The sequence below is a fragment of the Podarcis vaucheri genome (assembly GCF_965113315.1).
Source record: "Podarcis vaucheri genome assembly, chromosome: 6".
NCBI lineage: Eukaryota > Metazoa > Chordata > Lepidosauria > Squamata > Lacertidae > Podarcis > Podarcis vaucheri.
This window is the reverse complement of record NC_138764.1, coordinates 103,931,909-104,071,679: the sequence shown is the minus strand read 5'-3', so window position 1 is coordinate 104,071,679 and position 139,771 is coordinate 103,931,909. Positions and strand designations below refer to the sequence as shown.

Here is a 139,771-nt window from a genome sequence, read left to right as displayed (position 1 = left end):
GTTGGATTAGAGTTCCCCAGTGACATCATATTTTTCAAGCAGAGAAGGGAAAGCCCTGCCCTTCTATCCCCCCCCCCCAAGCCTTGGGTCATTGGGCTCTCTGAAAGGTCGCAGCTCTGCACCCTTCCCTGCAGTTGAAGCGTGGCCTCTAAGCCAAGGCACTGCCCTGGCAAGGTTTTGCAAATCAGGCCCATGAACAAAGCAGATATTCAAACAGCGGCAGCCGGGAACGGATGGGGTACCTGAAGCAGAGAAGAAATTCTCCCGGCCTTCCCTGGCTCTGTGTTATGGGGGGGGGGACGACAGGAAACAGGGGACAAGAGTGGGGAAGCAAACCCAAGGAACCCCTCAACGCATCAACGGCGCCTGGTTGGGTGTGTTCATTCTGCTGCACCAAGTGGGACAAGGGCAAGTCCTGTGGAGGCAGCCCTGTGCCAGCTCCACAGCAGGCTGTGCCAACGGCCAAGGGCGCCATTTTTCCTGTGCTGGAGCCAACGAGGCCGGGCAAGGGCGTGAGGCAGCTCCGGAGCAGCAGAAACTCCCTGCTGGGTTGTGCCTGGGGCAGTTCGCTGTGGGAGGCATGCAAGCTGCCGCTGCAGCAACGGAAGAGCGGCCAGAGCAAAGAGGCAGTTGCAAGAGGACCCGAGACGAGATGGGCGGAAGTGGCTTCGCTTCCACCACCTTCCGTCTCGAGGATTGCAGGGGGTTGGACTAGATGACCTTTGGGGAGCCCAACTCCACGATTCTGTGATTCTAGGACTGGGAGCCTAAGTGCAACCTTTTCCCAGGCTACTGGAGGGAGACAAGTTTACAGGTGTCCAGCCCCCCCCCCATCTACTAAATTTGACTCTCAGGAACTAAGGGAGAGAAGGATGCGGACCACTGGCCAGGCAATAGGAACCACTGGTCCTTCACGCTCCTGAGTGCCAACTCTGACCGACAGCAGCTCTCCAGGGTTCCAGGCAGGCCTCCTGCAAGATGCCCTCGAGGCTCGAACCTACAACCTTCTGCATCCAAAGCAGGTGCTCAGCCACAGAGCTAAGGCCCTTCCCTCCGAGGCGTCTCCTGCCCCAGCTCCCCACTCCCAATCTGGCCCTCGGCCAGCCGCATTTCCACGCCACCTCCTGGCGGAAACAGTTCTACTGCAGAGGTGCCTTGGCAACTCCACATTTCACTGCTGGGTCGTCATGCCGGTTTTTGGGGCAAAAATCTGGGGCTCGGGGCTTCAGCCAATGCTAGTCTTACTCAGAGCAGATCCACTGACATAATAACTCCAGTCCATTTCAATGTATCTGCTCTCCATATACCGTAGATTCCGGCATATAAGACGGCTTTTTAACCCTGGAAAATCCTCTAAAAAGTCGGGGGTCGTCTTATACGCCGGGTGTGGGTTCGCTGGGCAGCAGCAGTAGGCTGCAGGCTCCGCTCCGCGCCGGGAGGAAGCCGCCCAGCGAAGCTGCCGCGTATAAGTCGACCCCCCAAATTGGCAGCTGCCAATTTGGGGGGTCATCTTATATGCCCAGTCACCTAATACGATGGAATCTACGGTATATAACTTTTTTAAAAACCCATATAATGTTGACTAGCAACAGCTCTGCTGCATTCCCAGAAGGGTTTTCTGCAGCCCTGTCTGCCAGGCATTAAACCCGTGACCCTTCTTCCCCAGCCGCGGACCAGCCAGCTGTTTTGGACTACAATTCCCATCAGCCCCTGCCAGCTCAGCCATGCCCCCCCCATAAGCCCTAGCACCGTATGCCTGTGCTGACTGGCAGTTGTAGTCCAGCCCCCCTGGAGAGCACCAGGAGACAAAGGACCTGGGTGCAACCAGTACATTATGGGGTGGTTGTGGTGTGTAGAAAGTGGGGAGAAAGGACCTATGGGTCCCTGCTGGGCATGCATTTGCAGAAGCTGCCAACTCAAGGTACCGAGACCCTCCCTCCCTCCTCTGCCCCCCCCCCCGTCCCTGGGGTCTAAATCTTGGATCTCCCCCTACCTGGCTACACAGGCAGGCCTGAGAGAGCTACATGGCGCTGGGGTTTTGCTGCCGGCGTCTGTGGGAGCAGGACAGTGTCTGCTGCATGGAGTCAGCGAGGCTGGACGGAGACCCGGAGACGCTAGGGAAATGGGTGAGCCTTGGGGTATGGGGCAAGATTTCGGCGGAGGATTCGTAGCTGCAGGGAGAGAGACACAGACAGGGCAGAGAGGAGGAGAGAGAGAGAAAGGGAAAGGCTTAGGAAGGGCGGCAGGGAGAGCGGCTGCAAAGAGGGAGATGGCACAGAGACGCAGCTCCCCCCCCCCCGCCTCACCTGGTTCCACTGCCAGGGCCAGCATGGCCTGGCGACAGATGGAGAACCACCCAACAGAACAGCCCCAGCCCCCCCCCTCTTCCACCACCGTTGCTGCTATCCATCTGTCCTGACAGACAATGGAGTGCACCTCCAGGGGTGAAGTCAAACCACTGTGTTGGCAAATCCCCAGGGTGCAAGCCTGGGCAGTGCGGATGGAAGTCCTGGGCTGCCCAGATGACAAGTCTCACTAATACGGCCCAAAGGGAAGCAGAACGAGACATTTGGCCCCAGCTTGGCTGCAGGAGTTGCAGGTGATACGGGTTACACGGAAAGGGGGAGGATGTTAGGATACTGATATTCCGCTCCACTTTAAAACAGATGTGTGGATTGCTGTACGTCACATGTCTGTTTACACTCCAGCACAGCTTGTGGGACCTCCCGTTTGTGTGTATAGCTATTGCTTTTGCTGCTTGCTCTTGGACACGAAGGGAGAAGACATGTTTTTCCTTTGTGAATAAACTGCCTGTAAATATGCTCTCACAGCCATCTCCTGCCACTTCTGTTTGTGCAGTGTTATTTACTCTGCTGCTTAGAGCTGTGCTCCAGCTTCTGAAGCTGTGGGTTGCTGTTTCATGCTGAGCCAAGGACCGGAAATCGCTTGGCTACCGGCCGGTGGGCTGGAGCCAGCTGGGGGCTTGCAAATTGCCCCCGTTCCCTTGGAAGCACCCCAACAGCAGACAAGGCACCACCCAGCCACCTTAGGGATTCCACTTGTGCAGGCTTTGCTTCTTAACCTTTTATTCCCCCTCTAGATGTCCCACAATGCAGCAGAAGTTGAGGACCAGAGTTTTCCTTCTCCTAGATGGGCTACCTTGCCAGGTGGACGAGCCCTTCCTGCCCCTACTGTTGTAACCCTCCTGTCCCAAACACAAGGAGGAACGGAAGGAAGGAAGGAGAAGATGCCAGCAACCTGCTTGGCTCAGGAGTTCCCTGTCTGGGAAGCAAACCAGGCAGTGGGAGAGACGAGGAGGAAGAGGAAGATGAGGAGCGCCAGGCTCAAGTGGTGAAGATGCAGGGAAGGAGGCCGGGTTGCGGGGAGGGTGTCTTGCCCGAGGACCCTCCAAACCTTGCAGCTGGCACTGCTCCACAGCTGCCCAGGTGAGAAAAGGTCAGAGTGGCGAGGGCAAGGAGTCCAGGACCAAAGGCGGGACGTGGCAGCCTTGCTCTGAAAGCAGCCGAGCCACGAAGCAAAGGTATTCTGAACCCTCAACGAGATGGTATCCGGGTCTTTGTGACCACAGGGCCCTGTTTCTAAGAAACACTTTCACTCCCGTCCAAACTTCTCTCTTCAAGGAAGCTCAAAATTCACTGGAAAACGGGTTGAAAGCAATTCTGTGCCCACCTGCCCCGCTATGTACAAATGTGCTCTGCGCTTCTGAGAAACACTTTGGCTTGGGTTTTTCTGTCCGATGGCAAAAGGCAAAGGCCAGCCTTGAAGTGTCCCTTGTGCCTCGGACACGTGGAGCTGGCAGGGACCAGCAGCCAGAGCTCCCGCATTTTTCGCTCCATAAGACGTACCTAGTTTTTAGAGGAGGAAAACAAGAAAGCAACGCAAAGCCTCAGAGCGAAGAGGCAGGAGCGCTCCAGCTGCGCTCAAGAGGCTTTGCGTGGCTATCCCTGAAGCCAGAAGAGCAAGAGGGATCGTGCACACCGATCCCTCTTGCTCTTCTGGCTTCAGCGATAGCTGCACAGCCTGAATTCGCTCCATAAGACGCACACACATTTCCCCTTACTTCTTAGGAGGGGAAAAGTGCAACTTATACAGCAAAAAATATGGTAAATTGTTCAGACAGTTGATGCAAGTTTTAATCTGTTTTCAGCCTATTGCTGTTTTAACTCTTTGAGCAACTTATTGTGCTAATTTTTCTTCTGGGCAATTTTCCTTTTGGTAAACCGCTTTGACGGCGTGTGTGTTTTAGCAATCAAGCGGTATATAGGTTCTATCAAACAAAGTAAATAAATGGCTTAGTGGGTGATCTCCCAGGTATAAACACCATCAGTTCATAGAGGCCCTACAGGGCAAGATATCAGGCAGGACCCCATATTCCTGCCACTGAAACCCTCCCCGCTTGCCCCAGCCTTTCATTCAAAGCGACGCAGGCAAAAAACCCAACAACGGAACACAAGAAATCCTCCAGGAATGGCTTGATCAGAAGAAAGGCCCCCCAGGGGACTGGAGGGGACAGGTACCCTCCTCACAGCTTGCCCAGGGTGAAGGTCAGGGTGCCCCCCCGAGAGGTGCGAGGCCAGCTGCTGTGCCGCATCAGACCTGTCAGCACCCCCAGGAACCGGCTGCTCCTCAAAGCCACCTGGAAGAGGGCCGAGAGAGGCCGCACGACACCTGCCGGGATTCCTGGGGTGGGGGCCCTTCCGCTCATCACTCTCATCACCAGTTCCTCTTCCTTCCCACCCCCTCCAAATCCCACAGCACTTCCAAGGAGGTGGGGTGGGGAGACTAACTCAAGGACTGGCACAGAACCACACAGCTGCTTTTCCACATCCGCAGATTTCGCTGCCAGCCATGCAAGGACCCCAGAGGCGCTCAGACCCCTTTGTGAACCTGATATGGAAATGGGGAGCCTGACCCACTTGCTCATCCCCCAGTTGTTGTTTGGGGGGAACACCCCTAAATTGCAGCAGACCCAGGGATTTGCGTATTTATTTGTGGGAGGCTGGCTGCCCATCACAGAGGAGGCCTGATTCTAGGTGGCTCCAGCCCAAGAAGAAGCAAAAACAACTGACTCAGAGAAAGTTTCTTGGCTTGTCGTCTTACCCCGAACCCAGCATGTTTGAAAGCTAGCTGAAGTTTAAGGGGGAGGATTTTCTGCACATGTTCAGAGGCATGCCTCTGTAGTTCAACATGGCTGGATCTAACAAGGCCCTCTGTCGTAACCTCCCCAACACTCAGGCCATCAGTGACAAGTTCTGCTACCCCACAGGCAGTGTCTGCACAACGGCTTCACTGCGGAGGAGCAAAACACACACCAGGAGGCTTAGTTTGGTCAGAATCGAGTAAACACTTCCAGATTTAACGCTAAATACATTACTTCTGGTAAATGGGCCATCATAGCTGCTACAGGGCCGTGAAAATTTGTGCCCTGGGCTTTTTAGACTCATCATGAACTATCTGAAACCAAAGGGGTGCATTGGTTGCCAGATGTGAAATAGATTGGTATTATTGGTTTTAACCTTTAAAGCCCTATATGGCCTAGGACCCTCATACCTACGGGACTGCCTCTCCTGGTATGTCCCAGGGAGGACCTTACGGTCTTCAAACAAAAACATCTTGGAGGTCCCGGGCCACAAGGAGGTTAGGCTGGCCACAACCAGAGCCAGGGCTTTTTCGGCCGTGGCTCCAATCTGGTGGAACGCTCTGTCCCAAGAGACTAGGGCCCTGCGGGACTTGACATCTTTCTGCAGGGCCTGCAAGACAGAGCTGTTCCACCAGGCCTTTGGCCAGGGCACAGCCTGACTCCCTCCTTCTGTAATCCTCATAGAACTCTAGCCCAATGGTTGCCATTAATTTGATTTTGAACTGATTTTATAATGAATTGATTTTAGAATGCTGTATTACTTTTATTGTTGTTAGCCACTCTGAGCCCGGCTTCGGCTGGGGAGGGCGGGATATAAATATATTATTATTATTATTATTATTATTATTATTATTATTATTATTATTATTATTATTATCAGCTCTCCTACCCCACTATTAGCTCAAGGCTGCAGCTTCCTGCCCCTTGGGGTTTTATCCTCCTCCCATTCTGTTGAGCTGGGGAACAAAGAGCATTGTCATGAAGGAGAGGCAGGCAGAGCCACAAGCCCCCCACTTCCTGCCCAGAAGAATCACAAACCGCAGGTGCCTTGGCCACTCCTGGTATCGGTGCCACTCTCAAAATGCTTTTACTGAGCACAGGAGAATGGGTTTGCTTATGCTGCAGCAGATGTTTTGGTCCACCCCCCTTGGATTTCACCTTTGGGGCATCTGTTTGGCCACTGTGAGAAGATGATGCTGGACTAAATGGGCCACTCACTGGCCATGACCCAGCAGGTGCCTTCTCGTGTTCTTAATGGTCATGCTGGCTGATGGGAACTGTAGTCCAAAACACTCGGAGGGCACAAGGCTGGCAAAGGCCAATTCACTGACTCATGGCAGATGAAAACGCCAATAACCAGCAGATGGGATGAGGACAGAGCGTCTCCGGCGTGGCACTGGTGGCGTTCAGCTTTCTGGCTCGACCCAATCGCTGGCTGGACCCATCCCCACCTGTACCTTTTAATGTTGTATTTTAATCTTGTTTTTTAAGTTGTATTTCAGTCAACTTGTTTTTATTATTGGTTGTTAGCTGCCCTGAGCCCGGTCTCGGCTGGGGAGGGCAGGGTATAAATAATAATAATAATAATAATAATAATAATAATAATAATAATAATAATTATTATTATTATTATTATTATTGCCTACTTCAGACTCTGAAGGCTGTCGGAAGGAAACAGGAGCTGACTCAGCTGTGCCCCATTCCCCGCAGAGTCCCCCAACCCGGCTGGATCTGCCTGGGCAGAATCGCAACTGGGGTGTGGCCGCAGAGCATCTCTTACCTGAACATCTCTGCCACTTCTCCCTTCACCAGAGCCACCAGGAGAGGGAAGCCGATGCAGGCCGGGACCAGGTAGAGCAGGGCTGGCTGAGAGGGGGAAATCAAGGGGGGTGGGAAGCGTTAGAAGGGAGAGAGGGGGCTGGAAACAGGGTTCGGGAGACAGACACGGGCTGGGCCAAAACAGGGCACAGAGTGGAACTACAGGGGCACAGCGTTAGTGTGGAGGGCCAGGCTGATGCACCAAAAGTCCGTTCACCGTTTCACACTCACAAGTCTAAGGAAGTTGGAAGGTCAAGGGTAGAATTACAAATTGACCACAGGGATTGCAGTGGGCCTGCAGGGGCGGTGGGGTCAGAGTTGCCAAGCCAAAGGCACCAAGTGGTTTAAGTGTCAGAGGCAGACTCCTGAGCTGGGCCTAAAGCAACCCTTCCTCCAGATACAGTCATGCCTCATGTTACATTTGCTTCCGGTTGCGCGTTTTCAGGTTGCGTCCCGCAGCGATCCGGAAGTAACGGAACACGTTACTTCCAGGTTTCGCCGCTCGCGCATGCGCAGACACGCAAAATGACGTCATGTGCATGCGAAGTGGCGAATCGCGACCCCCGTGCGCGCGCAGATGCGGGTTGCATTCTGTTCAGGTTGCGAACGGGCCTCCAGAACGGATCCCGTTTGCAACCAGAGGTACCACTGTACTTGGGACAGCGATTCCCACCAGTCCTGGCTGGGTTGGTGGGAGTCCAGCCTCACCCGGAGGCCCCAGGCTGGTCTGACCCAGGAAGCTAGAGCTCCGGCCTCACGCTGGTGCAACAGGCCATGGGAGATCACTGGCCTCTGGGGCCAGGCAAGCCGCTCTTCTCAAAACACTCGCCTTATCTGTAAAACGGATCTGGGTGAAGCTTCCGACTAAACATCAGGAAAAAATTTCGGATGGTGGGAGCCGTTTGACAAGGGAACGGACTACCTCAAAAGGTGGTGGGCTGTCCTTCGCTGGAGGTCTTTAAGCAGAGGCTGGATGGCCACCTGTCCTGGATGCTTTGGCTGAGATTCCTGCATTGCAGGGGGTTGGACTAGATGACCCTTGGCGTCCCTTCCAAATCTGCAATTCTACGTTTCTGTGAAGCAGATCTCAGCTAGCACCAACACAGTGCTCTTTGAGGGAACCAAGATTTGAATCAACCTCCGTCATTACTGGCCTGGCTGGCAGAGGGTTTTTGGCTGAAGGGAGATTGCCATTTGCCTTCCCCCCTCAGGCAATGAAACCCAGAAGAGGGTCACCTTGAATGAACACTTAAAGCCGGGAGCCCTCTTAAAAAGAATACCCAACAAGCCAGCTAGGATTGGGGCAGCCATCTCTCTTTCTGGCCAGCTGGGTCACTGGTGAGATGCCCAGAGGCAAGCCTTCGCTGTTTGCTTAAAAACCGTGATGTCTCCACTTTTTACATGGGAGAAGCTGTGTGTCCCAGCAGGACACCTAGGTATTGTGATGCTAGTGGGCTGCTGGAACAGTGCCAAACTCCTCATTTCTCATCTGCCCCTTCCCCTTTTCCATCTCCAATTCAAAGAACTTCCTGCTTTCCCAGAAGAGGCAACCGGCCGTTGCAGGCAGGTAGGTGGCCTTTGGACGCAGGTAAAGGCGGCTCACCTGGGCGTGTTTGAAGATGTGCATGATGAAGATGGTGAGGCCCAGCCCAAAAATATAAGCCACGAAACTGGTGTAGAAGTACGTGTGCGTGTTCCTCTTGAGGCTGAGTCAGGGAAGGAAGCAGAAATGGGCGTTATGGTGATCCAGGGGCAGGAAAAGCTTCCCTAACAGCCCACCCAACGCCATGAACAGGTGAGAAAAATGTCTCAAAGAAGCAGAGAGATACCATCAGGCCACAAAGGCATGACCAGAGAAAACCTGCTGGGTCCTTGTTCCCCAACCCACCTTACCCTCCAACAACGGCCACTCTTGCTCTCAACTGGAATGTTTTCCAAGAGCAGACTGTCACAAAAAGGGCATCACTCAGCAATACAGGATTGTAAGTGGTGGTCTTTCCCACATTCACCGGGGGGGGGGGCCGCAGGGGGCTTACCTGATGTCAAAGCGCAGCAGCAAAGCAATGAAGATTCCTGGTTCGGGTTGGGAGAAGAGAGAGAGCGGAAGGGTCGTGGTTAGGGCTACAGGGAGGAGGCTGTGCCAGGCACCCACCCACTCAGCCACGCTGCCCTTCTCAAGGCTCCCTGCTCCTAATATGGTCCATGAGGCCGCAGCACCCCCTTGTGGCTGAAAGCAATATCGAGGCGACTCACTGTGACCTCTGGCAGGGATAGACAACAGGCCATACAGCTCTTAGGAAGAGGTCTAATGGATCAGGTCCATGGCTCATCTACTCCCAACATCCTAGGCCACACTGCAGCCAACCAGGTGCCTTCAGGGAAACCCTCAGGTAGAATACAAGTGCAAGAGACCCTCCCCTCTTGTAAAGGTAAAGGGACCCCTGACCATTAGGTCCAGTCGTGGCCGACTCTGGGGTTGCGGCGCTCATCTCGCTTTACTGGACGAGAGAGCCAGCGTACAGCTTCCATGTCATGTGGCCAGGATGACTAAGCCACTTCTGGCGAACCAGAGCAGCGCACGGAAACACCGTTTACCTTCCCGCTGGAGCGGTACCTATTTATCTACTTGCACTTTGACGTGCTTTCAAACTGCTAGGTTAGCAGGAGCGGGGACCGAGCAACGGGAGCTCACCCCGTCGCGGGGATTCGAACCACCGACCTTCTGATCGGCAAGCCCTAGGCTCTGTGGTTTAACCCACAGCGCCACCCGCGTCCCGTCTCCCCTCTTGTAGTTTCTGGCAACTAGGGAAAAGGCTGTTTTAGCAGAGGCTGGAATGAAAACTTTCGACAGGATAACTCACTTGCCAATCTTCTGGTGTCAAAACAGGGCCAGGTGATTGGCAGGTGGATTATCCCCTCCCACCTCCAGGGAACTGGCCTATGGTCTGCCCCCCGCCCTGCCCTGGGCCTAAAAGAGTTCCCCACCCATGCGCTATGGAATGTGGGACGACCAATTAACTTTCTAGCTCCACTCCCATTTCTCCGCTAAGCCTCCTTCCCTTTCTCCAGGAGTGCAGAAGCTGCCTCCTTCTTTCCAGCCGATAACCAAGAGCAGCAAGCGAGAGCCAGAGGGGCTGTTCCATCGCACAGAACCGCCACATAGTCACACACTCCCCGTCCACCTTACCTGGGATGACAATGTCCCCCAAGCCCAGCATGGCAAAGTTGTCGGCCTCCAAGCCTTTCTCTAGAAGATCTTGGGGGAAAACCACTGGGAGAGAGGAAAGAGGGGAGAAGAGGGGTTCAGCCCATGGCAGGAGACAGAGAGAGAGTCCAAGTTTGTCATTCAAAGACTACAGCAGGTTTGCTTTAAACACACACCGGTAAAAGGGCGAAAGATTTATATGATCTGAAGAAAAACTGAGAACTGTTATAATTTTAGAATATCTAACTGTGAAGATTCACAAAATGAAAGGGTTTTAAGTCAGTGAGAAGGAGGAGGGTTGGTTTGAGACGATATTGAATTATTTAGGCAGGCATGAACAATTTGGGGCAATTAAAATGTTAAAAGTTAAATAACGCTTGTGGAGGGAGGAGCGTTAATGTATATAGAATTGTACATATGGTTGATTTGAATATGTTATTATTGATTATGTATACCCAATGTATCAGTCGCCTGGGGGGGTTTGACTGTGTTTTGGTTGTTGGTAAAAAAAATGAAAAATTAATTTAAATTAAAAAAAAATTAAACACACACTGGTGTCTCTCCAAGTGCAGGAGCTTAAAGGAGATTAGACTGGCCTCGACCAGAGTCAGGGCCTTTTTGGCACTGGCCCCAGCCTGGTGGAACGCTCTGTCGCAAGAGACCAGGGCCGTGCGGGATTTGGCATCTTTCCACAGGGCCTGCAAGACGGAGCTGTTCTGACAGGCCTTTGGTCGGGGCCCAGTCTGACCCACCCCCTCTTTTTTTGTTATAGCACCCAGTATGTAAGTGGCCTCCCTAACCCTTTCCACCAACCAGTTCATATAAGATCAGCACAAACAGTTGGGGCCTGGTGATCACTCAATGCTCCCATCCCCTATAGTTATAATCTGTGGGTTGCTGTCTCATTTTATTCTGCTCCAAATTTGATTTTAATATTTATTTTAATCAATTGTTTATGTTTTTAACGTATCATGCTTTGATGTTAGCCGCCATGAGCCTGATCCTGGCCAGGGAGGGCGGGGTTTAAATAAAATTTATTAATTATTATTATTATTATTATTATTCCTAAGGTTGGGTAGGATGGGATTGTGAGCACCCAAAGCAGGAGGTCCTAGAGCAAGAGCTGAAGGAATGAGCTCTATCTTTTCTTGCTGGGCTAATACTGCTCAGTGGAAGGGGTGGACCAGATCCCACCACCAAACTTTTGACAGGTGGGCGGGGCTGCCCAGCAGTCACCTGACACCAAAGTGAACCAACTCCAAAGCCAGAGCAGTGAGCCTATACCTGCCTCTCACCTGAGGTCGGGGCTGGGGCAGCAAGGAGTGGTTTTGAGGGAACTGGCACCGCAGGCCAGTTCAGGACCTCTGTTGGGTTGAATTAGCCCCTCGGGACGGAGGTTTTGCATACCCTGCTCTACAAGAAACGCTTTCTCTGTTGCTCAAGCTGCAGCGTCGCTCAGTTAGCCACTGCTCCTGCCACCAAAGGTTTCAAAAACCAAGTACTCACATTTTATGGGCGCCTCAAAGGACTTTGCAACCGTCACCATAACGTTGGTGCCAAAGACCTAGGGAAGAGAGAAGAATGGTGAGAAGGATGGTGACTGCAGCTTAAGCATTCACACCATGGCAGCCACCCAATTGAGACCAGGCCTTCCTTAGGAGAATAACTGTCAGAAGATTCATAAGGAATCCTCTCTGTTAACTTTCAGGCATCTCTCGAAGACTTTTCCATGCTGAAAGGCCTAGGCAATTGTTCAGTGTTGAGCAGCTGGTTACTTTAATGATTATGCTTTACTGATTTTAACATTTTCCAAGGCAGTATTTTCATACTGCTGTACACAGTATGGTGCACTGCAACGTTATAGAGCGTCCAACGAAGGCTTAAAACCATGGAGAGACCTGGTCTGAACAGAGACATTGGATTCTTATCTCATTATACATGACTAAGCCATGTTTCACCTTCTCACCCCTTGCCTTTTCCTGTAAGACCTATTGCAGTCGTTAAGAGTCGTCAACAGGCTCATCTCAGCTATCTGCCAATCTCCCATTCCCACCACCCTTCTGAGTAATACCCCTCCCCACCTTCTCACTATATAGAAGGATCTGGAAACTTCTGTTTCAGTGTATCTGAAGAAGTGTGCCTGCACACGAAAGCTCATACCAAGAACTAACTCAGTTGGTCTTTAAGGTGCTACTGGAATGATTTTTTTTTATTTCAACGAAGGCTTGGCAGAGACCAGGGTTCGAATCCCTACTTGGTCATGAACCTCACTGGGTGCGACCTTGGAACAGTCACCGCCTCTTGACCTAGCCTAACTCGCAAGATGGTTGTAGGGATTCAAGGAGGGGGAGAACCACGTCTGCCACCTTGAGCTCCTTGGAGGAAAAGGCCGAATATGAATGCGATAAATAAATAAGACAGACTGGTAAGACAAGAATGTAAGAAGCCACACGGTGGCATGAACTCACTCTGCCATCGATCCCCAAGGAGGAGCCAGCGCGGTGTAATGGTTTGACAGGGACCAGGGTTCCAATCCCCACTCGGCCCTGAAGCCCAGCGGGTGACCCCGGGGTCCGGTCTCCACCTCCCAACCTACCCTACCTCAAAGAGTTGTTTTGGAGATAAAACAGCGGGGAGGAAAACTATGAACCCCACACCTCAAGCTCCTTGAAGGGAAAGGGGGATATAAATGCAGTAAGTAGAAATAAAGTACAGTGGTACCTCGCAAGACGAATGCCTCGCAAGACGGAAAACTCACAAAACGAAAGGGTTTTTGTTTTTTTGAGTTGCTTCGCAGGACGATTTTCCCTATGGGCTTGCTTCGCAAGACGGAAACGTCTTGCAAGTTTGTTTCCTTTTTCTTAAAACCGTTAATACAGTTGCGACTTGACATCGAGGAGCAACTCATAGCACGCGGTGTGGTAGCCTTTTTTGAGGTTTTTGAAGACTTTGGTGATTTTTGAAGCTTTTCCAAAACTTTTCCGACACCGTGCTTCACAAGACGAAAAAAACCGCAAGACGAAAAAACTCGCGGAACGAATTAATTTCGTCTTGCGAGGCACCACTGTACCGTATTTTTCGCTCTATAACACGCACCCGACCATAACACGCACGTAGTTTTTAGAGAAGGAAAATCTGTAGGCATGCCACCTGTAGGCATTCCCTCCATAACACGCACATACATTTCTCCTTACTTTTTAGGAGGAAAAAAGTGAGTGTTATGGTGCAAAAAATACGGTATTTAGAGAAACCCTGAGAAACCAGCCCTTGCTTACCCAGAAGACATCGTAGACGAAGAGACCCCCGAGGAGGATGCAGCCGGTGCTGACATTGTTCAAATGCAGCAGCTCCACCCCGTTGAGAGAGAAGGCCAGACCAAAGAGGTTGTTGGCAATCCAGTGCTGGGAGAAGGGCAGGGAAGGTCAAAACCCAGCATATTATTATTATTATTATTATTAAGTTTATATATACAGTGGTACCTCTGAAGAGAACACAACCCGCATCTATGCCTGTCGCGATTCACCGCTTCTGCGCACGACGTCATTTTGAGCGCCTGCGCATGCGGCGAAACCCGAAGTAACGTGTTCCATTACTTCTGGGTTGCCGTGGAGCGCAACCCGAAAACGCTCAACCTGAAGCAACTTTAACCCGAGGTATGACTGTATATTATAAATATAAATATTATATACATTTCTATATTATATATTTTATAAATTATTATAATTATTAAAATTGCTATTATTAATAATAATTTATTTATGCCCTTCCTTATCCCCTGACAGGCACTCAAGGCGGCTTACAGATAAAAATAAAAAAGATAAAAACAGAGGGGGGTAGAAACCATCATTAAAAGCAATTAAACACTGCTAGGGTTAAATCTCTTCTCTCCCTCCCCCCCCCAAATCTATTAAAAACATAGAGATAATTACAATAAAAACAGCACTAGCACAGCACAGGCACGCCCAGAATTTTAGGCAAAAGGGAAAGTGGTGCCCAGGCTTTGCCAGGTGGTGAGCGTACCTTTCTCAACAGGTACCAGACTCCAACGATGCTGCTCATGGCCAGGCACACAAGGTCCTTGGTGTCGAACTCGTAGTTGACAATCTCTGCAACAAAAGCCACCACGTCGTTTTCACCTCTATCAGCCTCTTTTAATACAAAGCAAGAGTAAGGGATAGGCAGCACCCAGGCACCCTGGCAAAGAGCTAAGAGAAGCAACGCTTGTTTTCGCACCTAGATTATGAGCTCACAAAGCTGACTTAAGACAGACCGCTGACCCACCTAGACTGTTGAAGGTTTGCAGGCAGAGAGAGAAACAGAGAGAGAGAGAGAGAGAGATCTTATCCAGCCCCACTCTCCAAAATCCAGTGAATGGAAATGATGGATCTTGCAAATAATGCATGTTGCCACTGAACTATGGGTTGGGGGACGGACCATAAGCTCTGCAAGCAGAAAGACCCACTTAAGAGAGGTTTTAGATATTCAGCTGATTCTCTGACTGTATGTAGTTGTTTTATCTTAGTTCTGATTTTTTTATTATTTAAAGCACATCACTCCACAGGTGTTTGCTGCCTGTGTGGGCATAGAAACAGCAACAGCGGTGTGACGACTGGAAGACAAGGGTGCCCAGGACACTTGCCTGGCATATTGGCCATATTGAAAGAATTAGAAACTCCAGGGAGAGACCACTAGCCAAAGCAGAAAACTGCAGGCAAGGCTACTGATGGCCTTCAAGTTGGGGAAAATCAGGAAGCAACAGGCAAGCCAAGGGAAATGTAGGATTTGCACAGGAAATGCTTCAGGTGGGAGTTCGAGCTGGCTGGCAGCGAGGGACTTACCTTCTTTACTTTCCCCAGAGCCCTGAGTGAAGAGAAGCTGGTACTGCTTGTTGGGAAAATTGACCGGGAAGAATTTGTTCATCACGGGGCTGAAATCAAGAGCAGAGAAGGGACAAGGTGACTCCTGAAGAACCATGGATTCCAATATTTTAATATTTTGCTGGAAGCCGCCCAGAGTGGCTGGGGAAGCCCAGTCAGATGGGTAGGGTATAAATAATAAATTATTATTATTATTATTATTAAGAGAGGAGGGCAGCGGGGTGTCACCCACTAAGCATTCCTGCTGGCCTCAAGTTTAGCTCAAAAGTCTTCAATGAGTGCTCGCCCCAGTCAAGTGCCTAATGCACACACATGCAGCAGAAACTGAGCCAAGCTTGTAAAGAGGCACACACAAAAATTGGCTCCAGGCAAGGAAGTCTTGCAAACCATGGTTTCCTTTTTCCCTTTAGGGACACATTTTATACTTGAACGAAGTGGGCTAATAACCTGTGTGAGGTTATTCTGGGCACCACAGTTCAAGAAGGACACTGACAAACTGGAACGTGTCCAGAGGAGGGCAACCAAAATGGTCAAAGGCCTGGAAACGATGCCTTATGAGGAACGGCTAAGGGAGCTGGGCATGTTTAGCCTGGAGAAGAGGAGGTTAAGGGGTGATATGATAGCCATGTTCAAATATAGAAAAGGATGTCACATAGAGGAGGGAGAAAGGTTGTTTTCTGCTGCTCCAGAGAAGTGGACACGGAGCAATGGATCCAAACTACAAGAAAGAAGATTCCACCTAAACATTAGGAAGAACTTCCTGACAGTAAGAGCTGTTTGACAGTGGAATTTGCTGCCAAGGAGTGTGGTGGAGTCTCCTACTTTGGAGGTCTTTAAGCAGAGGCTTGACAACCATATGTCAGGAGTGCTCTGATGGTGTTTCCTGCTTGGCAGGGGGTTGGACTCGATGGCCCTTGTGGTCTCTTCCAACTCTATGATTCTATGATTTGCAAGGCCTAAACCACCCTCTGCCATCGCCTTTAAGGACAGGTCAAATGACCCCCTCAGGGATGTCCTTATTCACGACAACAAAATACGGGAGGAGGTCATGTTTAAGAGCTGCTACCTGTATGAAGAGTTCCCAGCATCATCACTAGCCCCACGCTAAGAACCAGCTAAAAAGAGAGACTCAATATTAAGCTGACCCAGAGAGCTTCATTTTGAATTGGTAAGGAACAGCCAATTTCAGCTGCACTGTGCATCTTTCATTTGAATCCTGATGGGGCCAGGTAGGAAGGGAGGGGGGCAGGTATGAGGGGGGCCTTATTGCCCCCAAAGGCAGCTAAGGTTTTTTGTGTTTTTTTGTACTGAGATGCGGAGACCCTGGAATTGACCACCAGCAGCTCATTAAAAGTAGTGTTCACAGAGTGGGTATGAACTCCTTTTTCAAGGCTCAATTTGGCAAGGATTTTAGGAAGACTGAGCCATGCCATTATAAGACGCCAACACCATCCTGCTTATTGGGTGTGGTGCTTTTGCAGAACAGTGACCGTTTCAGCAAAAATACAAAGCCAAGGATTTAAGCGGATCCCTTTGCCAAGGAAACATTTTGATTTGCCTCTTCACCCAGTGAATGGCACTGCAGACTGCTGACATTCATTGGCCAGGTGTGTTGTTTTCCTGTCTCCCATGTCAGAGGGAAGTAGAACACCCTGAAAAGGGGACTCCCAGGAGACACTTGAAAAGCGCTTCCTAGTTTTGCTTGCATGGCTTTTCCCTGCCTGGAATGCACCCTTCAACTCTGATAATGCCCCTTGCCAGCCGGGATGGAGGACGGAGAGGCAGCAGAAACTAGGCTTCTGCATTCATTGTTCCACCCACATTTGCTTTTGGTCCCACCTGCCGCTGGCATGTGGAAATGCAGCCCTCAGTCTGAAAAACCCTGAGCTGCAGAGTCAGAGACATGCTACCAACCTCCAGCTCTGCTAACAAACCTCTGATCTCATCCCTTCTCCTCCTCATCCTGAAACGTTAGTTGGTTCAAACAGAGGAAAATTTATTACATAGCTGAGGAATGGAAGAGCAGTTTTGGAAGCAGCCAACTCTGGAATAACATTAGCTAACAGTGTCCACTGGGAACGCCCCACTGTCCCAAAAGCAATTTCTGAAGAGATCTCTGGCTTTGTTTGTTCTAGAGCGAGAAATGAAGGGAAATTTATTGAGGCATGTGGAGAGAAGGAAGAACCCTGTAATGGCAGGAAAGAGCTGAGAGGAGTGAGGGATAACTCTACTAGATGAAGCCGTATTGCCCAGGAGCCACCAGCACCCTCAGCACAGGCCCTCTAATTTTGCTTTAAACAAAAATCCCAGCTAAGTTTAGGCTGTTTTGCTGCAACCAGCAGGGTTCAGATTTCTTTTTCTTTTAAATGGAATCGCAACACACAGTATTCAAGGCATCTGTTCTCCTTCCTTTACCTGATGGTGTGGGAAAGGGCCAGGATTCCCAGGACAAAGAAATACATGGAGAGCAACAGGTTGATGTATTCTTGAGAGAATATCTAGAAGACAAGAAAAACCAGTCAGGTTAAACAACCTGCTTTCTAGCTATGCAACGTGTCAAAACAGAGGAAGAACAACCCGGAAGCATAATTACTGCTTATAAACTTTCACATCTAAGCCACAAGGCTGTAATTTTGCTTTCTTTTAATTTCTGACAGATGTGAGCAGCTCTCCAGATGTTTAGGACTACAACTCCCATCAGAATGTGCTGACTGGGGCTGATGGGAGTTGTAGTCAGAAACATCTGGAGGGCACAAGGTTAGAGAAGGCTGTCTTATGCCAGACCAGGGGTCTGGGCATCATCTCTGCCCAGTCTCATTGCCCAGATCAGATGGTTTTCTTCTCCCCTAGGAGAAGTGTGTGTGTTCTTTTTCATGAATTTTCTAATAGCGCTGCCTCTAAAGGTTAATTCCGTGCTGGTTGGGAAGAAGTTCTTGACTGGAAAAACTCTATGATAGTTACAATGAAAGCTTTCTAATGTTAGAACCAGTAACCAACTGTTCTTTGGTCACCTTGATCACTTTTGCAGTTGTTCCTCACAAAGGCCTCCATTCTCCTGACCTCCAACACAGCTTATCTGCGTATCTCTAAGATACAAATCCTGTGCGATGAACAAACAGTCACCCTGGAAACACCAATTGCCAGTTAGAATTATTCCATTTCCTTTCCTGCCGGTACAGGCTGTGATTGCCAGTTGCCCAAGGCTGGCTTCGTCTGGCAGAAATGCAGCAGGAATCCAGGAAGTTAACAATCTCCGAGGCCAATCCATCACGTCTATGACAATGACCTTTCTATTTCAGCAGGCATTTTATGACTTCAGGATCAATTTCAATTTCTTTTATCCACTGTATGTTCCCTGTAATCCAATTGTATACCCGATAGAAATTCTGGTGATTAAGCGGTATGCAAACAGTTGGAATGAAATTAAACTATATATCCCACCACCCATTTGCACTTGAAATGGCTTAGGCAAGTGGTCACATGAAGGTGCCTTCTACAGCTCCATCTCACCCATGACATCCCCAGGATCTCCAGCAGAGGTGCTCAGCCTTCCTACTACCAGAGATCGGGGACGGGGAAGAATTCAGCACCAACCAGAATCCAGACTTCTGGTGGGAATGGAAGCATGTCCATTTCTGCACACCTTCCACACCCAGGGGTTTCCAATGTCCCAAACAAGTAGAACAGAACCCACTCTGCATGCAACCAGATCAGAGGAGGCAATCTGGACTGGCATGGCGAACCAAGCTAGGCCTTGCCTTGCTCCGAGGTATCCTGGATGCCAGTTAGGAGAACAGCACTGGGGAAGTCTCCTCAGGCCTGGCGCACACTGCAAAACCCATTTGATGCTGCAATCCACTCTGGACTTTTACTGGAGCTAAATGGATCTATCTTCCCACTTCACCTAAACTTTTCAGAGTTCAGCTTGGTACCTGCTGCGTGCAAAGCAGACAATCTACCACTGTGCGAGGGGGAAGGGAAACAGGCAATGCAGCAGATCAGATCAGCTCCACTCTCTAGCCTTTCCAGCTAGTACTGGAGGCCCTGCTCTGTCCCATCCTGTGGGTGGTGAAGCTGATGAGCATGAGAAGGCATAGGCAAACTCAGCCCTCCTGATGTTTTGGGACTACAACTCCCATCATCCCTAGCTAACAGGACCAGTGGTCAGGGATGATGGGAAGTGTAGTCTCAAAACATCTGGAGGGCTGAGTTTGCCTATGCCAGAGCATGAGGAGCCATCTTGGTGGTTGTAGAGCCTGGATTATGGAAGACACACACCGCCAAGCAGGGATGCAGCAGGCACCATTTTGCCTTTAGACAATGGGTGGATTTTTTATTTATTTTGGCTAAATAAAGCTTCTTCTTTTTTGGTCTGGTCTGCCACTTTTAGATATTTCAGTTCTTTTAAAACATTATCCTGTTGTCTCAGTTGATATTTCGATGGTACTGCCTTTATCGTTCCATTACACTGCTTTTAATTCTGTGATTTTGTGTTTCATCCACTTTACCGTGTACATCGTTTTGGGAAATCCTGAATAGAAAGGCTGGATAAAATAGCTAAAAGCTGGAATTGTCCCCCCAGTATATTACACTGTTTATACAAGTAAAACCTCCTCTTACTAGTACAAACAGTGTAATATACTGGCATACCCACCCTTTTCGAAAGCTGGCAGATCCAGGAAATGAAAGACCTTCTTCTACCAGCATCAGACAGCATCCACCTGCAAAATGCTCAGCACCCCACAACTCCCAAAGACCCGATGGAGACACCACACTATTGTGAATACTTCAGACAGAAAGGTTTCTGCCACTTCCCCCTCCCCAGGAGTGATTCCAGGATTAGCTGTCAGCCAGCAGAAGACTGCAATGAGATCCCCAGTGGTTTTACTTACTTTGAAGAAGAGATAGAGGCCTAAGAGGGTGCAGCTGGCAACAATAGGAAAGCGGGCGGCATCTCGGCTGGTAATGGTCTCCGGCATATCCGAAGCATTCTAGAGGAAAAGTTGGTCAAATGTTAGGCCCTTAGGGCGGGAAGGATACGTTATTCAGAACTCTAGAAGCAAAGATATTAAGAATACAGTGGTACTGGAGCCCCGTTCACAAAAGGTGGCATTTTTTCAGCTCCGCCAAGCTAAGCAGTTGGCTCCTTACCTCTCTCGCCCTGACCTAGCCACTGTGATCCACGCGACAGTCACCTCCAGACTGGATTATTGTAACTCGCTCTACGTGGGGCTGCCCTTGAGACTGACTCCAGCGGGTGCAGAATGCCGTGGCGAGACTCCTTACGGGGTCATCGCTGCGAGATCACATTCACCCAGTGCTATACCAGCTGCACTGGCTCTTGGTGGAGTACAGGATCAGGTTTAAGGTGCTGGTTTTAACCTTTAAAGCCCTATACGGCCTAGGACCCTCGTACCTATGGGACCGCCTCTCCTGGTATGCCCCACAGAGGAACTTACGGTCCTCAAATAAAAACATCTTGAAGGTCCCAGGCCACAGAGAGGTTAGGCTGGCCTCAACTAGAGCCAGGGCTTTTTCGGCTGCGTTCCAACCTGGTGGAACGCTCTGTCACAAGAGACAAGGGCCCTGCAGGACTTGACATCTTTCCGCAGGGCCTGCAAGACAGAGCTGTTCCACCAGGCCTTTGGTCAGGGCGCAGCCTGACTCCCTCCTTTGGCAATCTTCACAGAACTTTAGCGTAATGGTTGCCATCAATTTTGATTTTAATTAATTCTTATGATGTTTTTATAATGTTGTACTATTTTAGTGTTGTTAGCCGCCCTGAGCCCGGCTTCGGCTGGGGAGGGCGGGATATAAATAAAATTTATTATTATTATCCTGAGAAGAACGCAACCCGCGTCTGTGCGTCATGATCCACCACTTCTGCGAATGACGTCATTTTGAGAGTCTGCGCATGCGGCGAAACCCAGAAGTAACCTGTTCCGTTACTTCTGGGTCGCCGGGGAACGCAACCTGAAAACGCTCAACCTGAAGATACTTTAATAATAATAATAATCTATTTATACCCCGCCCATCTGGTTGGGTTTCCCCAGCCACTCTGGGTGGCTTCCAACAAAATATTAAAATACCGTAATACATCAAACATTAAAAGCTTCCCTGAACAGGGCTGCCTTCAGATGTCTTCTAAAAGTCTGGTAGTTGTTGTTCTCTTTGACATCTGCTGGAAGGGCGTTCCACAGGGTGGGCGCCACTACCGAGAAGGCCCTCTGCCTGGTTCCCTGTAACTTGGCTTCTTGCAGGGAGGGAACCGCCAGAAGGCCCTTGGCGCTGGACCTCAGTGTCCGGGCAGAACGATGGGGATGGAGACGCTCCTTCAGATATACTGGACCGAGGCCGTTTAGGGCTTTAAAGGTCAGCGCCAACACTTTGAATTGTGCTCAGAAACGTACTTTAACCCGAGGTATGACTGTACAAGAAGAGCCAGATGGAACAGGCCAATGGCCCATCTAGTCCAGAATCCTATTATTCCTTAGATGCCTTTGGGAAACTAGCACGCAGGATTCAAGTACAAGAGCCCTCACCCCTCCTGTGGTTTCTAGCAACTGATATTCAGAAGCACAGCATTGCCGTCGCGGCTGGTAGCCTTTGATACCCCTCTCCTCTGCCAAGAATTTGTCCAATCCTTTTTTAAAAGCCATCTAAATTGGTAGCCATCATTGCCTCCTGTGGGAGCCAGTTCCATCGTTTACCTATGCATTGCATGGAGGACTTTCCTGTACCTGTCCTGAATCTTCCATGATTTAGCTTCACTGGAAGTGTTACAAGATAGTCCATCAGCCTGGACAGTGACCAATGTGCTCTTCCCTATTTCCCGCTGGAAGCAGAATAACTGCAATTTAGGGCAGATATTGCATCCACTTAACCACATCTGCTTTTACAGCCCTCAGGAAACTTGAGCAATGGGGTTGCCAGGCACACTCAGAGGCAAATTAGTTTCCCTATTGGAATGTGTCATATGGAAATTTGCTCTGCTACACTCACACAAACACCTTTTTCATTGTTTTTCAGCTTCTTGTTCTGAAGACATTTTTGTGACAAATACCTTTCGATGCAGCACTACATGGCCAGTTGAGGTATTAGCCTGGAATTATTTTGGCACTTTTTAATACGACATGGTGGCTCAATCCACCTGCTCCTGAGAGTGACTGGGGAAACCTGTTGTTGTTGTTATATCAGAGCTGAAATAGTCTGTGGACAGTCGGCATCCCTTCCAAAATTCAGAAACGGAAACTGAAGGAAGCTGGAAGAGAACAGGTTCCCCTTTTGTTTCCAGGCTCATAACTTCTGTGAGTATGTTTGCAAGGCTGAATTATACCACCCCTAAAGAAATTAACAGGTCTGACCATCTTGGGCTGGAGCCACCAACCGATTCCATGACTTTATTTATGCCAGTGCCCTCCCCACAGCTTCCAGCACTAAAACAACTGGTGTTAATTATGTATTAGGTGAAGTATTTCTTTAAAAAAAACCTGATTCCTGCCAGCCTCAGTGCACGAATCCAAGAATACCCACATGGGTTTTTCTCTCTTATCTGCAGCCTACACAACATTCACAATTTCATAAAGGGAAACGTACAGAAAGGGGCGAATGTAGCATATGCAAAACATGAATTCTCTACAGAAGCAGCTCGTCAGCACACAGCTAGCCACAACTGCCTGCCCAAGGAAGCACTCAAGCATCTAAGGAGGAGGGGCATGCTCTCCACTCTGGCCCTCTTGCCTGCTAACACGTCAGTTGGCCTCCTTCCTTCCGTCCCAAGTTCTCCCCAAGGTGCACACTCAAGAGCAAAGGAACAAAAAGTCCTGTGCTAAATAGGCCAACGCTACTGCATGTAGCAAAGTGAGTCCTCTTTTAACTTGGAAGGGAAGAAACACTTGCAGGAGTGCATGCATTTCACACACACACACACATCGCCCCAGGAGATACCAAGGAAAGGAGAAAGAACTGCTGGGGTAGACAATGCACAGCGAGATGGACCAATGGCCTGATGCAAAACTGAGGAAGCAGCAAGGGAAGGGTGTGTGTAAGAGGCAGGCAGCTGTAGCTGAAATTCCTGCATTGCAGGGGGTTGATATAGATGGCCCTCAGGTTCCCTTCCCATTCTACAAGTCTATTATTCTAAGCTCTGGACACGGTCAGAATTTAAAAAAGAACAATTAGACAGGGCCCCTAATTGCAGCATGTGGGGAGAACATGCCATCACCACACTACATGTATGCAAAGATGGCCCTGCTTTCTAACACAGGCATTGGCACAAAGAATCACAGATCTATAGTTGATTATCATTATTATTATTATTATTACACCGTCCATCTGGCTGGGTTTCCCCAGCCACTCTGGGCGGCTTCCAACAAAAGATTAAAAATACATTAAAACATCAGTCATTAAAAACTTTCCTAAACAGGGCTGCCTTCAGATGTCTCCTAAATGTTAGATAGTTGTTTATTTCTTTGACATCTGGTGGAAGGGCGTTCCACAGGGTGGGTGCCACTACCAGGAAGGCCCTCTGCATGGTTCCCTGGAACTTGGCTTCTCGCAGTGAGGGAACTGCCAGAAGGCCCTCGGTGCTGGACCTCAGTGTCCGGGCAGAACAATAGGGGTGGAGACAAGAACACAAGAACCCCATGAACGTAATGTCCCTCTGCTCCCTCTCACCATGTGCTGCTATTCAGGGATAGACTGTCTCTGGGCACAAAGGCTCCACTTAGCCACCATGGCTAACCACGGCCAACGGCACCAACCTCCTTCACAAGAAACACGGAACCTGCTTTGATAGCGAAGTGGGCTCCCTCTGAAGGGGTGGACTCTCTTCCACCTGAGGCTTTTAAGCAGAGGTTGGACGTCCACCTGGCAGGGGTTCTTCAGCAGCCATTCCTGCACTGCAGAGGGTTGGGCTGGATGGCCTTTTGGGATCCCATCCAGCCCTATGATTCTATGGGAAGCTAGTCAAGCCATTTACCCAAGTCAACCCTTTACCAAAGGTGTTGTGGGCTTTGAAGACACTCAAGCTCAGGACACAAGGGAGAAACATGCTAAGAGGAAGGCACGCTTGGCAAACCGTCCCCGTGATCAACTCCCGCCTGGAAACCAATGTCCCCACTGTGGAAGGACGTGTGGATCCAGAATTGGCCTCCACAGTCACTTACGGGCTCATTGCTAAAACCGTGTTTATGGAAGACAATCTTACTCGGCTACAATCTTACTCCCACCAGATGTCAAAGAACAACAACTGCCAGACTTTTAGAAGACATCTGAAGGCAGCCCTGTTTAGGGAAGCTTTTAATGTTTGGTGGATGACTGTATTTTATTTTTGTTGGAAGCCGCACGGAGTGGCTGGGGAAGCCCCGCCATATGTGTGGGGTATAAATAATAATAATAATTAGGAGTGATCGCCAGAGAAGAAAAAGTCAAGCCATTAGGTCCACCTGGCCCAGTAGTGCCTGCACTGACTGGCAGCCGCTGGATGGAACTGCAGGCGGGGGATCCTTCGCAGCCCTACCTGGAAACACCGTGTTCGGTGTGCCCTGAGCCGGGGGCCCGTTTTGCATGCCAGGCACATACCCTCTGCCCCCCCAAGAGCTGCGTCTCCCCCCCCCCGGGTTCATCCTGCTCCACAAGCCCCCCTCATGTCTCGTGGAGTTCCGCCGGCCTCCCACCTCGGAGAGGGAGGGGGTCCCGCCCTGGCCGCCCCCCCCGCCCCTCCCCCCGCCTCACCTTCCCCTTCGCGCAGGAGACGGAGCGCAGCGCCCCGAAGAAGATGGGCAGCAGGGCCATGAGCACCAGGCTGCCGTAGGCCAGCGCCATGCCCTCCGGGGTGGCGGGAGGCCGAGCCCCGGTCGCCCCGGCCGAGGAGGCGTCGCCGGCCCCGCTCCCGTTGTGCGCCTCGGCCTGCTCCATCGTCTCCAGTCCCCAACGCAGTCCGCACTTCCGGCCCGGCGGAGGCGGCCTCGGCGGCGCCCAGGGACACGTTCCCTTAAGGAGCCGGAAGTGCGTCGCGGCGCGTGCGCGGGCGGCGGCCCCGCCCCTTGGTTACGGCGCAGGGCCTCCCCGTTGCTAAGGGAACCAGGCGCCCGGGCCTGCATCCCGCTTTGGGGGGAGGGGAAGGGAAGGATGGTGAAGGCGGAGGGAGGCCATTCTCTCGCCTCCTGTCTTCCGTTTATCCTCGGGTTTATTTTCAGTTATTATTGTTATTATTGCAATTAATATTTATGAATTGGGAGGAAAGCAATGACAAACCTAGACAGCATCTTAAAAAGCAGAGACATCACCTTGCCAACAAAGGGCCGCGTAGTTAAAGCTATGGTTTTCCCAGTAGTGATGTATGGAAGTGAGAGCTGGACCATAAAGAAGGCTGATGGCCGAAGAATGGATGCTTTTGAATTCTGGTGCTGGAGGAGACTCTTGAGAGTCCCATGGACTGCAAGAAGATCCAACCTCTCCATTCTGAAGGAAATCAGCCCTGAGTGCTCACTGGAAGGACAGATCCTGAAGCTGAGGCTCCAAGACTTTGGCCACCTCAGGAGAAGAGAAGACTCCCTGGAAAAGACCCTGATGTTGGGAAAGATGGAGGGCACAAGGAGAAGGGGACAACAGATGACCAGATGGTTGGACAGTGTTCTCGAAGCTACCAGCATGAGTTTGACCAATCTGCGGGAGGCAGTGGAAGGGAGGAGTGCCTGGAGTGCTCTGGTCCATGGGGTTACGAAGAGTCGGACACGACTTAACGACAATACAACAACAACAATATAGAGTGGTCAATGGTTGCGTTTGGTGGTGCGTTGGCCGGATGGTAGGAAGCTGGTTGAGTTTGGTGTGTGTAAAAGCTGTTGGTCGTGTTGGAGAAGACTTTTTAAGAATAAAAGCAGCAATACTCTGCAAGAATACTCTTTCTCAAAGACTCTTTTGTGCCAATTAAGGTCTGAGGTTGGGAGAAAAGCAATGACAAACCTAGACCGCATCTTAAAAAGCAGAGACATCACCTTGCCAACAAAGGTCCGTATAGTTAAAGCCATGGTTTTCCCAGTAGTGATGTATGGAAATGAGAGCTGGACCATCAAGAAGGCTGATCGCCAAAGAATGGACTGCAATAATAATAATAATAATAATAATAATAATAATAATAATAATAATTTATTATTTATACCCCACCCATCTGGCTGAGTTTCCCCAGCCACTCTGGCCGGCTCCCAATCAAATGTTAAAAACAGAACAGTATGAAATATTAAAAACTTCCCTAAACAGGGCTGCCTTCAGATGTCTTTTAAAGATAGAATAGCTGCTTATTTCCTTCACATCTGAAGTGAGGGCGTTCCACAGGGTGGGTGCCACTACCGAGAAGGCCCTCTGTCTGGTTCCCTGCAACCTCACTTCTCGCAGCGATGGAACCACCAGAAGATCAAGATGAATTGTATAAAAACACACTGAATGCATTTATTAAATTTGTAAAAAATAAAGAAACTGTTACTATCATTATTATTAATATGATTTATTAAATGTATACAGCACTCTTCATTCCAATAGCACAGGGCGGTTTACTGTATAAAAGCACAGAAAAACACAAAGTGTAGCAACTGCAGCAACCGTCCCAGAGACCTCTCTCGTTTTGTAGCCTTCGTATTTTTTGTTTGTATGTTTCATAAGAGCTATAGGTTGCTTGGCTGTTTAAAACAAAAACAAAACACCCAACACGACCTCAAAGCGGTTTACAAAAAGATAAGACCAAAAAACTGGGTCTCACAACTCTACGTTAAAACATGCAAAAGTTCAAGTATTGAAACAGATTAAAATAAACTCGACTTTCTAAGTATCTGGGCAGGCTTGTCTAAGCAATGATGTTTTTAGCAGGTGCCGGAAAGAGAGCAGGGAAGGCGCCTGCTTAATCTCAAGAGGCAAGGAGTTCCAAAGTGCAGGCGCTGCTGCATTAAACAGTAGGCTTAGAAAAAGCGAAACAGGTATTCTGTGGCCCCTGCAAAAGTGCCGGTTTCACCAATCGAAACAGTCAATTGGGAACATTCAAGGCAAGGAGGACTCATCCACACTGCCTAGTTTTTTTTTCTTTTTTAATAAGAAAGAAATCTGTCCCTAATAATTGAATTTGGAAGGCTACGTTGCATTCTGTATACAGTGCACAGTTCTAGCCACCCAGGCACAAAAAGGTACAGTGGAGCTATAAAAATTTGGAAAAGTGACCCCAAAATATTCAGTAGGCTCATGTGTGGGGTTCCCAAACTGTGGTCTGTGAGCTTCATTCCAGGGGGTCCGTGGTGTGTCTGGTTTTGTGTTGGAGGCCGGAGGTGGCACATTCATCACATTAAATAATTCTCAGTGCGTTTTTTGTTACTGTGTTTTCTTTGCTTCTTTTATTTCCTATATTGCATTTTATTGCATCAAAATTTGAGTTCTGTGTAATACAAATTGAATAAAATGCAATGTGTAAGATATAAAAGAAGCAACAAAATTACACCCAGGAGTAGCATAGTGCATTAGAATTACTACAGCAGACAGAAAACATGTCTGCCGAGACCTTCAGCAATTTTCAAATGGGCTATAGAGAAAAAAAAAGTTTGAGAACCGCTGCTCTGAAACATCTTCCATAAAAGGAAAGCATAGTGTGCTTGGGACCTCCTAGTTTTGTTTTTCAATTTTTAAAAAGGCAGTTGATGGAGGTGTATCAATTTATGCATGGAGTAGGGAGAGAAAAATGCAGAAAATTCAGTGCAGGCAAAGAAATAAGCAAGATTTTTCTCTTGGCCTAGCTAAGTTTTAGTGTGTTTCTGCATGTTGCTTCTACACATGTTGCTTGGCTAATTTATGGAATGTCCTCTCACAAGATGTGCTCATAAGCGCCAGCCTAGATGGCTTTAAAGTGGAATTTGACAAATTTGTGGGGGAATCAGTCTGCTAATGGCTATTGGTTGTGATAGCTATACCTCTATATTCGAGCAGGATGCCAATGGTGGATGGTTCCTGACTTTATGTTCTACATATCTATAGAAGGCTCTGACTGGCCAGAAACAGGATGGTGGACTTGTCCAGTAGGGCTTTTACTTTTACACATGCACACAAATTTCATGTATCGAGCAAAGCTTCACTAGTCTGGCCTTTAAGATGCTACAATGCACTAATCGCCATTTTTCAGCCGATCAGTGGGGGACTGAATTGTAGGTGTCCTGAGCAAATTTGGTCCAAAATCTGTAGCTGAAACTGCAAGCTGCAGATGGGTTAGGGCAGTGGTTTTTCCAGCAAGAACTGCTCTCCTCTGTCACTTGACACAAACACACACACAGGGCTGTGCTTGTGTCTGATCAGCTTTGCTGGAGCCTGAGAAAGACCGAGACGGAGAAAGGAGGTGCTGGAGAAAAAGGACACTTCTTGGTCATCCAGGACGTACTTTCTCCCTTTTGGTTCTACTTCTGCCATTACTGTCTCAACCAAGGGCCTTTGATTGCTCCACTCGGCTTGGAAGTCTCCAGCTGAACCACTCCCAACACAAGATGAATCAGGTGACAGCAGTGAGGATGTGAAACAGAGAAGAAATCAGTGGCCAAGACAACCCGCTCACTTCTCCAGCCATGACTGGCTCCCCTCCAGGGCCAGCTGCAGGTTCGTGGCTGGGCTGGCTGGGACCGACGGCTGTTGTTTTCCAAAAGATCCGCAGAGCTCCAGGTTGGCAAAAGCTGCTTTAGACTGAGTTGTTGTTGTTTAGTCGTTTAGTCGTGTCCACCTCTTCGTGACGCCATGGACCAGAGCACGCCAGGCACTCCTGTCTTCCACTGCCTCCCACAGTTTGGTCAAACTCATGTTGGTAGCTTCGAGAACACTGTCCAACCATCTCGTCCTCTGCCGTCCCCTTCTCCTTGTGCCCTCCATCTTTCCCAACATCAGGGTCTTTTCCAGGGAGTCTTCTCTTCTCATGAGGTGGCCAAAGTATTGGAGTCTCAGCTTCAGGATCTGTCCTTCCAGGGAGCACTAAGGGCTGATTTCCTTCAGAATGGAGAGGTTTGATCTTCTCACAGTCCATGGGACTCTCAAGTGTCTCCTCCAGCATCATAATTCAAAAGCATCAATTCTTCAGTGATCAGCCTTCTTTATGGTCCAGCTCTCACTTCCATACATCGCTACTGGGAAAACCATATCTTTAACTATACGGACCTTTGTTGGCAAGGTGATGTCTCTGCTTTTTAAGATGTTGTCTAGGTTTGTCATCGCCTTTCTCCCAAGAAGCAGGCGTCTTTTAATTTCGTGACTGCTGTCACCATCTGCAGTGATCATGGAGCCCAAGAATGTAAAATCTCTCACTGCTTTGGGATGATCTTCTGATAATCCTCATAGCCTCCAGAGGGCAGCAGAACCCCACTGCATGGACCGGTCAGTCATGATGCCAAGAGAGACCACCCCAACCTCAGAGTGTGCATACCCTCCAACATTTCTCCAAAGAAAACCGGGACATCCCATTCCATAATATATAGAAACATAATAAAATATTAAACATTAAAAAAAACCTTCCCTGTACAGGATTGCCTTCAGACAGGGGGCTGGCTAACTCCATACCCTCCAACATTTCTCCAATGAAAAAAGGGACGTCCTAAGGAAAAGTCGGACATTCTGGGATCAAATCAGAAACCAGGACGGCTTCTCTAAATCAGGGATGTCCCTGGAAAATAGGAGAACTCAGAGGGTCTGTGTGTGTTTGGATGCTGTGGAGTTAGATCAGGGGTCAGCAAACCTTTTGAGCAGGGGTCTGGTCCACTGTACCTCAGACCTTGTGGGGGGGGGGTGGACTATATTTTGGAGAGAGAAAAATGAACGAATTCCTATGCCCCAAAATAACCCAGAGATGCATTTTAAATAAAAGGATACATTCTACTCAAGTAAAAACACGCTGATTCCCAGAGCTGTCGGTGGGCCAGATTGAGAAGGCGATTGGGCCGGATCCGACCCCCTGGCCTTAGTTTGCCTACCCATGATTAACTGCTTTTCCCCCCATTGGTGGCATTTTAATTTTGGGGCAGGCTCCTGTTTTGTCAACCTTTTGGAAACAACTGAGAGTGAAAGAAATAAAAGTTGGGAGTGCCTGCCAAGCCCCAAAGATCAGCAAATGCTAACATAACAGAAGTGAGTTTGCCCAGTGACATAGAGTATTTAGAACTTGATCTCCTCCTATTCTGAAGGCTTGGTGTGGATTATAAAGTAACAGCAAAACTGAAGCCAAAAAAACGAATACAAGAAAGCAATGCTATAAAACTAATTCTTTTTTTTTAGGTTAGAGTCTATAATTGCACAATAATATAGAAGTGTGTGTGGAGAAACAGCTGCAGAACAAGTTCCCAACATTATTGGACACAGCTACTAAAATTCTCTTTGCTCACAAAGAGCAATAGCCTCCACACATCCAGACTATCACATTCTCTTCCCTAACTTCAGATTGCAAGGGGGGGAAAGACAGAGATTTCAGTGGCAGGCTGCAATTGTTGTTGTTGTTGTTGTTGTGCCACCCACATGACTGGGTTGCTCCAGCCACTCTAGGAGGCTTCCAGCAAATTATAAAACCCCAGTAAAACATCACACACTAAAAACATCCTGATACAGGGCTGCCTTCAGATTTCTTCCAAAAGTCGGAAGGACTCTGTAACTGAAATATATATCTGGGTTCAGTGGAAAGAACAACCTCAGGAATGAGCAACGCCACAACCATCAGCCCATTTCACAGATTCTTCCTTTGGCTGAACGAGTGGAATGCCTCATTGCTGCTGGAACAATTAAACCCCCTTGGGTGCTGTACCTCGTGAGAAGCTATTTGTGTGAAGCTTCCCATAGTTTAACCACTCTCAGGCATATCACTGCCTTCCCTCCGCTACAAAACGAGACCAGGAGTCGCGGCCATGTGGCTGAAATAGCCCGGGCTTTGCAGAAAGCCGTTTCACGCAAGCAGATTCCCACAATACGTGAATCTTTCCAGCCGCCTCTCTCGGGGACCTTCTCCTCTCTAGATCCACCTGGGTGCCATCTGCGGCACAACCAAGTGACCGGGTCCCCAGTGAAACTGCCTTGTAAATGAAATCAAATGTTCCGCATAGCTGGAGGGCAGCCACGGAGCTCTGGAATATTGGCTGCAATATGTATTTTCTTTCGGAATACTTCCCCCCCCTTCTGGGTTGCTGGCAAGCCAGTTGTGTTTGTGTGCACGCATGCAAACTGTGTCACCATTTCCTATCCCTCTGTGCTCCTCGGTGTAATGTAATCTAGCCTCTCCTGTTACTCAGAAGTCTGTGGCTATCAGCGGATCGGGGCGGCATCTGCTTGCCTAGTGGCTCCTTTCCTTCAACTCTGCATGAACCCGACTTCAGAGGTGCAGAGGGCTTGTCGATTCACACCCCAGGCCATGTTTGCCTGCCTATCCTGAATGCCAACCTTCTATTAAGAGAGGCGGAGGCATCTTGGCATGCCAAATCCCTCCCCTGATCCTATCAGTGGCTCCCACAAACGGTCATGATGACCATTAACTCACAAAGACAAGCTCACAAAAGGGAGGAGGGAAACTTACAGAAATCTTGTGGAGCAGGTGCTTTAATAAAGTTGCTGGGGAATGACTTTGTTATTGTTTAGTTGTTTAGTCGTGTCCGACTCTTCGTGACCCCATGGATCAGAGCATGCCAGGCACTCCTGTCTTCCACTGCCTCCTGCACTTTGGTCAAACTCATGCTGGTAGCTTTGAGAACACTGTCCCACCATCTCGTCCTCTGCCGTCCCCTTCTCCTTGTGCCCTCCATCTTTCCCAACATCAGGGTCTTTTCCAGGGAGTCTTCTCTTCTCATGAGGGGGCCAAAGTCTTGGAGCCTCAGCTTCAGGATCTGTCCTTCCAGTGAGCACTCAGGGCTGATTTCCTTCAGAATGGAGAGGTTTGATCTTCTTGCAGTCCATGCATAGGCACCGACTCCATGGGGCCTGAGGGGGCCCGAGCCCCCTCAAAAATTCGTTTGGGGGAGCTCCGCCCCCCAATAATCTTGGGCGGCCCTCCAGCAGAGCGCCATCGCCGCCCCTCCCCCAGCCCAAAATGCACAGGGTCAGGCTGCATGCCTCCTGCCCTCCCTCCCGAGCAAAAGCTCCACCCAATTTCCTTCGGAGCTGATTAATAGGAGCAGCACGCTCTCCCCTATTCGCTCACGAGGAGGAGGCGCCACTTTATCTGCATATTCATGAGCTTATTTATTATTCATGAGCTTTCGCGGGCTCCCCCAATATTTTTTATAAGTCGGCGCCCCTGAGTCCATGGGACTCTCAAGAGTCTCCCCCAGCACCATAATTCAAAAGCATCAATTCTTCGGTGATCAGCCTTCTTTGTGGTCCAGCTCTCACTTCCATACATCACTACTGGGAAAACCATAGCTTGAACTATATGGGCCTTTGTCGGCAAGGAGATGTCTCTGCTTTTTAAGATGCTGTCTAGGTTTGTCATTGCTTTTCTCCCAAGAATCAGGCGTCTTTTAATTTCGTGACTGCTGTCACCATCTGCAGTGATCATGGACTTAGACACTACTTAATTGAACTTTGTTGTTCTGACTTGGTAGACGAAACTGGACCATCTTTTTTAAAAAATCCTAACCATTTGGAAGGTGTAGCACCTCAGACAGTATGGGATGGAACAAATTGATCCCATGACTCCTAACTGACGTGTCCTCAAAAGCAAAGGCAGAGCAGGATGGAATTTATATATATATATAGAGAGAGGATGTAATTTATGATGGATAATACATAGCATCTCTAGATGGGTTTATATCAACGATTGTAATCTTGCTTAGCTGGATGTTTTTACAGTGCATGCTTGTATTGTTCTTTTTAAATGTCAGGTGTATGTAATCACTGACAGGTTGGAAACTGAAGTCTTGTTTTTGAAAAATCTCTCAATAAAATCAATTTTACAAAAAAAAAGAAAGGCTCTCAGCAGCTACTAGTTATGATGGCTAAGTCCTGCCTCCCCTGTCGGAGGCAGAGTGTCTCTGAAGACCAGTTGCTGGGAATTGCAAGCTGGGTGAGTGCTGTTGCAGTGCATAAGCTACGGAACTCTCTGCCACAAGACACAGTGACGGCCACCAAGCTAGGTGGCTTTAAAAGAGGACGAGACAAATTCATGGAGGTGAGGGATGTTGAAGGATGCTAGCCATGACAGCTATGTTCTCTCTCTTCTGTTGGAGGTACTATGCTTCTGAACGCCGTTTGCTAGAATCCACAAAAGGAAAGAGTGCTGTTGAACTCGGGTCTTGCTCATGGGCTTCGGAAGGGTTAGGGTTCTCTAGTTAGGCTTCTCTAGTTGTCCACTGTAAGAAGGGAATGCTGGACTAGATGGGCTTTTTGTCGAATCCAGCGGCTAGGCCCTTCTGCCTGCATTTGCTGCAATGGGCTATGAAATATACTCTGAGTCGAGTGTGAATTTCATGCTCTTTATCCAGCTCATAGTAGCAATGAATGAAACTTTCCCCAAAATGTCTAGCTATATATACATTGTTTACACAATGGGCCCCGCGTGATTGGCTAATTCCAGGCTGCTCCTGTAGGCTAATCAGGTTGCGGATTCACCTCCTCCAGAAGTCTGATTGGCTGCTCCTGCAGGCCAATCAGGTCGCTGATTCACTTCCACCTGGAGCTGGATTGGGTGGCTCCTGCGGACCAATCAGACTGCTGCATTCTGGATCCTATTGATCTAGGATTCAGCTCAGTACATAACAGGCTGGCCTCTGGAAATTGGTGGTCCTACAATTTCAAAGCCATATTTCCATTCATTGCCCCATAACTACGGGATGCCAGAACAGGCCATAATGTTCCTACATCCTCTCAAAGTTCTCTAGTTTGGAAATGGACCGGTTCCCTCTCAATACTCCTGGGACATGGTGCTTTCCATCCCTTGCCTCTTCTTGACTTGTTCTCGTGACCCCATCAAAATTCTGAAATGGACACAGAACCTGGGTGTGGAGAGGGAGATTCTTCCGAAAAGCACCCTTTAAAAAAAGAGAAAAAAGTCCAACGATCTATTTTAAGGCCCTAGAAGGGATGATTCATCATTTCACATTTCAGCCTAAGAGCAGAGATAAAAAGGCTCAAAGGACCGTTGGCTCTGTTTTGTTTATTGAGGTCTGGCCTTTTTCCTGGCTCTTTCCATTGGACAAAAACCGCCCATAAATTCTCTCGCACAAGTCCCACTGAAGTGGAAAGAAGAAGTCGCCTCACACTGAGTCATAGCCTTGCTCCATCTTGCTCAGTAAAAAGCTGGACTTTGGTATTTCAAATCTCAGCGGTGCCCTGGAAGAGGTCAGAATTTGGCACCCCACCCAACTCTCGCCTTGCGTTCTGCTCAATCCACTACGTCACAGTTGCGACGCCCTGCAGCGCCCACTAGGCTTCCGCTGCCCTAAATCCGCCCCTGCTCAGTATTGTCCTCATTGATGGACCGCAACTCTGCCGCATTTCGGACGGAAGCTAGCGGATTAAATTGCCAGGCTGAAGCTCGTGGAGGGACCCGGGTGTAGTGCTGTCATTCCCCAATTGTCTCTGATAGATAAACTTTGATCGCATTAGCCAATGGCCATGGCAAGATAAAACAAGCAATATATACAAATAAAAAGACAGCAATGGGTAAAAAGGACAATCAAATGACAAAGCCAATTGTCTCTGTTTTTTGTTTTCTTTTTCTCTTCTGAAGGAGCGTCTCCACCCCCATCATTCTGCCCGGACACTGAGGTCCAGCTCCGAGGGCCTTCTGGCGGTTCCCTCACTGCGAGAAGCCAAGTTACAGGCAACTAGGCAGAGGGCCTTCTCAGTGGTGGCACCCGCCCTGAGGAACGTCCTCCCATCAGATGTCAAAGAGATAAACAACTATCTTTTAGAAGATATCTGAAGGCAGCCCTGTTTAGGGAAGCTTTTAATGTTTAATGGGTTATTGTATTTTAGTGTTCTGTTGGAAGCCACCCAGGGTGGCTGGGGAAACCCAGCCAGATGGGCGGGGTATAAATAATTTGTTGTTGTTGTTGTTGTTGTTGTTGTTGTTGTTGTTGTTGTTTTCCATGGATGACTGAGGTTGCTGAGGTTGCCTCAAGTCCCCACCTGAATAACAATAATATTATTATTTATACCCCACGACTCTGGACAGCTTCCAAGATAATATAAAAACATAAAAAAATGTCAAACATTAAAAACTTCCCTGAACAGGGCTGCCTTCAGATGTCTTCTAAGAGTTGTGTAGTTCTTTATCTCCTTGACATCGGTTGGGAGGCAAAGCTGCGTTCTGGATTAGTTGTAGTTTCAGTCACCTTCAAAGGTAGCCCCGTGTAGAGCGCATTGCAGTAGTCCAAGTGGGAGATAACCAGTTTTAACTCATTCTGGGCCAGGGAGTCTCCCACTAAACCCCATCCCCCCCCCAACAGTACTTCTGCCTTGTTGACAGCAGCGTAGAGAACGGCAGCTCTTAAGCAAACAGCAGAATTTCTAAATAACTGACTTTCTAGCTTTGTAGTGCCTGATTGGTTCAAAATTGGGAAAGGAGTACGACAAGGCTGTATATTGTCTCCCTGCTTATTTAACTTGGATGCAGATTCAACATGTGAAAGGCTGGGCTGGATGAATCCCTAGCCGGAATTAAGATTGGCGGAAGAAATATCAACAACCTCAGATATGCAGATGGCACAACTTTGATGACAGAAAGTGAGGAGGAATTAAATAACTTTTTAATGAGGGTGAAAGAGGAGAGCGCAAAATATGGTCTGAAGATCAACATCAAAAAAACGAAGATCATGGCCACTGGGCCCATCACCTCCTGGCAAATAGAAGGGGAAGAAATGGAGGCAGTGGGAGATTTTACTTTCTTGGGCTCCATGATCACTGCAGATGGTGACAGCAGCCACAAAATTAAAAGACGCCTGATTCTTGGGAGAAAAGCAATGACAAACCTAGGCCAGTGTTTCCCAACCGGTGTTCCGCGGCACACAAGTGTGCCGTGAGACGTCGCCTGGTGTGCCGTGGGAGGGAGGCGGGTGAGTTGGGCGGCGAGAGGCGGGGCGGCGGCGGCGAGGAGAGGCCGCCCAGCGCGGGGCTCTCACCATCTGCCTGGCTGGCTGCCTGCATGGCGCTGATGCCACGGGGCTGTAACGTGCCCCACATAGGCACGCTTAGACCCTGGCTAGGAAGCGCCTTTGCCCTTGCCTTTTGCTCTCCTTACTTCCAGAAAGCTGGGCTGGTCGCCCGCTCCTCTCGGCGGCGGGAAGTGGTGCCGCTGGGAGCTCCGGGAGGGGGCGCCGTGGGCCGGGAAGCCCCTCTCCGTCGGGGCCGGCAGGCGGCTGCCGCTGCTGCTGCGGGTGCTGTACAGCCTGGTGCTGGCGATGCCTTCGGAGCCGCCGCCGCCTCCGCTGCTGCGCGGGAACTCCTTGAGCGAGCGGCTCAGCTGCTTGCCTTTGCTGCGGAAAACCTCGCGCTTGTAGGTGCCGCTGGCTTGCGGCGTCGGCGCCGCGCTCTTGGGCAGCGGCTGCAGCGTGCGCTCCGTCCTGCCGGGCTCATTGGTGAAGTGGACGGGCCTCAGGAAGCAGATGTCGATGCTGGACTCGGACGAGGCCGGCGAGCACGCTTCGAAAGCGGGCAGGTTCCGCAGCGGCTCCACCTCCTCGTAAGGGTCGCCCCGGTACTCGAAGCCTTCGTAGTCTGGCGCGAAGCCGGAGCTGTCCTGCAGGAGGTCCGCCGCCGAGGCCCGCCGCCGGGGCCGCTCATGGTTGCCGTCGGGGCCCGTCGAAGGAGGCGCGCTGCTGCCGCCGTACTCCAGGTCCGGGAGGGCGTGCAGGGAGGTGGCCAGAGCTTTCAGGTTGTGCTCGCTGAGCTGAGAGGGCGCCAGGTCGTGCTCGGGCCGCCGCCCGTCCGTTTCCCACTCGCAAGGGGAAGCGCCTTGCAGGCCATCGAGGCCTTGCTGGGGGCTCGCTTTCATGTGGGACCTCGAGTGCCTTGGAAGGGAGACCAATCAGTGTCGGATTTAGGTATAAGCTAAACAAGCTATAGCTTACCATTACCTTCTATGCTGTTACTATTTTTTTTTTTTTTAACATAGGTAAATAGTGACCTTTCCCCATCTGGCATAGTGGTGTGCCACGAGATTTTTTTCATGAAACAAGTGTGCCTTTGCCCAAAAAAGGTTGGGAAACACTGACCTAGGCAGCATCTTAAAAAGCAGAGACATCACCTTGCCGACAAAGGCCCATATAGTTCAAGCTATGGTTTTCCCAGTAGTGATGTATGGAAGTGAGAGCTGGACCATAAAGAAGGCTGATTGCCAAAGAATTGATGCTTTTGAATTCTAGTGCTGGAGGAGACTCTTGAGAGTCCCATGGACTGCAAGAAGATCAAACCCATCCATTCTGAAGGAAATCAGCCCTGAGTGCTCACTGGAAGGACAGATCGTGAAGCTGAGGCTCCAAGACTTTGGCCACCTCATGAGAAGGGAAGACTCCCTGGAAAAGACCCTGATGTTGGGAAAGATGGAGGGCACAAGGAGAAGGGGACGACAGAGATGGTTGGACAGTGTTCTCGAAGCTACGAACATGAGTCTGACCAAACTGCGGGAGGCAGTGGAAGACAGGAGTGCCTGGCATGCTCTGATCCATGGGGTCATGAAGAGTCGGACACAACTAAATGACTAAACAACAAACAACAGTGCCTGTTATCAAAGACGGATAATGGAAGATCATACCAAGTTTTATGGTATTCTCAGTTGGGCGCCATTGCCATTATAACAAGGGAGGCGTTCATGGTGAGTTCTGGCACTTTTTTCCAGAAAAATAGCACTGGCTGGAAGGCACCAGGTTTGCAAACGCTGCTCTAAGTCAATAGGCTCTTGCGCCCTGTTATGTACTGAGCTGAATCGGATCCAAAAGGCAGCAGTCTGATTGGTCCTAGAACAATAGGGTCCAGAATGCAGCAGTCTGATTGGTCCTAGAACAATAGGGTCCAGAATGCAGCAGTCTGATTGGTCCTAGAACAATAGGGTCCAGAATGCAGCAGTCTGATTGGTCCTAGAAAAATAGGGTCCAGAATGCAGCAGTCTGATTGGTTCACAGGAGCCACCCAATCCAACTCCAGGTGGAAGTGAATCCGCAACCTGATTGGCCTACAGGAGAATCCCAGAATCAGCCAATCATGTGTGGCCCATTGTGTAAATAATGTATATAAAGCAGATATTTTGGGGGAACTTTCATTCCTCACTACTATGAGCTGAATAAAGAGCATGAAATCCACACTCGACTCAGAGTATATTTTACCTCCATAAAGGATGGAACAGACTGAAAAGAGGCAAGCCTGCTGCAAGGTATGCAACCCAGCTGCAGGGAGAAGAGGAGCTCTGTGAGAGTCTCAGGCTGGCGCTAACTTGCTTTTCTCTGCAGTCTCCCTTTCGAAGCCCCCAGCTGGGCTTCTCTCTCTCTGCGGCTGAAGCTGCTGCCCTCAATAGCCACGCAAGATGGGAATCGATCTTACAACAGGCCGAGCGCTGTGACCAGAGGGGAAGAGGCTTGAAGCGGTGCCAACCCCAAATAAATGGTGCGCCAGGCCACTTGCCAGCAATTGCTGAGCGCTTTGTTTTAGCTGCTTCGACACGTCCCTGCTTTATCCCCAATAAGCAGATGCGATAAAATCAAAACAGACCCGGCCGCAAATCCACCGGGAAGGTCTCTTGCACAAGGGAAACTGAGGTGGTGTGATAGCCATCTTCAAATATCCAACGGGCCGTTACGTGGAAGACGGAGCAAGCAAGTTCTGAGTACGGCAGCTTGTTCAGGGTGCTGGGAACTGTAGCACCACTGGGTGCTGCAACATGGTTTTCTTTGTGTGTGTGTGGTGGGGGTGCTTTAACGATATGGGGCGCATGCAGACAGTCTGGTTTGTACATGCACTGAAGAAATGAACCTATGCTGCCAATTCTCATAGTAGGCCAGTATAGAGTAAGCAGCACGTAAGTGGCACACAAAACACTACCAAACCATTCTACGTTCGAAATCTTAAATTAATAATCCAAAAATTGAGCAAGCTATGTACAAGATCTACTACAGAAGCCACAAACAGAAAACTCATTCAAATTGTGTCCAAAAGGAAGATTCAGTCTTTAAAGTTCCTTTAGCCAGGCTCCTGTAGATATCAGCAATGTCACCGACACTTCGTTTGATCAAATATATCTTCGTTGATATCTAACCCTTGAGCGTAACATCGCCAACACTTCATTTGATCAAACTTACCTTTGTAAGTTACCTTACCTACAGGAGCCTAGCTAAAGGAACTTTAAAGACTGAATCTTCCTTTTGGACACAATTTGAATGAGTTTTCTGTTTGTGGCTTCTGTAGCAGATCTTGTACATTGCTCTCTCAATTTTTGGATTATTAATACAGTGGTACCTCGGGTTACATACGCTTCAGGTTACAGAGTCCGCTAACCCAGAGATAGCACCTCAGGTTAAGAACTTTGCTTCATGATAGGAACAGAAATCGTGCTCTGGCAGCACGGCGGCAGCAGGAGGCCCCATCAGCTAAAGTTGTGCTTCAGGTTAAGAACAATTTCAGGTTCAGAACGGACCTCCGGAACAAATTAAGTACTTAACCCTAGGTACCACTGTATGAGATTTAGAACGTAGAATGGTTTGGTAGTGTTTTGTGAGCCGCTTACTTTATACTGGTTTGTACATGCAAGCACACACACACTTTGGGTCAGACCTGTTGCTGGCTTGCGGCCCCCAGCAGTTTGGCCAAGGTGGCTTGCGGACCTCAGGCCAAAAAAGGTTAGCCACCCCAGTCACATCCGCTTCGCCTCCCCCCTAGCCCGCCCTGCCGCTATCTCCCCCCTGACTTGCTCCCCTTGGGCCCTGCATTTTTCTGGGCTAGACCTCACTCTTTCCACTCTGCCTGACTCCTCTTGCCAATTTTCCATCAAGGCAGCCTTGCTCCTCTCCTCTCCTCCCGGTCCCCCTCCTTCTCACCTCCCACAGCCGGATGAGAACATGGATATTTTCCTTTGGGGGGGGGGGAGAGGGAGTGGGGTTGGGGGGAAGCAAGCAGCCCAGGCATCTCTTGGAGGAGAGGCCCTTCCGTGCCCGGGGTGCATGAAGACATCTGTTGCATTGCAAGGCTGGGGGTGGCGACGACGTTTGGTTGGAGAGAAGCACTGAGGCTGCAGTTCCTCTCCAACAATAACAAGACGCTTGACGGTTTGCAGAAACCCTGCTCCAGTGGGCGACAGAGCTAGCCTGGGGTTATCCCAGGGACGGAACCACAGACCCGTAGAGCTCGGAGGGACCCCTGCAAACCATCTAGTCCAACCCCCCCGAAATGCAGGAATATGCAACGATTCCATTCGGGAATCGAACCTGCAACCTTGGCATTCTCAGCACCACACCAGCTGATCTATCCACACATGCCAGGCCAAAAAGAAGCCTCTGCTTGGGCCAGAAATCACAGAACAATAGAATCCTAGCATTGGGTGGGGCCCTCCAAAGGTCATCCACCCCACCCCCATGCAATGCAGGGAATCTCATTTAAAGCATTCCTTTAAACGAGCCTCTGCTGTATACAGCCTCTGCTGTAAAACCTCCGAGGAAGGACGGCTACCCAAGTTGGTGGCCGTCACTGCCTCCTGCATCAGTTCCATAGTTTTAATTATCTGCTGCTGAACCCACACTCAGTGCCCATGCTAGAATTTGCAGTCATCTCCGGCCAAGCCAAAACTTCTTAATAGCTGATTCTTATCCCTGGAGATTTGAGCCCATCACCTGCCACCTGGAGAAGGCCAGCCAAACCTGGGGACTTCAGGTCACACCTGGAGGTCTGGCAACCTCACTGCAGCCGGGGCACCACCACAGCCCACCAGGGGTTAGGAATAGGAATAATAATAATAATAATAATAATAATAATAATAATAATAATAATAATAATAATTTATTATTTATACCCCGCCCATCTGGCTGGGTTTCCCCAGCCACTCTTGGCGGCTTCCAACAAAGTATTAAAATACAGTGGTACCTCGGGTTAAGCTTAATTCATTCCAGAGGTCTGTTCTTAACCTGAAACTGTTCTTAACCTGAAGCACCACTTTAGCTAATGGGGTCTCCTGCTGCTGCCGTGCTGCCAGAACACGATTTCTGTTCTCATCCTGAAGCAAAGTTCTTAACCTGAGGTAATATTTCTGGGATAACAGAGTCCGTAACCTGAAGCGTATGTAACCTGAAGCGTATGTAACCCGAGGTACCACTGTACAGTAATGCATCAAACATTAAAAGCTTCCCTAAACAGGGCTTCCTTCAGATGTCTTCTAAAAGTCTGGTAGTTGTTGTTCTCTTTGACATCTGGTGGGAGGGCGTTCCACAGGGCAGGTGCCACCACCGAGAAGGCCCTCTGCCTGGTTCCCTGTAACTTGGCTTCTCACAGTGAGGGAACCGCCAGAAGGCCCTCGGAGCTGGACCTTAGTGTCCAGGCAGAACAATGGGGGGGTGGAGACGCTCCTTCAGGTATACTGGACCGAGGCCGTTTAGGGTTTTAAAGGTCATCACCAGCACTTTGAATTGTGCTCAGAAACGTACTGGGAGCCAATGTAGGTCTTTCAAGACCGGTGTTATGTGGTCTCGGCGGCCACTCCCAGTCACCAGTCTAGCTGCCGCATTCTGGATTAATTGCAGTTTCCGGGTCACCTTCAAAGTTAGCCCTACATAGAGCGCATTGCAGTAGTCCAGGCGAGAGATAACCAGAGCATGCACCACTCTGGCCAGACAGTCTGCGGGCAGGTAGGGTCTCAGCCTGCGTACCAGATGGAGCTGGTAAACAGCTGCCCTGGACACAGAACTGACCTGTGCCTCCATGGACAGCTGTGAGTCCAGAATGACTCCCAGGCTGCACACCTGGTCCTTCAGGGGCACAGTTAACCCATTCAGGACCAGGGAGTCCTCCACACCCACCCGCCTCCTGTCTCCCAAAAACAGCACTTCTGTCTTGTCAGGATTCAACCTCAATCTCTTCTCTACTGGGCCTGGACACCAGAAACTGGTCCAGGCATGGCAAGGATGATCAGCTGCTTGTTGTGGTGACGCGCAAAGTGAGAGCACAGTTGCCTTTCTCCTCCTGACAAGATTAATGTCTCCGGAGTGCCGCCTCCGCTCTGCTCGCCTCCTTAAACAAAGCCTGGCTGCTCCCACCAGCGATGGAAACTTCTGACCTGACCCTGAGAAGGAGCCGATCCCCTGAGCTGAAATCAGCCCTGCTGGCTCCGGGCCCCGGTTTTCCGATTCAGCCACCCGTAACCTCTCCTTGCGAAGGCAGCACATATTCCCCGCTTAACCCTCCCAAGGGGGAGAATCTCCACCACTTTTGAGACCTCCAGTTTTGCTTTCTTTTGGAAGAGTAAAACCAGGAGGCTCAGATGTAGTTGCTTTATTTACAAATGTACAAGCAGTGCCTACTGGAAAAAAGCAGACACTTACTAAACCTTTTGGGTTTTTTTTTAAAAAAGGCAGTAGATTCCCAGAAAACCATTTGGACAGTTCTAAATACACACAAACATACCCTCTCCTGGAATTTTGCACCACCAGTTCTGAACACAAGAAGAGACCCTCCAATTGTCCCCACTTTCCAGGAATTTAAAAAAGCCGCCCCGGTTTCGGATTTGATCCCGAAATGTCCTGCTTTTCCTTAGGACGTCCCTGTTTTCAGCAGAGAAACGTTGGAGGGTATGGAGTTGTGCGACCCCCCCCCCCGCCCCCCGCGAGCCAAGGAGATAAGTCATTATACAATATTTTGGAAGGCATCTGAAGTCAGCCCCGTATAGAAGAGGGGTTTTTTATGTTTAATGTTTTATTATGTTTTCATATACAGTGGTGCCCCGCAAGACGAATGCCTCGGAAGACGGAAAACTTGCTAGACGAAAGAGTTTACCGTTTTGGAGGTGCTTCGCAAAACGAATTTCCTATGGGCTTGCTTCGCAAGACGACAATGTCTTGCGAGTTCCTGCTGGTTTTTTTCCCCTTTCCCCCCCTTTTTCTAATCCGCTAAGCCGCTTATCAGCTGATCCGATCAGCAGATAAGCCGCTAATAGCGCTAATCCGCTAATCCGTCAATGGGCTTGCTTCGCAAGACGAAAAAACCGCTAGACGAAGAGAATCACAGAACGGATTCTTTTCGTCTTGCGAGGCACCACTGTATGTTGGAAGCCGCCCAGAGTGGCTGGGGCAACCCTGTCAAATGGGCAGGATATAAATAATAAAATTGTTGTTGTTGTTGTTGTTGTTGTTGTTGTTGTTGTTACAGTCATACCTCGGGTTGAAGTAGCTTCAGGTTAAGCGTTTTCAGGTTGCACTCTGCGTTACTTCCAAGTTTTGCCGCTCGCGCATGCACAGACGCTCTAAATGACGTCACGCACATGTGCAGAAGCGGTGAATCGTGACACGGGTTGTGTTATGCTCTGGATGCGAACGAGTCTCCGGAACAGATCCCTTTCACATCCAGAGGTACCACTGTATTATTATTGAATAGGACCTCCCTGTTTTCATCAGAGAAATGTTGGAGGGTATGCAAGAACCTTGTGGATCAGGCCAGTGCCCATCTACTCCAGCATTCTGTTCTCACAGTGGCCGACCACATGCCCCCAACTGAAGCCTGCAAGCAAGATCAGAGCACAACAGAAGTTGCCTCACCTGTGGTCTCTAGAAATTGGTATACAGAGGCATAGTGGCTCTGACGATGGAAGCAGAGCACAGCCACTGTGGGTAGTAAAAGGAAAGGGAAAGGGACCCCTGACCATTAGGTCCAGTCATGGCCGACTCTGGGGTTGCGGCGCTCATCTCGCTTTATTAGCCAAGGGAGCCGGCGTACAACTTCCGGGTCATGTGGCCAGCATGACTAAGCCGCTTCTGGCGAAGCAGAGCAGCGCATGGAAACGCCATTTACCTTCCCGCCAGAGCCGTACCTATTTATCTACTTGCACTTTGACGTGCTTTCGAACTGCTAGGTGGGCAGGAGCTGGAACCGAGCAACGGGAGCTCACCCTGTCACGGGGATTCGAACCGCTGACCTTCTGATCGGCAAGCCCTAGGCTCTGTGGTTTAACCCACAGCGCCACCCGCGTCCAATCAGATAGATGCTGTCAAAAGAAAGGCATACTCCATGTCTGTACAAGAGGGAACCCCAGCCTGGCACCATTGACCTGTTTCAGAAACAAGGCAGGCGAAAGGATCGAGCAGGATAACGGCCTATTCTGGGATGTTTCCAAAGCAAAACCAAGTGCCAGACGCAGGGGTAGGCAACCTAAGGCCCGGGGGCTGGATCCGGCCCAATCGCCTTCTAAATCCGGCCTGCGCATGGTCCGGGAATCAGTGTGTTTTTACATGAGTAGAATGTGTGCTTTTATTTAAAATGAATCTCTGGGTTATTTGTGGGGCAGAGGAATCTGTTCATTCCCCCCCCCAAAAAAATATAGTTCGTCCCCCGACAAGGTCTGCGGGACGGTGGACCGGCCCCCTGCTGAAAAAGGTTGCTGACCCCTGGGCGAGAGCCTGCCATCTCCCCCAGAATCCGCACTATGGTCCAAGTTCAATGCGCTGCCTTCCGATGCAGTCAGAGGTGCCGCTGCAAGTCCTTCCTCCATCCCCCAAAATGGTTCTGGCAGGACCCCGCATCTCCTTCCAGTTCCTCCACAGTTTTTGGCTTCTCTCTATCAGAAGGCCGTGTCCCAAGAGACTCTAGCAGAAAAGAGTTTGCAAACGCCTACGGACATGTGGGAATGAAGCCCAGGAAAACCCCTGGAAAAACCAGGGGCAAGAGCAGGAGGAGGAAGAGGAGAAGGACAGTGGCGTCTGGTTCACTCAGAGCACGGAGAGGTCATGGCAGGACTTGGAGCGGACTTTCAGTGCCACCTTCTTGTTGTTGCGCGCCACCAGCCGGTCGAGGAAGCGGCGCACCTTCTTGGTTAGGCTCTCCTTGCGCTTGTAGAGAGACATGCGCCTCTCGTTGGCCTCCTTGCTGTCGCGGCGCAGGCGGATCTGCCGCACCACCCCCTCAAAGAGCTCAGACACGTTGTGCTGCAGGGCGGCGGACGTCTCGATGAACTTGCAGTCGAAGACCACGGCGCAGGCGCGGCCCTCTGCCGAGAGAAAAGAAGAAGAAGAGTTTGGATTTGGTATCCCACTTTATCACTACCCGAAGGAGTCTCAAAGCAGCTAACAATCTCCTTTTCCCTTCCTCCCCCACAACAAACACTCTGTGAGGCTGAGAGACTTCAGAGAAGTGTGACTAGCCCAAGGTCACCCAGCAGCTGCATGCGGAGGAACAGGGAATCAAACCTGGTTCACCAGATTACGAGTCTACTGCTCTTAACCACCACACCCCACTGGCAGCCGGTTAGGAGATGCTCCAGGCGAGCGGCAGGGAGAGACCCAGAGAACGTGAGGGCATCAAAAGAGCCTGCCAGATCAGGATCAGGCCCCTTGAGCCCACTGTGGCCAGCCAGATGCCCTGGAAGGAAAGCAGGAAGCAGGATTTGAACACACGAGCCCTCTCCCCTCCAGTGGTATCCAGCAGCTGGTATTCAAAAGCATTGCAGCCGCTAGTAGCTATCGCTAGTCCTCTGCTCCTGCTTAATCCTCTTTCAAAGCCAAGGCTGGTGGCCATCATTCCCTCCTGCAGAAGGGAGTTCCGTAGTTTAACTATGCGCTGCATGCAGAAGGACGTCCTTTTATCTGTCCTGAATCTTTCAACATTTAAGGGTAGGCCTTCCCATCTCCGGACCAAACCCAACACCAGGAAAACCCAGCTACGAAACCTAAAGCGTGGTATCTTCTACCATATGTGGTGCATGCTGTTGTTATCTCCCGCTTGCACAACTGCAATGCGTTCTATGTGGGACTACCTTTGAAGGTGACCCAGAAACTACAACTAATCCAGAATGCGGCAGATAGACTCGTAACTGGGAGTGGCCGCCGAGACCATATAACACACGTCTTGAAAGACCTGCATTGGCTCCCAGTACGTTTCCGAGCACAATTCAAAGTGTTGGTGCTGAGCTTTAAAGCCCTAAATGGCCTCGGCCCAGTATATCTGAAGGAGCGTCTCCACCCCCATCGTTCTGCCCGGACACTGAGGTCCAGCGCCGAGGGCCTTCTGGCGGTTCCCTCCCTGCGAGAAGCCAAGTTACAGGGAACCAGGCAGAGGGCCTTCTCGGTGGTGGCACCCGCCCTGTGGAATGTCCTCCCACCAGATGTCAAAGAGAAAAACAACTACCAGACTTTTAGAAGACACCTGAAGGCAGCCCTGTTTAAGGAAGCTTTTAATGTTTGATGCATTACTGTATTTTAATATTTTTTTGGAAGCCGCCCAGAGTGGCTGGGGAAGCCCAGCCAGATGGGCGGGGTATAAATAAGCAATTATTATTAATATTATTATTATTACTTGCAAAGCTGTAAAGGCTTTCTGGGAAATGATATATAATGAGTTAAAAAAAATGTTTAAAAACACTTTTGTTAAAAAAACCAGAAGCCTTTTCACTGGGTATAGTAGGTAAAGAGGTACCAAGGGAAGATAAAAGACTGTTTATGTATGCAACAACTGTGGCAAGAATTCTTTTAGCCCCAAAATGGAAACCACAAGAAGTACCAATGAAAGAAGAGGGGCAGATGAAGATGATGGAGTTTGCAGAACTGGCGAAGCTGATGGGAAAAATCCAAGACCGGCAAGATCAAGTATTCCAAAAAGACTGGAGTAAATTTAACAACCCTAGTAGGGTTATCTGAAGACTTGTCATGAGAAGTTTCTTACCTTTCTATATTTAAATTGTGAGGTATTTTGTAATGAGTTATATTAGAACTGGAAAATATATAAAATGCTGTGATATCAAGGTTAGTTTTGAAAGCCAAGTGGTGGGAGCGAAGGAAGTTGACAGGCTCTAAAGAGCCAAAGGAGTAAAGTGGATAATAATGGTGTGATTATATATGTTTAAATGGGAAATTAATAAAATTTATTAAAAAAACAAAAACAAAACAAGACCTAAATCAGATCCCTCCACGCATGGGTGTAGCCAGGATTTTTGTTGGGCGGGGCAGGCCTTTGTGGGTGGGGGAGAACCTCAGTTAGCTATGCATTTTTATTGATTTTGTATTGATTGGTGGGGGGTAGCTGCCCCTCCCTGCCCCCTGGCTACACCAATGTCTCCATGCAACCCGTTTATTCAGTGTTATGTACTAAGTTGAATAGGATCCAAAATGCAGCAGTCTGATTGGTCCTAGAACAATAGAATCCAGAATGCAGCAGTCTGATTGGTCCACAGGAGCCACCCAATCCAGCTCCAGGTGGAAGTGAATCCGCAACCTGATTGGCCTACAGGAGAATCCCGGAATTAGCCAATCACGTGGGGCCCATTGTGTAAATAATGTATATAAAGCAGATATTTTGGGGGAACTTTCATTCCTCACTACTATGAGCTGAATAAAGAGCATGAAATCCACTCTCGACTCCGAATATATTTTACCTCCATAAAGGATGGAACAGACTGAAAAGAGGCAAGCCTGCTGCAAGGTATACAACCCAGCTGCAGAGAGAAGAGGAGCTCTGTGAGAGTCTCAGGCTGGCGCTAACTTGCTTTTCTCGGCAGTCTCCCTTTCGAAGCCCCCAGCTGGGCTTCTCTCTCTCTCTGCGGCTGAAGCTGCTGCCCTCAATAGCCACGCAAGATGGGAATCGATCTTACAACAGGCCGAGCGCTGTGACCAGAGGGGAAGAGGCTTGAAGCGGTGCCAACCCCAAAGAAATGGTGTAAATAATGTACAGTGGTGCCTCGCAAGATGAAAATAATCCGTTCTGTAATTCTCTTCGTCTAGCGGTTTTTTCGTCTTGCGAAGCAAGCCCATTGACGGATTAGCAGATTAGCACTATTAGCGGCTTTTAGCGGCTTATCGGCTTATCGGATCAGCTGATAAGCGGCTTAGCGGCTTAGAAAAAGGGGGGGGGAGGAAAAAAAACCCGCAGGAACTCGCAAGACATTTTCGTCTTGCGAAGCAAGCCCATAGGAGATTTGTTTTGCGAAGCACCTCCAAAACGGAAAACTCTTTCGTCTAGCGAGTTTTCCGTCTTGCGAGGCATTCGTCTTGCGGGGCACCACTGTATATAAAGCAGATCTTCTGGGGGAACTTCCATTCCTCCTCGCCACTATGAGCTGAATAAAGAGCATGAAATCCACTCTCGACTCTGAGTATATTTCATTCAGGTTTCATCCGAATCTGCTTGCACAAAGTTTATGAAGGGGTTAGATTATATCCGGTCTTTATAGGGTGGAAACCCTGTGTCCTTCCTAATTCAGTGGTACCTCGGGTTAAGAACTTAATTCGTTGCAGAGGTCCGTACTTAACCTGAAACTGTTCTTAACCTGAGGTACCACTTTAGCTAAAAGGGCCTCCTGCTGCTGCCACGCCGCCGGAGCACAATTTCTGTTCTTATCCTGAAGCAAAGTTCTTAACCTGAAGCACTATTTCTGGGTTAGTGGAGTCTGTAACCTGAAGTGTATGTAACCTGAAGCGTATGTAACCCGAGGTACCACTGTATTGTCGTGGGCTGTTTGCACATCTTCCCGCTAATAATTCATTCACCCCAAACTTCTCCGTGCATCTCACTGTCGCTTTCCAAATGGCAAAGGGCAAAATGGTTTTTTAAAAAAACTGATTTGTTGCACTTTGGCAACTGAAGGCTTTAATCCACTTTAAATATGCAAAGCATTAAGTTCTGGTACATGTGCCTTCCTTCCCACAAAACACTGTCAGTCTGAAGGCACCCTCGGTTATTTCTAGGGATTAAAGAAATCTAAAGTCAATTAATCAAATGTGCTTTTATCAAGTCTGTGTGCAAACATTTGCTTTTGGCCAGGAGAGCAGGCAGGGCTGTGGGGAATCACACTTTCGCTTGTTTCCAGACATTCCAAGACATCTCGGGGGAGGTTGTGCTATCAAGTAGCTTTCATTTATGGATATTTCTTTTAAAATTATGTACCATACTTTTCCGTGTATAAGACACCCCTATGTATAAAATGCCCCTATTTGGGGGGACTCAGATTTAAGATAATGGGGGGACATGGCAGGAAGTTGTGGAGCTTTTTTTGCGGAGGATTGCCCAGAGTTGTTAAGCCTAAAATCGCTTACCCACACGCATCACAAAATCTGCATATGTCTGTCCCCTTCCTGGTAGAAGCCATTTGCCAGCCCAAATGATGCAGCGTTGGACCCTATACATGATCTACCCATGTATAAGACAACCCTCACTTTTTAGCATGCTATTTAAGGAAATAAACCTAGTCTTATACAGTGGATGCTCGGGTTGCGAATGTGATCCGTGCAGGAGGCACGTTCGCAATCCGCAGCATTCTCAACCCATGACCTGAGCATCTGCACATGTGCGGTTCGTGATTTGGCGCTCCTGCGCATGCAAAGCACCAAAACCCAGAAGTAACCTGTTCCGGTACTTTCAGGTTCGGCGCAGTGTGCAACCCAAAATCACACAACCCGAAGCGTCTGTAACCCGAGGGATGACTGTACATGGAAAAGTACGGTACAGTAATACCTTGGGTTACAGATGCTTTAGGTTGTGTTTTATTGGGTTGCGGGCCGCCGAAACCCAGAAGTACCGGAACGGGTGGTTTCCGGGTTTTGGCGGTTGAGCATGCGCAGAAGCGATAAATCATGCTTTGCGCATGCGCAGAAGTGCCAAATCGCAACCCGCACACCCACTGTATGTACTGTATTTTTTGCTCCATAATATGCACTTTTTTCTCCTAAAAAGTAAGGGGAAATGTCTATGCGTCTTATGGAGCGAATGTGTGGTTGATCGCTGACTCCCTTTCCGGACCCACCCCCTTGCCTAGGCCTCCATTGTTGAATGTTCTGCAGACGGAGACTGTTTCCCCAGCAACATGTGACTGGCTGGTTAGATTGTCTGGAAACTGTAGAAATGGCTCCCTTTCCTTTCCTAAAGAAGCTGCAGAACTGTGAGTTGAACCCCATAAAAACAGGATTTTTTCCCTTTGCAAAGTATGCTCAACAACTTTGAGCGGATCCTCAAAAAAGGAGCTTTTCCCCTTTGTAAAAGAAGCTGCACAACTGTGAGCTGATCGCTGCAAAAACGGGACTTTCCCCCCTTTCCTCCTCTAAAAACTAGGTGTGTCTTATGGTCAAGTGCATTTTACGGAGTGAAAAACATGGTATTCCACAATTTGAAAACCACCTTTCAGGGCACATTGCCATCACAAGGCAGCGTAGGATAAATTGAGAAACAAAACAGCATACCGCCAAATTGCCTTTCTCCCTGCTTTTCTCCTTCTCCCTCCCGCCGCCCCCCAAAATAAAGCAGGATTCCTCCTGGGGCCCCACGAGGGTCCAGCCCAAGCCCTTTTCCACCCACCTTCCACAGACACCTCTCGGGAGCGCACCAGGTCTGTCTTGTTCCCCACCAGGATGATGGGGATGTTCTCTGCCTGACGGGTCCTGCGCAACTGGATCCGGAGCTCGGAGGCGCTTTCGAAGCTCCCCCGGTCGGTGATGGAATAGACAATGACGTAGGCGTTGCCCACCTGCATGCAGTAGTTGTGGAACCAGTTGTCTTCTTCCGGGGCCTGTGGGAAAGGCAAAAGGGCAACTTACCACGGCTCCCCAGGGCAGCAGCGGTGGCTCTGGGAAGCGACAAAGGGAGGTTTCAATCTGGCATGGTCCCACAGCCTACAGAGATGAGCACCCCACATTTATTAGTGCATCGAGAGCCAGTGTGGTGTAGTGGTTAAGAGCGGTAATCACGTAATCTGGGAAACCGGGTTCGCGTCTCTGCTCCTGCATATGCAGCTGCTAGGTGACCTTGGGCCAGTCACACTTCTGTGAAGTCTCTCAGCCCCACTCACCTCACAGAGTGTTTGTTGTGGGGGAGGAAGGGAAAGGAGATTGTTAGCCGCTTTGAGACTCCTGAAGGGGAGTGAAAGGCGGGATATCAAATCCAAACTCTTCTTCTTCATCATCATCTGTAGTACAAATCTAGTACAAAGACACAGGTGGCACTGTGGATTCAACCACAGAGCCTAGGGCTTGCCGATCAGAAGGTTGGCGGTTCGAATCCCCGTGATGGGGTGAGCTCCCGTTCCTCGGTTCCTGCTCCTGCCAACCTAGCAGTTTGAAAGCACATCAAAGTGTAAGTAGATAAATAGGTACCACTCCGGCGGGAAGGTCAACGGCGTTTCCGTGCGCTGCTCTGATTCGCCAGAAGCGGCTAAGTCCTGCTGGCTGCATGACCCGGAAGCTGTACGCCGGCTCCCTCGGCCAGTAAAGCAATATGAGTGCCGCAACCCCAGAGTTGGCCATGACTGGACCTAATTCACTGGACCTTCCTCCACTGAAAGGATTAAGTAGTGGCCCCCCAAAATTTGGGAACCAAATTTTCCTGAGTGATTTGTGGGGCATAGGAATTTGTTCATTTTTTCCCCCTTCAAAATATAGTCTGGCCTCCCACAAGGTCTGAGGGACAGTGGACCGGCCCCCTGCTGAAAAACTTTGCTGACCCTTGGTTTAGACCACAGGACCAGGCTAGGATCATGGTGGTCCGAGGTGGTCTCTGGCTTCTGGGTGACTGAACTGTCTGCTCTGCTTCATCCAACCCGCCTCCTGTTGGAAGTGCCATTGTCCTATTAAACACACACACACAGACGCCCTGTCTGTCTGCAGATTAAAACCTTCTGCCTCTGGGCCCTGTTTGACACAGCCTCCTTTTTGATCTGTCAGTGGCCTCTTCCTGCCCGGGGAGCTTCCCTTCCAAACCATCCCGGGCTGCCTGCTCAGCGCAGCAGAAGCAACACAGAACCGACCCAAAAAGATGCCGCCTCGCAGGAACAGGAGATGCAACGGCAAGGTACCGGTCCGATCCTGCAGATGTGCAGCATCTGGACGGGAAATGGAAGCAGCCTGGCTTTGTCCCTGCAACTGGGTGCAGGGATAGCAAAAACACTTTTCTGTTTGGAAATGGTTAGGCGGCCCTGCAAAGCTGCAAGATGGAACTAGCTTGGGGATATAGGGAAGGAAGGAACTTGCAGCTCATTTATGCTGGCTAAGATAATAATAATAATAATAATAATAATAATAATAATAATTTATTATTTGTACTCCGTCCATCTGGCTGGGTTTCCCCAGCCACTCTGGGCGGCTTCCAACAAAGATTAAAAATACATCAAAATGTCACACATTAAAAACTTCCCTGAACAGGGCTGCCTTCAGATGTCTTCTAAATGCCAGGGAGTTATTTTTCTCTTTGACATCCAGTGGGAGGGCGTTCCACAGGGCGGGCGCCACCACCGAGAAGGCCCTCTGCCTGGTTTCCTGTAACTTGGCTTCTTGCAGTGAGGGAACCGCCAGAAGGCCCTCGGCGCTGGACCTCAGTGTCCGGATAGAATGATGGGGGTGGAGACGCTCTTTCAGATATACTGGGCCAAGGCCGTTTAGGGCTTTCAAGGTCAGCACCAACACTTTGAATTGTGTTCAGAAACGTACTGGGAGCCAATGTAGGTCTTTCAAGCCCGGTGTTATGTGGTCTCGGCGGCCACTCCCAGTCACCAGTCTAGCTGCCACATTCTGGATTAATTGCAGTTTCCGGGTCACCTTCAAAGGTAGCCCCACAAAGAGCGCATTGCAGTAGTCTAGGCGAGAGATAACTGGAGCATGCACCACTCTGGCCAGACAGTCCGCGGGCAGGTAAGGTCTCAGCCTGCATACCAGATGGAGCTGGTAAACAGCTGCCCTGGACACAGAACTGACTTGTGCCTCCATGGACCGAGACCGGTGTTATGTGGTCTCGGCAGTCACTCCCAGTCACCAGCCTAGCTGCCGCATTCTGGATTAGTTGCAGTTTCTGGGACACTAGACCTGTCTCTCTGGCCCTGGAGACGCTGCCAGCCACTTCCACTCTCCCAGCCTTACAACAGCCCTGTAGGAAAGGCCACTCTTATCTCCATGCAACAGAAGCCTGACTAAGGCAACCTCATGATTCGAGGGAACTGAATCGGGAACACTGTAGTTTCCCCCCCAGCTGTGTGCCTCTCCGCCCGGCCGGCTCTCAATCTAATGGAATGTTTTGCACTTGTTTTTAATTGATTGCTCCCCAACCAAGGCTTTTGGAGATGAAGCAGGCGTGACAAATGTAAAGCGATCAATGGATGCTCCCACATGCAGCGCGGGCAGAAACTCACAGCCGGCACTCCAGCCTGGGAAAAAAACCACAGACAACGCGCCCCACGCTGGATTATCTGGCCCAGATTTCACCAGTCTGGTATCCTTCCAGATGTTTTGGACTGGAGATGATGGGAATGGTAGTCCAAAAAGTTCTGGAGGGCATCAGGTTGGAGAAGACTGAGCTAGTTCTAAGCAGAGCGGAACAGGGCCATTCGTTCTGTTACTAAAACCCCAGTGCCTGCTAGTCAGATCTGGGCCTTTTCTGGAAATGGGTGAGACCCTCTGTTAAAAGCAGGATTCCCCTAGCCCAGGGTTCAGCAGACATTTTCAGCAGGGGGCCGGTCCACTGTCCCTCAGACCTTGTGGGGGGCCGGACTATATTTTGAAAAATAATAATGAACTAATTCCTATGCCCCACAAATTTATTTTTTTAAAAGGACACATTCTACTCATGTAAAAACACACAGATTCCCAGACCGTCCGCGTGCCGGATTGAGAAGGCGATTGGGCCAGATCCAGCCCCCAGGCCTAGGTTTGCCTACCCATGTCCTAGCAGATCTCTCCTCAATTTAGATCATTTGTCCAGCACTTTTAGTAAGCTTCCCATGTAAAATAATTACTTTGTGTTGCACCTTCTGAGTGTGCATCAAACAGCCTGAGAATAATAATAATAATAATAATAATAATAATAATAATAATAATTTATTATTTATACTCCGCCCATCTGGCTGGGTTTCCCCAGCCACTCTTGGCGGCTTCCAAAAGAACACTAAAATACAATAACCTATTAAACATTAAAAGTTTCCCTGAACAGGACTGCCTTCAGATGTCTTCTAAAAGTCTGGTAGTTGTTTTTCTCTTTGACATCTGCCGGGAGGGCGTTCCACAGGGCGGGTGCCACCACCGAGAAGACCCTCTGCCTGGTTCCCTGGATCATACTTCCATCAGGCTCCTCCCTGCAATGTCACCTGGTATCAGCTATTCCATCAGGCTGCAGCAGAGGAAGGAAAGGGAAGCACTTTTCTCTATCAGCTTAGTTTAAGAGAGCAGCAACTTTTAGCTCCTCCTCTCCCTGAAGCTCTCCCCTTCTGTTTCCCCATTCTATGAATCCTCCTTGCTAGTTGTGCAATCTAGTCGTGATCTATCAAGACCATTGGCCTACCCGCTTCTCAGCTTCCCAGGTGTCAATCACCATCAACGTTGTCTCCTCGCCGTCCACCGATAAGGTGCGCTCGTAGGTATCCTCTGAAAAGAGCAGACAGGGTCAGGATCAGCCGGGAATGGTCACCCTGAAGAACAGAAGCTGCACCTACCCCAGAAAACTTCATCGGGCCCAGCGCATGACACCTTATTCATGCAGCGCGTTGTTAGACTGTGGAACTCCCTCCCACAGGAGACCGTGACGGCCAAATTCAGGGATGAGAGAGGGCTATTGAAGACTTCTAGCCAGGAGGTCTATGCTTTGCCCTCCACAATTGGAGGCAGCAGTTGGAGGCATCAAAGACCACCTGCTGGAAACTACAGGAGGGGAGAGGCCTGCTCTTCTGCCTGAATCCTGCTTGTGAGTTTCCCATAATGGGTATTTGGTTGGCCATTGTGAGAACATGATGCTGGACTGCATGGCCGTGGACCTGATCCAGCACGCTCTCCTTAAGGGCAAGAGGTGTAAATGTGTTCAGTTTCTGTTAATTGATTCTCATGGGAACTTACAGATTCTGGCTTCACACAATTAACTCAAGGCAGTGTCAATTTACTCTTGGCAGAAAGCCAAGGTCTGCTTGACCTAGAAACTACTTACTTTGATTGGTTAATGACCAGCACTCAAGTCTGTTATCTAGAAATGCTAGCACAGTTTGGTGTTAGGTGTGTTGAAGGAGTAGAAGTGCTGTGTATGGTTAAGAGAGAGAGAGAGAAAGAAAGGATTTATTTTGCTTTGTTTTGTATGCAGAAACTCTGCTGGTTTTATTTTTCCTTTTAATAAATCCTGTAAATAGTTATTCTGAGTCTAGCTGACTAGTCATTTCCACCTCGACTAGCTTCTTCGCTGTGCAGGAAAACTCTGCTACGTTTGGGCTAAAGCCATTAGAGCTATGCCTGACACTTCAAAGTTCCATGAAAATGATCCTTGTCAAGAGAAGCAGAGGTGACCTGAGTGGCCAGGAGCGTCTATCACAGGGGGCAGCAAGGTTTGCTGGCCAGGGGCCGGATCACGCCCACAGAGATTGTCCGTGAGCTGGACTGGCACAGCTTTGTTAGAAGCCACCCAGAGTGGCTGCAGAAACCCAGCTAGATGGGCGGGGTATAAATTATTATTATTATTATTATTTTTATTAAACAAGGAAATAAACTGAGTGATGCTAGTTCACACCACTGATGCTCCATAAGGGCTTTTTCTAGGCAGCCCCCCAGCCCCCTCTCATTCCTCCCCAGCCCCCCACAAATTGGTGTAAGGGACATTTGGTCCCTTACCTTTCCCGCCCTGACCTGGCCACAGTGATCCATGCGATGGTCATCTCCAGGCTTGACTACTGTAATTGTCTCTACGCGGGGCTGCCCTTGAAGCTGTCCCAGAAACTCCAACGGGTACAGAATGCTGCAGCGAGGCTCCTCACGGGGTCTCTGCCATGGGAGCATATTCACCCAGTGCTTTTCAAGCTGCACTGGCTCCCGGTGGAGTACAGGGTCAGATTTAAGGTGCTGCTTTCGACCTTTAAAGCCCTTCATGGCCTAGGACCCTCGTACCTACGGGACCGCCTCTCCTGGTATGCCCCGCGGAGAGCCTCAAGGTCCATAAATAACAACACCCTAGTGGTCCTGGACCCTAAGGAAGTTAGACTGGCTTCAACCAGAGCCTTTTCAGTGATGGCTCCGGCCTGGTGGAACGCTCTGCCTCATGAGACCAGGGCCCTGCAGGATCTGATTTCTTTCCGCAGGGCCTGTAAGACAGAGTTGTTCCGCCTGGCCTTTGGCTTGGAGCCAATTTGATTCCCTCCCTCCCTCTCTTTTTTCTTTTCCTTCTCCTCCTGCGATGAGGCTACATTTTAATATTTTAATGTTCCATTATTTTAATGTTGTATTTTATTTTTGCTTTTAAGTTGTAATCATTCATCTTGCTTTTATTATTGCTTGTAAGCCGCTCTGAGCCCGGCCTTGGCTGGGGAGGGCGGGGTATAAATAAAAATTATTATTATTATTATTATTATTATTAATCACACGACAGCCCTACCTCTCTGCTGCTCAGGCAGATCCTTGTCTTGAACCCCAGCAAAGAGGTACATCAGGCTGGTCTTGCCCACGCCAGGGTCGCCCAACAGCACCACGCGGTACAAGGATTCCCAGGACTCCTCCGAGTCGGAGGACTCGGACGACCAGCTGCCACGGGGCTCAGGCAAGTGGACTTTGGGGTCACAGGAGGATGACTGCCCCAGCTGCGGGTGGCCCGGTTCAGCCTGGCTGGGACGGACGCTCAGCATCCCTGGGCGAGACCCATAGGGCATGGGCAGCGGGGTGCTGGCACGCCTCCTGGCAGGGCTGGCGCTGCCTCCTCGCTGGGTGTTCAGAGTCATCTTCTGCAACAGCAGGGAGAGAAAGAGAGAGGGAATCGATCTGAGATCAGCTCTTCTTTTTTTTGCCAATGGCTGCTTCCTCCCAAAGCGAGTGGTCCACAAAGTTCCCGGTCCACTGAGAAGTAACCGTTCTCAGAAGCCCTGCTTCTGTTTATCTGCCTTGGACACCAGCCCAAGGCAAACAGGCATAAATCATTCCCATCCGGGGGGGGGGGGAACCGTCCCGGAAGACGTTGCGTTACATCCAAACAACTTTCGAACTGCGGGGAGCAGTGGCGTAGCGTGGGGGGTGCAGGGGGGGCCGGGCGCGCCGGGCGCAACATCTGGGGGTTAGGGGGCGCAAATTACTTGCCTTGCCCCGGGTGCTGACAACCCACGCTATGCCACTGGCGGGGAGCAGGAGATTTCGCCGCCAGCCGGACAGGCAGGCTGCTTGCAGAACTTCAAGGTAGGACCAGGATTGGGAAGGAGGGAGTCTCTCTCGGGCAGCCTCCCAAGCAGCAACTCGTGGTCCATCTGGGATGCAGAGGCAGCACCCAAAAACGGCCTTGAGAACGACTGACCGTGTATATATGTATGTGTGGGTATAAATATATATCTTATATATAAACATGAGTCAGCAGGAGGGAGGCTCCAATTAGAAGCAGCTAGCCAAAGATGAACTTCAGCAGTTCCCAAACTTTTGGAGGGGGGGCACCACCCCCTTAGTTCCATAAACAGACCCCACCCTACCCTATAAAATGCATTTCTCAGAACAGCAGTTTGCACAACCCACTAAGGAAGAGAAAAGCACAGTGGGATTCAAAACAGCAGCAATTAATTGCATTCAAAATCTAGGTCCAACTCTTTGGTTGAATTAATCCAACCAAACTGATGAACATGTTCCCGCAACGCCAGCCTTGCAAAGCCTGAGGGTCACCTCCAGAGCCCCCACCCCAGCCTCTTAGTGCCCCCACCAGGTAATCCCACCACTGATGAAGCCCAACAACATCTGGAGGGCACAGGTTGGCAAAGGCTGCTCCTGGTCAGCCAGTCAGTTTTATCGCACATAGCCAAAGGCTGCCACAATGCACACAGAATCATTCAACAATTAAAAGAAAATACGCTGGATTAATACAAAAAAACATTTATATTCTCAAGACATTACCTACTCTCAACAGAGCTATAAAAGTACCTTAATATACAGGTTAAGACATTAAACAATAAAATTTATAGGCTAAAATCGTCACATGGCCACTAATATATTAAAAAATAATGTTAATTAATACAATGTGCAATTATATTTGGAGTTTGGTGATAAAGATAGAATATAGCTTGATGTAAGGGAAAGGGTAAAGGGACCCCTGACCATTAGGTCCAGTCGTGGCCGACTCTGGGGTTGCGGCGCTCATCTTGCTTTATTGGCCGAGGGAGCCGGCGTACAGCTTCCGGGTCATGTGGCCAGCAGGACTAAGCCGCTTCTGGTGAACCAGAGCAGCGCACAGAAACACAATTTACCTTCCTGCTGGAGCGGTACCTATTTATCTACTTGCACTTTTGACGTGCTTTCGAACTACTAGGTTGGAAGGAGCAGGGACCGAGCAACGGGAGCTCACCCCGTAGCGGGGATTCAAACCGCCGACCTTCTGATCGGCAAGCCCTAGGCTCTGTGGTTTAACCCACAGCGCCACCCGCGTCTCTTTTAGCTTGATGTAGATAGGGTCAAATAAATCCATCTCCTTTACAGTTGGTGGCTATCTTGGCTATATAATTTGCTCTAATTGTCCTAGCGGCAGTTGCAAAGAGTGATACATGCCAGGGGCTGCTCCTGGTGCCCCAATGAAAAAGAGGGCAAGGCTCCTGCCCGTTTAACAGGTGAGCTGAAGATGGCATTTCAGCTGGCAAAAAGGTGCAAGAGGCAGCCCTGTCCTCACCTGCCTCTTGCCACCCTCCACCTCTCCAGTTTCATGCCTCAACAGATGCCCCACCTGTGCCCTTCCTTCCTGTAGCTCCACCTCCCTCCATTGCCCAAAGATCTCCTGAACCTACAAGCCTTTCTCCCATGCTGCCCACCTTACGCTAAGTGCCACTTATGCCCTTCTCAGGCCCCTCACCCACATCTCCCCAGATACCTCCTCATATGCCACCCAATTTGGCACAACCCCTCGCAATCACTCCTGACTTACCCAGCTGAAGAACATGGGGTTTAATGTCCCGTTCCAGTTCCAGACTCATTTCGGGACCTGTGTTTCTGTTTCAAGCTTGCATAAGGAATGTTTCGCGGTTCCAATGGCAAAATGCACACAGGCCCAGTGCCACTAGCTCTGAATTTTCATTTATTATTATGGCACATGCCATTTTTCAATCACTGGGCTACCCTGCAATCTAGACCAAGATGTCCACTCTGCCTGGGTGCCCCTTATGCCAGCTATGAACATCCTAACCAGCTTTTGCAGACTTCAGGAAGATGCAGCTGTCCCATACGGGAATCGAACTTGCAACCTTGACATTACAGTATCAGCATCATATTCATCCAGTGCTTTACCAACTGCACTGGCTCCTGGTGGAGTACAGGGTCAGGTTTAAGGTGCTGGTTTTGACCTTTAAAGCCCTATACGGCCTAGGACCCACGTATCTACGGGACCGCCTCTCCTGGTATGCCCCGTGGAGGACCTTAAGGTCCACAAATGACATTTGGGAGGTCCCAGGTCGCAAGGTGGTTAGATTGGTCTCAACTAGGGCCAGGGCCTTTTCAGTACTGGCCCCAACTTGGTGGAACGCTCTGTCACAAGAGAATAAGGCACTGCGGGACGTGACATTTTTCTGCAGGGCCTGCAAGACAGAACTGTTCTGCCTGGCCTTTGGTTCAGACTCAGTCTGACCCTTATGTTTCCCTCCCCTTATGGTCTTGATCTATGGGCTACTTTTAAAATGAGGCTGCAATTTAAATTGCATTTTAACCTGTATTTAAAATGGTTTCTTCTTCTTCTTCTTCTTTTTCCCTTATTATGTTTTTACTGTGATTTTATTGGTGTTAGCCACCCTGAGCCTAGCTCTGGCCGGGGAGGGCGGGGTATAAATAATAATAATAATAATAATAATAATAATAATAATAATAATTATTATTATTATTATTATTATTATTATTATTATTATTATTATCATCATCATGCTCTAACCAACTGAGCTGCAAGTCCCATACGATGCTGACGCTTCTGGGAGCATGATTAACAGTCAGGCATGTGCATGGTCACAGAAGCTCACTGTATGACAAAAAATATGTTATTGTGATGATGATGATCCTCATCACCACCATTTTTATTGCATTTATAGCTCCCATTTTTCGCCAAGGAACTCAAGCTGGTGTACCTCGTTCTCCACTCCTTGGTTAACCCCCCACAACAGCCCTGTGGGGTAGATTAGGCTGAGGGACAGTGACCGGCCCAAGGTCACCCAGTGAGTTTCATGGCCAAGTGTGGATTGGAGTCCTGCCCTCCCAGGTCCTAGTCTGACACTCTAACCCAGGCATAGGCAAACTCGGCCCTCCAGATGTTTTGGGACTACAACTCCCATCATCCCTAGCTAACAGGACCGGTGGTCAGGGATGATGGGAATTGTAGTCTCAAAACATCCGGAGGGCCGAGTTTGGATGTCACATAGAGGAGGGAGAAAGGTTGTTTTCTGCTGCTCCAGAGAAGCCGACACGGAGCAATGGATCCAAACTACAAGAAAGAAAATTCCGCCTAAAACATTAGGAAGAACTTCCTGACAGCAAGAGCTGTTCGACAGTGGAATTTGCTGCCAAGGAGTGTGGTGGAGTCTCCTTCGTTGGAGGTCTTTAAGCAGAGGCTTGACAAGCATATGTCAGGAGTGCTCTGATGGTTTTTCCTGCTTGGCAGGGGGTTGGACTCGATGGCCCTTGTGGTCTCTTCCAACTCTAGGATTCTATGCTCTAACCACTACACCACACTATTATCCATTTCTACAACGAAACAGTGCTTATTCCTAAGTAGGTGTGTTTCACATCAGGGCAGCAGAAGCAAACTCCATTTTCCTCATTGTAACCGTAAGGATGCTTTGCTTCAAGCATTCTCAAAAGCACAAAAATTCCAAATTTGTTTTACAATGAAGACTAGCAAACTGTTTCTTGTTTGTTTCTGTTTTATTTTGGGGTTTGTTTGTTTTTGCGCTAACGTGTCAGGAATGAAGCAGCAGTTGTCAAGTGTGGAATGGCAAGCATTTCACCCCAAGAAGAAAGAAAAATAAAGTCAAGTGTGCCTGGTCTCTCAGCTTCAGCCCTTTGGGTGTAAAACTACAAGATGTCAGAGATCTGCCCAGCAAGGTTGCTGCGGCACCTTTGAAGACTGTCACAAAGCACTGACTACCATAAATTATAGTTGGCAGAATGCATCTCCCTTTCCAAAATACAGTGGCTCGACTGGTTCATTCTGCACATCTGGGATCAAGGTCCTGCAAGGAGTTTTGCTGCCTGGCACAAAGTGAAGCACCCCAATTGTCGCAAGACTCCTTTTCTCTAAGTCAAGTTCCTAGCCCTCGTGGACGCAAGGAAACTTGAAACCATGCAATTGGGTGGAATATCAGAAAATCAAAGGGGAGCCTTGTTCTGCTCAGAAGGTTAGGAAAATCGAAAGTGGGTGACTTGTTAGGGCACAGCTCTTGCTGCCAGGTCATAGTGTAGCAAAACAAGGAACATACTGTATATTATTATTATTATTATTATTATTATTATTATTATTATTATTATTATTGGCACAATAAAATCACCATGGTCAGGGTTTGCAGGGAGAATTCCATGTTCTGCAAAGCAATTTCCCAAGGCTCGCAGAAGAGCAAACTAACCAAAAGTCACTACGCACACAGTTTTCCTGGGTGCAGAATTAAAGATCACTGAGACAGAATTAAAGAACACTGAGCCCAGGAATTTGCTGTTGAGTATCCGAAGTGAGCAGCGATCACACACAAAATCCAAGCCTGGTCACTGTTCAGTATAATTTAGGAATGTGAGAGTTGCCATCGTTTTGTTGCTGGTATTGTTAAAACAACAGGGGATCAGAAACCGTCCCCGACCTACTGCAAATCACGCAGAGATCTGCCAGTAGATCCTGATTTCACCCTACACCCTGGCCTTCAGGGACAGCAGACCAGAGAGGAAAAGTTATCTCGACACACTTCATAAATGGGTGCCAGAAATGGCAGGGTTGGAGAGAAATGTCCAAATTTCCCCAAATTTCAGTGTCAGCTCTTCAATCTCATCAGACTTGATTCCCCCCCCCCACACACACACACACACACCGCACAAAGGCTGGAGACGAGATGGAGTGTTAGAGTAGCTCCATTTCTATCCAAATGTGATTTTGGTTTTAAATGCAGTGTAAGGTAGTCTCTATGGGAGTCTATTGTATTTAGTTATGGGGTATCAGAGTTTTTAGGGGGCTAACCAGGCCGGGATAGCTGGGACAACAGGCTTGTTGGTTTCTGAATGTCTGATGTAGATTTTACAATTTTGTTGTTCTGTACGGGACAATGACAATAAAGATTATCGTATCGTATTGTAAAGGATGGGGAGGAACTGTACTATTTTTCTAGAAAAAGAGGTGCCAGATGTTCATCACGAAACCTCCCTTGTTCTCTTATAACAGCAACGGCACTCACCTGAGAGCGGGCCTGAACTGAGTTCTGGTGAGTTCTGCCTGAAAAAAGCCCTGGGGAGGAATATGGCTTTGCTTACTTCCCAGTTAGCAGGAGATGAGCCCCCTCTCCCCCAGTTCCTGTGTCTTACGGAGGGGGGGCTGGACTTTATTTATAAGTTGGAAAGGAAGCAAAGGGCAAAGGATGTGAAAGTTAGCCGTTGGAAACAGATGGAAAACATCTCTGAATTGCTGGGAAGAGCCAGTCTGGATGGGGGGGGGGCTCCAGGGTCCTGGGGGAGAACCAGCAACCCCCATGATAACCCACCCCCACTTTGAACATTGAGGAGGCAAGTTCAAACAGTCTCGTTTAGGGCGGCTTTCAAGAATTACTCCTGCCTCTTAGTTTTGCTTTCTTCCTGATGGCCTGGCTGTTTTCAGATTTTTGCCTGCTGCTGAATCAGGTTTATCCATATTAACTACCTTCCTTTTTTCCTCATTATAACCATTATCTCTGTCCTGACTTTGAGGATATAAATCCCACCAATGGGGCTATGTATTCTATTTTGCTGGGGACCCTTTTTTAACAGCTGAAGTTGTGGATTTTTAGCAGCTGACAAACAAAATAGCTGGAGCCCTTCTCACTCCAAAAATAGTGTGTGTGTGTGTGTGTGTGTGTGTGTGTAACACAAGCAACAACATATCCTGTGGGGTTGTTTTCTTTTTTTTCCAACCCAGGGTCTGGTTTCATGGCAGTACCAGTAACCCAATGCCATGGCATGGTTTTGCCAGATTCCAAAACATGGTTAAAAATTCAGAAGGAAAGTTGTTTGCAACGAAGGACGCCATTGTCGTCGCTGGGGTGGCATCGAATTACACACATACACACACTACACAGACCCTATGAACTGGCAACCAGTTTTCACTTCTGGGGTCCGGACCCTGGCATAAGAAGAATAAAGGCAAGAGTGCTCCAGGGCATGTGCAGAGAACATTTCCCTTTCGCTGATCTGAGCCCCACCACCACCAGGCTAGGGCAAGCGGACTGAAGAGGCAGCACCCGGCCTTGGCACGTCTCAGAGCATTAGGGCTGGGGAGGGGGATATTCGGAAACTCTCTCTGAGGGGCCACGGCTGCGTCTGCGGTAGCCCCCCCCCCCAGCCCCGAGGGAGGGATCCAACTTCTCCAGCGGACCCGGTTGCTCTGGACGAATACAGTCCTATCTGCAGCAAGAAGAGGGGCGCAGGCAAAGAGGTTGTCCAGAAGTCATCAGCCCCCTTGAGCGCACTCTGCGCGCGCTCAGGGGCCCTCTCGCCCGCATTCTTATCCCCCAAAGTTCGGAGCGGCGCCCTCCGCAAGTTTCCAAGGGAGAGCCGCGCTTTCCAGAGCCGGCGCTGCGAAGAGAGACTCCGGGATGGCGAAGGGTGCCGCGCCCGGATTTGGAGAGAGGACGGAGATGGCGGAGAGCGCGGACGGTCCTCGGTCCTCCTCGCCGGGGAAAGGCGACTCGCTGTCCGCCCCGTCTCCCGTGATAGCCCCCAGCCAGCCCTCTTCTGCGGACGCGTGGAAAGTCTCTCCCCCCCCCCCGCCGCCCTGATCTCCTTACCTCCGCCTGTTGCTGGCGGCTCCGTCGGCCGGGGGTTCTCAAGGGGTCCCCGCGCGCGTAAAAGCGCACCGCCCGTGCGCCCCGTCCATCGCGTCCAGCTCCATTGCGCAGCGCCGCGGCGCGCCGAGGGAGGGACTTTTAAGCCCGGGGAGGTCCCTGCGCGCCGCTCCTGGTGGGACACACCCCCTGCCAAACCCCAGCCAGCCGCCCTCCCGGCCTCGGCCGGCGAGAGCGCCTCTGAGCGCGTGCAGACGGCTCCGCGTCTCTCCAAGCGCGTGACTGCCGGTGGCCTCGACGAGCGCCTCGGCTGGAGAAGCTAAAAGGATCCCCGCCCGCTGGATCAGGCCGAAGGTCCTTGAAAACGCGGGCGGGAGGCAGGCAACGCGGGCGCGCGGTGTTTATTCCCTTTTTATCAGATTAGAAAACTCCTCGCTTCTCGGGCACACGGCTCGGTGATCTCCGCTGCAGAGCAAGCAAGCGAGGAATAAGCAGTAAATAAACGTTGCCAGGACCCGTCGGACAAAGTCGATGTTGGGGGCATCCGAAGTTGTTGAGCATCTTTAGCGGATTCGCCAAAGTTGTTGAGGGTTTTTAAGGATATCGCCCCCTAGTGAGCTTTTTGGGGGAAAACCACAGGTAGAAATAACCCTCCAAAAGAGGACCAGATGCCTGCGGGAAAGCAGCAAGCAGGATTCGAACACAGGACCCCGGCCCCTTCCTGGGGTTCCCAGCAAGTGGGATTCAGACGCATGGCTGCCTCGAGCGGTGGAGGCAGGAATTACTGAAGTTGTCCCGGTTTCTGATTGGATCCTGCACTGTCCTGCCTGTTCTTATAGAACGACCCTATTTTTCATCGGGGGAAATGTTGGAGGGTACCGAGGTGCCCGTCAGAATTTGTTGGGCGCTGACTGCATCAGTCCCAGGCAGCTTGGCTATGGGCATGGAAGGGGAGCTGGAGATGAAGCTGGCGTTTTCTGGAGCATCCAAGAGGCAGCTTGATGATGATGATGATGATGATGATGATGATGATGATTCTTATTTTGCGGACGAGGGAGCTGCTGACAGAGGGTGGCGCTGTGGTCTAAACCACTTGTTGATAATATAATAATAATAATTCCACAGAATTGCGGAATTGGCAAAATTGACACACAAACTATGTGATAAGGACAACTGTGACTTTAAAGAAGAATGGGAACCTTTTACAAAGTACTTAAAGAAACAACAAAATGAACTGGGCTCCTTGGCATGTTTTTAATAATAATAATAATAATAATAATAATAATAATAATAATAATAATAATTTATTTATACCCCGCCCATCTGGCTGGGCTTCCCCAGCCACTCTGGGCGGCTTCCAACAAAATAATAAAATACAAAATATTAAAATACATTATTATTATTATTATTATTATTATTATTATTATTATTATTATTATTATTATTATTTTGGGGATGCGGATGGTGCTGTGGTCTAAACCACTGAGCCTCTTGGGCTTGCCGATCGGAAGGTCAGCAGTTTGAATCCCCGTGATGGGGTGAGCTCCCGTCGCTCGGTCCCTACTCCTGCCAACCTAGCAGTTCGAAAGCACATCAAAGTGCAAGTAGATAAATAGGTACCGCTCCGGCAGGAAGGTAAATGGTGCTGCTCTGGTTTGCCAGAAGCGGCTTAGTCATGCTGGCCACATGACCCGGAAAACGCCAGCTCCCTCGGCCAGTAAAGCGAGATGAGCGCCGCAACCCCAGAATCGTTCGCGACTGGACTTAACTATCAGGGGTCCTTTATCCTTTCTGATGCTAATGATAATGATAATAATATACTCTGCCCATCTGGCTGGGTTTCCCCAGCCAATGTAAGCAGCTGCCAACAAAATATTAAAAATACATTAAAACAACCGTCATTAAAAACTTGCCTAAACAGGGCTGCCTTCCAAGATGTCTTCTAAAAGTCAGATAGTTGTTTATCTCCTTGACATCCGATGGGAGGGCATTCCACAGGGAGGCTGGCACAACCGAGAAGGCCCTCTGCCTGGTTCATATGTGTTCACCCCCCGTCCCTTCATAGCCCTTCTGTTCCCCCCACAATAATGCTTCTGGCCAAGAAAGCCGCTTGCGAAGTCTGAGCTATAGATTTATTTTAAAATCAGTTTGGGGGAGATGGGGGAACCTGAAGGAAGGTTTGTTCTTGTTGTTGTTGCAGCATCAACTTTTACAGGTCAGAGACAGGAAGGGGGAGACATCGATCCATCATCATTCTCGCCATCATCCGGACAGAGTAACTATTACCAAGTGTTTCTGATTATTCACCAATGATTATATATTTACACACACAGTAAAGAAATGCCATTTCTGGGTATTAGGAATTAATCCACTTGTGGAGTGCATTGTTCTGTGGAGGAAAGGAGAAAAGCAGGTCAGGAAAATTGGTAAGGAGGAAGGAAACGGGGGCAATTGATATTTATTTATTAGGAATATTAGTATCTCGCCATCATAGTTCAAAACTGATCCAATCAACATACTTAACAAACTGATTAATTTAGAAACAGTAGATCTTGTGGTTTTGGGGAGGCGCTTATTTTTTCATTTTGTTTTTGTTTTTATTCTTTGTGTTTTTATCTTATATTTTTGTCTTGTACTTTTATGTTGTGAAACACCCTGAGTTCTTCAGATGAAGAGTGGTATGCAAATTTAATAGCTAACTAACTAACTAAATAATAACTTACAAACTTATTATGCCCGTGAAAGAACAGGAGATAAGTATGTGTTTGTGTGTGTGTAATAATTGAATTATTATTCAATGTAATAATTGAATTGTAGGGTTGGAGGGGACCCCAAAGGTCATGTAGTCGAACCCCCTCCCATGCAGGAATATTTTGCCCAGCGTGGTTCTCGAACCCACAACCCTGAGATTGAGAGTCTCCTGCTCTGTCGACTGAGTCCCTCTCGCCTTACCGGCTCTTTCAAAGAATCTGATGTTCTCCTCGGGAAATCCTTGAGCCAAGGCGAAATCCTTGAATTTATCTTCGATGGCGCCTCCAACGTCCAGCCTCCTACCTTTAAACAGAAGCAAAGGTTGGGTAAGTCTGGAAATGCCCAAATCTCTGTTCGACATACATAGACCATCTAAAGTATCTTCTTCCTGCCATCCTCCCAGGATGACCCATCAGACAGTCAGGAACAGATTCCATCATGGAGCCAAGGTAGTGCTTTGATGGAGGGTCTAAAGGAGCCGAAAGCCTACAAAGGCGCTGAGTTGTCCCCAGCGCTGGGGCACAAATAAAATTAAAAATTCTTCGACAAGGAGCTTTGCAGAGCAAAGCTAAGTGTGGATAAGCCCAAAGTAAGCAAATAGCTTTCTACTGAACCCCAGACCTGCCCCATCCGTCATTATAACACGTACCAGACAGATACATCGCCGCGTAAGTGTCCAATGTCACATGGAAAATTATGTATCTATCATAATCAGCAGCCAAGACGCGAACTGTGGATTTGTCTGCACAGGAAACACCATAAGATGTTAGCTATAAGACAACTTTGTCCTGTATCTTTGCTCGAAGGTCTAGGCAGCAGCAGAAGCAACACTCTTAGCCACTTTAAATATTCACAAGATCTCCTGCCACCTCATTTGATATAGCTTTTTTGGGGGCGGGGATTTACAAAGATGAAACTCTGGGCCCCAAGAAGTGTCGCCCGCCTTTGCCACGACCGACCGCCGTTTCTTAAAAGTAACGGTAAATTCTAATATTGAACCCTCGGAAATCCACGAAGGTGCCGACTCTCTCCCAGAATGGCTCACTTGGGTTCCTCCCATGGGTAGGACTCGAACCCGTGGCTCCAAGTTACAAGAAAGGAGATTGCGATTCAACATCAGGAAGAACTTTGTGAAAGTAAGAGCACTTCGACTCCCTCAGGAGGGGGTGAACTCTCCGTTCTTGGTAGTTTTTGAAGCAGAGGTTGGATGGCCATCTGTCAGGGATGCTTGAACTGAGATTCCTGCCTTCCAGAGGGGTAATAATAATAATAATAATAATAATAATAATAATAATAATAATTTATTATTTATACCCCACCCATCTGGCTGGGCTTCCCCAGCCACTCTAGGCGGCTTCCAACCAAATATTAAAATACAGTAATGCATCAAACATTAAAAGCTTCCCGAAACAGGGCTGCCTTCAGATGTCTTCTAAAAGTTTGGTAGTTGTTCTCTTTGACATTTGGTGGGAGGGTGTTCCACAGGGAGGGCGCCACTACCGAGAAGGCCCTCTGCCTGGTTCCCTGTAACTTGGCTTCTCACGATGAGGGAACTGCCAGAAGGTCCTTGGCGCTGGACCTCAGTACCACTGTATTATTATTCGCTCTGCAGCTGGCAGCAGACTGGCAACGCGAGTGTGCTCCCGGGCTCGGGTTCAGGGCGCTTAGCGAGGACACAATTTGCATCCGCAGCCCGTGGCTCGAAGCAAAGCTGAAGGGAGCTGCCTCCAGGGGGCAGTGCCACCAAGACGAGGGAGAGAGGGAAGGGGTGAGGCTCGGCTGTTGGCAGGGCTTCCTGGGCACAAACTTGTTTGCTCACAGCCAAGTGGGAGACGCGGGCAGTTTCCAGCTTGCCACTAAGAAGCAGCCATGTAGTGGAAAGCTTTCCTTTTACTTCTGCAATTGCCCAAGCTGGCGTGGTCCATGAAAGGGGCTGAGACATCAAAGCTGCACGGCACTGGGCTCAATCACGGGCATGCATGAAACGACACTGGATGTTAGAATATTCCATTCCACCTTAAGGGACAGGCATGAGACTGTTGTGTGTCACATGCCTGTTTACACTCCAGCACAGCTTGCTGGGAACTTCCCTTTGTGTATAGTTTTGCTTATGCGGCTTGCTTTTGGACATGAAAGGGATCGGACATGTTTTCCTTTTGTCAGCTGAATAAAGGTAAAGGAAAAGGGACCCCTGACCGTTAGGTCCAGTCGTGGCCGACTCTGGGATTGCGGAGCTCATCTCGCTTTATTGGCCAAGGGTACAAGCGTACAGCTGGTCATGTGGCCAGCAGGACTAAGCCGCTTCTGATGAACCAGAGCAGCGCACGGAAATGCCATTTACCTTCCCGCTGGAGCGGTACCTATTTATCTACTTGCACTTTGACGTGATTTCGAACTGCTAGGTTGGCAGGAGCAGGGACCGAGCAACGGGAGCTCCCCGAGCAAGCGGGGATTCGAACCGCTGACCTTCTGATCAGCAAGTCCTGCTTGTAAATATGCTCACACAGCCGTCTCCTGCCACTTCTGTTGCGTAATGTTGACTCTGCTGAGTAGCGTGCTCCAGCTTCTGAAGCTCGAGTCGTTGATGCTGCACGAATCATAGAATCATAGAGTTGGAAGAGACCACAAGGGCCATCGAGTCCAACCCCCTGCCAAGCAGGAAACACCATCAGAGCACTCCTGACATATGGTTGTCAAGTCTCTGCTTAAAGACCTCCAAGAAGGAGACTCCACCACACTCCTTGGCAGCAAATTCCACTGTCAAACTTCCTGACAGTGAGAGCTGTTCGACAGTGGAATTTGCTGCCAAGGAGTGTGGTGGAGTCTCCTACTTTGGAGGTCTTTAAGCAGAGGCTTGACAACCATATGTCAGGAGTGCTCTGATGGTGTTTCCTGCTTGGCAGGGGGTTGGACTCGATGGCCCTTGTGGTCTCTTCCAACTCTATGATTCTATGATTCTATGATTCTTACTGTCAGGAAGTTCTTCCTAATGTTTAGGTGGAATCTTCTTTCTTGTAGTTTGGATCCATTGCTCCGTGTCCGCTTCTCTGGAGCAGCAGAAAACAACCTTTCTCCCTCCTCTATGTGACATCCTTTTATATATTTGAACATGGCTATCATATCACCCCTTAACCTCCTCTTCTCCAGGCTAAACATGCCCAGCTCCCTTAACCGTTCCTCATAAGGCATCGTTTCCAGGCCTTTGACCATTTTGGTTGCCCTCCTCTGGACACGTTCCAGTTTGTCAGTGTCCTTCTTGAACTGTGGTGCCCAGAACTGGACACAGTACTCCAGGTGAGGTCTGACCAGAGCAGAACAAAGGACTGGAGATTACCCGACACACCGGCCGGTGGGCTGGAGCCAGCTGGGGGCCTGCCAATTGCCCCTGATTCCTTGGCTGTATCCCAACACTGACACCCCCCCAATCTCAGACCCAAGCCGCACCTCCACAACAAGATATGAGGGTGACTCGTGGCTCTTATACCTACTGGGAACTTGGAATACACCGGGTCGGTTGGTGTGCATTAAGTTCTTGGTTGTTTGGGTACAGGTGCCATTCCTGGAAAAGAAAGCTCAGTTGAAAGACTTCCACGCAAGAGACACGGCCTTCTTTGGCCCTCCCTCCCCTGCTTGTGTTTTCTAGGGTTTGGGAAATAAGCATCGCAGAAACCCACGGATTGGGGATCCATCTTGTCACATGCCACCCCGATCTCCGAGTGTCGCGATACCCCAGGGGTCCCGGTGTTTCCCTCGCATTTGTGATTCCTTTGGGAAAGGAGGCACAGCAGAGATGGGGGTGTCTTTAGGATGCAAGCTGAGTCTACAATGGAGGGGTTCCTGGCATCAGCACCCAGAAGGGTCTTTTTTCTCCCACAGGTGAAGCTGCGGGTTCAAACAGATATGAACCATGGACACCTTGACTAGGTCACCTTGCAGCCAACTCCAATCCGAAACTCAACTCTCCAACTCTGCCTTTTCTTCAGACTCAAGGGCATAGCTGTCAACGTTTCCCTTTTTTTAAGGGAAATTCCCTTATTCTGAATAGGATTCCTTGCAAGAAAAGGGAAAAGTTGACCAGCTATGCTCAAGGGAGGCAGCCCTTCCATTTGCCATCCATTTGGGTTTCTGAATGGCTCGTCGCCTTCCTTTCGCTCTTCCCAATGGCTCATCTCCCAGGTGATTTCCTGAACTCAGATTATATTTTAACCTTTGCTTCTGGTCTAGCACCCAGGTTAACCCTCCAAGCATGGATTCAGTTTTAACTCTTGCTGGACCCGGAAATTTGGGGGAGTCTTAGTGCCTCCCAACTGTACCATCTTATGATTCTATGATTCTGTTCCTATTGGTACATAAAACCCTTAACTATTTGGGACCAGTTTACCTATGAGATTGCCTTACTCTACATGTGCTCTCTCAAACATGTCGATCAGCAGAACTGGCACTGACACAAGTGTCACATAGAACCCATTGCGCTGTTGTGCGGACTGGGTCATTCAGTGTGGCAGTGTCAACACTTTGGAACTTCCTGTGCTCTTTGTGGTGCCTGCTAAAAATTTCCCAGGTGGAAAGTCCTACCCAGTACTTTCAATCTGTTTTCATATTGTAACTTTTGTATATTTTAAAGCAGGGTAGTACATTTTTCTTAAATTTACTGTTTGGTCTATTATAAACCACTTTCAGGTTTTATTTATTTACAGTTGTACCTCTACTTACATATCCCTCCGGATCCGTAAACTTCAGAAGTGTATGCTTATGGTTTTCGCCTTGCGTGCATGCACAGAAGCGCTCTGCGCACCTCATAGAATCATAGAATCATAGAATCCTAGAGTTGGAAGAGACCACAAGGGCCATCGAGTCCAACCCCCTGCCAAGCAGGAAACACCATCAGAGCACTCCTGACATATGATTGTCAAGCCTCTGCTTAAAGACCTCCAAAGTAGGAGACTCCACCACACTCCTTGGCAGCAAATTCCACTGTCAAACAGCTCTTACTGTCAGGAAGTTCTTCCTAATGTTTAGGTGGAATCTTCTTTCTTGTAGTTTGGATCCATTGCTCCGTGTCCGCTTCTCTGGAGCAGCAGAAAACAACCTTTCTTCCTCCTCTATGTGACATCCTTTTATATATTTGAACATGGCTATCATATCACCCCTTAACCTCCTCTTCTCCAGGCTAAACATGCCCAGCTCCCTTAGCCGTTCCTCATAAGGCATCGTTTCCAGGCCTTTGACCATTTTGGTTGCCCTCCTCTGGACACGTTCCAGTTTGTCAGTGTCCTTCTTGAATTGTGGTGCCCAGAACTGGACACAGTACTCCAGGTGAGAGTACATGTACTGCTCTCAAGCCAGGTGTCCCCCATCTTGTATTTGTGCCTCTCAATTTTTTTGCCCAAGTGCAATACTTTACATTTCTCCCTGTTAAAGTTCATCTTGTTTGTTTTGGCCCAGTTCTCTAATCTGTCAAGGTCGTTTTGAAGTGTGATCCTGTCCTCTGGGGTGTTAGCCACCCCTCCCAGTTTGGTGTCATCTGCAAATTTGATCAGGATGCCCTTGAGTCCATCATCCAAGTCGTTAATAAAGATGTTGAATAAGACCGGGCCCAAGACAGAACCCTGTCATACATGCACAGAAGTGCTCTTATCACGCTGTGCCCGTCTGCAGAAGCAGCGCCTCCAGATACGGACTTTCCAGGTTGCGGACGGACCCCCAGAATGAATTATGTTTGTATCCGGAGGGTCCACTGCATTTTTGTTTACAATCAAGCCGGGCAGACATTTTATGAAATAATTTTTTAAAAATTAAAAAATCCAGAGGCCTTTTAAAGCAGAGGTTGGGAGGCCATCTCTCCTGGATGCTTGAGATTCTTGCATTACAGGGGGCTGGACTAGATGACCATCAAGGTCCCTTCCAACTCTAGGATTCTATAAGGACCCTGGATGGTTAAGTCCAGTCAAATTTGACTATGGGGTGTGGCACTCATCTCTGCTTTCAGGCCGAAGGAACCGGTGTTTGCCCACAGACAGCTTTCCAGGTCACGTGGCCAGCATGACTAAAACTCTTATGGTGCAACGGGACACTGTGACGAGTGCCAGAGCGCTGTTTACCTTCCCACTGCTATGGTACCTATTTATCTACTTGCACTGGCATGCTTTTGAACTGCTAGGTTGCCAGGAGCAGGGACCGAGCAACGGGAGCTCACTCTGTCGCGGGGATTTGAACTGCCAACCTTCCAATCGGCAAGCCCTGGGCTCAGTGGTTTAGACCACAGCACCACCTGTGTCCCTCTATAACCTCTTAAGATAAAGGAAGATAATGAACTGGAACCTATGACCTTCCCTAGGGACCCGCATCATACCAAATCGGACCCTTCTTCCATCCAGCTCAGCATTGCCTAAGCAACCTGGCAAGACCATGCAATGGCCCAAACACCAGCCAATGATTTCAGGAAAAGGGTCCTAGGCCAGCGTCGATTGGATCAATTTGAGGGTACTAACAGCAGAACGTTAGCCGTGAGTTTCAAGTCACCGCTATCAGAAACCGTCACACGGTGGTCCATCTGCGCCGTCAGATTGTCACGTTCCGGCACCTCAGGTGTAGTGGAAACCATTGCGACGGGATGCCATAAGCCTGCAACCTGAAACAGAATAACTTCACTGAGCAGCCAAACACCTCCTGAGTATTGTCCTACCGAGGGTGAAAGCAGCAGTGCTCTTGTATCTGCGAGAGAGGAGAAGCAAAGGGGCTTCTACTCTAGAGCAAAGCTGCTCAGAGGAAGAAGGCTGCCCAGAGTCTCAAGAAAGGCAAGACCAGGGGAGTAAGCAAAAGGGTCACCAATATCCCCAGGAGAATCTGCCACTGGGTTCTGCCTTCTCTGTTGCTGATATCATCCCCTCCAACATTTCTCCAGTGGAGATAAAGGTAAAGGGACCCCTGACCGTTAGGTCCAGTCGTGGCCGACTCTGGGGTTGCGGCGGTCATCTCGCTTTACTGGCTGAGGGAGCCGGCGTACAGGTTCCGGGTCATGTGGCCAGCATGACTAAGCCGCTTCTGGCGAACCAGAGCAGTGCACGGAAACTCCGTTTACCTTCCTGCCGGAGTGGTACCTATTTATCTACTTGCACTTGGGCGTGCTTTCGAACTGCTAGGTTGGCAGGAGCAGGGACCGAGCAACGGGAGCTCACCCCGTCACGGGAATTCGAACCGCCGACCTTCTGATCGGCAAGCCCTAGGCTCTGTGGTTTAACCCGCAGTGCCACCCGCGTCCCGCCAATGGAGATAGGGCCATCCTATTCCATCACCTCCAAAATTTCTCTGATGAAAACAGGGGCATCCTATGCCCACTAAACGAGGCGTTTGAGGGCCAAGCTCTTGGGGGCTTTTTCAGCATGCCAATCTGGCTGGAAAGTCCCACCTGAAAATCACTTACCTTTCTGGGCTCGAAGTCTGACTGCACAGGGATGTGCGCAGTGACTGGGAATATGCAGGCAGGAGACAGTCCCAACACCAACAGCAGCGCAGGCCTCATCCTGGAGGCGTCTTTCTCCTGATTTTAGCATGAACGGAGAACCTGGGAAGATGAGAACGAAGGATCAGCATGGCAGCAGCCCAGTTTATAGATTTGCCTCCAAATGTCTTCCAAGCGAATCCACCCAGCAACGTAGGGGGCGAGAGTGAGAGCAACAGGCTATGTTGTGGGTTGATGGAGGAATAATAGCAACACTTTTGACTCCCTTCCATCCTACCCTTCATTTACAAAGATGGGTGGAGAACTGTCTTGCCCAAGGGGCCGTTTGGTGTTGATCAAAGATTGTGGAGATCTCTTTGTGCATCAGAGGAAAGGAGTATAACACTCCTTGTTCTTTCAGAGAAGGGAGGTTAAAGACTGACACATGCCGGTTCTGGGTAGGAGCTGAGATTACAGGGACTTAAAGACCTGTGATTCCCCCCCCCAACAAAGGAGGGGGAAGAATAGAAGTGTGCAGGGGTACATCCACTCCAACATTTCTCCAGTGCAAATTGGGGTGTCCTATTGGTTTGCCTTTCTGCAAAATGGCAGTGAAGTGTCAAGTATCCTGATACCACTGCGAGAAACTTCAAATGGTGCAAGCAAAAACTTCTAAAACATCACAAAGTCCCCCGTGATATTCTCACAAGAAAGCTGGTAAAATGTGGGTTGAATGAGATACAGTGGTACCCCTGGATGTGAATGGGATCCGTTCCGGAGCCCCGTTCACATCCTGAAGCGAACACATCCCGCGTCTGCAGGTTGCGATTTGCCACTTCCGTGCATGCGCGTGACGTCATTTTGAGCGCTTGCGCATGCGCGAGCAGCGAAACCCAGAAGTAACACGCTCCATTACTTCCAGGTCGCCACGGAGCGCAACCCGAAAATGCTTAACCTGAAGCTACTTCAACCCGAAGTATGACTGTAACTGATAGATGGATTTGTAGCTGGTTGACTAACCAAACCCAAAGAGCATCCATTTAATGGTTCCTCATCATCCTGTAAAAATGTGACCAGTGGGGTGCCGCAGGGTTCTGTCCTGGGCCTGTTTTTGTTCAATGTCTTTGTAAATGACTTTGACGAAGGAATTGAAAGGATGCTCATCAAATTTGGAGATGGCACCAAACTGGGAGGGGTAGCTAATGCCGCAAAAGACAGAATCAGGATTCAAAATGACCGCAACAGATTGGAGAACTGGGTCCAAGCTAATAAAATGGATTTCAATCGGGACAAATGTAAGCTTCTAGACTTAGGCAGGAAGAACCAGATGCACAAATATAAGATGGGGGACACCTGGCTTACTAGCAGGACATGTGGAAAGGATCTAGGAGTCTTGGTGGACCGCAAGCTGAGCAGTCGACAGTGTGATGCAGCGGCGAAAAAGGCTAATGCTATTCTAGGCTGCATCAATAGTAGTGTCCAGATCAAGGGAAGTAATAGTACCACTCTATTCTGCCTTAGTCAGAACACACTTGGAATACTGTGTCCAGTTCTGGGCACCACAATTTAAGAAGGATGTTGACAAGTTGGAATGTGTGCAGAGGAAGGCAACCAAGATGATCCAGGGTCTGGAAACCAAGCCTTATGAGGAGCAGTTGAAGGAGCTGAAGAGGAGGCTGAGAGGAGCTAATGATAGCCGTCTTCAAATATCTTAAGGGCTGTCACATGGTAGAGGCAGCAAGCCTGTATTCTCCTGCTCTGGAGGGTAGGACCCGAACCTTTGGAGGTTGGGGACTCTCCTTCCTTGGAGGATTTTAAGCAGAGGTTGGGTGGTCATCTGTCAGGGATGCTTTAGGTGAGATTCCTGCATTGGGGGGGGGGTTGGGCTAGATGACCCATGGGTCCCTTCCAACTCTACAATTCCATGAACTCTGTAAATGGCAGAAGAAACTACACTTTTTATTATCTCACACAAAAAGAATAAGCCCCAAATACCTGCACCTCCCCTCCTCAGAAGGAGGGTGGGGAATTATCAATGTAGAATTATACTACATCGCCAACCAAGTGCGCCACATAATCCCATACATTCTAGAAGACAAGATGAAACAATGGGTTCACGTGGAGAGAGACACAGCATACCCATTTATCCAAAACAAACTAAAGAAAATCCCCACAACACTAAAAAGGTTTGCACAGTCCATGTGTAAAGCATGGAAGGAAAATGCAGGCAAACTGTTATGTACTGAAGTTCTTACCCTGGGCCAGCAGGGGGATACTGTAGATAGTTATGCAAATGAAGGATCGAAAGTGACGTTCAGTGATTGGATAGTTTTAGAAAATGGCAACAGTTACATTGTTCTGGAGCTCTATATAAGCAGGCTGGCTGAGCTCCTCAGTTAGTTCTGTTCCAGCTTACAAATAAAGAGCTGCTTTGGAAGAATCGCTGTGTCGTCTGCTATGTCTACCCACAATTTAACACAAACTGCCCCCATTCCTACTAATCCCCCTGGCTCATCACGCACTATTCCATCATGCAGCACAAAACTTCCAAATGAAGACTTGCCAAGCCAAAGGCTGATGCCGCTTAGCAAACTTCTAAATTTTTTTACAAACCCTTATCATTTTCATCCCCAAAAAGTTTTTAATTTGTGTTTCTACTGAAATGAGGCTGCATTTTAATGTTGTACTTAATCTTGTTTTTAAGTTGTATTTTAATCAATTGTTTTTACCTGGTGTTAGCCGCCCTGAGCCCAGTCTTGGCTGGGGAGGGTGGGGTATAAATAAAATATTATTATTATTATTATTATTATTATTATTATTATTATTATTATTATTGACACAAGAAATGCAAGACAAAGGGACACCCAAATACCCTGGCTAACTCACCACCAACTACATGCCTTCTTAAACAACGCAGTAGTAAATTCAGCAGCCACTGGGTCCTCAACCACCTTTAGAAACCTTCTCCTGACAGCAAAGGGACATGGCATCCACAATATACAAAATACTGCTCCAGAATCCCACAACCTTCCTTGACACAATCAAAGAATATTGGGAGCACAGCACAGGCTATAAAATAAACCCCACACAATGGACTAGAATGTGGTCTAAACCTTCCTTTTTTAAAAAATAAATTTAAATATATTTTTTTAACCAACAACCAAAACACAAACAGTGAAACCCCCCAGGCGGCTGATACATTGGGTATACATAATCAATAATAACATATTCAAATCATGTACAGTGATCACATTATAAGAACAATAACAAAATGAGAGCAGGAGGATGCCCAGTCAGAGTTCCTTAATGAATATGAATGTTTCGTGGGAGCTTCAACAAGAAATACATGCCGTTTTCAAAAAGACTGAGGGGAAACTGGTCCGTTCCCCCCTGTGCATTTAAAGTAAGTTTTCCTCAATAAAAGAACGCATCTGAGTAGGTTTGCCATATTTTGAAGAGCAAAAAAGAGGACACATTTGCCGACTTCTACTTTTAACAATATATAGCTGTGACGACTCTCATCATCATCATCATCATCATCATCATCATCAATTTTATTTATACCCCGCCCGCCCCAGCCAAGACCAGGCTCAGAGCGGCTAACGACCGATATAAAAACAAATTGCTTGAAATACAACTTAAAAACAAGATTAAAATACATTAAAACATCATGTTTCATGCCCGTGAAAAAGAGGGCATATCCTGGGGAAAAGATGACACATGGCAACCCTACATCTGAGTCATTAAAATGGACAAGGAGAAAGCACAGCAGATTTCTCTGAATGGAAAAGATACCGGCAGTCTCCACCCAGCGGCAGATTCAGAGGCTGCAGGCAGATGTGCAGGATGGAGAAGACGTCGCTGGAAGACAGTTGTCTTCCGCTGATGTTGCCGACACAAAATATCCCATAGAATCTTGACTGTAATGCAAACACGCTCCTGGGTCTCCACATGCAGAAGGTGCACAATGTGTTTGTGTTAGTGTGTGTGTGTGTGTGTGTTCATGGGGGACGGGACGGGAGAGATAGAGGTATTTTTAAAAATGCCCTTTTTTAAAAAAGAAAGAAATGCAAGCATGAAAAAGCAAAGGAAACGAAGAATAAGAAATTTAAACCATAAAGTGTCACCGTCTGGAAGGATGAAAGTACAAAGACAGAGGGGTCGGACCCAGCTAAACTGGTGTGCCAGCAGAAGCCAGTGTAACAACAACAACAACAACAACAACAACAACAACTTTTATTTATACCCCGCCCTCCCCGGCCAGAGTCGGGCTCAGGGCAGCTAACACCAATAAAATCAGTGTAAAAACATAATAGGGGGTGGGGAAAACCAATTTAAAATACAGGTTAAAATGCAATGTAAAATGCAGCCTCATTTTAAAAGTAGCCCATAGATCAAGACCATAAGGGGAGGGCAACATAAGGGTCAGGCTGAGTCCAAACCAAAGGCCAGGCGGAACAGCTCTGTCTTGCAGGCCCTGCGGAAAGATGTCAAGTCCCGCAGGGCCCTGGTCTCTTGTGACAGAGCATTCCACCAAGTCGGGGCCAGTGCTGAAAAGGCCCTGGCCCTAGTTGAGACCAATCTAACCACCTTGCAACTTGGGACCTCCAAAATGTTGTCATTTGTGGACCTTAAGGTCCTCCGCGGAGCATAGCAGGAAAGGCGGTCCCATAGGTATGTGGGTCCTAGGCCGCATAGGGCTTTGAAGGTCAAAACCAGACCTTAATCCTGACCCTGTACTCCACCAGGAGTCACATGAGCATAATAGGACTCCCCCCACTCTCCAAATTGGCTCAGGGGCATCTGGGGAAGCCCCAGATCAGCACACGGTTGTGGGGCGGGGAAGACTGTCCCAAGAGGAAAGCTGAAATCGCTTGTGGCGATGGAACAATTGAAAGACAATGAGCCTTATTTCCTTCCTGTGTTTTGGATTCCATTCATGGGGTGACTTTGGGCCCAGAGGAGTAGTGTTGGGGGGGGAGCTGCCGGGAGATGATGGGCCCTCACATCGCACAGCTGCGTGGCACCCCCATCGGTGGGAAGATGGGTAGATGGCGACACTTGTGGTGGCATCCCAGCCTCAGGAGGCACCGGTTAGAAGGCACAATACTTTCCTTGCCCCGGGCACTTGGCAATCCATGCTACGCCACTGTTTGGGCCAGTCCGCTTCTCTCAACATGAACTAGCTCACAGGGTTGTCGTGAACATAAAATGCAACTGTGGGGAGGCAGGCACTCCTTAGAAGATGATAGAGGAATGAAATAAACAGCCATATTGGGGGGGGGGAGAGATTTTCACCAGGGGCAACCCTAGCGCTAGGCAATGTGAGGCAACCACTTCAGGCAGCAGATGTGGGGTGGTGGTTGTGAAGCATTGAGGCGGGAAGCTGTGGGTCTCACGCCACCTAGCCAAGACCCTCAAAGCTGACCCTCAAGTGCACAGGAAGCAGGCGGTGTTGAAGATCCAACTTCCAGCTGGGACACCTTTGGGAAACGGAATTACGGAGTGCTGTTTCTGAGGCATCTGACCTCAGAGTATAGGAAGTTGCAACACGGATCATGATTGCAAGCTGGTCAAATGGGGGAAAAACATACACAAGACCCTTAATATCGGGAGAACAGCCTTTCCCAAAGGTGTCATGGGCTTTGAAGACACTCAAACTCAGGACGCTCGAACTCAGTGTCCAGGCAGAACGGTGGGGGTGGAATCCCTCCTTCACGGAGTCCAAGAACACAAGAGCCCCATGAACGTAATGTCCCTCTGCTCCCTCTCACCATGTGCTGCTATTCAGGGATAGACTGCCTCTGTGCACAAAGGCTCTGCCTAACCACCATAGCTAACCACGGCCAATGGCACCAACCTCCTTCACAAGAAACACAGAACCTGCTTTGATAGCGAAGGGGTGGACTCTCTTCCGCCCAAGGCTTTTAAGCAGAGGTTGGACGTCCACCCGGCAGGGGTTCTTCAGCGGCCATTCCTGCATTGCAGGGGGTTGGGCTGGATGGCCTTTGGGGATTCCTTCCAGCCCTGTGATTCTATGGGAAGCTAGTCAAGCCATTTACCAAAGTCAAGCCTTTACCAAATGTGTCATGGGCTTTGAAGACACTCGAACTCAGGACGCAAGGGAGAAACGTGCTAAGAGAAAGGCATGCTTGGCAAATCCACACCGTGATCAACTCCTGCCCGGAAAGCAATGTCCCCACTGTGGAAGGATGTGTGGATCCAGAATTGGCCTCCACAGTCACTTACGGACTCATTGTTAAAATTGTGTTTATGGAAGACCATCTTACTCGGCTACGATTGATCGCCAAAGAAGACAAAGAGTTTGACTGATTATTTGCAACTGTTTTTCTGATGATTCCTTTATTCTATGAGATTTATGTTGTATCTGGGGCTTTCCATTACGTTCTCGTTATTTATCATTTGTGAGCGGCTTTGCGATTTGTGTGAGCAGCACAGAAATATAATAACCGAAACGAAAGAGGCAGCTGTTGCACCATCAGTGCAGCGTGGATAGTACGACTTCCATGGAGGAGTTGTGATTATTTGAGACACTGACTCTCTTTGAACACATAGGACTGGCTTTAATAGAATCTAATGCTGGAATATTTGCAGGCAGGGATGCCAAGGAAAGACCCTGCAGCAGTTCTTAGCAGGAAGGTATAAAGACGCCGGGCCGGGAGTAAGGCAGGCCGTTGCTTTTGGGCGCAGCTCAGCAAAGCTAGAGGGAAATTGGCTCCCAGAGGCCTACAGGGAGGACATTGCGTGATCGAGGTGCATAATCCCAAGCTCGTTTCAAGCAACTACAGAGGGAAATCCTCGTCCGTGGGGATGTTGAGAACAATGTCCATATCTGGGGTGCACCTGGAATGAAAAAGCAAAGGGCAAATTAGGAGAGGAAGCGCAAATGTCTGAGGCAGAAAAGAGAGGCAGAAGAGCAGCAGCAAAACTGCCGTGTCCCTTGTCTCTTTCACAAAATGGAAGTCTTCATGCAGTGCAGTAAAAACTATGGGACTCGCTCCCCTAGGAGGCAGTGATAGCCTGGGTGGCTTTAAAAGAGGATTAGACAAGTCTGTGAAGGAGGAGAGGGCTCTTGAAGGCTACTAGCCAAGATGGCTCTCATCTGCCTCCACATTCGGAGGAAGTGATGCTTCTGAATGCCAGTCGCAGGAAACCACAGGAGGGGAGGGGGCTCAGATCCTGTTTCTGAAGCTCGGGCCGCAGTTACATGCTGATCCAAGGACCGGAGTTCGCCCAGCTACTGGCCGGTGGGCTGTAGCCAGCTGGGGGCCTGCCAATTGCCCCCGTTTCCTTGATCGCATCCCAACAACATGTACACAGTTGCCTTATCTTGCATCGGGATCTAGGCCACTACTCCCTGGGCCTGGTGGTGGCCCAAACAGAAATGGCATGAGAAAACTGTGATCAGATCCCCTGGTGTTCTGCTTTTTACTTAAAAGCATCTGCCAAGGTTTGTGGGTTTGTTTGCAGCAACAACACCGGGGAAGGGAGCGTTTGAGAGCCTTCGCTCAACGGCAGAGCATGTGCTCTGCGTGTGAAAGGTCCCAGGTCAATCTGCAAGTAGGACTGTGCCCGGTCTGAAAAGCTCAAGAAAATTGCCTGTCGGAGGAAGACCACAATGAGCAAGATGGGCCAATGGTCTAACTGGGTCACAGGGAGTTACTTGCTGCTGCCACACCTGTTGGCTCTGCCAACCTGTCTTGGCCCCTGTGGGCATTGCACTGGAAACTCCCAATGTGGGGAAGTAATTGACAAAAAAGTCCTCAAGGAAAATCCGCAACTTTGCTTTTTTCCACCGTGGTAACAAGGGGAGGGGGTTCAGATCCTGCTTGCAGGTTTCTCACACACATCTGGGTGGCCTCTGCGACAACAGGATGCAGGACTCGATTAGGGATGGGAGATATATCGATATAGCGTCCAAAACTGGTTTCATCATTTCAGACCTGGCAACACATGCCAAAATCACAATGTGGGGGAAACCGTGAAGCCAGCCAATGCTTCTCTCAATTCCTGCAGCCCTTGTTCAACTCTGCCGGCCCAGCTCTCCCCTGCCTCATGTAGGGGGGCAGCGCATCACAAGAGGAGGCGCCAGCAAAAATCAAGACGCAGGAAAAACCACGAAGGCAGCCAAAGTCTCTACATAGCTCCACCTTATTTCAGACATTGTGCTATATCGTTATACAGTGGTACCTCGGGTTACATAAGCTTCAGGTCACAGACGCTTCAGGTTACAGACTCCGCTAACCCAGAAATAGTACCTCGGGTTAAGAACTTTGCTTCAGGATGAGAACAGAAATAGTGCTCCAGCGGCAGCGGGAGGTCCAATTAGCTAAAGTGGTGCTTCAGGTTAAGAACAGTTTCAGCTTAAGAAGGGACCTCCGGAATGAATTAAGTACTTAACCCGAGGTACCACTGTATATAGCAATGTTTAGCTGGTGATCTATCACGTTGTTGAAAACCAGATATTGCCCAGCCCTAGACTAGGATCTGCTTATGTCCTTGTGATTGGCAGCAGGAAGCTGGCAAGGAGGACAGGAACCAAAGTGGCCCAGTCAATTCTCATTGTCTAAAAACAGGGTCCCACAAGAGACTATGAAGCTGCAGACTCCTTTATTCCACCATGTAAACTGCTAGAGAGCCGCCCTGCTTCTTCCTGCTTTTCAGTCCCTGGGGCAGCCCCTTGGCCAACGCAACGCAACGCATCACACACACACACGCTTGCTCAGCGTGAAAACATGGCCCAAAGTGCCCCCAGAAAATGCTACTGCTTGGGACACAGGCTAAGGGACCTACTTGGGTCTACAGAGGAGGACATCTGCAAAGATCACTTCCCGCGGATCCCTAGTGGAGTGATGGAGCGTGTTGAGGTTCTTGTGCAACGCGGTGACGTCTTTCACCAGTCCAGCAATTACCTGAAAGGAGAAAGAAGCAAGTCAGGGAGATGGGTGAAGAGGGTTCTAGCCCACGAAAGGTGACGCCATAACAAGCCCACGAGTCACTGAGGTGCCGAAAGACTTCTTGCTGCTGTTGTAACAACTCCTGCCCTCGCAGGCCGGCCCCAGACACTTCCCATTCCCCTGCTCCAAATTGCCTTCCCCCTCCACGGAGTTTTAAACACGTCGGGCTTCCAGATCATAAGCTCACCACTTACTCACAGGTAACTCTGAGGGTGCCCTATTGCTGCCTCCGCCGAGTCGTAGAGAAAACCTCTGCCTGAGTTTAGCTACCACCATCAGGCCGAGCCGGAGATGTGGAAGATTCTCTCCACATGATGATCCAGTTATTTTAGCTCCACCTTCAGTCTACACTCGGCTCAGGATCTCAGCCGACAATCCACCGGGGGTGGCGTTTCACGTTCATCGCGAAAGATAGAACTCCCTCCCAAGGCACCTGCATGCCAAAAACCAGCCTCCCCTCATTCCAGCTCCAGTTGTGAGATCGTTCCCCAGGGATGTTCGGAGTAAGGACCAGTCAGGGTGGAGTAACCAGGAACACTAAGCCCCTTCTCAGGACTCAGTACACCTCAGAAGGTGCTGGACTCTCCTTCACTGGTTGGATGGTCATCTGTCAGGGATTCTTCAGCTGCGATTCCTGCATTGAAGGGGGCTGGACAAGATGGCCTTTGAGTTCCCTTCCGATGCCACAATTCTATGACAAGGAGTGTTGGGAGGTACCAGCTGGTACTCAAGGAAGACACCCCACCCCACCAAGGAGGAAGGCTCAGAGCCCAGAGATTGCTGGTGGGACACTGAGGAGAGGTCATAGGAGCAAGGGTTGGATGCTGAAGGAGCAACAGGGTTTAGTGAGCAGGGAGAGCCGGAGATAGAGAGCAGTTCAGACTCTGAGGCTGAAGCAGAGGAGGGTGGAGATCAAGAGACTGCTGAAGAATCCAGGGAGTCTCCCTCTCCTGCTGAGACAAGCTCTCCCCTCCCCACCCCGTCTCCAAGAGTACACAGGACAATGAGGAGGGCAAGACAGAGACCAAAGTTGCGCAGATGCAGTTTGGGGCTGCTGGGGAAACATCTGGGAGAGGAGGAGCCTTAGAAAGGGTGGAAAGCAGGGGCCGTCAGTCCTGCTCTATAGGGGCAAGACCTATTGGGAAGGGTTGCTGAGTTTTATGTTCACTTCCTTGAATAAAAAGTGAACTTGGCTGGCAACCGGCTCTGCTTCATCTGGCTCCAGCCCTGACACCCCAGCCCAGACATTGGCAGAATTCCCCGCCGAGCCGTTTGCTGTCGTCCCCAAGCCTCTTGCCTCCTTTTGTTTGCTTATTTGTCTTTTCAGCTCCAAATTGTTCTTATCCATCTGGTGAAGGCCGTCCTGGTATTCCATCAGTTTCTTCTGCACAGAGAAAGGGGGAAATGCGATTTAGAAGCAAAGATGGACAAAGGATCCCGGAAGTCAACAAGGGGGTAGGTACCCTGAGCCCCTGGAAGGTGCGAGTTCCCAGAGGACAGTTCGACAGATCGCTTTGCCAAGCCGCACGCTGTGGCTCAATTGACACTCAAGCTGCCACTTGACTATCATAAATCAAATCATTTTTCAGAGGGCATGAATCTCAATGCCAGAGATCGGGGGCGGGGGCGGGGGGCCGGACTATTCCTCCTGCACTTTCTGCTCCAGTAGAGAGAAGAGCATTTCCCAGATATTTTGAATTATATATGCATATATGTGTTAAGATATTCCGTTCCACCTTAAGAGGAACAGGCTGTTGTGTGTCACATGCCTGTTTACATTCCAGCACAGCATGCTGGGAACTTCCGTTTGAGTATAAAAAGGTAAAGGGACCCCTAACCATTAGGTCCAGTCGCGGCCGACTCTGGGGTTGCGGTGCTCATCTCGCTTTATTGGCCAAGGGAGCCGGCATACAGCTTCCGGGTCATGTGGCCAGCATGACTAAGCCGCTTATGGCAAACCAGAGCAGTGCACAGAAATGCTGTTTACCTTCCTGCCAGAGCGGTACCTATTGATCTACTTGCACTTGGACGTGCTTTTGAACTGCTAGGGTGGCAGGAGCAGGGACCGAGCAACGGGAGCTCACCCCGTCACGGGGATTCGAACCACCAACCTTCTGATCTGTGCTCTGTGGTTTAACTCACAGCGCCACCCATATAGCTTTTGTTTATGCTGTTTGCTTGGACACGAAGGGGAGAAGACATATTTTTCCTTTGTCCTGATGCTGAATAAAATGCCTGTAAATACACTTTACACAGCCCCTAACCTGCCCTTCTGTTGTGAAGAGCTGTTTTCTTTGCTGGCTTGCGTGCTCAGCTTCTGAAGGTTTCTGAAGCTCGGGTCGCAGTTACATGCTGATCCAAGGACCGTAGTTTGCCCAGCTGCTGGCCGGTGGGCTGGAGCCAGCTGGGGGCCTGCCAATTGCCCCCGTTTCCTTGATCGCATCCCAACAACATGTACACAGTTGCCTTATCTTGCATCGGGTCATCAGTGGATCTAGGCCACTACTCTCTGGGCCCAAAGAGAAATGGCATGAGAAAACTGTGATCAGATCCCCTGGTGTTCTGCTTTTTACTTAAAAGCATCTGCCAAGGTTTGTGGGTTTGTTTGCAACAACAACACCGGGGAAGGGAGCGTTTGAGAGCCTTCGCTCAACGGCAGAGCATGTGCTCTGCGTGTGAAAGGTCCCAGGTCAATCTACAAGTAGGACTGTGCCCGGTCTGAAAAGCTCAAGAAAATTGCCTGTCGGAGGAAGACCACAATGAGCAAGATGGGCCAATGGTCTAACTGGGTCACAGGGAGTTACTTGCTGCTGCCACACCTGTTGGCTCTGCCAACCTGTCTTGGCCCCTGTGGGCATTGCACTGGAAGCTCCCAATGTGGGGAAATAATTGACAAAAAAGTCCTCAAGGAAAATCCGCAACTTTGCTTTTTTCCACCATGGTAACAAGCTTATAGCCCAGGAGACGATCTCTCTGGACCTCTGGCCAAGTGAGGAAGCCCAGACACACTGCACAGAGAGTAGACAACCCTAACCAGCCCCACCCAGACCCATCCACTGGGCAAAGCACAGACAACCAGCCCTGCCCCACGGACCTCTGTAACGCGCTGCAAAAAGCGCTCCCGCTCCTTTTGCGTCTTCGTTGCCATATTGTCCAGGTACTTTTTGAACACATCCTCCATTTCCTCCAGTTCGTCCTAGGGGCGGCAAAGCAGGAAAAGGGATCAAACCCGTACCCAAGGGCTCTTTGCTGCCAGCCCTGTGCCCAAGAAGGCAAGGCAGAGGCCAGCAAGGGCTCCCTCAGCTCACCTGTTGCTCTTCGTTCAGGTTTCGGACGCTGCGCATCAGCGAGGCTATCTGGACGGCTTTCACCGGGTACTCTTTGTCCATGTAGGTTCTCAGGATGTTGAGCTCCTCCTGGAGGACGTGCACTTTGGCCTGCATGCGTTTCATCTCCTGATCCAGTTCTGGAGGAGGAGGAAGAGGGCGAGGCAAGAGGAAGAAGATAAAAGCAAATGTTGTTGTTGCTGTTGTTTCTATACCGCTTTATATTTTTAAGAAAAAATCTCAAAGCAGTTTACACCACATTAAAATGTCAAAGAAAACAACCCAGAAGAAAACATTACTGAAGAAAGTCAAATATATATACAGTCAAAGCAACATAATTAACTAAAACATTGTCTTAACGATTTCAAAATAAAAATTGCAAAGGAGGTCAACTACAGAATACGTATTTAATACAAACAAATTTAACCCCAAAAAATCCTAAACATTTCAAAAGAAAACGTTATTAAATGAGGTCAAATATAAAATGCACATTTAAAACAGCAGAATTAACAAGAGAATAAAACATTCCTCTTCTCCCAGGCCTGTGGCTAATTAAAACAATCTATGGTATTTAAAACTGTGTGTGTAACAGGGCATTGTTTGCATTTGTTACTATGATTTGTATTTTTCTGTTTTCTGCTAACTTTCCACTACAGCTAAATCCAAAGATCTCCTTGGGTTTACTGGTTTGGGCTCCTTCTCTGCCCCACCCAGCTGGGAGCAGGCAGGGTATCTGAGATCGCGTGCTGCTTACTTCCCAAATTCTTCTCCACCGTTTTCTCTGCTGCCGCAAGATCTGCTTTTGCTACACCAGCTTGGTTCTGACTTGAGTCCTGAAGAGATCGGATGATTGTCTGCAGAGACAGAAGCAAAAGGCACCAGTTCTTGGGACCACCAAGAACCAAAGCTAGTTCATGAACCACTTGCAGCTCCTAGTTTGTACAGAAAAGTAATTTCGGGATTCCACAGGGTGGGAAAGACTCTGACCTGAAACCCTGGGAAGTCACCGCTAGTCAAGACAATCCTGTGCTAGATGGACCGTTGCAGGGGGCTGGAATAGATGGCCTTTGGGTTTCCTCTCCAAATTTACTATACAGTGGTGCCTCGCAAGATGAAAAGAATCCGTTCTGTGATTCTCTTCGTCTAGCGGTTTTTTCGTCTTGCGAAGCAAGCCCATTGACGGATTAGCGGATTAGCGCTATTAGCGGCTTTTAGCGGCTTATCTGCTGATCGGATCAGCTGCTTAGCGGCTTAGGAAAAAGGGGGGGAGGAAAAAAAACCCGCAGGAACTCGCAAGACATTTTTGTCTTGCGAAGCAAGCCCATAGGAGATTCGTTTTGCGAAGCACCTCCAAAACGGAAAACTCTTTCGTCTAGTGAGTTTTCCGTCTTGCGAGGCATTCGTCTTGAGGGGCACCACTGTACTATGATTCTATGACCAATACTCTGACACAGTATCAGGCAGCTTCCTATGTTTCTAGAAGCACAGAGAAGCTGCTTAGTTCAAGCAAAGGGCTGGGATTCAGGAGCTTCCCTTCCATGCTGTCAGATGCTGTGTGGTGGTTGCTCGTGAGTAACCAGGCAGGACTCCGACCTGTCTTTTACAGGTTTTATTGTGCAAACTATTTACAGTGCAGATACACAAAGTTCATGTCCGTCTTAGTCACTTGCAGAATCTGGGAGTGGCCCCTTCCGGTTTCCCCCCAACATAAGAACTTAAGACTCCCCAAATCTCCGCCTCCCCTCCTTCCGTTTCACCCCTCTGCGCAAGCTGGGCGATGGAAGGGTCGTGCGTTCCTCCTGGCCAGACTGGCTAGGTGGGGCACTGGGACTCTCCGCAGCATCCTCAAGTTCCTTCCCAGCTTGGCTGCCCCCTTCCCTCTCTTCTCCACTGGAGGTGTGGCTTTCCCCACTGCTAGAAGAGGCACTGCTCCTCAGGAGTTTTGGAGGCTCTCTGTAGCCCAACTGCGCTCCTGCCTCCCTCCCCTGTTCCGATGGCAGTCCCCTGACACGTGCCAATTATCACTGGGTACAGCCACATGGCCCTGACACAGAGCTATTCAGGTGTCTAAGCCCACTTCCTGACTACACCAGCCTTACCCTAAACATGTCGTACTGCTGGAGAAGGCCCCTGGCCTGGACGACGGTGTCTGCATCCATCTCCTTGATCTCCTCCATCAGCGCCCGGTTTTTCTCCAGGAGAAAGTTGGAATGGCGTTTTATTTCTTCCAAGCTGTTTGTCTTGTGCTTGATAAACCGCTGGGGAATTTTTGGAAGGAAGGGGTTACCAAACATCTCACCTCTTCTTCTTCTTCTTTTTTTTAAAATATATTTTTATTGAACATTTTTAACAAAACAAATTATCAATCAATAAATCCAATTACATTTCTCCCCCTTTTTATTCCCTCCCATCCCTCCCGCTCCCACCCTCCTAAAACTTCTCTCAGCTCCCCTGTTTTGTTTGCACATATTATTCTCTGCATGTTAAAAAGTTGTGCATATCATTACCTTATCTATCCTATGTTCTACTAATATATTTGAGAATGTTTATTCAAAACCTGCCAAGGAATCCAAGACCTTTTGTTGTCTTTATAAATAGTTTGTTAAAAGTTCCCATTCTTCCTTAAAGTCACAATTGTCCTTCTCTCGCAGTTTACGTATATGTTAACTTTGCCAATTCCGCATAGCTCATCAGTTTTTCTTGCCACTGTTCTTTCGTTGGGACTTCCTTGTTCTTTTCAGCTCACCTCTTCTTAACGCCACCCAAAACCGGAGGATGCCAGCAGTCCAAGAATGCTGCAACCCTCCCTTTTCCACTGTCGTGGAAATTGCGCAACTGGTTCCCATCACCAAATTTGGAGTTTCTGGTAAAAAATGCAGAAATCAAATCTACACCTGATTCTGGGCACACCCCAAGGCTTTTACTTGACTACATGGAGTCCTGTGTCCAGGACCGCAGTTTCAGAAGGATACTGACAAGCTGGAAGGTGTGCAGAGGTGACCAAGATGGTCACCGGTCTGGAAACTAAGCCTGATGAGGAACAATTGAGGGAGTTGGGTATGTTTAGCCTGGAAAAGAGGAGGCTGAGAGGAGACAGAATAGCCATCTTCAAATATCTGAAGGGCTGCCACATGGAAGATGGAACGAGCTTGTTTTCTGCTGCTCTGGGGGGTAGACCCTGAACCAGTGGATTAAAATTATAAGCAGATTCCAACAAAACATTACAAAGAACTTTCTGAGGGTTAGAAGAAGAAGAAGAGGAGGAGGAGGAGGAGGAGGAGGAGTTTGGCTTTGATATCCCGCTTTATCAATAACCGAAGGAGTCTCAAAGCAGCTAACATTCTCCTTTCCCTTCCTCCCCTACAACAAACACTCTGTGAGGTGAGTGGGGCTGAGAGACTTCAAGAAGTGTGACTGGCCCAAGGTCACCCAGCAGCTGCGTGTGGAGGAGCGGGGAAGCGAACCCGGTTCACCAGATTACGAGTCTACCGCTCTTAACCACTACACCACACTGGCTCTCTTTATTTTGGAAAAATGGAAAGTTAGCGCTGTTTGACAGTGGAATGGACTCCCTCGAAGGTGGTGGACTCTTTATCACTGGAGATTTCTAAGCAGAGGCTTGATGCCCATCTGTTATGGGTTCGATAGTTGTGCTTCCTACATTGCAGGGGGCTGGAGCAGATGACGCTTAGGGTCCCTTCTAACTCTACAATTCTATGTTTCTAGACCATCCCTATGTCTGTATCAGCAGCACCTGATGCCGCAGGGTTCAACGCAGGGTATCGCTTTATGTACCTGAATGATTCTGATATTCTCCAGTCTCTTGGCCCGGGCCATTTCCTTTGTCATATTTAGATTCCAAGTGGACTTCTGTCGCATAGAGGGCATCATTCTCACAACCGTCCTTGCAGTCGTTGCCCATTCTGAAACAGAAAAGTGGCATGAATTCGTTTTGGGTAAAACACCCAGTTTACAACTGCTGGGGACAACATGGCAGAGAAGGGGAGAATGTGCTGAAAGTTTCTCCAGCCCGGAAGAGTTTGGGGTAGCAACAAACTCCTCCTCCTCCGCCCAGGGGGCGGAGTTCAAGCACACAAGCAAAACCTTTCCCAACCTATTTTCTTCTCTTTCGGCTTTTCTGGAGAACTGACACCCCCTTTCTTCTTCAAGTCCTTTGATGCCGAAATTGGAGGCATGTTTAATTTCAGTGCCGACTTCCGTGCCACATTGTCTCTTTGCCATTTGCTGTAATCCTAAAAGCGACACAAGAAAGGGACAGGCTCATATGGAGGAAGCAGACAATATTCAGCAGAAGAACACCCTTTAAGACAAAAAAAACAAACAAACGGAAAAAGGCCCTAAAAGCAAACGTATCCCTGGGCATGTGCAGAGTGCCTTTCTGTTTGTGAAGCAAACTGTTCCTTGCCTGTCTGAAGAGAGTGTAATCTAGTGTTCCGCACCTCAGCCTATTCCCCTAGAATGGCAGGGGAGCCAGAAAGGCTCTGCTGCTTCTCACAAATATCTGGTAGTCATTCAACTGGGAGAAAGCTCAAGGGAGATCAACACATGCAATGACCTACTGGTTATATAAGGGACAAGGTGATCTCTCAAACATAGGACCTTATAGGTTCATATCAACACCTTGAATGTTTTTATGCCACCAATCTTATGCAGGCAATTAAGAAATCATCTTTCTGCATTTTCCAATTCTATTTTTTTATTGTGTATAGATATTCTTGCAAAATGCTTTGATATCTATTTTATTTATGCTCTTATTAAATTTGCATACCACCTTTCATCTGTAGATCCCAGGGTGGTTGATAACAGAAGACAAAATGAGAATTCAAAATACATAGTAAAACAAAAACCGTAATAAAACGAATCCTTAATCGCTCTCCCACAAACACATTTAATACAGTAGTCTGTGATATAACTTGTCTGCAAGTACTTTTATAAATATATATGTAAATACATTTGGGGAAGAAAGAAGTGTGGGCAAACTGGATTTAGTTGTTTTATTATTCTTTATTCAACTAATTAGTCGCTTTGCTTACAAAATGCAAACTCACAGCGACTTACAATATAGCTGCTGTACCGTTTTGTAAAATTGCCCCCTCCCCACTTTCTGGGACTCACAGTTTGTCTTATGGAGCTGATGAGGCTCTTGGGGAAGATAGTTGGACTCTGGAAAGCCATCTTTGGAGCCCGTGGCCAGGCGGGAGGGAAGGAAGTCGACGGGCTCTAAAGAGTCAAATAAGAAAAGTGGATAATAATAATAAGAATTTATTATTTATACCCTGCCCATCTGACTGGGTTTCCCCAGCCACTCTGGGTGGCTTCCAACAAAACACTAAAATACAATATCCTATTAAACACATTAAAAGCTTCCCTAAACAGGGCTGCCTTCAGATGTCTTCTAAAAGTCTGGTAGTTGTTGTTCTCTTTGACATCTGGTGATAGGGAGTTCCACAGGGCGGGCGCCACTACCGAGAAGACCCTGTGCCTGGTTCCCTGTAGTTTGGCTTCTCACAGTGAGGGAACCGCCAGAAGGCCCTCGGAGCTGGACCTCAGTGTCTGGGCAGAACGATGGGGGTGGAGACACTCCTTCAGGTATACTGGGCTGAGGCCATTTAGGGCTTTAAAGGTCAGCACCAACACTTTGAATTGCGCTCCATAACGTACCAGGAGCCAATGTAGGTCTTTCAAGACCAGTGTTATGTGGTCTCGGCGCCTGCTCCCAGTCACCAGTCTAGCTGCCACATTCTGGATTAGTTGTAGTTCCCGAGTCACCTTCAAAGGTAGCCCCACGTAGAGCGCATTGCAGTAGTCCAAGCGGGAGATAACCAGAGCATGCACCACTCTGGCAAGACAGTCCACGGGCAGGGAGGGTCTCAGCCTACGTACCAGATGGAGCTGGTAAACAACTGCCCTGGACACAAAAGTAGCCTGCGCCTCCATGGACAGCTGTGAGTCCAGAATGACTCCCAGGCTGCGCACCTGGTCCTTCAGGGGCACAGTTACCCCATTCAGGACCAGGGAATCCTCCACACCTGCCCGCCTCCTGTCCCCCCAAAACAGTACTTCTGTCTTGTCAGGATTCAGCCTCAATCTGTTAGCCGCCATCCATCCTCCAACCGCCTCCAGACACTCACACAGGACCTTCACCGCCTTCACTGGTTCTGATTTAAAAGAGAGGTAGAGCTGGGTATCATCTGCATATTGATGAACACCCAGCCCAAACCCCCTGATGATCTCTCCCAGCGGCTGCATATAGAGGTTGAAAAGCATGGGGGAGAGGACAGAACCCTGAGGCACCCCACAAGTGAGAGCCCAGGGGTCTGAACACTCATCCCCCACCACCACTTTCTGAACACGGCCCAGGAGGAAGGAGCAGAACCATGGACAGCTGTGAGTCCAAAATGTCTCCCAGGCTGCGCACCTGGTCCTTCAGGGGCACATTTACCCCATTCAGGACCAGGGAATCCTCCACACCAGCCCACCCTGTCCCCCAAAAACAGTACTTCTGTCTTGTCAGGATTCAACCTCAAACTGATGTGAACCTCAATAACGATGTGATTATATATGTTTAAATGGAAAATTATTTGGGGTGTGGGAGGGGGGTAAAATAAAAAATAAAAAAATGGAAAATTATTTTAATAACAGTAATAATGGTTCCAGTTACAGGTAGGTAGCCGTGTTGGTCTGCCATAGTCAAAATAAAAAAATTCCTTCCTGTAGTTCTTGGTAAGAACTAACTTAGTTGGTCTTTAAGGTGCTACAGGAAGGAATTTTTTTAGTAATAATGGTGATGGTGATGACAGTAATAATAATAATAAAACATTGAATGGCCCTTTTCGGGAGAGAGGCGGACCAAGCGCAACCTCCCCGCTTGTTCTTCTGGACCTTTGGATCCCGCTGCCCTGCCGGGCTCCAGTCGCGTCTCCCGCCAGCGCCGCTCCCCCTCAAGGATAGACTGCCCCTGGCCAGGGAGGCTCCACGCGGCCTTTACCTGCTGCCGCTCCCCGTCGCGCTTTCGCCCAGCCTCCCGCGTCTCCTAGCAACCGGCGCGGCCGGCCGCCGTCTCCATGGCAACCGAGGGAAGTACGGAAGCCGAGCAGGGGTGGCTGAGCCTAGCGGGGAAACCGTCCGCAAAGTACCACACGCTCTCGGAAGCGTTGCGCACCCTAAAGAGCCATCGGCGTGGAAAGGATCATCTCCTCCTCCTCCTCATCCTCCCTGCCAGAAACCGTTTGGAAACATGTAATTCCGTATCTGAGATTTCGGCTTCCCTCTTTCGCGCTCCCCGCAGAATTCTTCGCCTCCAGGGATCGGGTACTTTATAGTCGGTCCCTGGAGGTAAGGAAAGCCCCGCCCCGGCAGTGGCCACGCCTCCGCCCTCCAGCATTTCGCGCATGCGCGATCGCCCTTTTACACACGTGCGTTTCTCGAGATGGTGCGGCAGGTTGCAGACGTTTCAAAAGCATCTTATTGTATGTTGATTTGTCTATTTCCCCGCTCTCCTCTGCAAAGCAAATTGCACCGAAGGAAACGCCTTGTCTTCTTAAGTTTCAGCCCCATATTTCCCCACCCCGTTAGGTAGAAAGCTGCTCTATGTTGAGTCAGGCTGCTGCTCAATTTAGCGCTGTATAGACAGCATCTTAAAAAGCAGAGACATCACCTTGCCAACAAAGGTCCGTATAGTTAAAGCCATGGTTTTCCCAGTAGTGATGTATGGAAGTGAGAGCTGGACCATAAAGAAGGCTGATCGCCGAAGAATTGATGCTTTTGAATTATGGTGCTGGAGGAGACTCTTGAGAGTCCCATGGACTGCAAGAAGATTAAACTGATCCATTCTGAAGGAAATGAGCCCTGAGTGCTCACTGGAAGGACAGATCGTGAAGCTGAGGCTCCAAGACTTTGGCCACCTCATGAGAAGAGAAGACTCCCTGGAAAAGACCCTGATGTTGGGGAAGATGGAGGGCACAAGGAGAAGGGGACAACAGAGGACCAGATGGTGGGACAGTATTCTCGAAGCTACTAACCTGAGTTTGACCAAACTGCGGGAGGCAATGGAAGACAGGAGGGCCTGGTGTGCTCTGGTCCACGGGGTCACAAAGAGTCAGACACGACTAAACAACAACATTGCCTGCACAGACTGGCAGCAGCTGTCCAGATTTACAGACAGGGAGCCTTGTCCATCACACCTGGAGCTCCATGCAGAGTGTGCGAGATGCTGAATTAAGTGTTTTTTTGCTCAGCGTTAAATTAATTTATTGCAGTAGTGATACAGGAGCCTTTCCTGCACAGCATGATCATTGCTTTTTATTAATTTTGTATACCACCCTTCATCCTAAGATCACAGGGCAATTTGCAGTATAAAAATAAAAAATGAGACCACAAAACAAAATCAAACGGATCACCCCACCCCCAAAAAACCACATTTAAAAAACCGCAGGACATGAATAAGTTGAATGCCTGGGAGAAGAGGGATGTTTTTGCCTGGAGCCTAAAGATATGTAACAAAAGTGCCTGGTGAGTTTCCCTGGGGAGAGCATCCCACAAATGGGGAGCCACTGCAGAAAAGGCCTGTTCCTATTGCTGCCCTCCAGACCTCTTGCGGAGGAAGCACATGAAGAAAGGCCTCTGATGAAGATCGCAGGGTTCAAGTCGGACCCACCTGAAGATGCTGACGATTAAACCTGGGACCTTCTGCATGCCAGGCCAGGTCTCCCCCAATGAGCTGCTTGGGCCTTGTCCATGTCCCACTTAGTGCACTGTATTGGCAAATTAAACTATGGCCTTCTAAACTCTCTCTCTGTGTTGTGTGGTTTTTTTCCCCCAGGAGATAATTGCTATTGTTTGTTACTATGTTATGTATTTGTGTGTTTTTATATCGTAAAACACCCTGTGATCCTCGGGTGAAGGGTGATATTGAAACTTAATAATATGTCCCCAAGGCTCCTGGTTTTTTTCCAAGGCTCAGGGGGCCCACTGAATTGAATGTGGTTTAATTCCCATAGTTGCCACCTCCACCTGCCCTCCCATAACAAGACTCATTTCTTACGCATTTTTTAAAATAAGATGCTGAGAATAAAGGGATTCCCCCAGCTGTAATGCCACCTAGAATGGCAGTTCCCAGGTTTGCAGGGTTAGGATGAATGCTTGGGCCCCACTTCTAATTCCTGGATCCAGCACAGATTCTAATGCTAGAATAGCCAGGCCAGCCTGGAAATTGCCTGGGAGACGGACTACAGTGGTACCTCGGGTTCAGTACTTAATTCGTTCCGGAGGTCCGTTCTTAACCTGAAACTGTTCTTAACCTGAAGCACCACTTTAGCTAATGGGGCCTCCCGCTGCCGCTGCACCGCCGGAGCACGATTTCTGTTCTCATCCTGAAGCAAAGTTCTTAATACAAGGTATTATTTCTGGGTTAGCGGAGACTGTAACCTGAAGCGTATGTAACCTGAGATACCACTGTACTGTGTTAAGAAAGACAAGGGGAAGCTAATGAGGCATTGGGAAAGCCAAAGAGAGGGAACTTTGTGCCAGATGCAAAAAGGAGGGAGCCCTTCTTTGACTCAAAGGTTCACTTGGAAGACAAAGGAGAGTTTGAATTAGAGTTTCAGAGTTGGCTGTGACTGTGACCTGGGGAGGCCAGGGAAAGGAACCTCTGGAACCTCGCTCCACTCAAAGATTAGCATGGTGTATTGTGTTAGCTTTTAAATCCCATGTACATTTTTACAATATTTATTCCTCCAGGATAGCACAGAGCAGTTGATATGGACAGTTTGTTTATTACTTTTATATCCCACCTTTTCTCAAGCGAGCTCAAGATGATGTATACGTTTGCTGTTGCTCCCCATTTTACCCTCACAGCAACAACCCCCCTGCAAGGTAGGGGAGGCTGAACGGCAGTGACTGGCCCAAGGTCACCCAGTGAGCTTCAGGGCCAAGTGGGGATTTGAATCTGGGTCTGTCCCGGGCCCTAGTCCAACACTGTCATCAATGTACCACCGCTAGCTTGCCCAGGCTCAGGGGGCTTTGTGGGGCTAACAAGGGACAGTCCAGCTTACAATAAAGAATTAAGACACCTGCAGGGTTGGTGTCAAGCTGCCTTTGCCAACCTGGTGCCCACCAAATGTTTTGGACTGTCAGACCTGGGAGTTGCCGTCCAAAACATTTGGAGGGCACTAGCTTGGCAGAGGCTGGTGATTTGATTGAGACAGGCTTGGTCAAAGTTTTGGATTCTCAGTCCAGATTTTGTTTGGAGTATACGATGTGGAGCTGGCTGCTCTCCCCTTGAGTGCCAGCACACTCCTGGGTCCAGAGCCGATGCCTGGCGTTTTTAGACTCCATTCTGATAGGTCTCGCCATCCTTCTGGCCGCCGCTGCTGCAATAGTCCAGCCTGCCCACCAGGGTTGTGATGAGCGCCTGGAGCGTGGAAGCTCTTCTCCGGCTCACTTCGAGCACCCCGTGATGGTCGACGTTCTCTTTCGTGTTGTAGTCCTTTGTCACCTTGTTGGTGATCAGTGAGATACCAAAGACCCGCAAGCCACAGTGCCTGGCCACAACGACTTCTGCTGCGGTGCTCATCCCTAAAAGGAAGCAAGGCACTGTTAACGGAGAAATCTGAGGGCTCCCTTGGACAAAAACCAAGGACACCAGCCAGGAATACCAGAGCAAAACAGCAGCCAGTAGGCTTGGTCTTTATTGAAGACTCCCACCTGCCACCAGGTGAAACAAGATGGAAGCCCCAAACAAAAGAGCCCCCAAACTTTTATCAGCTGCTAATCCCCATGTTACACCCCCCCAACTACATCACAGTTACATCATGAAAGGGGAGGTCTGGTGGCAGTAATCTGAGCATCCTGGACCCTGCCCCATGGTTCCCCTTGCCCTCCACCAAACACCCATCAAGTGGAACAAAAGAGAGATTTACATTTCCCTGCTTCCCAGCCAAGTTAATCACACCCTGTTGTCTTCATCTGAGTTTGTTATTTCTGGAATGGCTACCTGTCTGGCACTCAGGTATCAGGATGCCAGGAATTATCACCCAGGTAGAGGGGCTGCTGAGCAGCTGAGCTCTCATGTCTATATGAATTTCTGAAGTTTTCCCAGTGAGCCAGTACAGAGATACATTTATCAGTATTCTTACACTTGGTATTCTGCTGCAGAGGCCCTTTGAATAGATAGGAAGAAACTGCGATGAAGTGTTTTGTGGGGACAAATCACAAAAGCGATTGTGTTGATTTTGATAGTGGGCTGCATGTGCATGATATCTGCTGGAGGGGCAACCCCCCCCAACCTATACATAAATTCCTGCAACAGCGCAACCTCGTGTAAGCTTGGTGCAGGACTCACAACAACAGGTTACACCTCTGCATAAGAAGAGTTTGGCTCAGGAGTTGTCAGCCTGGTGCCATTGGCCCCCTCGGCAAAGACTTCATACTCAGAACTTTCATATTTTGTTAAAGGAAATATTTAGCTCTCTTGCAAAGAAAGATATGAAGCTAAATGCCCAGGTACGTGTCTAAGCGATTCTTGTGAAATGAGCCAGCCTGGATCAGTGATTTTAGCCAATGAGTGAAGTCAGAGCTGTGATTGATGGTTAAGTGAGTTGTTCGGACACCAGGCAATAAAAATCCCTGAGGTCCTATAAAGCTTCTGGTTTCTCCTCCCCTTCAGTGCACGTCTATCTTATTTTCTAGCAGTCCTTGGAATCTCTAGTTTGCCCTCTCTTTGCCCCCCAGCAACCCAGATGCATCTTTCCTGTGGTGCATTTGTCTGAGATCAGCTACTCTCTAGAAGTTATTTTTTTTGCAAATACAAGCATGCCTGCCTCCCAGTTATGTGGGGGTTACATTCCGGGCCCTGAGCAAGGGAATGCCAATCTATTTCGTAGTGACCCGTGTAAATTCAGTTGCATGCAAGTGGGATTCACGTAGTGGGGGCAGGGGGCTAACCTGTAGAATTAAACAATGAGTGCAGGCGCTTGCTAAAAAATCCCCCCCCCCATGGCAACTAGGCCTAGGACCCACATACCTATGGGACCGCCTTTCCTGGTATGCCCCGCGGCGGACCTTAAGGTCCACAGATAACAACACTTTGGAGGCCCCAAGCCTCAAGGAGGTTAGATTGGTTTCAACTAGGGCCAGGGCCTTTTCAGTACTGGCCCCGATGTGGTGGAATGCTTTGTCACATGCCCCTGCGGGACCTGACATCTTTCTGCAGGGCCTGCAAGACAGAGCTGTTCCGCCTGGCCTTTGGTTTGGACTCATTCTGACCCTTATGTTTCCCTCCCTTTATGGTCTTGATTTATCGGCTACTTTAAAATGAGGCTGCATTTTAAATTGCATTTTAACCTGTATTTTAAATTGGTCCTCCCTTCTCCCCCCCCCATTATGTTTTTACTGTGATTTCATTGGTGTTAGCCGCCCTGAGTCCAGCTTTGGCCTGGAAGGGCATGGTATAAATAAAATTTATTATTATTAACTGCAAAATAATAAAACTTTGCAACCAAATTAGTGCTAAAAACAAGGTGCATAAAGCCCATGGCAGGCTTTGCCAAGCTGGTGGTCTCCAGAGGTTTTGGCCTCTGGCTGGGGCTGATGGGAGTTGTAGTCCAGAACATCTGGAGAGTCCTGGGTTGGTAAAGTCTGGCCATAGAGAAGATGGCCATCTAGCAGGTGCAGAACAAGGGCAAGGGTTACCGGACGCGAAGAGACGCAGCTTCCTTCCAGCTCTTACCCACAGCGTCCGCCCCCAGCACGTGAAGGAGCCGGGCCTCTGCGATCGATTCGAAACTGGGGCCCCCGACCATGCAATACACCCCCTCTTTGACGAAAGAGCTGTAGCCAAGGCGCCGGGCTGTGTCCATGGCCAAAGCGCGGATCTGGCTGTCGTACGCATCCGAAAGAGCAGGGAAGCGAGGTCCGAACCTGGAGAAAGAAGGGGATGCTCTGAGCAGGGAGGAAACAGGTTGCATGCTGAATCCAATAGTGCCACTGTATTCTGCTCTGGTCAGACCTCACCTGGAGTACTGTGTCCAGTTCTGGGCACCACAGATCAAGAAGGACACTGACAAACTGGAACGTGTCCAGAGGAGGGCAACCAAAATGGTCAAAGGCCTGGAAATGATGCCTTATGAGGAACGGCTAAGGGAGCTGGGCATGTTTAGCCTGGAGAAGAGGAGGTTAAGGGGTGATATGATAGCCATGTTCAAATATAGAAAAGGATGTCACATAGAGGAGGGAGAAAGGTTGTTTTCTGCTGCTCCAGAGAAGCGGACACGGAGCAATGGATCCAAACTACAAGAAAGAAGATTCCACCTAAACATTAGGAAGCACTTCCTGACAGTAAGAGCTGTTTGACAGTGGAATTTGCTGCCAAGGAGTGTGGTGGAGTCTCCTCCTTTGGAGGTCTTTAAGCAGAGGCTTGACAACCATATGTCAGGAGTGCTCTGATGGTGTTTCCTGCTTGGCAGGGGGTTGGACTCGATGGCCCTTGTGGTCTCTTCCAACTCTATGATTCTAGGTATGGTGGCTTGGTGCCAGGGCCAAGCAGATAGGCAGCCACTCGTGCCAGCCAGCCAGGAGGTAGGCAGATGTACCAGATATATCCCTTCCAGAGGCTGCTGTGACGAGGGGAATTGGACGTTTATGCTGAGCATCAGGCAATGGCTTTTCCCACCTGCCTTCGGAAGGGAGTTGCTGCCACGGGCATTATGCCTATGCGTCTTTTGATGAACTGAGTGGAAGGCTGTGATTCACAGAGGGGAGAGTGTGCATGCCAATTCAACAGTGCTTAGTTTGTTTTGGGTTGTTAGTTTGTTAATGCTGTTAATATTGTTGTTGTTTTTTAATACTTTTATTTTGCTTTAAACAAATACAGATAAATATAGACAACCAAAATCACCAAAGAAAATTCCTTAATAATAATAAGCTAAGAAACTACAAAAACTACAAAAAATATCAATGCACATGGCATGGAACATAAGCCATTATGGGAAAGAAAAAGGAAAAGGAAAAAGGAAAGAAGGAGGGGGGGAGAAAAAAAGGGGGAGAAGAAAAAGAGAAAAAGAGGAAGATGAGCTGTTAATATTGTTTTGCCAAAGAGCTTTGTGAATCTTAGGACTTTTGTTGGGGTTATGCTGTTTAGCTTTTCTATTTGTTGTTCCGTTAATAGTGTTTTAGCGCCTGCCAACCTAGCAGTTCGAAAGCACCCCCGGGTGCAAGTAGATAAATAGGGACCGCTTACTAGCGGGAAGGTAAACGGCGTTTCCGTGTGCTGTGCTGGCTCGCAGCTTGTCACGCTGGCCACGTGACCCGGAAGTGTCTGCGGACAGCGCTGGCTCCCGGCCTATAGAGTGAGATGAGCACACAACCCTAGAGTCTGTCAAGACTGGCCCGTACAGGCAGAGGTACCTTTACCTTTACCTTAGAAGGTGGTTGTTTTACTGTAATTGTTTTGCTGGTGATTTGTTAATTTTTCTGTATGATTTACGTTGTAATTGTGATGTCCTGTTATATTACTGTTTTTTTATTATAGTTTGTAAGCCTCTTTGTGACTCATGTCCAAGTTTAGGCAGGAAAGGACTGCTGATCTCATGAGGAAGGATAATAACGAAACGATATATCCTCCCCTGGTGTCCCAAAGAATTAGCAGAATTTGTTTTGTTATGCAACTATTGCATCCTGAATCCAATATGCTCAAAAATGGAGGGAAGGAGCAATTCCCACGAAGGACCAGCTGAAGTTGATGGAGTCTGCAGAATTAGGAAATCTAATCAGCAGAACCAGAGATCAAGATCAAACAATATGTAAGGAGGATTGGAAAATGTAGAGCATATGAAGAATGACTGTAAACGAGTTAAATTGCTAGTAGGCTTAAATTCAGCTGTAAAGGTTACATTGAGTAAACTGAGAAAAAGAAGGTGTGCTTTGATTACAGTATGCAGCAGTAATTGGTAACTTGGAGGAAACCATGGAACAGCCAGCAGAGTATACTGCTTTTTCTGTTAAATTGATTTTAATTCATTTTTCTTTAATATCTTAAAAACTTTTTTTTAGTGTTTTAACTGTTTTTAACCTACAGCCTATGTGATACGGAGGGGGGGCATGCCTTCTTCACCCCTTCTGCCGGTCACCAGAGGGTCCGAGGCGATGACCTCAAGGGCATCCAGCCCCACATGGACCCCTCAGCCCCCACACCGTTGCACAAGCACCACACTTTACCCCAAGCCCCATAAATAAAGTGCCTTCCCCCCTTCCTTACGATGATCCGCTATTACAGGCGAAATAAGCCCAAATATGTTATGCCTTCCCTCCCGCTCTAGTTCTATTATGGGTAGACCGTGTAAAGTTGGATTCCCTTTCTGTTGAATGGGTGCGTTCTACCCAATCAGAACCATGCATTCGTCTTGCAGAGCTAGCTCAGCGAGCTCCTGCACGCCTCATTTAACCTCTTCACAAGCTGCTGACGGCTCCCCGCTGGGAGAACAATGGAACCGAAACTTGTGAACTCATAAAAGTGTCAAATCTTGCTACAATGTATCCATTTTGTTTCCGATCTCAATTATCAATATAAAATGAACTAAAATCTTTAAAAATTCATATAAAATCAACCACAGCACTGATTTTCTTGCTTTTGGTGCCAATCGACTCATTTTCCTTAGGACTCCATGACACCTCCCCTGTCCTCCATAACCCCTCAAGCGAGGTGTCACGTACTCTCAGGAAGACTCTAATCCTGTCAAATCACTCTGCCAAGCCTTTCCTCCGGGCAATGCCAGGTGGCAGACTATTCATACATGGACCATTGTCTTCTCATCACCGGTACTCAGGATGTGCTTATCTGCGCATATCTCCAGCTCTGCATATTCCCCCCTCCCTCCTCCATATGTTAATCTGTGTAACCCAACCGCTTGTTAATGTATTCATGATGTAACCGTGATGTATTCTGCACTGTATTCTGGGACATGGAGGGAAGTTTCAAAAGTTCATGTCACCCCTTTCTCGTTATTCAATCTCGCCTTGAACCTGTTGCGCAATAAACTTGGATCTTCTGCAGTTTGCTCCTGTCTCCGGCTGAGCTCATTTTCCTCCGCAGGGACCCGCGGGCTTAGTCCGACGAGCTGGGTGGCAGAGCAGCCTCGCACCCAGATTTTACCGTAACACTATGCCCTTTAAAAATGTGTGGGGCAGGGCTATTGGGTTGTTGTCGTTTTTATTTTGACTATGTACTTTGTGGTTTTATATTCCGATTTTATCCTGTGAACCTCCCTGGGACATCCGAGTATAGGGAGGTATATAAATTCAATAAATAGAAATAAAAAAAAATGTAGAAGGGAAGTAAATGTTTAATTTTTGTTATCAATGCACAAATAATTGCATTGGGTGTGTGTAAGAAATAATATAATAAATACTTTATTTATACCCCGCCCTTCCCGGTTCAGAAAACCGGGCTCAGGGCGGCTAGCAACAAATTTAAAACACTTAATTGATGGAACAAAAAACAGCCTAAAACACAGTGTGTGTGTGTTCATTCCATTCTTACAACTATCAGGGGATTAAGGACATTACAGCTATCCTGAAACATTGGGGGAATGTGAAGCAGATCTGGTGAGAGGTGTGGCCTGGGAAGAGGGAATGTGATTTGGGTAGTTCTGAGAGCCAGAAAAAGATTATCCAGAACCCCATGCTCGTGCAAAGAGCTCCTCTGCATGTCACCCCAATCTTCAAAGCGCCGGGGCTCTTTCAGCCGAAAAAGCTCCTGTCTGCCATTAATCGGGCAGCCAACTGGAAGTCCTGCACTCACCTTTCCTCATTGGGCCCCAGCAAGGGGTTTAGCCCGGCCAAGCCCAGCAGGTTGATGTGGTCCCGAATAATCATGAGGTCCCCGACGCTGTAGGAATCCGCCAAGGCCCCGGCTGCGTTGGTCACCAGCAGCGTCTCAACGCCCAAGAGTTTGAGAACGCGGATCGGGAACGTGACCTGGCAGAGAGCGCAGAGCAGAGGGACGTTTACCTGAAGGAGCATCTCCACCCCCATCATTCAGCCCGGACACTGAGATCCAGCGCCGAGGGCCTTCTGGCGGTTCCCTCATTGCGAGAAGTGAGGCTACAGGGAACCAGACAGAGGGCCTTCTCGGTAGTGGCGCCCGCCCTGTGGAACGCCCTCCCATCAGATGTCAAAGAGATAAATAATTACCTGATATTCAGAAGACATCTTAAGGCAGCCCTGTTCAGGGAAGTTTTTAATATGTAACGCTGTACTGTTTTTAACACTGATTGGGAGCCGCCCAGAGTGGCTGGGGAAACTCAGCCAGATGGGCGGGGTATAAATAATAAATAATAATAATAATAATAATAATAATTATTATTATCAGCGGCAGGGAGGTGTCCCTTCTCTCCGTACGAGGGTGAGAAGAGCCCGGCAGCTGGATCAGGCCTGCTGCCCATTTTTAAAGCCACCCAAGTTGGCGCCCATCACTTTGGGCACCTCAACCCTTCCACCTACCTTCCAAAGCGAGTAGCCCTCATACATGTGAAAGCGCCCCTTCATGCAGACGCACGGCTTGCCCTGCAGCTCCCCAAAGAGAAGCTGCCCCTCATGGCCCGACACTGTGGAGAGGGGAAGAGAGCAGAAAGAGAAGGTCAACACGCCCCAAATGTCCTTGGAGGCCCCTTCTCCCAATCGTGGTCCTTTCTTGGAGGTCCACCAGGAGCAGAACTGAGACTCGCATCTCGGCGATGGCTAGAGATCCTCAAGGTGCTGCTTCTATTGTTGTGTTACAATTAAGTGTTTTAAATTTGTTGTTAGCCACCCTGAGCCTGGTTTTCTGAACCAGGAAGGGCGGGGTATAAATAAAAAAATTATACCATATGTGGTGGGGGTGTAAGGTGGTAAGACAATTTTGGAACGAGATACAGGAGGAGATCAAAAGGATCCTCAGGAGCTCTTTTTCAAAAAAACCAGACTCCTACTTATTGAGTTTATTAACAAACGACATACCCAAGGACAAAAGGAATATATCCTTGCATATAACTGCAGCCGCAAGAATACTTATGGCAAAATATTGGAAAACAGAAAAAGTACCACAAATGACAGAATGGCAAGTCAAGATTTGTGAGTTTGCCGAGATGGCAAAAATGACTGCAGGAATCAGGGGCTGCTCCAAGCAAAAATTCTACACAGAATGGGAATGCATAGGGGAATACATGAAGAAATATGGTGTTAAAGCAGAACTCCTAATAGGCAACTGTTAAGCCTGTAAGGACAAAAGAAATAATTATAATTTAACAGTTTTCATGTTACCGGTATTCTATTTTGTTAAAGCAACTAGAAAAAAATATTATGATGGGAAGATCTCACACAGGTGGGGGGAGGAGGGGAGGGTTAGGCTGAATTTGGGAAATAAAATAATATATGGGACAGCAAAGGATATAATAGATTCTTATAGAATAGAAATATATTGTAACCAGAACAGAAGTTCAAAAGGGGAAGTAAATGTATTTTTAGTATTTTCATTATTGTAATAGTTATTATTATTTCTTATCGGTAGAAGGCAATGTTAATTTAGGCTTCTTTGTGTTGCTGCCTGTATAATTTTCTTAAGTCAATAAAAAAAATATTATTTATTAAGGAGAAAAAGAGAGACCCTGCACAGTGCATGCAACTAAGCCATTGTTTATTAAACCAGTGGTTCCCAAACTTTGTTGGGCCAGCGCCCCCTTGGGTCCATAAACTCATCCCTAAGGCCACCTGCCCTTCATTCAGCATTGTTCAGAACAGTGGTTTGCACGAACCACTCAGGAAGACAATAATGCAACAGAATTCAAAACAAGAAAACTAATTGCACATTTATTCAAAGTCCATTGAAGTCCATTGAGCGAAGGGCTCAGTGGAAGAGCAGAAAGTGCCAGGTTGAATTCCCAGTGTCTCCTGGATGGGCTGAGAATGCTAACACCATGGAGTGCAGGAGCTTGTCCACAATTTTGCTTGACCCAAATTTCAATGGTTTTGTGCACCAATTAATTCCTCCGGGTCTGAGAGTGTTTCCTATTGTTCTGTGCCTCTGCTTTGCAAAAATCCAAACTTACCCACTGAATTGGATCTTATGTGTGGAAAATCCTAAGAAAGATTTGCTTAACCGAGCTTCAATCCAGTGGGTTAGATCAGGTTTTCACAAGGCACAGCTATGGAATGACAAGGAAAGCTCTTGGACCCAGATGAATTCATCAAAGCGCAATATGAGCCTAGGTTCCTAACAGAATCTCAGAGTCCCTGCTGTCTCCTCTCTCTCTCTCTCTCTCTCTCTCTCTCTCTCTCTCTCTCTAAACACACAAACCCTCCAGTTACCTACACAGCTTTTGCACTACCAGGTAGGAAAATTCACATGCACTCTGCCATTCATCATCATAAAAGTGCAGATGTGTCCATTTCGCCACAAGAGGGTAGCCAGATACCACTATTTTTAACTCAGAGGTAGATCCTTGCTATGATGGGTTTCCCATTCACATGCAAGGCATGAGAAATGCAAAGCGGGATTTTAGCACCCAGGGTGAAAATGCCCTCAAGCTAAGCCGACAGCCCACCTGGCCCCAAAACATGGAGCTGATCTCTTGTTGCAGTTTTTTCTGCTTAATAATAATAATAATAATAATAATAATAATAATAATAATAATTTTATTTCTACCCCGCCCTCCCCAGCCAAGGCCGGGCTCAGGGCGGCTAACAACCAATAATAAAAACAAGTTGAATGAATACAACTTAAAAAGATTAAAATATAACATTAAAATGCAGCCTCATCACAGGAGGAGAAAGGAAAAAAGAGAGGAAGGGAATCAAATTGATTCCAAGCCAAAGGCCAGGCGGAACAACTCTGTCTTACAGGCCCTGCGGAAAGAAATCAGATCACAATCTGCACAATTCATGCACAATCAGTTCTGGCTGGCCAGCGAGGAAGCAGACCCGAGGCCCCAGGACAGCGTGAAAAGACCCTGGGAGGAATTGCAGAGCAGCGGCACACAGCAAGGATAGTTCTCCATCATAGCTGTCAACTTACAGATTTGAAAATAAGGGGCCAGCAACCTTGAAAATAAGGGATCAGCAGCCAAAATAAGGGATTTTCCAAGCACAGGTATGTTCAACTTCTGAGCCCCTCCAAGCCAAAGGCAGAAAGCCCAGCCAGCAGCCAAACGAAGCCTCAAGCGGTGGTTCCCACAGCGCAGTAACCCGGCAAAGGGGATGCAGCAAGGAAAACCACCGTCACCTCTCCGCTGGGAAGCGCTGAGCAAAGGCGAGTCCCCAGGCAAGGCGGCCGATTTGATCGGCACAAGGCATGCAAGCTCCACCCCCCAGTCATTCTCAGACTCCTTATTGGGTGAGCAACGCAGCCAAGCAACACAGTTGGAGCCTCCCTCCTCCCTGGCTGGCAGGGAGGGAGGGAGGGAGGGAGAGGAGCTGCTTCCTTTGAAACCCGGGAAATTTAAGGGACATCATCAATAAGGGACAGCAGCGGGACACAGCGCTGGGATAAGGGACTTTCCCGCCAAATAAGGGACGGTTGACAGCTATGTTCTCCATACCTGTGCTGTGCGGGAAGTTGGGGATGTCCATGTACTTGAAAGACTCCGGGTTCTTCAAACTGTCAGCGAGGGGTCCCAGTCCAGAGCCACAGATAATGGCGATTCTGGGGCGCTGCCTGGTCCGAGCCAGGAGCCAGTCGGCCGTCTCTCTGCAGAGCTCAAAGCTGCAAAGAGAGATTGGAAAAGAAGGGCCACAAGGTTGAATCAGAATCATAGGAGTGCCGGGTTGGAAGGGACCCTGAGGGTCATCTAGCCCAACCCCAGAGGTAGGGATGGTCAGCCGTGGAATCTGTTTCCAATGTGATAAGAATTTTAAGGTCTTAGATGTATAGTTAAAGCTCATAAATGTACCAACCAAGCACGTGCATAGATCAGCACAGGAAGACAGACCTGAAACCATTTTTGATTCCCAAACTGACAAATGTTTTCTCTATAAATTGGCTTTGGCCCTTTCCTCACCTGTTGGTGTTGTAAACAAAAAAATCTACCCTTTTCCCCTTATGGGGTTTCCAAGAGCCCATTTAGAGTCCTTATGTAGGTTCCCTATTGGTAGGAGAAAATAACAGAGGCCAACTGGAGTATATTGAGAAGCAAGGCAGCTAGTAAGCCTGATCTTTATTGATCTGTTGCAACAGGGTGCTCCCCTCACACGCAGGAAAGGAGGAGGAACCCAGAACCAAGTTGTGCCTGCCCTTATCTAGACATTTTAAATTCCCTGCCCTGGAGCTCCAGACCACCCCTCCATTCATCATACATACATCACAGAAAAGGCGGTCTACAGCAGAAATCTGAGTGTGTTGTTTATCACGCCTGACAGGTTACCTGTTAATGCTCACTTAATGCCAGTCTTTTGTCATGATAAATACTTAGTTCTTGAGCCAGGTCACAGGCTCACTCTATTCAAACACAGACATGCCCTTAAGACAGGATTTGTGAAGGAAAAGACAATGGGGAGGCTTTTCCATTTTCCTTTGACCTTGCAGAGATAACATTTGGTCAGTTTGGGAGCCAAAATGGATCCAGGGCTGCCCTTCTGTACTACCTCAGACATGTGGCCCATACATTTATGTACGTGTTTGCCTGGCACATTTATTATATATATAAGACCTTAATTTTTTTATTTCAATATAAGCATTTAAAAATATATTATTTTCAATTTTTCTTTTTGCAGCTGAAAGTTTCCATACAAGACCTTATAAAAGGATATCTTTAAAGGCTGTTGCTCACACAGCGAGGGGCCTTCTGGAGACGCACTTTAAACACCATGTCCCCTGGTGATTTAAATGCGAAACTGGATCAGTCTCTCAGGCATGCAATACAGTACTTGATTTTCTATTGCAGGACCCACACCACGCCACCGCTCATCAAGATGCTGTCACATATTTCCCCATTTAATCTGGATTTGTATTCCCAGAGAACATAGGGTAAGATTTTTTATTTATTTTTCAAAAGTGGGAAAAGTAAATTTTAGCAGCGAATGTGATCGCATTTTCAAGAGGTGGAAACCTGGGGGGTGCATGCATAAGCAGCACTAAAAAATCCCAGTAAGTGTGAAGGAGTCTAGAGAGGAGAGGAGATTCCTGGTTTGTGCTCACCTGAAGTTTTCGGTGGGTTGCATCCTGGACTGCAGATGAACGCAGACTCTGAAGCGAGGATGGAGATCTGCGCTGGAGAGCTTTTCCTCAGGACACCTGACCACAACCTTCCCCCACTGCTTCTAAAGCCCAGGAAGCCAGCTTTTTATATGCACAGAGAAGGCTTTGTTTCCCCCCCCCCCCGGGGGCTGGTCATTGGCTGCAGAACTGCAGAGTGAAAGCTGGAAGGGAAGGCGTGGATCTTTCCCCCTTTGGGCTTTCCTTCACAGAAGCCACCCAGGGCCTTATCTCCTCTTTGGGATACAGCCAGGACGTCCCGTGGGCCCAAGGCAGACGGGAGGTCCTATGATAAACCCATGATGGGGGAATTAGCTGTCCTCTCTTGTATCCTGCAGGAGAATCCGTTCTGTTGCAGCCCTTTCCCACCAATGCCACGTTGGGGACACCAGCAAGGTAAAAAAGGTTAAGTCCAGTCAAAGGTGACTATGGGGTTGTGGCGCTCATCTCGCTTTCAGGCCAAGGGAGCCGGCGTTTGTCTACAGACAGCTTTCCGGGTCAAGTGGCCAGCAGGACTAAACCGCTTCTGGAGCACGGAGGACTGTGGCAATTGCCAGAGCACACATAAATGCCGTTTACCTTCCTGCCACAGCAGTACCTATTTATCTACTTGCACTGTGTTACGGGAGGTCGAAGTCCTGGCAGAGAACGTTGGGACCGGGGGCAAGATGGCAGGGTTGGAGCAGGAACAAGTGTCCGGAAGCCAGGAGTAAGGAAGCCCGGAGTCCGAGGGTCAGAGAGCCGGGAGTCAAGAAGCCAAGGGTTCGATGGTCAGGAAGCAGGGAGTGAAGAAGCCGAGGGTCCGAGGGTCAGGAAGCAAGGAGTCAAGAAGTCAGGGGTCCGAAGATCAAGAAGCAAGAAACCAAACACAGCAAGGCAGGAAGCGTGTTGCTGTGGCAAAGAGCCAAAGGGAAATGCTGACCTTTTATCCCTTCCCGGCTCTTGCCACCAGGTGCTGTGAGTTACCAATCAGCCTCACCTCTGCGGCAGCACCTTGCCTTTTGAGAACAAACTTAGGAAAGCCCCAGTCCTGCAAAGTCCTATTGGTCACAGGGCCTGGCTGCTGCACCCACTCCTGACACACTGGCCTGCTTTCGAACTGCTAGGTTGGCAGGAGCTGGGACCGAGCAACGGGAGCTCACCCCATCGCAGGGAATCGAACCGCCGACCTTCTGATTGGCAAGCCCAAGGGGCTCATTGGTTTAGACCACAGCGCCACCCACGTCCCGGGGACACCAGGACACTCATAGCAAAGGCATAACATAAGAGCTGGCTGTTGGGTCAGGCCAAAAGCCCATCTAGTCCAGCAACCTGTTCTCACAGTGGCCAAGAAGATGCCCCAATGGGAAAGCAGCAAGCAGGATTCGAACACAAGCCTGGGGTTCCTGCCTCCAGCTGTGGAGGCACAGCATAGGCATCCTGGCTAGTAGCCATCAATAGCTCTCTCCACAAATTTGTCTAGTTCTCTTTTAAAGCCATCCAGGTTGAAATGAAATGAAATGTGGCTGAAATTAAAAAATTAAGGTCTTATATATGTAATAAGGGTGGCGCTGTGGGTTAAACCACAGAGCCTAGGACTTGCTGATCAGAAGGTCGGCAGTTCGAATCCCCGCAATGGGGTGAGCTCCCGTTGCTCGGCCCCTGCTCCTGCCATCCTAGCAGTTCGAAAGCATGTCAAAGTGCAAGTAGATAAACAGGTACCACTCTGGCGGGAAGGTAAACGGCGTTTCCGTGCGCTGCTCTGGTTCGCCGGAAGCGGCTTAGCCATGCTGGCCACATGACCCGGAAGCTGTACGCCGGTTCCCTTGGCCAGTAAAGTGAGATGAGCGCTGCAACCCCAGAGTCAGCCACGACTGGACCTAATGGTCAGGGGTCCCTTTACCTTTATATATAATAAATGTTCATAAATGTACCAAATGTATACATAAATATATAAACCACATGTCTGAAGCAGCACAGGAAAGCAGTCCTGGAGCGATTTTGGCTCCCAAACTGACCAAATGTTTTCTCTGCAAAGTCAAAGGAAAATGGAAAAGCCTCCTCATGGTCTTCCTTCACAAATCCTGTCTTAAGGGTATGTCTGTGTATGAATAGGGTGAGCCTGTGACCTGGCTCAGGAACTAAGTATTTGTCATTACAAAAGACTGGCCAGGCTCCCCAGGGTATCCAGTCAAGTGAGCATTAACAGGTAACTTGCCAGACAGGAGGTAAACAACTTCTGTTGTAGACCGCCCTTTCTGTGATGTAGATATGATGCTTCTGGGGGGGTGTCTTGGACTCCAGGGGGGGCAATTTAAAATGTCTATATAAGGGCGGACACACCTGGGTTCTGGATCCTCCCCCTTTTCTGCGTGTGAGGGGAGCACCCTGTTGAAACAGTTCAATAATGATCAGGCTTACTAGCTGCTTTGCTTCTCAATATTCTCTGGTTGGCCTCTGTTATTTTCTCCGACCGATGGAGAAACTACAAAGGATTCTATAAGGGCTCTTGTGTCCCCCATAAGGGAATAAGGGCAGATTTTCATTTATTACAGTGGCCATCCCTGTCTGCTGTGGGAGGGAGTTCCATAGTTTAACTGTTAGGTGGGTTTAGTGGTGGAACCCAAAGAGTGCTCACTAATGGTTCCTTGTCATCCTGGGGGATGTCGCAGGGTTTTGTTCCTGGGCCCGTTGTTGCTCAACATCTTTGCAAACAACTTGGATGAAGGAATTGAGCGGATGATCATCAGATTTGCAGATGACACCAAACTGGGAGGCGTAGCTAACGCTATATTCTTTTTATGGTGAGACTGGAGTGCTTGTCAAGCAAAACACTGTTGCAACCACCTATACGATACCTGTGCAAATAAATTCACATTGATCCATAGTAGGCACCTTCTGTGCCAGCTTTTAAATGTCTACAGAAAACTTCTCTGTTGCACCAGACCTACATAGGAAATTCAGGGTGCATCTCTCCCACAATGGTCCATTGATGTTTGCTTCTAATTTCTTTTTGCTTTTAACCTATTTTTAACTTGTTATGCTGTTGCTGTTTGCTTGTATAATGTCGTAAAGCACTGCGTTATGTTTTTACGATACTGCCGTAGATAAATATTTTTACGAATAAAGATAATAAGCAGATCTGAATTCTGAGTTTGGGGGCAATGATATTGCACTGCTGCTCATATCTGGAGGGCAGCAGGTTGGCTAAGGCTGGACTAGAAACTTGGTGCTTCTCATTACGGAAAGGAAGTTCATCTGGCTGCGGCCTGCCTCTCCTTTCCGCCAAGGCAGTAACAACCATCAGGGGATAGTCATGTGCTGGTTTAAGAAGCTCCTTGTGATTCAGCTTTCCTGCGCTGGAGATGGTGGCTATCACATGGGCTCCTAAGCTGGTGGTGGTGAAGTGCCTGTTTCGCTCACAGAAGATCCCCAGTGCAGTCCCTGGCAAATGATCACCACAAAGGATCTCCAGGAGCAGCTCCGGGATGAATAATAATAATAATAATTTATTATTTATACCCCGCCCATCTGCCTGGGTTTCCCCAGCCACTCTGGGCGGCTTCCAACAGAACACTAAAATACAATAACCTATTAAACATTAAAAGCTTCCCTGAACAGGGCTGCCTTCAGATCTCTTCTAAAAGTCTGGTAGTTGTTGTTCTCTTTGACATCTGGTGGGAGGGCGTTTCACAGGGCGGGCGCCACTACCGAGAAGGCCCTCTGCCTGGTTCCCTGTAACTTGGCTTCTTGCAGTGAGGGAATTGCCAGAAGGTCCTTGGCGCTGGACTTCAGTGTCTGGATGAACCTTTCGCCGTAGAGATTCTGCAGGGCTGCTGACAGTGCGAGTAAAGTAGGGTTACCTGATATCCCCGTTTCCCGGGGACAGTCCCCGGATTTGCAAATCTGTCCCCGGACAAATTCCATCCCTGGAATGTCCCCGGATTTCATTAAATGTCCCCGGGAAACAGGACACCCTTCTTTCCTGGAGTAACATGCAGCTTGAGGGGTGGGAAGGTAGTTTTTGCACAGGCAAAACTTGGCTGGGGGATCGAAGCGTGTGAAAGAAGGGCTTTGCACCTTGCCCAGCAGAGAAACCGCGTGCCTTGCGCCCCTCCTGGGCAACGGCGCACCACCTGCCTGTGACTCCTGAGCCTCCCCCACTCTCCTGCCCCTTTCCCCTTCGCTTTGAGAGATTGCAGGTGGGCGGCCGTTGCCCAGGAGGGGCGCAAGGTGTGCGGTTTCTCTGATGGGCAAGGTGCAAAGCTCTTTTTTCGCACCCTGTGAAATTCTCAAAACGAAGGGGGAAGGGCGCAGGAGATCGGGGGAGGCTCGGGAGTCACAGGTGGGTGGTGCACAGTTGCCTAGGAGGGGCGCAAGGTGCATGGTTTCTCTGTGGTAACCCGTGCAACGCAGTCCAGGACCGGTCCAGAATCCAAAGGTTCCGCTAGGAGTCAGTCCGACAGGGCCAAGGCAGGACACGAGGCAGGAAACCAGACAAGGACAGGTACAGAATCTCAGGCAGGGTCTGGCATACCGCAGTGTTGCTCCTGTAACCTGGGGTGGGGTCTGACAGCCTTTTATCTTTGTCGGGGTAACAGCCGGTCCTCATCCCCTGGTGACTCACCTCCCTGTCTCATCCAAAGGCGAGAACTCCTCCTGCGAGTACTCAGGTCTCTCATTCTCTCAGACCTGAGTCTCTGCAGCTCAGGAGACACTAGATTACTAGACCAAGAGGCCGCCTCAGCCTCTCCTGACCCAACCGGTAGTGGAGCAGCTGTAAGTGATGGCCCAGCTGGAGGCAACGAGGTCATCCCCGCATCTGGAGCCAGGGCAGGCTCAGGCCCCTGACTCGGCCCAGCTGGTGCTTGTTGCAGGGGAACCTGTGCAGACTGGGACTCTTCAGGATCAGGCCCCAGACTTGGTTCAGATGATGCCCAAGGCAAAGGATCCAGTGCAGACTGAGTCTCCTCTGCTTCTGAGTCCCAGGCCATTACACCAAGTGAGGCTGTTGGTCCATCTAGCATAGCCCTGAACAGCCCTGCAGGATGAGGCCCATCGTCCATCTCGCCCAGTATCCTGTCCTCACACTGGCCACTCAGTTGACCTGGTGGGAAGCCTGCAAGCTGGACCCGGGCACAGCAGCACCTCTCCCCATAGAAGCGTTGGAAGGGAGATTGGAGGAGGCTCGGGAATCACCAGCGGGCAGTTGTCCAGGAGGGGCGCAAGAGCTGTGGTTTCTCTGCTGGTCAAGGCGCAGAAGGGTGAGATGACTTTGATCCTCTTGGCCAACTGGAGCAGCGGCTGACGCAGAGCTGGGCAGCTGAGCATGAGAGAAAGCGTGAACAAGAGCGTGTCCCCGACAGCCGGGAACTGCAGAAGTCAAATTGGAGCAGGGACTCCTTATGCTCTTTTAAGCTGAGGCTGCTTGAGTTGAGGTACCTTCACTGCAGAAGGTTGTCCTAGATGTCCCTCAGAGGTCCTTTCCAAATCTGTGATTCCGTGAACATCCCACAGTCGTGTTCTCAAACTCTGCTTCCGACTGCACCCCCCAGGTTTCTCTCCCCGTCCGGACTTCTCGAGACAGCAAAACAGCTGATGTATAGATGTAAATAGGGATAATAAAGCATGTATTTTTTTAAAAAGTGTCCCCTGATTCATTGGAAAAAAAATCTGGTAACCATAGTCCCATAGTCAGTAAAGGCAGGGATATGTTTGGATAGACAGCCGAGGAGCTCAGAAAACAAGGCTGCTTTCTGCCGTTGCCTGCTCCTGTCTTAACTCATAGATGCTCAGAATTGTAGAGTTCAAAGGGACCCCAAGGGTCATCCAGACCAACCCCCTGAAATGCAGGAATCGCAGTGAAATATTCCCTGGCAGACGACCGTCCAATCACTGTTTAAGGACCTCCAATGAAGGTCCAGCACCTTAAGAGGCAGAATGAGTCCTGAGAAGGGAAACTCTATTGGGCATTGTTGCAGGGAGGCATGATGTTTGGAGCCCAGTAGCGGGCACAAAGCTGAGAAGATCCATACTCAAGAAGACCCATTTGAGGGCGCCAAATTTTGGCCTCGTTCAGGGTGCCGTATTACCAAAGATTACAAAAGTCTGCCCCTGTGTCAGTCTTAAGCTCACAGATCCGTCTCTGTTTCTCTCGCTAACTCTCTGTCTCCCAACTGCTCTGTCTGGGCTGTGTGGGCACCATACATTTGAAGTCCATTTAAAGCACCCTAAAAATAAAATTCAGGGAACTGTTGTTTATCTCTCACAGAGCAACAATTCCCAACATCCTTAACTCACTAAATTTCCCAGGATTCTTTGTGGAGGGGCGTGCTTTGAATGTTTGATGTGTATGCAGTCTCAAGAAATCATAAAATCAAGGAATCTTGTAATTGGAAGGGACCCCAGGAGTCACCTAGTTGAACTCCTTGCAATCCAGAAATCACACAGCTAAGATCTCGCATCAGTGTCCCTCCCAAATTGATCCTTTCTTCCAGGTGTATCACGCCTGACCCAAGCTCTGATAGGATTCCCATTGCATAATGTATTCAAGAGATACCATTTTCTTACAACAGCTCCCTTAAAGAGACATTCTCCGGCTATCTTGGACCATTAGGAAAAATTAAGCCTCCTTTGTCAAGTCACAGAGTGATCAGATTTTACCTTCCTTCATCCCACCCACAGTCATAAAGGCAGGCAGGAAGGGTGGAGTCTCCATCTATCGCTTAAATAAATCTTGCCAAATTTGTTGTTGGCACCCACCTGCCTCAAGAGACTATGGGTGAAGTCAAACCACTGCATAAGCAGCATCAAAGTGACCTCCTTGGGCAGTGCCAGATTTACATACAGTGGATGCTCGGGTTGTGAACGTGAACCATGCGGGATGCACGTTCACAACCCGCAGCTTTCGCAACCCACGTCTGCACACACACGGGTTGCAGTTTGGTGTTTCTGCGCATGCGCAAAGCGCAATTTGGCTCCCCTCAGCTCCCCTCACCAGGTTCAGCCAGCTGGTTAAAGGTGTTCCCAGGGTGTGACCGCTGTCACATGCTGACAGCTTCTCGGAGCCACAGGTGAGAGCAGAGTGCAGGGTGGGGAACAAAGGTGGGCAAACTGCCGTAGATGGAACAACCCTCACTACCTAACACCCCACATACTCCTAAATGCTAAATGCTGTCCAGAAATTAAAGTGTTCCTGGGTGGCTGAGTGGAGGGAAATGGTGCAGATTGACAGTGGAGTCTATGGTGGGAAGGAAGTCCTTTTGCTTCATGAATTTCCGCTGTTCCACAGGGTAAAGGTAAAGGGACCCCTGACCATTAGGTCCAGTTGTGACTGACTCTGGGGTTGCAGTGCTCATCTCGCTTTATTGGCCAAGGGAGCCAGTGTACAGCTTCAGGGTCATGTGGCCAGCATGACTAAGCCACTTCTGGCGAACCAGAGCAGCACATGGAAACGCCGTTTACCTTCCCACCAGAGCGGTACCTATTTATCTACTTGCACTTTGACGTGCTTTTGAACTGCTAGGTTGGCAGGAGCTGGGACCGAGCAACGGGAGCTCACCCTGTCACGGGGATTCGAACCGCCGACCTTCTGATCGGCAATCCCTAGGCTCTGTGGTTTAACCCACAGCACCACCCGCACCAAAGGATTCAAATCATAAGAAAGGCAATTCTGACCAAAAAATCAGGAAGAACTTTCTGATGCTAAGAGCTGTTTGATAGTGGAACGGTCTCCCAAGGAAGGTGGAAGAGACTCTCCTTTCTTGGAGACTTTTCAACAGAGGTCGGAGGACCATCTGTCGGGGATTCTTCACCTGTGATCCCAGCAGGGAATTGGGCTAGATGATCCCGCAGGGTCCCTTCCGACCCAGCAGGGATTCTGTGATTCCTTCCCAGTATCCGGAGACAGGCAGTTCCTCAGCAGACCCAGCAGAGGGGGCCATGAAACAAGGACAGGGTCCAGGGAGGCGTTGAAGACAAGAGCCTGGAACTGAGGATCATTGGCTGCTGCAGCCTGGCAGGAGCCTGAAAATGCCCCCTTTTTACTTGCCAACTTACTCCTTAACTTAAAGAAAACAAGGGAGATTATTGTGGACTTTAGGAAATGTAAATTGAATATTGAGCCACTCATTCTTGAGGGGAAGTGCATGGAACGGGTCTTGGTGTTTCGATTTCTGGGAATGGAGTTGAGAGATGACCTAACCTGGGGAGAAAACAGCAAAGAACTGATGAAGAGAGCACAGCAGAGGTTATATTTTCTGAGAATCCTCCGGAAAAACAATCTCTCAAAGGACCTGTTGATGGCATTTCACCATTGTACTGTGGAGAGTGTATTAACTTATGGTCTCTGTGTGTGGTTTGGGAGCTGCACGGTCAGGGGAAAAACAATGCTGTCCAGGGTCGTCAAGACTGCGGAGAGAATAATTGAGTGCACTCTTCCCACCTTGGATCAAATCTACGCTTCAAGGTGCCATAAGAAAACTACAGAGATAGCGCAGGATAGTGCGCACCCCAGAAATGATCTCTTTCAGCTTCTGCCTTCTGGAAGAAGGTACAGGGTTATAAAGACTAGGACTAGCCGCCTGAGAAACGGTTTCTATCCAAATGCGATTTTGGTTTTAAACGCATTGTAAGGAGTCTGTATGGGAGTATATTGTACAGTGGTACCTCGGGTTACATACGCTTCAGGTTACAGACTCCGCTAACCCAGAAATAGTACCTCGGGTTAAGAACTTTGCTTCAGAATGAGAACAGAAATCGCGCAGCAGCGGCGCAGCGGTAGCAGGAGGCCCCATTAGCTAAAGTGGTGCTTCAGGTTAAGAACAGTTTCAGGTTAAGAACGGACCTCCGGAATGAATTAAGTACTTAACCCGAGGCACCACTGTATTTAAAAATGGGGTATCAGAGTTTTTAGGGGGCTAACCAGCCTGGGATAGCTGGGATAGGAGGCTTGTCGGGTTTTGAATATCTTATGTAGATTTTTCAATTTCGTTGTTCCGTATGGGACAATGACAATAAAGAGTATCGCATCGTATCGTATAATATTTATATTTTATATTTGAAGAATTTCATCGTTTCCACACCTGTTTTCTAAATATGAAGCTGGCAATTTTTTTGTGGGGGTGCAAACGGGTGGCCAGTCAACTTGGTGGTGCCCACCGCCTCCAGTGGCAGGGAGTTCCTCAGTTCAACTCCGTGCTGCAGCAGTGCAAGGAAGGGTCTTCTGCAAAGTGAACCAATGGATCGAGGGGATCCCTTTCCCGCCATCCCTCCTCAAGCCTGGCGAGACGGACCATTGCCTGACGTTGCAAAAAGGGTCCTTTTTGCAATGAGAGCCTGGCAGACGCAGCCATGCATTTCTCGAGCATCGAGCTTGCGGTTATCCCTGCTCCTCCACAACATCCCTTTTGACATTCAGGCAGCCCTTTGGAGCCACATGGAAGGGATCTGCTTCTCTCCGCCTGCACCTGTCACTTTAAGTTAACTCCTTGGGAACTGAAGCTTGCAGCAGAGCTGAGCCAATCTGCTTTCCCTTGAAATGGAGTTTAATGGAGGGGTGGGGGGAGGAAGAGGGGAGGGGGTGGGAGGGAGGGAGGGGGAGGCTAGGGCAGAACCTAGGTAGCTCCTGGATGACATCACCGGCAGCCAATCACAGCTGCCCTGCTGGGCCCTGGGTCCTAATGCCATTTCCCATCAGAGAGTTTGCCCTGGGCAAAGAGTCTGGGATGGAGCCTGGGAACAAATTGGCTCAGGTCCCCAGCAGTCAGTGTGGGGCTGAGCGCAAGCCAGCAAGCAGCAGTTAAGGAGGGTGGCATCCGGGTTTTCATCCTGGAAGGGCCAGGGCAGAGCCTCTCTCTAGCTGGAGGAAGTGGGGCATCTGGTTTTTGGAGGGAGAGGGGGTCTCCCATAGAGTTGGACATGGGATGGATTCAGACATCAAGAATGGGATGGGTGGTTGAGAGGCCCTAAAGCAGCCTTTCTCAACCTGTGGGTCCCCAGATGTTGTTGGACTACAACTCCCATCATCCCTAGCTAGCAAGGCCAGAGCTCAGGGATGATGGGAGTTGTAGTCCAACAACATCTGGGGACCCACAGGTTGAGAACCGCTGCGCCTAAACCGTGGGTAGGCAAACAAAGGCCCGGGGGCCGGATTCAGCCCAATCGCCTTCTCAATCCGGCCCGTGGACGGTCCGGGAATCAGCGTGTTTTTACATGAGTAGAATGTATCCTTTTATTTACAATGCATCTCTGGGTTATAATCAGGGCGTTTTTTCAACCGGAGCTCAGTTCCGGCATCTCTCAGGTGGGCGCCTTTGTCATTCTAAGAGAAGTTCCTCTTTTTCTAGAAAAAATAGCACTGGTTATAATAGATTTAAATAATAGATATAGAAGTAGAGAAGGATCCCCAAGGATGTGATCTATGGGGAGCTGGTTCCGGCACCGGGCCTGTTGGCAAACCAACTCTGCCTTACAAAGATAAAGTAACAGAACTGTAGAGGTGGAAGGGACCCTAAGGGTCATCCAAACCAACCCCCTGCAATGCAGAGATCTTTTGCCCAGCATGGAGCTTGAACCCACAACCCTTAAAAGAGTCGCATGCTTTCCTGACTGACCTATCCCAGGTTGGTGGTTTGAGCCCACTCAGGGACAGCTGTGAGCACGACTAGGTGACCCTAGACCATGGGTAGGCAAACTAAGGCCCGGGGGCCGGATCTGGCCCAATCGCCTTCTAAATCTGGCCCGCGGACGATTCAGAAATCAGCATGTTTTTACATGAGTAGAATGTGTGCCTTTAATTTAAAATGCATCTCTGGGTTATTTGTGGGGCATAGGAATTCATTCCCCCCTCCCCCCAAATATAGTCTGGCCCCCCACAAGGTCTGAGGGACAGTGGACTGGCCCCCTGCTGAAAAAGTTATCTGACCCCTGCCCTAGGCACTGGGGCCAATTCTAGGGGGCTGTGGGTGCTTCGACACGCACAAGAACATATTTGCCAATGGGCAAAGCTCTGGGCACCTGCAATCTCCGGCGTGAGATGGCACCTATCACCTTCCAATTCTACAATTTCGCAATTCCACAAAATGCAAACATTTAAACTTGGCTCTGACCAGCATCGTAAAAATGTACCAAGATTTCTGGCAAAGATCCACAGAGCCTAGCATTCTACACACCCGCCCAGAAATCTTGCCTTCAGAATTTGGGCACAACACGTTTCCATCCCTGATTGTGGCTTGGTGAGTATAATCCAGAGGTAGACTGCTTTTGAAGCTGGAAGCTCCGCGGCCAACCTATCTGCCCTTAAACTTGCGTCGTAGATGCAAGGAGCCTGAATAACTCCGGCTTCTTCTTTCAGCAGAGCGGAAGGATAGAACGGGGCGGGTGGCAATTTCCTCCATCATCTTAATTCTTCGTTCCCCCCTCTATCTAACTCAGCTGGGCTATTTGCTCTAGTGAAAGCTGCCTGGGCACACCATGGCAGGAACACTAATTAGCATGGTAATGAAAGGAATATAGAATATATCTGCATAGCAATAAGTACCATTTTTGCTGAAGAGGCTCCAGGCTTCTTCTCCTCCCCCCCCCTATTCCTTTTCATTTTTGCATGATTAGAAACAAAAATTCCCCCTTCACATGTAATTCTGACAGCTAAGCTTCTTTCCAGCTTATGTTGCGGGATCAGTCCCTATATATCGTGGAGTAAAACTAGCTTTGTTGTAGGCCAGGGTGAATATCTTCCTGTCTACCCTTTGGTAAAAGGAAGAGGCAGTGTGGTATAGTGGTTAGACTAGGACCTGGGAGACCAGGGTTCAAATCTCACCACTAGGGGTGACCTTGGGCCAGTTACTGCCTCTCAGTACTACCTCACTGGGCTGTTGTGGGGGTTAAATGAGGAGGGGGCTGGTAGATCTCTGGGTCTTGGGTTCGAGCCCCACACTGGGGAAACGATCCCTGCATTGCAGAGGGTTGGACTAGATGACCCTTGGGGTCCCTTCCAACTCTACAGTTCTATGAAAGGTCTGTGTAAATCCTCCAACACTGCCTTGATGCATAGTTGCCAACTGACCAAAGCCTGGCCTGCGCTCGTGCCTTTAACAGAAGATGACCGACGCACAGAAATAAGCAGAAGGGGTGAAGCTTTGCATGTCCTGCTTCCGTCTACACATTGAGGAACTGCTTTTGTAAAATAATAATATAAAAGGCAGAGCTGCAGGGGTTGGGCTGTTTATTTGCTTATTTACTTCCTTACTTCCATTATTTATAGGCTTCTCTATAACAAGAAGTTCTCCAGGCAGCTCACAGAATAAAAATAACAAGCTAAAAATACAGCGAATGCAATAGAAACAAAACACCAAATAAGATAATTTTGAAAAGGTCTACGAATAAATAGAGCAGAGAATAATAAAAAAAACCCCAACAGAGCTGAAGCAACATTAAAGGTTACAATGTGCTCCTTGGGGGAAATGAGAAAACTCTCCAGGGGCCAGAAAGACATTAAAGTAGCAGCAGTCTGGTGACAAGGGCACTCTGTATTTGGGGTGCCAACACTGGCAAGACCCTGCCACTGACTGCCATCTAGGAGGCCTTATTGGACAGGGCACTCTGACAAGGGCGTCAGATGAAGATTGCAGGGTCTGGGTAGCCCCCTCCTGCCTGAATTTGCCTTATCCTCTTTTGTTGTTATTTAGTCATTTAATTGTGTCTGACTCTTTGTGACCCCCTGGACCAGAGCACACCAGGCACTCCTGTCTTCCACTGCCTCCCGCAGTTTGGTCAAACTCATGCTGGTAGCTTCGAGAACACTGTCCAACCACCTCGTCCTCTGTCATCCCCTTCTCCTTGTGCCCTCCATCTTCCCCAACATCAGGGTCTTTCCCAGGGAGTCTTCTCTTCTCATGAGGTGGCCAAAGTCTTGGAGTCTCAGCTTCAGGATCTGTCCTTCCAGTGAGCACTCATGGCTGATTTCCTTCAGAATGGATGGGTTTGATCTTCTTGCAGTCCATGGGACTCTCAAGAGTCTCCTCCAGCACCAGAATTCAAAAGCATCAATTCTTCGGCGATCAGCCTTCTTTATGGTCCAGCTCTCACTTCCATACATCACTACTGGGAAAACCATAGCTTTAACTATACGGACCTTTGCTGGCAAAAGAGGATATGTCTGCTTCTTCTTTTTTTTTACAGTATCTTAAAAAGCAGAGATATCCTCTTTCAGAGCCATCCCAGTTGGGAGTTATTGCAAACTATGGCAGTTTCATAGTTTTCTCTGTCCTGAATGTCCCAACATGGGTCAGTGTCAAAATAATCAGCCAGAGCTTCAGGCTGGAGGTCTGTAAGACTTGAACACTGATTGGAACTGGGTGAGAGATGGGGCACAGGAATACATCCACAATACTCCTGGGCCAATGTGGGTCCATCTCTCCCCATATGACAGTAGGTTTAGGCCTTACACGCCTCTTTTTGGCAACCCATCCCCTTACTATCCCCCTGCAAGACAGGTCTGTTTCCTTATCCCCAAATGGCAGATTATGGGACATGGGGAGCTTGTCCTGCAATATAGACACTGGCCATGATTTCATGTAACAATATTTTAAATTGTATTAGCAAAACGGGTTGGACCCAGAAGCAGATCAAAGAAGATAGTTTTCTACTCTGTACAGAAGGCAAACCAAATAAGGGTTGGGCATACTTCACATATCCTGCCAACCTAGCAGTTCGAAAGCACGTCAAAGTGCAAGTAGATAAATAGGTACCACTCCGGCAGGAAGGCAAACGGCGTTTCCGTGCGCTGCTCTGGTTCACCAGAAGCGGCTTAGTCATGCTGGCCACATGACCCGGAAGCTGTACGCCGGGTCCCTCGGCCAGTAAAGCGAGATGAGCGCCGCAACCCCAGAGTCGTCTGCAACTGGACCTAATGGTCATGGGTCCTTTTACCTTTACCTTTATACTTCACATAACATGATCTGTCTTGCTTTTTTTTTAAACAGGGTTGTAAGAGCCACAGGCTGCACACAGGAATTAAAGACAAGAGTTCCTCTGAGCATAATCGGCCAGGAATTTGTTTTTTGGTCCCAGAAATGAACCCACTGTCCTTTCATCATCGTCGTCATCATCATTTATTATTTATACACCGCCCATCTGGCTGAGCTTCCCAGTCACTCTAGGCGGCTTCCAACAAAATATTAAAAAATTGTAATGCATCAAATGTTAAAAGCTTCCCTAAACAGGGCTGCCTTTATATGTCTTTTAAAAGTCTGGTGGTTGTTGCTGTTTTTGACATCTGCTGGAAGGGCGTTTCACAGGGCGGCTGCCACTACCAAGAACGCCCTCTGCCTAGTTCCCTGTAACTTGGCTTCTCGCAGTGAGGGAACCACCAGAAGGCCCTCGGAGCTGGACCTCAGTGTCCAGGCTGAACGATGGGGATGGAGACGCTCCTTCAGGTATACTGGACCGAGGCCGTTTAGGGCTTTAAAGGTCAGGACCAACACTTTGAATTGTGCTCAGAAACTGGGAGCCAATGTAGGTCTTTCAAGACCAGTGTTATGTGGTCTCGGCGGCCACTCCCAGTCACCAGTCTAGCTGCTGCATTCTGGATTAGTTGTAGTTTCTGGGTCACCTTCAAAGGTAGTCCCACGTAGAGCGCATTGCAGTAGTCCAAGCGGGAGATAACCAGAGCATGCACCACTCTGGCGAGACAGTCTGCGGGCAGGGAGGGTCTCATCCTGCGTACCAGATGGAGCTGGTAAACAGCTGCCCTGGACACAGAATTGACCTGCGCCTCCATGGAGAAATGTGAGTCCAAAATGACTCCTAGACTGCGCACCTGGTCCTTTCAGACATAAACCACAGGCTAGTTATTTACCTATTAATAATTGTTTCATTTTTAGAAGAGGTGCTGAAATGTGGCATTTTGTTGTTGAGTCGTTTAGTCATGTCCGCCTCTTCGTGTCCCGCTGGACCAGAGCACGCCAGGCCCTCCTGTCTTCCACTGCCTCCCGCAGTTTGGTCAAACTCATGCTGGTGGCTTCGAGAACACTGGCATATTGATGTTTTAAATAAATAAACACACACACCCTGGTTCCACCCCACTCAGTTCTCTTCAGTTCAGCAGTCTATTTGGGGGTGGGTGGGCTGGGGGTAGAGAGGGACCACACATTTTGTCGTTGTCATCACTATTGTTAAACAACCAGTGGTCAGAAAGCTAGGGGAAGCCACCAAGCAATTTGCCAGTAGATGTGGATCTATGCCCTGCCCAGCCTTGTGTGAGAAAGTATCTCAGATGCTGCCATTCATAGAATCGTAGGGACCCGAGGGTCATCTAGTCCAACCCCCTGCAATGCAGTAATCTCAACACATTGTCCCCCGCCCAATCCGAATCCATTCCGGACCCTGCTTAGCTTTGCAAATGTGCTGGCAGTTTTATTGCTGCACCGTTGTGCACCTGCTCTCAACCAGAGCTACTAACCGGGGAGACAAATACAGATCTGTGTTACATTTCAGACACCTTATTAGATGAGAATAAATAATATAATCATCCGAGGTCTGGCTGATCCATGGCCTGCCAGGAAGGCATGTAAATCTGCAACCCACGAAGGAAGCATAGCAGCCTTGAGAGGGTCCTACAACTCCTCCCTCTCCCTCTCCCCCTTCCCATATATTCTTTATCTTCTCCCCCCCCCCCTTTTCCAATACTGCCAATTGCGGCCTAGGCCCCTGGTTCTCCTTTGCAACTCTTGTTGCCACGGAAACTGCCTCCACAGGATGAGACAGTCGGATAACCCATCACTCAGCCCAGCAACCAATCAGAAGCACCCCCGAGCCGGCATCCTTGCAGTCGCCCAGGCGACCAATAAGCACCTCACCTGCTCCGGGAAGTCCTCCGCCTCCGGAACAGCCAATGGCAGCCTCACCTGCCCCAGGAAGCTCCCAGTCGCTCAGGCAACATTACCCAGGCGCCTTCCCTGCACCCCCATTTGGGCGTCCCTGAAGCCAGCAGCACACTTAGCCGGAGACAAATCACCGAAAAGGAGGCAACTCTTTTAAGTTGGGCATGATTAATGTTAACACATCTGTCAGTCCTGGCGCTGCTGCTTCTGCTGCTCCTATCTCCACGGTGCTCCGTAATCTCTGCCTCTGTTTGTCTCTTTCAAGAAGCCTGTGGGGTGCTGGGAGGAGAATCTCAAACCCAGATAACAATAAGCATAATAAAGAACAAATTACGGCAAGCTGTTTTCTTTCCCCTTGTCTCCATGCCTCCGCCAAGGCGGGTTCGACAAAATGCCCCCGTTGCTACCGTAATTTGGAGTTTGAGGCTACAAAGGCAGCAGATGCACTGAGTAGCGGGTTTTTGAATCACATCTGGTGGAGTTGGGCTGGTAAAGTGGGAGAGACGAGCAGACAAAAAGGGATGGTTCAAGTTTTAGCAGCTTCTGGAGGTGGTTTCCGGCGGAAACCAGAAATCTGCCCCGGTTCAAAACGTAGTGTTTGGTAAAAAGTTTGGAATGTGGTTCTGACGGCGAATTTAATGCATCAGGCTGTGTCACAAGGGAGGCAGAAAGAAAGCAGTGTGGTATTCTTGGGGTTCCGAGAGGAAGGCAATTGGCAAAGAGACACCTGAGCAATTTCTGCACCTTAGTTTTACGCTAGTGGGACATCAGTTATACAGAGCTGTAAAAGCTGCAGGATGTGCTGTGTTCCTTTTACTGTGCTGGGCCTCACAGCACCCTGTGCAGCAGGGAGCTCCTATCCCCATTATGCAGATGGGAAAACTGAGGCTGAGAGAGGAAATGACCCAGAAAGGCCCACAATGACCATGCTAGGACTTGGCCCCTGAACTGCAAGGCCAATTGCCTCCTTATTTGTTTATCCTGACCCGACTACATTGGCTGCCAATTAATTTCTGGGCCCGATTCAAAGTGCTGGTTTTGACCCACAAAGCCTTACATAGCTCAGGACCTCTATAACTTAAGGACCCCCTCTCCCCATATGAACCAACCCAGACCCTGCACTTGTTATACGTCCCCCTCCCTGAGAGGTTCGGGGGGGGGGCAACAAGAGAACGGGCCTTTTCTGTGGTGGCTCCCTGCTTGTGGAATGCTCTCCCCAGAAAGGCTTGCCTGGCACCATCATTAGAAACCAGGCAAAAACTTCCCCCTTTACCCTGGCCTTTGCCCATTAAACAATCTATGGCCTGTTATTTTATTATTATGGTCTGTGTTATGTTTTTTTATGCTCACTAAATCATATCCTTAATGTGGTACACTGGCCTGGGAACTTTGGATAAAGGGTGGCATATAAATGGATTAAATAAATAAAAATAAACTCATTTATATTGCTTATGTTTAAGCAGGAGGCATGAATAATCATGAATGGAGCATAGGATTTGTGGGTGTACAGTCCCAAACGTGTCTTAGGCTGCATTCCTGGGGAAAGCCCATTTCATGCATGGCGGTCAATGGTTCCAGATTCAGGTAGGTAGTTGTGTTGGCCTGACACAATCGAAATAAATAAATAAAATTGTCCAGTAGCACCTTAGAGACCAACTAAGTATGTTCTGGGTATAACGTATGCACACGAAAGCTTATACCCAGAACATATTTAGTTGGTGGCACTGTGGGTTAAACCACAGGGGCCTAGGGCTTGCCGATCAGAAGGGCGGCGGTTCAAATCCCCACAACGGGGTGAGCTCCCGTTGCTCAGTCCCTGCTCCTGCCTAGCAGTTCAAAAGCACGTCAAAGTGCAAGTAGATAAATAGGTACCCCTCCGGCGGGAAGGTAAACAGTGTTTCCGGGCGCTGCTCTGGTTCGCCAGAAGTGGCTTAGTCATGCTGGCCACATGACCTGGAAGCTGTACGCCAGCTCCCTTGGCCAGTAAAACGAGATGAGCGCCGCAACCCCAGAGTCGGCCACAACTGGACTTAATGGTCAGGGGTCCCCTTTACCCTTTTTAAGGTGCTACTGGACAATTTTTTTTATTTATTTCAGCCGTCAGTGGATTGAGGTTGAATCCCAGCAAGACAGAAGTGCTGTTTCTGTGGTACAGGGTGGATGTGGGGGACTCCCTGGTCCTGAATGGGGTAACTGTGCCCCTGAAGGGCCAGGTGTGCAGCCTGGAAGTCATTTTAGCATTGCAAAGACTGCCTGGGTCATTGTGTGGCGTTGGAATACATGACCTTCCAACTCTGCAATGCTAGGATTCTAGACCAGAGCTCAAGTCCTTTGCAACATCTGAGCTCTTCTGCTGAGCCAGTCAAAGGAGTTTTGCTCAACACCAAGGTGCTACCTAAAAGCACACCTTCTCACAAGACCTTAACTTAGCATTTGCCAACCCGGTGTCCTCCCATCTGTCCCAGGCTGCCAAACTCTGTTCAAGGTTAGCAGGACACTTGCAGAGAGAAAGAGGGGGGGGGGGTTCAGCAGCGATTTGCAAATCAATTGCAGCGAACAAAAGAACAGGGGAACAAAGGCCCAAATCTCCAGAGCAGCCTTAAAAATGTGGCAACGGGAAGAAGCAACTTCCTCCTTTCCCCTGCTTTTCTGTAAGAACCTGCCCCCGAAATTTGCAAGTCCACACCTTTAGGCATGCAAATACAAGGAGCTGGGAAACAACTTGCTTTTGCAGATGGCCCAACAGTCTGAAAGCATGGTTGGGTGCCATAGACATTTGGTCACAAATTGGTGGCTAGCTGGCCACAAATTGCCCCGTGGTCTTGCACCTAACAGGGGTGAATTAGTGGCAGCAAGGGGGCGGAGATTTCAGGAAGAAGGGGAGGAACCACGTACTCCCCAAAACATCTCTGCAAAGGGAGCAAGAGGCTTGCAGTAAGAAGTTAACTTTTTTGGGGGGGGTGTCTGCAAAAGTTGCAGCCAGTGACTGTCCTGCTGGACTCTACTGGAAGTCTGATGGGGGGAGCTGGGCTTAGGTCTGACCACGACCAGATGAGGATGGCCAATTTGGGCTGCAGCAAGGATGGGCACAGAGCTATGCAAGGATCAGAGGGCTCTGAATGCAAGATCTGGAGGTACCACTCAGGATTCAAGAAGAGAAGAAAGGATGGAGGTATGTCTGGGGAGCCGCCTAGGGTAACCTGGTGGGGGCCCCCACCCCCGGACAGACTACAGGCTGGCTAAGGCTGCTGGGAGTTGTAGCACCAGGTTGGCAAAGGCAGACCGAGGGCACAGCTGAGCAAAAACCTTTGCCACAAACCTTTGCCCCTTCTGCACAATGCAATTGAAGCACTTTCTTATCATTTTAACCAAAGGGTCATGGGAACTGTAGTATCTTAAGGGTGCTGAGAGTTCGGAGGACACACCCCTATTCCCCTCACAGAGCTCAGCTGCAATTCAGGGCGGTTTTAACAAGCAATCCTTGTAGGGAACTCTGGGAATTGTAGCACTCTCAGTCCCTTGAACAAACTACAGCTCCCAGGATTCTCTTGGGGGAAGCCGTGGTGGTTTAAAGTGGTTTGATACGGCTTTAGATTTATAGTTTAGAGGGGGCGTGAATTGAAGGGGAAGCTCTGAGTCAACTGTGCCCCAGCCAAATCTACCAGGTGTGTGTGTGTGTGTGTGTGTGTGTGTGTGTGTGTAGATAAGTATTTTCACTATTTTTGGAGCCAGAGGTATATGATTGGCTGCTGCTATGAGACAGGAGCCCTTCCAGATACAAAAAAAGTGGCAATCTTATCTTTCACTCCCTGAGCATCACTTGTTTCTGCCAGTAACCCAAACAGCCCAGTTCTGCCTCTCCAATATTGAGCATGGTGCGGATAATGCCAAGGTTGCAGGTTCGATCCCCGGCTGCATATTCCTGCATTTCAGGGGGTTGGACTGAATGATCGTCAGGGTCCCTTCCAACTCTGCAATTCTACGGTTCTAAGGCTGCAGTTGGGAATATTATTGCATTGATGGATCAGAAATGTGCGGGTTGCTAACCCGGTCCCTGTGGGCACAATGGTACCATGGACATCTTACCTAGATCCCAATGTGCCCATGGGCCTAAAATGATGGCACCCCCTGGGTCAGGGGGTCCCTCTAGCCCCACATTTTGTTTCCAGCAACACCCAACCCACCGCCTTGCTTGTGAGCTTCGCAGGGCCTTTAAAGTGGTAGCCGCCCAAATTCTACAGCAGGGGCCAGCAAACCTTTTCAGCAGGGGGCCGGTCCACTGTCTCTCAGACCTTGTGGGGGCCGGACTATATTTTGAAAAAAAATAAATGAACGAATTCTTATGCCCCACAAACAACCCAGAGATGCATTTTAAATAAAAGCACTCATTCTGCTCATGTAAAAGCACCAGGCAGGCCTCACAAATAACCCAGGGATGCATTTCAAATAAAAGGACACATTCTACTCATATAAAAACACTCTGATTCCCAGACCGTCCGCAGGCTGGATTTAGAAGGCGATTGGGCCGGATCCAACCCCCGGGCCTTAGTTTTTGCCTACCCATGTTCTATAGCATTTGGTATATTGAGGTCTACTGCCACTAAAAGTGGAGGTTCCTCTTTCTTTTGCTGTTTCAAGCACCCTCTGCCCCAGTACTGCTGCAACAATCCAGTCTGAGGGTGCTGTTTGGGAGACAGATATTATCTGCTTCATTTTGGGGAGAAAACCCAACGGAATGGTGTCAGAACCCAGAAAGAACAGGTAAGGTTTTGTGATTTATACTAGCCTTGCAAAAGGAAAGAATCTGGCTGGCTGGTCTGGTGTGGGTTTTTTTTTTGGGGGGGGGTTGTTTAGTCATTTGAAACACAATGACCCAGAGGTACTCTGAATAGAAGTCCCCTCTGGGGCCATTAACACCCCTCCTTGCCTGGAGACATGGGGCAAGCAATTTATTTATTTTATTGGTTTTGAAAATAAAGGTTGCAAGGTAGAGGCATTTTCACAGGTACTTGGGTGTTGGGGGGTCCCAGCCATTTCCAGTCCGGGGACACCTTTGGAAATCTGGTGTGGGCACCAGGAACATACCCATTTCACAGAAGAAAAACTGGCAATGCTGAGAACCTTCCCCTCCCAAACAACAAGCCAAACAGCTACACTTTCCCCCAACACAAATACAGCACAGGAGAAAAAAATCCAGACCTCCAGCCCCCGCAAAAAACAGGTAGCCCTCCCAACCAAACAGCTAAAAGAAGCCAAACTCCCTAGTGTTTTTTTTAAAATGGGAGACGCAGGAAGGGCCTTGGTGGGTGACAAGAGGGTCATCTGAAGATGTCACATTGACGACCCCAAGCCTAACCTCAGAGGCAGCATGCTGTAGTGGTTAGAGCTTTGTTGTTTAGTCGTGTCCGACTCTTCGTGACCCCCTGGACCAGAGCACACCAGGCACTCCTGTCTTCCACTGCCTCCCGCAGTTTGGTCAAACTCATGCTGGTAGCTTCGAGAACACTGTCCCACCATCTCCTCCTCTGTCGTCCCCTTCTCCTTGTGCCCTCCATCTTTCCCATCATCAGGGTCTTTTCCAGGGAGTCTTCTCTTCTCATGAGGTGGCCAAAGTCTTGGAGCCTCAGCTTCAGGATCTGTCCTTCCAGTGAGCACTCAGGGCTGATTTCCTTCAGAATGGAGAGGTTTGATCTTCTTGCAGTCCATGGCATCCCCAAACTCGGCCCTCCAGATGTTTTGGGACTACAGCTCCCATCACCCCTAGCTAACAGGACCAGTGGTCAGGGATGATGGGAATTGTAATCCCAAAACATCCGGCGGGCCGAGTTTGGGGATGCCTGGGTTAGAGTGTCCACCTGGGAGACCAGAGTTAAAATCCTCCTTCGGACATGAATCAGACTGTGTGACTTTATTTTTTTTTTTATAAAATTTTTATTGGTTTTACAAATTTTTTAAATAACAAACAAACACTTAAAAAGACAAACATACACGTATAGTTTCATAGCATATTTTCATAAACCTCTTTTCTTGGACTTCCCCTCCCCCCCCCCTTTCTGCATCCCAATGTCCATTATTTTTTTTTTAGCAACTCCCAATTGTTACTTCGAACCTCTGTCATCTTAGTCTTTTCTATATTCTGACCTTATATCACTGTATCCCTTTGTCTCTGAAAACCGCAACACTTTAACATTCATTGAGTTTATAATAGTCCTTAAGATAACTTTTAAATTTTCTCCATTCTTCTTCCACCGTCTCCTTTCGTTGGTCGCGGATTCTGCCTGTCATCTCAGCCAACGTCATATAGTCCATCACTTTCATCTGCCATTCTTCCAAAGTGGGTAGATCTTGTGTCTTCCAATACTTCGCGATAAGTATTCTTGCTGCTGTTGTGGCATACAAAAAAAAAGTTCTATCCCCTTTAGACACCAATTGGCCGACAATGCCCAAGAGAAAGGCCTCTGGCTTTTTAGGAAAAGTACATTTAAGTACCTTTTTCATTTCATTATAGATCATTTCCCAGAAAGCCTTAATCTTCGGGCACGTCCACCAGAGGTGGTAAAAGGTACCTTCGGTCTCTCTACATTTCCAACATTTATTATCGGGCAAATGGTAGATTTTTGCCAGTTTGACTGGGGTCATGTACCACCTGTAAACCATTTTCATAATATTTTCCTTTAATGCATTACATGCCGTGAATTTAATACCGGTGTTCCATAACCATTCCCAGTCAGCTGACATGATATTATGCCCAACGTCCTGTGCCCACTTGATCATAACCGATTTGACTGTTTCGTCCTGAGTATTCCATTTCAGCAACAAATTATACATTCTAGATAAAATCTTAGTATTGGGTTCTAATAACTCAGTTTCTAGTTTTGATTTTTCCACCTGGAAGCCAATCTTCCTATCCTGTTTAAAAAATTCCATTATTTGACGGTATTGAAACCAATTTTGTACTTTATGTTTCAATTTCTCCTGGCTTTGTAATTTAAACTTGTCTCCATCCTGTTCCAAAATTTCCCAATACTTCGGCCATCCGACCTCCATATTGAGTTTCTTCACTGCTTTAGCCTCCACTGGTGACACCCATCTAGGGGTTTTGTTTTCCAACAGATCTTTATATCTTATCCAAACATTATATAGTGCTTTTCTAACAATATGATTTTTAAAGATACTATTAACTTTGTCATACCATAGATATGCATGCCAACCAAAAGCATTGTTGAAACCCTCCAGATCCAAGATGTCCGTATTCTCGAGGAGCATCCATTCTTTCAGCCAGCAAAAAGCTGCTGCCTCATAGTACAATTTTAAGTCCGGCAGGGCAAAACCCCCTCTTTCTTTTGCATCTGTCAATATTTTAAATTTAATTCTGGGCTTTTTGCCCTGCCAGACAAATTTCGAAATATCTTTCTGCCACCTCTTGAAACATTCCATCTTGTCAAGAATCTGCAAGGTCTGAAACAAAAATAGCATTCTAGGCAATACATTCATTTTGATCACCGCAATTCGTCCTAACATTGACAATTTCAAATTTGACCATATTTCTAGATCTTTTTTAATTTCTGACCAACATTTTTCATAGTTGTCTTTATACAAGTTCACATTTTTAGATGTCAAATAAACCCCTAAGTATTTGACCTTCTTAACCACTGTCAGCCCTGTCTCTTCTTGGAATTTCTCCTTTTCCATATCTGTTAAGTTTTTTCCTAAAACTTTGGTTTTTTGTTTATTCAACTTGAATCCAGCTACCTGGCCAAACTGTTGTATTATTTCTAGAACCTTTTTCGTACTAGTGATTGGCTCTTGTAAAGTCAAAACTAAGTCATCTGCAAACGCTCTTAACTTGTAATGTTTAGCTCCGACCTGCACTCCTTTAACCTGCTGGTCATTCCTTATCATATTCAGCAACACCTCCAGAACTGAAATAAAAAGTAATGGGGAAATTGGGCACCCCTGTCGTGTTCCTTTTTCTATCTTAAGCTCCTCAGTTACTACATTGTTTACAATCAATTTAGCCTTTTGTTCAGAGTATATTGCAGCCATACCATTCTCAAAACTTTGGCCTACCCCCATCCCATGAAGGTTCTTCATCATAAAACTCCAAGAAATATTATCAAAGGCTTTCTCCGCGTCCACAAAAATCAATACTGCTTTAGTGTTTATATTCACCTCTAGCTTTTCCAAAATGTCTATTACATTCCTTACATTGTCTGCCAGGTGTCTTTTAGGGAGAAAGCCTGCTTGGTTCTTATGAATCCTTTCCATCAACACTCTTTTAAATCTTTTTGCCAAAATGTCTGCAAAAATTTTATAATCCACATTAAGTAGTGATATTGGGCGGTAGTTCTTCAGTTGAGTCTTTTCAGTCTCTGTCTTTGGTATGAGTGAAACATATGCATCTTTCCACGATTCAGGTGCCTTCTTTCCCTCAAGGATCTCATTACAAACTTCTTTTAATGGTTGAGTCAGACTGTGTGACTTTAAGCCAGCCATTGCCTCTCAGCCCAGCCTCCCTCAAAGGGCTGTTGTGGGGCTTAAATGAGGAGAACCATTCGTGTCATCTTGAGCTCCTGGGGGGGGGGAAGGGGGCGGCATTTAAATGCAAACAAATGAAAATATAAAATAACCATTAAGAGAGTCTTATGGGTCAAAATCGACAGCTTTTGCCGCAGTCTGATGGCTGCACAGGTGCTGGGTGACTTGGGAAATACTTTTGTGAACGGAGACAGTGATGGTAAAGGTTGCCGAACTTGAGCTCTTCGATTCTTGGCTCTCTGTCTTTGTCTTAACTAACCCTGGGAACAAAGGAAGCCTGCCTTAAATTAGGGTCATTCTATTTGTCTATCCGAAGGGGTGTGATCAGGACTTGCTGATCAGAAGGTTGGCGGTTCAAATCCCCGCAACGGGGTGAGCTCCCGTTGCTCGGTCCCTGCTCCTGCCAACCTAGCAGTTCGAAAGCATGTCAAAGTGCAAGTAGATAAATAGGTACCGCTCCGGCGGTAAGGTAAACAGCGTTTCCGTGCACTGCTCTGGTTTGCCAGAAGTGGCTCAGTCCTGCTGGCCACATGACCCAGAAGCTGTACACCGGCTCCCTCGGCCAATAAAGTGAGATGAGCGCCGCAACCCCAGAGTCAGCCACAACTGGACCTAATGGTCAGGGGTTCCTTTAACTTTACCTATTTGTCTATCTAGCCCAGGTTCCCTCAACAGGAATGGCTGGAAGAGGGGGCTGATGGGAGTTGTAGTCCACAACATCCAGGGAACGGGAAGGATGGGACCCCAAGGGTCATCTAGTCCAACCCCCTGCAATGAAGGAATATGCCGCTGTCCCATAAGGGGATCGAACCTGCAACCATGGCATTATCAGTACCACACTGTAACCAACTGAGCTGTTTCTGTATTGTTTGTTTGTTTGTTTGTTTGTTTGTTTGTTTGTTTGATTTATACCCCACCCTCCCCGGCCAGAGCTGGGCTCAGGTTGGCTAACACCATTAAAATTACAGTAAATAATAATAATAATAATAATAATAATTATTATTATTATTATTATTATTATTATTATTATTATTATTATTTTTAAAAACCACCAATTTAAAATACAGGTTAAAATGCAATTTAAAATGCAGCCTCATTTTAAAAGTAGCCTATAGATCAAGACCATAAAGGGATGGAAAACATAAGGGTCAGACTGACTCCAAACCAAAGGCCAGGCAGAACAGCTCTGTCTTGCAGGCCCTGTGGAAAGATGTCAAGTCCCACAGGGCCCTGGTCTCTTGTGACAGAGCATTCCACCAAGTCGGGGCCAGTACTGAAAAGGCCCTGGCCCTGGTTGAGACCAATCTAACCACCATGCGACTTGGGACCTCCAAAACGTTGTCATTTGTGGCATTTACGTCTCCCCTTTTCCTGCAAGGAGCCCGAGGCAGTTTACGGGGTTCTCTCCCCCACTCCTCATTTAACCCCTGCTACTACCTTGTGAGGAAGGGCCGGCTGAGAGGGGCAAGGATTGGCTCAAGGTCACCCAGTGAGCTTCGAGTGGGGATTCGAACCCTGGTCTCCTAGGTCGTAGTTTGACACATTAACCACCACACTACACTGCCTTTCCCATTTCTAGCTTCTGCGGCGAGAGCGCTTGAAGAGCAGCGGTTAAGAGCGGGAGCTGTGAGTCAGGATGCCTTCAGCCATTTAAATGTTGCCATAGGAAAGCCGCTGTCTCTTAGCCACTTTCTGCAGCTTGGAGGAAGTAATACAGGGCTGTTGTTAGGATAATGTCGGTTAGAGCAGGGGTAGGAAACCTAAGGCCTAGGGGCCGGATCCGGCCCAATTGCCTTCTCAATCTGGCCCGCGGATGGTCCATGAATCAGCGTGTTTTTACATGAGTAGAATGTGTGCTTTTATTCAAAATGCATCTCTGGGTTATTTGTGGGGCATAGGAATTCATTCATTTCCCCCCCAAAACATAGTCTGGCCCCCCACAATGTCTGAGGGACAGTGGACCGGCCCCTTGCTGAAAAAGGTTGCTGACCCCTGGTTAGAGCACTGGAGATTATAAAACGCAGCGTTGTGTGTTGGGTGCCATTACCAAAGTGAACTGTAAAGCTTACTAGGAGCATACTAGGAGAGCCAGTGTGGTGTAGTGGTTTAGAGCGGTAGACTCGTAATCTGGTGAACCGGGTTCGATTCCCTTCTCCTCCACCTGCAGCTGCTGGGTGACCTTGGACCAGTCACACTTCTCTGAAGTCTCTCAGCCCCACTCACCTCACAGAGTGTTTGTTGTGGGGGAGGAAGGGAAAGGAGAATGTTAGCCGCTTTGAGACTCCTTCGGGTCGTGATAAAGCAGGATATCAAAGCCAAACTTCTACTACTAGGAGCATAAGAAGCTGGCTTCTACTGAGTCAGGTCATTGGGGCCTCTCAGTGTATTGTCTACACTGGCTGGCAGCAGCTCTCCAGGGTTTCAGGTAGGAGATTCCCCCAGGCATACCTGGAGATTAAACCTGAGACCTTCCTTGGAGGTTTTTAAGCAGAGGTTGGATGGTCATCTGTCCTGGATGCTTTAGTTGAGATTCCTGCACTGGGGGGGGGTTGGACTAGATGACCCTCAGGCCTCTTCTAACTCTAAGATGGTCTGGGTATAAACAATAGATGATGATGTTTCTATGATTCTGCTTGCAAGATGGATGCTCTGCCCCTGACCTATGGCTCCTCTGAAAGTGCAAGCAGTTTAAAAAATGCCAAATTAGCTGGTGCAGGAAAGCGATTGCCACGTGTCACATTGCGGGTTGAATAGACTGACCCTGTGGGCGCAGCAAGGATGAGCTAGATGGCCTTTGGCGTCCCCTCGCCTTGTGCCTGTCGCAGAATCCTAGCACTACCTTGGGGTCTTGCACTGGGTGTAGGAAGGGAGGTTGTCGGCCCCTGAGCTGGATTCTGAATCGCCAGTGCCCAGCTGACCAAACACTATCCTGAAAACTCCCAGGTGTACAGAGACTGCCAACTTTCCCGCTGACCTCTGCAGCTCTGCCTTTTAACAGCCGCCACATCTGCAGGCATTGTTTTGCAGCAGTTGAAAAGTTGGCATTCGCCCGTGCTGTCTTGGGTCAAGGTTTAAAACATCTTTTTTCCTCTCTCTCCATCCATTCCTCCAAACACACAGACAAACACAGAGCATATTTGCACACAATTTCCTGACGCTGAGGAATCTGAAATATTTTTTGCAAAAACCCCTTTCTCTTTTCCCTGCAGAAAAAAACCAGCAAAGAAACCAGGTTTGCCTGTGAACTTGACAGGAACAGAAAGCCAGACAGTGGCACAGGAAAGGTCTGGCGATTAAACCCCCTGCCTTGGGTCAATCCTGGGGGGGGGGGGCGAGAGCGTTGTTGGGGGGTCCGGTCTCAGGTAACAGATATGCTCTGGGTGGGCTGCGGAGGGGGCGGTGGTCTGTGCTTAGGATGGTGGCGGAGGCGAGAAAGTTTTTGACATTCTCTCCAGCAACTCCTTCCCCGTTGCGCCCCTATTGGGGGATGCAAATCCTCCATTCCTGCCCCGCAACCAATGACGTCCCCGGGTGGGCGGGGCTTCCCATTTACAGAATGAGCACCTGGGTGTTTACTCCAAGCGAGCAATGTGTGCGCAGCAGCCCCTAGACTGTGCAGGAGGGGAGGGGCCCGTCTGGGAGGGGGGAAAGAGGAGGAGGAGGAGGGGGCTGTCGGCGGGGATGGGCTATAAGAGAAGGCAGCGGAGAGGAGCCAGCGAGAGGGGTGGGCGTGAGCTGGCTGACTGGGGAAAGAGAGAGAGAGGCGTGGAGGGCAGCCGAGGGGCAAAAGACCGAGACCCTCTGCCGTTCCGTCCCTTCCTTCGTTCTCAGGTCTTGCCCTGGAAGCTCAGCAGCCGAGCAGCAAAGTCGTGACTCTCCTTCGCATCCCTGAGCGATTCGGCACCTGAAGGGCTCGCCTGCCTGAAGCGGACGTCCACCCACCCCTTCCTGCCCTCCGGCCGGCTTTTCTTGCCAAAGATCACCCCTCTCTCCCTCCTTCATTCTTTCTTTCTCTCCACCGCCGGCCCGGCTCCCTTCGCCGCTCGTCTGGCGCCTACGGAAGGTGCTACAGCCGAGGTGCCACAACCACTTCTGTCAATTTGCCAGCCAGCTGCTTCAGCGACTGAGTTAAAAGGGGGGTGTGGACGCCTAGGCAGAGCTCGCCGGCAGCCAGGGTGGGCGTGGAGGAAGAGAGAGAGGAGCTCTTGCACCCGGACGAGCGAGCGGCAGATCCGCCCACCCCTCGCCGGATGATGAGAAAATAACCCGGGGCTCAGCGGCGCCTGGAACGTGGAAGACGAGGGGGGCAGGATGGTCCAGCAGAGGAGCGTGCGGAGCCGGGGGTCGGAGGGCAAGCGGGAGGTGTGCCCCAAGGATGCCCTACTGCTGAAGGATGCCAAAGGGGAGCCGGGCTGGTGCAAGACTCCCAGCGGGCACATCAAACGCCCCATGAACGCCTTCATGGTGTGGTCCCAGAACGAGCGGCGGAAAATCATGGATCAATGGCCGGACATGCACAATGCTGAGATCTCCAAGCGCCTCGGCCGGCGTTGGCAGCTCCTGCAGGACTCGGAAAAAATCCCCTTTGTCAAGGAGGCAGAACGGCTGCGACTGAAGCACATGGCTGACTACCCAGACTACAAGTACCGGCCCAGGAAGAAGGGCAAGGTGGGCACTCCTAAGTCCCGCCCCAGGGTCTCGGTCAAGATCAAGCCCTCCGTCCTCGGGAGGGTGGCGTCCGGCAGAAGGCAGCCCCCCAAGCAGGGTGGCAGCGGCAGCCAGGAGGGACGCTCGACGCCCGAGCTGGATGACGACCCGCTGGAAGCGCGGCTGATGGAGGCGCCTTTTGACGACGGCCCCAAAACTCCCGGCAAAGAGTTCTGGCACGTGCTGCCGGCGAGCGGCGAGAAAGGAGCGTGGGTGGGCAGTTCCGGCGACCCAAAGGACCACGAGGTTGGTGCTGCTGCTGCCAAGTCCTTTTCGGACCAGGCAAGGTCCTCGGAGACTCCTTCTCCAGCGTCCACCCGGTCCCCGCTGTCTTCCTTCGCCTCGTCGGACGAAGAGTTTGAAGAAGAGCTCTTGAGCTTCCTGCCGGCCCGAGCCCAGCCCAACACGCCCTGCGGGACGCCGGACTGGTCCGTCTTCGACAAAGACCTGGACCTCTTCCCCCTGGGCGCCACGTCTCACTTTGAGTTCCCGGATTATTGCACCCCAGAGGTGACTGAGATGATCGCTGGGGACTGGCTGATGTCCAGCATCTCAGACTTAGTCTTCACGTACTGAATCCCTTAGCCAGGTAAACTCTCACTTCTCCGCAATCAGGTTGTCTCAAAAAAAAAAAGAAAAAGAAACCCAGCTGTTTACATGCAGGAATCAGGTATCTCCATTTTCTTGCCTTGGCTGCATTCAAAGGCGAGCTCTCCATCAGCCCATCCCCCGCTCCGCACACACCCACTTTGCCGGCACCCTCTGGCTCGGCAGGGCTGGCGTGCCGGGGCTGGGCTCCTCATCTCCTCTCGCCCCCCACAAGCCACGGAGGGATCCGGGCTCGATGCAGTGTGTATTTACCCATGAAATTTGACTGTCTAATCAGGTTCCCCCCCCCCATTGCAAGCCTCTCCAGCCGTCTCCCCCCCCCGTCCCCCGCCTCTTCCTCCTTGCAGCTGCTTCCCAGCTCCTCCGCCATCCAAGGCGGAGGTCGCCCCCCCCTCAGTTTCCACACCGATCCATTCCTCTCCTCTTCTTCTCCTTGCCCACGCTCCTTCCTTTCGGCTCCTTATTCCTCTTGCAAGCTTCCAATTCTCCACGTTGATTTCCGTGCCATTTCAGCGCTTGTCTTGCGGTGGGCAGCCGGGGGTGTGTGGGTGGGGTGTGTATTCTGTCCTTCGGTTACCTGACACCCGCCCCCCCAACTGCCCACCCTTTCCCCCTTCTGTTCCATTTTAAATGGCTCCTAGGAAAGAGATCCTCCCTGTTGGATCGTGTCGCGTTCAGAGAGATTTTCAGGAACATTTTGCCGCCCGTCTTGCACCCGGTGTGGGCAGGGCTTCCGGGTCCTCGTTTCACAATAACTTTTTTGTTTTGTTTTCTTTTCCGCACAAAAACACGCTCCCGAACCGGGTTGGGGAAAAGCACAGCCGGGCGGCGCCCACGTGGTGTTCACGTGGATCCGATGCTCGCACATGCCCTCTTCTCGTGGGCAGCCGGTTCCTGTCACCGACACCCAAAAATGCCACCCTCCCCAATTCCCCCTAGAGGCGCATGCCACGGGCATGAGCCGTGGGCTCCTGCTTCCTCTCGCGTGCTGCGTCCAAAGCAGACCGGGGGTCTTGTTGGCATCCTTCCCTCCTTGCCACTCCCTCTGTGTTGCCACGTTCCAGCCTCTCTGGGTATTGGCCAAGGAGATTGCTAGCGCCAGGGAATCTCTCAGGGTGGGGGGTCCCTGGGATGGGAAGCTCGGGCTCACCTGAGACGGACAGAGGGCAACTCCCCCAACCTGCAGGGGGCCGTGACTTTCACCGAAGGTCAAATCCA

The 139,771-nt window shown here is 49.1% G+C and overlaps 6 protein-coding genes and 1 long non-coding RNA gene across 14 annotated transcripts in view; 2 read left to right on the top strand and 5 right to left on the bottom strand.

Annotated features, from left to right (window-relative positions):
- HM13 (histocompatibility minor 13) overlaps positions 1-25,019 on the bottom strand; it is a 27,441-nt gene extending 2,422 nt beyond the window's left edge. Inside the window, exons 1-12 of one of the 4 annotated variants that reach the window (XM_082226306.1) lie at positions 24,797-25,019; positions 19,954-20,052; positions 17,477-17,559; positions 15,023-15,111; positions 14,205-14,332; positions 13,460-13,585; positions 11,691-11,748; positions 10,167-10,250; positions 9,016-9,052; positions 8,583-8,685; positions 6,942-7,027; positions 1,994-2,171 (exon numbers count right to left, since the gene is read on the bottom strand). In XM_082226306.1, coding sequence (XP_082082432.1) covers positions 2,021-2,171; positions 6,942-7,027; positions 8,583-8,685; positions 9,016-9,052; positions 10,167-10,250; positions 11,691-11,748; positions 13,460-13,585; positions 14,205-14,332; positions 15,023-15,111; positions 17,477-17,559; positions 19,954-20,052; positions 24,797-24,979 — 1,227 coding nt within the window. In that variant the 5' untranslated portion in view covers positions 24,980-25,019 and the 3' untranslated portion in view covers positions 1,994-2,020. The remainder of the gene's footprint in view (positions 1-1,993; positions 2,172-6,941; positions 7,028-8,582; positions 8,686-9,015; positions 9,053-10,166; positions 10,251-11,690; positions 11,749-13,459; positions 13,586-14,204; positions 14,333-15,022; positions 15,112-17,476; positions 17,560-19,953; positions 20,053-24,796) is intronic. The other 3 variants (XM_082226307.1, XM_082226308.1, XM_082226309.1) reach the window with 3 other exon arrangements.
- LOC309534404 lies at positions 14,339-22,521 on the top strand. The gene is made up of 2 exons (XR_014220684.1): positions 14,339-14,684; positions 22,091-22,521. It is a non-coding gene; the product is annotated as an uncharacterized lncRNA (long non-coding RNA).
- Positions 25,020-44,537: 19,518 nt separating the features above from the next.
- REM1 (RRAD and GEM like GTPase 1) lies at positions 44,538-64,221 on the bottom strand. 2 transcript variants are annotated; one of them, XM_082226442.1, is made up of 5 exons: positions 64,107-64,221; positions 56,534-56,876; positions 54,470-54,552; positions 50,535-50,717; positions 44,538-45,215 (listed from the first exon to the last, which is right to left on the bottom strand). In XM_082226442.1, exons 2-5 carry the CDS (start codon positions 56,871-56,873, stop codon positions 45,042-45,044), a joined length of 780 nt encoding a protein of 259 aa, XP_082082568.1. In that variant the 5' UTR covers positions 56,874-56,876; positions 64,107-64,221; the 3' UTR covers positions 44,538-45,041. The 2 variants fall into 2 exon arrangements, with proteins under 2 accessions (XP_082082568.1, XP_082082567.1); XM_082226441.1 differs by having other exon boundaries at positions 44,539-45,215; positions 50,507-50,717; positions 64,107-64,219.
- A 1,992-nt stretch (positions 64,222-66,213) lies between these two features.
- LCN9 (lipocalin 9) lies at positions 66,214-76,401 on the bottom strand. 3 transcript variants are annotated; one of them, XM_082226559.1, is made up of 7 exons: positions 76,291-76,401; positions 74,278-74,418; positions 73,346-73,485; positions 70,343-70,413; positions 67,504-67,596; positions 67,056-67,157; positions 66,214-66,492 (listed from the first exon to the last, which is right to left on the bottom strand). In XM_082226559.1, the coding sequence occupies exons 2-7, from the start codon at positions 74,374-74,376 to the stop codon at positions 66,467-66,469; spliced, it is 531 nt and encodes a 176-aa protein (XP_082082685.1). In that variant the 5' UTR covers positions 74,377-74,418; positions 76,291-76,401; the 3' UTR covers positions 66,214-66,466. The 3 variants fall into 3 exon arrangements, with proteins under 3 accessions (XP_082082685.1, XP_082082686.1, XP_082082687.1); XM_082226560.1 differs by having other exon boundaries at positions 74,278-74,420; positions 76,264-76,391; XM_082226561.1 differs by lacking the exon at positions 67,504-67,596 and having other exon boundaries at positions 76,291-76,400.
- A 4,457-nt stretch (positions 76,402-80,858) lies between these two features.
- LOC309534213 (uncharacterized protein C20orf96) lies at positions 80,859-93,721 on the bottom strand. 2 transcript variants are annotated; one of them, XM_082226352.1, is made up of 11 exons: positions 93,609-93,721; positions 91,736-91,840; positions 90,714-90,852; positions 90,395-90,522; positions 88,699-88,857; positions 87,354-87,453; positions 86,582-86,739; positions 86,368-86,469; positions 84,571-84,657; positions 83,110-83,228; positions 80,859-81,159 (listed from the first exon to the last, which is right to left on the bottom strand). In XM_082226352.1, the coding sequence occupies exons 2-11, from the start codon at positions 91,793-91,795 to the stop codon at positions 81,099-81,101; spliced, it is 1,113 nt and encodes a 370-aa protein (XP_082082478.1). In that variant the 5' UTR covers positions 91,796-91,840; positions 93,609-93,721; the 3' UTR covers positions 80,859-81,098. The 2 variants fall into 2 exon arrangements, with proteins under 2 accessions (XP_082082478.1, XP_082082479.1); XM_082226353.1 differs by having other exon boundaries at positions 93,503-93,624.
- Positions 93,722-96,373: 2,652 nt separating this feature from the next.
- On the bottom strand, positions 96,374-108,945 carry LOC309534252 (purine nucleoside phosphorylase-like). The gene is made up of 6 exons (XM_082226446.1): positions 108,783-108,945; positions 107,188-107,351; positions 104,117-104,220; positions 103,416-103,591; positions 99,348-99,538; positions 96,374-97,195 (listed from the first exon to the last, which is right to left on the bottom strand). The coding sequence occupies exons 1-6, from the start codon at positions 108,803-108,805 to the stop codon at positions 96,945-96,947; spliced, it is 909 nt and encodes a 302-aa protein (XP_082082572.1). The 5' UTR covers positions 108,806-108,945; the 3' UTR covers positions 96,374-96,944.
- Positions 108,946-136,378: 27,433 nt separating this feature from the next.
- Positions 136,379-138,852, top strand: SOX12 (SRY-box transcription factor 12). Its single transcript, XM_082228458.1, has 2 exons — positions 136,379-136,521; positions 137,069-138,852. The coding sequence occupies exon 2, from the start codon at positions 137,549-137,551 to the stop codon at positions 138,518-138,520; it is 972 nt and encodes a 323-aa protein (XP_082084584.1). The 5' UTR covers positions 136,379-136,521; positions 137,069-137,548; the 3' UTR covers positions 138,521-138,852.
- The last annotated feature ends 919 nt before the right edge of the window (positions 138,853-139,771 follow it).

Excerpts from the sequence above, each read along its gene's own strand:
- REM1 (XM_082226441.1), bottom strand. The coding sequence starts at position 56,873 with ATGACTCTGAACACCCAGCGAGGAGGCAGCGCCAGCCCTGCCAGGAGG. Across the intron at positions 54,553-56,533 it reads TCTGCCTGAGCAGCAGAGAG|AGGATACCTACGAGCGCACC; the intron begins GTAGGGCTGTCG and ends TGCTCTTTTCAG. Across the intron at positions 50,718-54,469 it reads CCTGGGAAGCTGAGAAGCGG|GCCCCGGAAGAAGACAACTG; the intron begins GTAGGCCAATGG and ends CCTTTCCCACAG.
- LCN9 (XM_082226559.1), bottom strand. The coding sequence starts at position 74,376 with ATGAGGCCTGCGCTGCTGTTGGTGTTGGGACTGTCTCCTGCCTGCATA. Across the intron at positions 73,486-74,277 it reads CAGACTTCGAGCCCAGAAAG|GTTGCAGGCTTATGGCATCC; the intron begins GTAAGTGATTTT and ends ATTCTGTTTCAG. Across the intron at positions 67,597-70,342 it reads CGGTGTATTCCAAGTTCCCA|ACAAATCCACAGTTCGCGTC; the intron begins GTAGGTATAAGA and ends TTTCCTGTGCAG.
- LOC309534213 (XM_082226352.1), bottom strand. The coding sequence starts at position 91,795 with ATGGCTTTCCAGAGTCCAACTATCTTCCCCAAGAGCCTCATCAGCTCC. Across the intron at positions 90,853-91,735 it reads TCAGCTCCATAAGACAAACT|GATTACAGCAAATGGCAAAG; the intron begins GTGAGTCCCAGA and ends TGTCGCTTTTAG. Across the intron at positions 88,858-90,394 it reads AGAATATCAGAATCATTCAG|CGGTTTATCAAGCACAAGAC; the intron begins GTACATAAAGCG and ends AAAATTCCCCAG.
- LOC309534252 (XM_082226446.1), bottom strand. The coding sequence starts at position 108,805 with ATGCAACCCACCGAAAACTTCAG. Across the intron at positions 104,221-107,187 it reads CAACTTCCCGCACAGCACAG|TGTCGGGCCATGAGGGGCAG; the intron begins GTATGGAGAACA and ends CCCTCTCCACAG. Across the intron at positions 103,592-104,116 it reads AGGGCTACTCGCTTTGGAAG|GTCACGTTCCCGATCCGCGT; the intron begins GTAGGTGGAAGG and ends GCTCTCTGCCAG.
- SOX12 (XM_082228458.1), top strand. The coding sequence starts at position 137,549 with ATGGTCCAGCAGAGGAGCGTGCGGAGCCGGGGGTCGGAGGGCAAGCGG.